General features: G+C 35.3%; 3 protein-coding genes, 1 long non-coding RNA gene and 3 pseudogenes across 8 annotated transcripts in view; 4 read left to right on the plus strand and 3 right to left on the minus strand.

Moving 5' to 3' along the window:
- The first annotated feature begins 9448 nt into the window (after positions 1-9448).
- LOC126720993 (uncharacterized) lies at positions 9449-12131 on the plus strand. Of its 2 annotated transcripts, XR_007653764.1 has the most exons (3): positions 9449-10056; positions 10196-10280; positions 10955-12131. XR_007653764.1 is itself a non-coding variant. In XM_050423934.1 (2 exons), the coding sequence occupies exons 1-2, from the start codon at positions 10173-10175 to the stop codon at positions 11390-11392; spliced, it is 546 nt and encodes a 181-aa protein (XP_050279891.1). In that variant the 5' UTR covers positions 9449-10172; the 3' UTR covers positions 11393-12131. The 2 variants fall into 2 exon arrangements, 1 of the variants encoding a protein (XP_050279891.1); XM_050423934.1 differs by having other exon boundaries at positions 9449-10280.
- A 6364-nt stretch (positions 12132-18495) lies between these two features.
- LOC126720995 (trans-resveratrol di-O-methyltransferase-like) lies at positions 18496-20336 on the plus strand (annotated as a pseudogene).
- Positions 20337-23860: 3524 nt separating this feature from the next.
- LOC126720994 (trans-resveratrol di-O-methyltransferase-like) lies at positions 23861-37965 on the plus strand. Of its 3 annotated transcripts, XM_050423935.1 has the most exons (3): positions 23930-24062; positions 35565-36302; positions 37498-37965. In XM_050423935.1, exons 1-3 carry the CDS (start codon positions 23988-23990, stop codon positions 37798-37800), a joined length of 1116 nt encoding a protein of 371 aa, XP_050279892.1. In that variant the 5' UTR covers positions 23930-23987; the 3' UTR covers positions 37801-37965. The 3 variants fall into 3 exon arrangements, with proteins under 3 accessions (XP_050279893.1, XP_050279892.1, XP_050279894.1); XM_050423936.1 differs by lacking the exons at positions 35565-36302; positions 37498-37965 and adding an exon at positions 25407-25876 and having other exon boundaries at positions 23861-24800; XM_050423937.1 differs by lacking the exon at positions 35565-36302 and having other exon boundaries at positions 23949-24800.
- Positions 37966-53190: 15225 nt separating this feature from the next.
- Positions 53191-85951, minus strand: LOC126721637 (low affinity inorganic phosphate transporter 4-like; annotated as a pseudogene).
- A 27108-nt stretch (positions 85952-113059) lies between these two features.
- LOC126721639 (low affinity inorganic phosphate transporter 4-like) lies at positions 113060-126731 on the minus strand (annotated as a pseudogene).
- LOC126720996 (uncharacterized) lies at positions 117530-124415 on the minus strand. Of its 2 annotated transcripts, XR_007653765.1 has the most exons (5): positions 123928-124415; positions 123808-123839; positions 122323-122388; positions 121668-121745; positions 117530-117844 (listed from the first exon to the last, which is right to left on the minus strand). It is a non-coding gene; the product is annotated as an uncharacterized LOC126720996 (long non-coding RNA). The 2 variants fall into 2 exon arrangements; XR_007653766.1 differs by lacking the exon at positions 121668-121745 and having other exon boundaries at positions 123928-124414.
- Positions 126732-140756: 14025 nt separating the features above from the next.
- LOC126720997 (glucose-1-phosphate adenylyltransferase small subunit, chloroplastic/amyloplastic) overlaps positions 140757-144179 on the plus strand; it is a 5283-nt gene continuing 1860 nt past the window's right edge. Inside the window, exons 1-4 of the mRNA XM_050423939.1 lie at positions 140757-141134; positions 141379-141675; positions 142803-143072; positions 143518-143697. Coding sequence (XP_050279896.1) covers positions 140838-141134; positions 141379-141675; positions 142803-143072; positions 143518-143697 — 1044 coding nt within the window. The 5' untranslated portion in view covers positions 140757-140837. The remainder of the gene's footprint in view (positions 141135-141378; positions 141676-142802; positions 143073-143517; positions 143698-144179) is intronic.

Consider the following 144179-nt stretch of genomic DNA (forward strand, 5'->3'; position numbering starts at 1 on the left):
TGTACCCTGGAGAGGGATCAAGTCATTAAGTAGTTCAACAGATTTTTTTTTTTTTTGATGATTTTTTCTTTGTTTTTGTTTCTTTGTTTTGTTTTTGTTTTGTTTTTGTTGTTTTTGTTGTTTTGTTTTGTTTTGTTTTTTTGTTTTGTTTTGTTTTGTTTTGTTTTGTTTTTTTTTTTTTTTTTTTTGTTTTTTGTTTTTTGTTTTTTTTTTGTTTTTTTTTTTTTGTTTTTTTTTTTTTTTGTTTTTTTTTTTTTTAACAAAAGGGAGGGCTCACATGTGTAATTCTTGCCCCCACGCCTCATAGCATTTCATGGGTACCAATTGCGCAATAGTGGGTATCACCACTAATTGAACTCGAGACCTTGGCAGAAAGGGTGACATGGGCATCCAACCATTACGCCACACTCGCAATTGGTGACATAGAGTGTGATTAATTTTTCCTTATTGGTACGCTTTCAAATGTAATGGAAAAATATCGTGTACTCTTGCAGCGCTACAGTGGGCAGTTTAAACTCTTACCGAGGAGCAATCCTCGACTTTCAAGCATAGAAGCGTTTGAGGAACTTCCCATTGGGGCTGATCCTTACGCCATTTTTCTCAATCAATTTGTAAGCTCCAATGAGTTTGCCCCTTGTCTGAGAGTTGGAAGTACATCACAAGCACCGGTCACATGGTTTGACCCGATAACTTCATCAAGGTCTAGATTAATCTTGTTTTCTTTAGCAAGCTTCATGATTTGTTCTTTGAAGACGAAGCATTTTTGGATTGGGTGGCCAATGATGCAATGATATTTGTAGTAGTTAGGGTCATCAACTTTCCCCATGTCTTCCGGCTGCTTGCATTCTGGCAATTCGATCAGCTTCAACTGCAATAGTTGTTCTAAGATGTTTGACACATCTTCATCGGGGAACAGATATACTCTTTGCTCACGTTCCTTAAAAGTCAGATGACACACCTCATTCTTTTGTTATCCTTCAAGCCGTTTTTCATTTGCATTTGCTCCTCTTCTTGGAACCTTAACTTTGGTAGTGTTAACAACCATTGGGTCTTTGAGGCTGACTTTTGCATTCCTATCATTCTTCCTTACTTCCCCTTTGCTTTCCTCAAGTATGAGAGGGTTTGTACTTCCATGGCTAGCAATGCTCAACTCTATGTCGTGTGCACGAGTTGCTAACTCTTCAAATGTCCGAGGCTTTATCCTTTGAAGGATGTAAAGAAGTCCCCAATGCATGCCTTGGATGGACATCTCTACAGCAGATATTTCAGAAAGTCTATCCTTGTAATCTAGACTCAAAGAACGCCACCGATTGATATAATCAACGACAGGCTTGTCCTTCCACTGTTTGGTATTGGTAAGCTCCATCATGCCTACCGTGAGATGCGTGTTATAGAATCGGTCAAGAAATCCTCTTTCCAATTGTTCCCACTGTCGATTGACTTAGGTTCTAAGTCTGTATACCAATCAAATGCATTTCCATTGAGCAAATGGATAAATTGCTTTACAAGGAGGCCACCTTGAGTCCCTGCATTCTCACAAGTTTCTACAAAGTGAGCAATGTGTTGCTTAGGGTTTCCTTTGCCATCAAATTGCAAGAACTTGGGGGGTTGATACCCATTTTGGCATTCTCATGTTGTCGATGCGCTTTGTGTAGGGTTTTGAATATGTGAGAGAACTTGTAGAAGAATCTCCATATTGTGCTTGGATGGTATTTGTTATCATGTCTTGTAATTGTTGGATTGACAATGAAGCCACCGAAGTAGATTGTTCTCGTCGGGGAGTGTTTTCAATTTCTTTCCCTTCGTCATCCTTCGCAGATGTGAATTTATAACCATGGCTTGATTCACCAAGATCTTGTACTTCGAGTTTGTTCATTAAAGTTGCAATTTGGAGGTCCTTATCTTTAAGTGCTTTTGTGAGAAGGACAACCCTTTGTTCCATTTCAGCCATCTTTTCTTCTATGGTAGTGGTAGTCATCATGATTGACACAACTTCCCAAGATGATGGAGAAGAAAGTGATTTGAGGTAAGCACACAAAATCTCATCTTTTGGGTTCCCTTTGATGGGAGAGAAATTATGCGACCAACTTCTTATGAAGGAAGAAGGGGATTTGCCCCCATACTTGAGGTGTTACAATGTGGAAATGTCCTTGTTGATGACCTTGTTTCTTATGAGAGGGTCTAATGAGATGATTGTCTGGACCTTGGCTTCCTCGGTTGATTGAGCTTGAAGTTGATTGTGAGTTTTAGGCTGGCTACGATTGATTGCATCAATGCAGTTGTTGGTGGTAGTTATACTAAGTCTAATTGAAGTAGCTATTGTTGAAGCTTGAATGTTCTTGCTAGAGGCCATTGAAGTTGGCAGCAAGATGATGAAGATTTCTTTCTTTGAAGGAGAATGAGATGAGAGGCAGAGAAGTCCCACTAGGCGTGCTAGAATTTGTAGAACGACTAAATTTCTTAGTTCGAAATAAGTCAAACAAGTAAAAATAGTTTAACAAATGCGAATTTGTATTGATAAATGTGTGGTACAATTCTCTGTGATTACAAAAGAGTAATCATCTGATTCAATCTCCTTGAAAGATTTGTTGATTGAAATTGTGGTAATGTGATTTTGATTCGAACACCAAATATACTTCAATTTGGCTGAGGAATGGATCAAATATCTTTGAAACAGAATTAAAATGAATCCTTGGCTATAAGCTTGTTAGAAATTCTTTGTTCTTCACGTTCTTTGTGTGTTCTTTGTCTTCGAAGGTTTGTGGTGGAAGTTCTTCGAGGCTTGAATCCGTAGAGCTTCACTGATTTGTGGTTTTGTTGAGGTTTCTAGAGACTTTTGAACTTGATTCCAGTGACCTTTGAGATCTTGGCAGGTAGTTTAGATGATTTTGCTTTGAATGTTCCTTGCATTTGAGGTTGAAGTTTTTGAAGTTCCTAGAGGCTTTAGGGCTTAATTCTAGCAGAGTTTCAGTACTTCTGAATCTTCTTTGATGCTGTTTATGCTCTAGATGGCTCAGTGTTTTTTTTTTTTTTTTTTTTTTTTTTTTTTTTTTTTCTTTAAATGCCTTAGGAAGGCTTCTATTTATAGGAGTTTAGGGGTGGGTAAGCGACACGTGGCGGAGTCTGATTGGTGACACATGTCATAGCTAGATTGGTCCGCTTATATCATCGCTTACACGTGCTGGGTTGCATATGTCATCGCTTATACGTGTTGGACTACTTATGTCATCGCTTACACGCGTTAATGTGTGATTGATTTTTGCATGACACTTGGCAAATTTTTGTTGGTTTATGAGTAGTGATAGCAAAACCTAGCAACAATACATGGAGCTTTGTAATTGGTTGTATTTTGTAGATTTTGTAGTATGATGTGTCAGCTTATGATAGGCCGGGAATTTTCCCTCTCCATAGCATCTTCTTTTATTATTTTTTTATAAGGGAAGAATCAATCTATTTTATTAAAATGAAAGAATGAAAGAATTTAATTTAATTTTTTTACAATCAAATCTATTTAATTTTTTTTATTAAGGCTTGAAATGGTTTTTTATTTCATTCTAAAAAAAATGGTTTTTTATTTTTTATATTTTAATATATAAAATGTCAAATGGTTAATTCAAAGTTGATAGACTACATTAAAAATATATATTTAGTAAATCAAGTTTAACATAATCACTTTAACTATCGTAGTGGTTAGAGGAATTCTCTTAAAAAATTTCTCTATAATGTCTTAATGGGTTATTTGGTGATCCTGGCCAGATAAATTCATTTAGGCCCAACCCTTTTTTTTTAGAAAAATTTAGGCCCAACCTGAGTGACGCCTATACACATATATTTAGGCCCAAGCAAGTTTACTTAACTGGTAAACTTGATCCGAAGCCCAAAATTAATTAAAAAAAAGGCCCAAACCCAAAATAGCATTACCCAAAGGTCCCAAACCTATCTGTAAATGCCCAGGCCTAATACGATTCACGCAGTCACCAAGCCCATGGAAATTATAGAAAATAAATAAAAGTCTCTTTGCCAAACTAAGCCTAAAATGCAACCCAATTTGTCTAGACTCTAGCCTGACCCAATTATAAAATCCAAAACCTCCTTTTCCTTTTTAGATTTAAAAAAAATTACCTCTCCACATTTTAAAATTTTGAAAGTAGCCCCTGAACTTTGCAAAATATCAACATTTCACCCAAATTTTTTAAAAATATCCAGAATATCCACAAACTTTCCAAAATTCCCAAGTAATAGTTTTTTATTTTTTTAGAGAGAAAAATAAGTAAGAGAGGTGATTAGAGTGATTTTTCTACTTGAGAATTACCATAATAGCAACATATTCACTGTGTTTGAACTTTGAATTCATAAACAAAGAGACCGTTGTGCTATAATTGTTATACCAATACCCCATGACAATACTAGTGAGCATTGAACAATAAAAGTGGTCGGTGTGTAATAGTTTTTCTACTTGAGACTTATCCTAGATCACATAATACACGTGGAAAATGCATCCCATAAGATATGTTCTTCATTACCATGGGACGTGTTCTACATGACGTATTATTTCTTAAGACAACAGAATTCTAGGATGAATTGTTTTATTTTTCCACCGTTTGATTGATTTGTTATTTATATTACTTTATTCTAAATCATACCTACTGAAATTTTGATTATCCATAGTGTCTTACTATTCCATTGTATTTTTGTTTGAGAGATGACCACTAAGCAATAATTTAATCGATTAGTTTAAGCACGTTATATTAATTGACACATATAGCATAAACTTCATGGAATAAAACGATAATTTACCTCAAAAATTATTTATTTTTTTTTTATTCTTCTATTTCTTGATAACTAACCATTTGTTTAACTAATATTGAAACTTATTGAGAAACCTTTTTTTTTTTTAGAAGAAAAACTTGAGAAACTATTACACGGACATCCTAGGCCACATGATGTATATTAGTCTCATAGGATATGGCATTTGTGCTGTCATGGTTTTTCATTTCATTTTAGTTTTTAATTAGGATTCATTTTGCATTTCTCATATTTCCTTTGAAGGTAAAATCTTTTATATATGTTTATGTTCCAATCTCTATCCTACAACAGCTTCCACCGTTTGGTTCTCTAAATTGCCGATTGATAGGATCAAAACTAAAAAAACAAATTAAAATCTAAAGCAAACTTAAAAACTAAGATACTTAAAGATTAGGTTTCTATAATTTATGTAGTGAGGTTCACTTTGTATTGAGATAAGAATAAGAAATGAACTAGGAAGCATTGGCAGTAGCAAGCGTTGGTTGGAACTTGGAAGAAGAAAGTAGGGTCATAAGTCTGTTGAAAGGTCTTGACTCTTGAGCCTTTGATGGATTTGTGGATTCAAGAAAAAAGCTAGTCATATCAAAGTTGATAAGTATTTGTGTGGACGTGCTAAATCCTACTCCTATTTTAGTTGTTTACTAAATCGAACTAAATTATATATTCCTCTAAAAAAAAAAAAAACTAAATTATATATGTAATTACGAAAGAACCAAATTATATATGCATACCGCAAATGCTAATAGCGAACTGCGGATATTACAATATAACTATAATAGCAATTTCACGTTTTCACCACTTGTAGGCATTCTTGGCGCTTCTACTGTTAGGTATACTGAACTTCTGTAGGCTGTATTCACTTTTAAAGTGGGTTGCTTTGATCCTTGAATTTCGCTAGATTGAGAAATCTGGTTTATTTATTTATTATTATTTTTTAATGAAGTTACCCATCCCTTTGTCGCCCAAAATGGGAAAATGCCCATTTTTAGAAAACAATTTAGCAATTTGTCTTTCTTTTCAGACTATTTAGCAAAATGAATTTGTTTTTTAAACTTGATTTTAACAAAATCGAGTTCTGTGTAATATTTAAGTGACAAGATATGCATAGAACTCGACATTAGCAATGTCAAGTTCCACCTGTAACTCGATTTTGTTAAAATCAAAATTTAAAAATATAGACATTTTGCTAGAAAGTTTCAAAACAAGAGCATTTTGTTAAATTGTTTTCCAAAAAGGTGGCAATTTTCCATTTTGGCCTCTCTTTCTCTTAGAGAATTTGCATTAGCTTATGCAAAAACTTTTGTCTATTTTAACATAAGAACTTTTTCTATTTTACACAAACCATTTTTAAAATTCACTTACATTAGATTATCTAATCAACATTCTATTTTGTTTAAACAATCATTTTCCATTCTTTGTTTATTATTATCTTCAGAGAGAGAGAGGAATTTGATGACACAATAGGTTAGAGAAAAAAAATTAAAATAATGATATACAAAACTACAATAACTGTGTATATTTATAAGGTTACTATAACCACTTTTGCAAATTTAGACATTTCTAGTTTGACTAATGTGGGTGATTTTGAGATTTGAATGTGTAAATTTGACATATTTTTTCTATTATACACATACTAATCCAAGTGATCTTATAATGCGTATTTCACACGTTATGAGTGTAAACCTCAAGAATCATAAGCAAAATAAAGGAAGGTGTTGCTTTATTTTCTCTTCCGACAATTAGTAGGTAGGATCATTGTAGAAGATATCAATGGTGTAGATCACTTTTTGTAATTCATAAAAATTTGGTGCCTAATTATCCAATATTTTGAAAATACAATGACGTGGTATTTCTTTATTCTCTTGTATAATAGTAGATCTTGTTAATTAAATTTATGATGAGATTTAGTGGCAAATCCAAAATTTCAATTTAGAGGGACAAAATTGAAATGAAAAATAATCTAAATAATAAAATGGACACTAATAGCAAAATAGATAAACATATATATACTAATATAATTTTCAAACAAATCTATTGTTTATGTAAGCTTTAATTTATTTTTAATACCTAGTTACACATTTACTCAATTTCAAGATTTGCAAAATATACATTGAAACAAGGTTTGCAAAATATACATTGAAACAAGGTTGTTATGGCTTTGGAAGCTCAAAACCCTTCCAAAAATCCATATTTTCTTGTGGAAATGCCTTCACCATAGTCTACCCGTGAAAAGTTTTTTTTTTTTTTTTTTTTTTTTTTTTTTTTTTTTTTTTAAAATTTGAATTGAAATCATTATTATGATTGGGTTTTTTCATAATCTCAATTGATTATGTGTGTGTAGGGGCCTTTATAAAGTTCACCAAATTTTAAAAAATAAAATTCAATTACACTTTCTTAGTATTTGGTTTACTAGACATTAAGTGTATGTTTGGATAGCGGCAAGCCAAGCACGTTTTGTGCGTCCAGCATTTTTTAGTGGGTCTTGTGCGTTGTTCATGAGACCCGCAAGTACACCTCTTTTTTTTTTTTTTTTTTTTTTTTTTTTTCAAAAAAACAACTTTAAAACTGGCTTCCATGGTACTATTCACATATTTAAAAATTATATTGCTACAATATTTTCAGTATTCAATAATAAGCGGTATCCAAACAGACCCTAAGTATATTTTTAATAGTGTTGATTTTTGGGACCTCATTCAAGTGAATGATTTTTAGAGAACTTACATGTGTTTAACATGGTCGACAATCACAGTTCAATCGTCTAATCATATACTTTCAAATTTCAAGTCAGTTAATTTTGTGAATCTGCATGTGAAGGTTCTCTTTAATTAATACATGTAAACAAATGGATATTTTAACTTGCCACTAGTTCAACTTTTGATTTGCTCTAAGAGAATTAAAGCATGGTGTAAAAATAAAACATAGAAACACATGTATAAAGGTCTTAATTTGTTTTATCTGAGACAAAGTTAATTAGTGAATTTATCATGAGGAGCAAGATATTTTTGATTTGTTCAACTTTATTATTGTATACAACAAAATTTGTCGGAAGTGGGTAACATGTATGCACGGCAATTGGTGAGGAAAGTCTTGTAACAAAGAAATGAAGAATAAAGAAGGGGGTTTTATATTTTTGGTAAGAAAAACTTTGGAATTGTAACTGTTGATGTTGTGATTGGCTATTAGTAAAAAACAAAAGATATTTAAGTGGTGGGTTTAAATGAGAACGTGTAAATATTTGTTATCTTAATCGTTTGTAAAAATGTTGTTAAAAATTTTGTGACTGTAGTTGTAAACACAAATTTTTCCAATTGTAGAAAATTAAAAAATTGAAAAGAAATATGGTTTGCAAATAATAATTTGTATTGATGAATAATGAGTACAATCTCTATTTCAATTCTTTTACGAAAGAATACCCTCTGATTCTATCTTCATTGAACTTGACTCGAACAAGGAATCTTCTTGACTTTAGTTGAAAGATGGATCGAATGATCTTCACAACAAATCTCTAGCTTTGAGCTTATTAGAGATTTATTGTTCTTCAAGTCTTTGAATATGAAGGCTTTTAGGTTGAAGTTCTTCGGGACTTTAGAGGCTTGATCCGTTGAGCTTCAAGGATTTGAGGTTTGTTGAAGTTTATGGAGGCTTTTTCAACTTAATTCCAATAGAACTTCAAAGAACTTATTTGAATGTTCTTCATGTATTCTTGAGATAGAATTTCTCCAGATCTTTGACGTCTTAGAAAAATTGTTCTTCTGAAAATGAGAGGGGATGTCCTCTATTTATAGTGATTTCAGAGGATAAGCTCCACTATGAATTGATATACTTGAAAGTATGTAGTAGACTTTTGATTGGTCCAAATTTTTCTTAGAGATAATTATCTCTATTTATCTATTTTGATAAAGATCATATTTTGATAAAGATAATAATTAACAAAGATAAATAATTATCTCTATTTAATTTATTTAATAAAGATAATTATCTACCAATTTTAAATAGAAAATTTATCTTTATTTTATTTATTTATTTATTTTAATAAAGATAATTACCCATAAATTTTGAATAGGAAATTTATCTTTATCTTGTGGGCCAAATGACACATGGCAAATTTTGATATGCCAATTTGGATGACACATGTCATCATTTAATTTAATTAATTTAATGACATTAATTCAGAATTTGCCATTAAATTTTGAAGTGGCATTTTATAATTGGCTTAAAATTTTGTCTCCTACAAATGCCCCCTCGAGACTTGGACATGTCCACAATTTTGAGTGTGGAAAGTGGTAAGTCTCGACAACTTCATGCATGCTTTGATGCAATTAATTTCAGCACCTTTCATTTATTTGGAAATTTGCAAGCAGACAAACTTACTGGAGAACCATTCCTCCAAGGGCTTTGATATGTGCAAGAGTCTACCGCCATGAGAAGAGCTTCGCTCCTAATCAAAGTGTCCTGCGAAGATAACTTTAAGAAGGAAATTTGTTTCCTAGTCAAAGTGGTCTTAGTTAGACTCCTAGTAGGAATTAAACAAATATCCCCACTATGAGAAGAGATTTACTCCTTATCAAAGTGTAATAGTTAAAGTAAGCCACGTTCAAACTTCAAAGCCTTCACTACTCTTTCTCTATCTTTTTGACTCTATCTCAATGGGTGCTCCTCAACTTTTTTCTTCTCTTAGCTGTTAATTGAGAATCATCCAAGCAAAAAACGTAGAATTTAAGTCCAAAGGTTCCTTTTTTGTTAGATACTATTGTCGAATGAAGAGAAGTCTTTAAAGTATGCCACGTTCAAATCCATTGGCAGGGGTATATCAAGACTTAAAAGAGTTCTAATGTTACTCATTTATAGAGTTCCAATAGAACTAGATTTCGGATAAGTATATCAAGACTTAAAAGAGTCATAATACATGCAAGACTCCACCATGCAAGAAGCCACGTTTTTTTCTTTCTAGTCCAAGCTGAATAAGGATTTGAACTCTTATATCTCAAAGAGTCCTACTTGAACTTGAACACACAACTCAAGACTTCTTCTCCAATTTAAACTCTTCCTTCATACAAGAATTTTCCTTCATTCTGACTTCTTTTCCTGGCCAATCCGGTTTCGACTAGATGAGTCTTAATTGCAGTTGAACTCTCTCTGACTAGCACTATAAAAGGATAGCCGTAGCTGCACATAATTCACAATTTTTTTCATAGTGCGTAAGTTCGGAAATCGTAAGCCTTTTCCTCTATAGAAGACGGATTGCAAAGAGTATTTTCTTTTCTATATTCTTTTCTTCTTCCTTAGTCAGATAACAAGGCATGATCTCTTCTCTTCCTTTTATAACCTCGTGTATATTATTATTATTTTTTTTGTAAACCATACTCATGACTCTTTTTTCTTCTTGCAGCCTAACAATTTTCATTGTTTCTAAAAACCATCGCAACTGTGTCAAATTTTGCACAAGCTCGATTATGGAACTTTCTCTTCGAGAGGTACAATATTCTTGTACTCAGTTTTTTTTTTATATGCAATATTTTCTTTTGCATGTTGTGACTTTCTCTTGACATACATACTTGAGATGCGGGACTTGGGTTATCCATCTCTCTCAAGTGTGTAATTTTTTTTGAAAGTACTTGAGATGCGGGACTTGGGTTATCCATCTCTCTCAAGTGTGTAATTTTTTGAAAGTACTTGAGATGCGGGACTTGGTTTATCCATCTCTCTCAAGTATTAAGATTTGAAAGTACTCACTTGAGATGCGGGACTTGGGTTATCCATCTCTCTTAAGTGTGTAATTTTTTTTTAAAGTACTTGAGATGCGGGACTTGGTTTATCCATCTCTCTCAAGTATTAAGATTTGAAAGTACTCACTTGAGATGCGAGACTTGGGTTATCCTTCTCTCTCAAGTGTGTAATTTTTTTGAAGGTACTTGAGATGCGGGACTTGGTTTATCCATCTCTCTCAAGTATTAAGATTTGAAAGTACTCACTTGAGATGCGGGACTTGGGTTATCCATCTCTCTCAAGTTTGTAATTTTTTTGAAAGTACTTGAGATGCGGGACTTGGTTTATCCATCTCTCTCAAGTGTGTAATTTTTTTATTTTTTTTATTTTATATAGAAATAATTGTGAAAACTGACTTTTGCTTCTTTTCCTCTCTTTTTAGCGTGTTCAAGCCTTTTCCTTTGAAGATTTGTATATTGGTGACGAACCGGCCCTATTCGTTTATTCGGAGAAAGACAACAAGGAAGCGAAACTTTCAACTCTAATCACCCATCCTCCCATCATTGGAGAGTTTTCACCAAAATGGGATTGGGATATATGTCCACCTAACTTGCCACAATGGTCACAAGCTGCTCCCCAAAATGTTGATGCAAGTGCCACACTTCTACTCGCTTCCCACCATACAAACATTGCGAGTACAAAACCATACTCATCTCTGGGGCGAGAAATAGTTGCGGGTCGAACAAACTGGGAGTATTCCTTCAACGTGAATGGAGGAATTTCCTATATTTCGTTATATTTGGAATGGTTGGAGGACATACTCAGTCGATGCAACAATCTAAGGACGCGCTTTGGCATCTTTGTAATGGATGTGCATTGACTTCTTGCTATGATACTTTTTAAAGGTATAAAATGATGAGTACCAGACTTTAGAGATACGGGATGACACCATTCAAAGTTTAAATATGTGTGAAGATGACACCAAAACTTCAAGGATTTGAGGTGATCCAACTCAATAGAGAGGCAACTCAATCCAAACTTTAGAGATGCAAAGAGGTGCCACCGAGTTTTTGAAGATGCAAGGAGATACCACCAAGTCTTTGAAGATGAGAGGCAGTACTATGCAAACTTTAGAGATGTAAGGCAACACAACTTAGAAGGAAAGCAATGAAATTCAAAAGAGAGGCAATGCAATGCCAACTTTGACAATGCAGGATGACATGACTTTGAAGGGTTGCAATCCAGACTTCAAAAATGCAAGGAGATACCACCAAGTCTTTGAAGATGTTAGGAGATATGTACCACCAAGACTTTATATGTGAAAGGTAGAAATACTTGACTTTAAAGACGAGAGAGAAAGCACATTTTAGAGATGCCAAGAGACATTCTCACAATGATGTTTGCTTTCGAGGTGACTTTGCATTCCTTTTGGTTGCAATGTCTTACAATGATGTTAACCTTCATACGGTAGCATTGTCTTCTTGTAGCGACTATCTCATAGTGATGTTCGCCCAAAACTATGATTGAACTTAGTGTGACATACCAAGTTTTGCCTATGTTGCACTTAAGAGAGATTGAGTCATCACGTGGTTCAAGAAAGTTTTTTATCAAGTAGTTCAAAGGAGTTTTTTTTTTTTTTTTTTTTTTTTTTTTTTTTTTTTTTGAGGATGTGACTGAACTCAATAAATGAGAACAAGTTGCCTATGTACCCGAAAGGGGATCAAGTTAACATGTAGTTCAGAAGGGGATTTTTTTTTTAAGATCTAACTAAACTCAGTAAATGATACCAAGTTGACTAGGTACCTAAAAGGGGATCAAGTCAACATGTAGTTCAGTAGGGGATTTTTTTTTTTGAAGATGTGACTGAACTGAGTAAATGATACCAAGTTGCCTACGTACTCAAAAGGGGATCAAGTCAACACGTAGTTTAGAAGGGGATTTTTTTTTGAAGATGTGACTGAACTCAGTAAATGATACCAAGTTGCCTACGTATCCAAAAGGGGATCAAGTCAACACGTAGTTCAGAAGGAGATATATATATATTTTGAAGATGTGACTAAACTCAGTAAATGATACTAAGCTGCCTACGTACCTGAAAGGGGATCAAGTCAACACGTAGTTCAAAAGGGGAATTTTTTTTTTTTTTTTTTTTTTAAAGGATCACTTTCAAGAGTAATGAGAAAACATCATGTACCCTTTGAATGTTGAGGTAGGCAGTTTAGGCTTTTACCAAGGAGTGTTTCAAATTTGAAGCATAGTAACGTTTCAAGAATTTGCCGTTGATGGGGCCAATTCTCAAACCATCTTCAGCAACCAACTTGTATGCACCATTTGTATAAGCTTCTTGACCAACATATGGTCCATCCCATTTTGACACAAACTTATTCTTGGTGCGATGAGTGATGATGATGGGTTTTCGTACAGCAAGAACCAAATCTCCAACTTGGAAAGATAGAGGATGAACCTTTTTGTTGAAAGTCCTAGAAATGCGAGCTTGATAACACTCAAGGCGTTGTTATGCCTCAAGCCTTTTTTCATCCAAAGCTTCCAATTCTTCAAGTCGTAGATGAACATTGTCCTCATTAGAGAGGCCTTCTTGAATGGCAATTCTTAATGAAGGGATTTGGCGTTCAAGTGGTAACACAACTTCTACCCCATAAACAAGAGAGTAGGGTGTAGCTTGGGTAGGTGTTTGGTATGTTGTGCGATACACCCATAAAGCTTCTTCAACTCTTTCATGCCAATCTCTTTTTGACTTCCCTACAACTTTCTTGAGAAGATTGCATAGAGTTTTGTTGAAAACTGAACCTCGAGTGTCAACTTGAGAAGGAGTTGAGTAACCAAGTCTTGTGAAAATAGAGCCTTAAGTGCCAACCACAGAGTTATCTTCTTGTGTCCCTAACCTGTCCAAGACTGAGATATGGGAAGTGGGTCGCCCAATGCGGTTGAAAACAGATGAACTCTTTGATAGGTTTGAAGACTGTTCTTCTTCCTCATAATTTGCTGAAATTACCGAAACTTTAGCTTTTCGAATGGGAAAATGAACAAGAGACGATGGTATGTATCCAATTCTGGCCTTAGAACTTGTTATATTGAAACCTTTAGCCTTCGACACCTTATGTTCTTCTTTTCCAGAGGCTTCAAGGATGAGCTTACCCAAACTACTCGGCTTCTTATGGTCATAACCAGCTTTAGCCATGAGTTTATATGCATTAGGGTCAAAACATTCTTTGGTTCGTTTGGTGGGCAAAGTCCCATGTTCAACAATTGGTCCTTGGGATGGTCTTGTGAATCCTTTCAATGGTTGGCTTGAGATTTGTGATCTTGTGATTTTAGAAACTGGGAGAGTTAATCCTTGCAGATCTTCCAATACTGACTCTTCATCTCCTGAAAAGGGTGATTGGCCCTCTTTTCTTTTAGTGATTGGGACATAGTGTAACACAGGAGCTGCCTTAGTTGCTTTAGAAGCTTGATGCTTCTTCTCTTTCATGGAAGTCTTCATTTGCTTGGTTTCCTTCTCTTCAATTGGCTTGGCTTCCATCTCCTCAATTGGAGAGTCAATCCTTGAAGTTTAGAGTGGAGGTTTCTTTCTTTGCTAGACGGTGAAACAATGACTTGTGCTTCTTCTTGCGTATCATCTTCCCAGTAAAATTTTGCTTCAGCAAAGTGTGATTTGGCTATAGTGAAGGGCTTGTGATCAGCTACTATCTTCTTAACTTTCCCATCTTGGAAATATTTAAAGCATTGGTGATACATAGACGGCACGACACCATACTCATGCAACCATGGTCTTCCAATAAGGACTTTGTAAGTGGTCTTAGCATCAATGACATGAAAGAGCGCACTTGATTCCATTTCACCAATAAGCATATGAAGTCTAATCTTCCCAATAGCTCTTTGTCCACCCTGATTAAAGCCTTGAATCATCAACCTACTAGGAAGTAGTTCATCCAAGGAGATTTCAAGTTCTTTCAATATTTTGAGTGGGAGGATATTGACTGCAAATCCACCATCAATAAGGATATGATTGACTTCTTGTTCTCGAATGTAGCTAGTCACAAATAAGGGACGATTATGACTCTTGGATCCCAACAAACGATCATCATTAATGAAAATGATCGAAGACCAACATGCTTTATACACAATAGCTCACTCTATTTCTTCCTCACTATCTGAAGAGTCTTCTTCACCACTTACTTGATAACATGTAAGAGATGAAAAGATATAATCCTCGGGAATTGGCACTAGGGAGAAAGGTACTTTTACCGCAATAGGCTTAAATGAACCGAATTGAATGATGAAATAAGTAGAAGTAGTACTTGAGGCTACCATGGCTAGATTGGCAGTTGCAACTTCATCATCAAACATGATCTTTCCTTGACGAGCTAGCTCCATGATTTTATCTTTCAGCACGAAGCATTGCTCAATGGGGTGGCCTATGAGGCGATGATACTTGCAATATTTGGGATCATTTGTTTGGTCAGCCTCTTCAGGACGTTTCATCTCCGGTAGCTCAATCAACTTCAACTCAAGTAGATGATCCAACATGTTGGAGATATCAGAATCAGGGAATGGATATTACTTTTCTTGCATTTCTTGTATTGTTGGTCTTCTTCTTCTTTCTTGAGTGAGAGCAGATGTCTGTTCTTTTATCTTAGGTTTAATTGGAACTTTGAGAGGAGTAGTAGTTACAATCAAAGATTGCTTGTTTTCCGGTTTAGGAGGGAATTTGCCCCCTTTGTGAGTACCTTGCCTTTCTCTCCCCTTGCGAGGTTCTTGAACAGGTAGGCCTTGGTGACCATTGGAAGCAATACTAAGCTCCATGTCACGGGCGCGTGTTGCTAATTCTTCAAATGTTTTAGGCTTTATTCCTTGAAGGATATAGCTTATAGCCCAATTCATTCCTTGAATACACATCTCAATTGCAGACGCCTCAGATAATTGATCTTTGCAATTAAGACTAAGGTTTCACCACCGTTGATTGTAATCAATGACAGGCTTTTCTTTCCACTGCTTTGAATTGGTGAGTTCTATCATACTAACAGTACATCAAGTACTGTAAAAACGGTTTAGGAATTCTCTTTCCATTTAATTCCAACTATCAATAGAGCCAGGCGCTAGATCAGTATACCAATCAAACGCATTTCCTTTCAAAAAGCGAACAAATTGCTTGACCATGAGATCCCCATAAGTACCAGCATTGTTACAAGTTTCCACAAAATGAGCTACATGCTGCCTTGGATTGCCTTTACCTTCAAACTGTTGAAACTTTGGTGGTTGATAGTTTTGAGGCATCCTCAAGAGATCTATCCTTTGAGTGTATGGTTTGGCATAGGCAATGGACAATTGACTTCCACCCCCAACTTGATCTTTGATGGCTTCCTTGATTAACTCCTTGAGCTGGACAGGAGAGATAGACCCATCTGTAGAGAGTTTGAGATCTTTTGTTGAACTCTCGGGTTTGTCATTATGGGTTTGTTTTGATTGAAAGCTTTCATCTTCACGATTTGTTCCAGATGTATTCCCCATCTTATTCATCAAGAAAGTTATTTGTGTGTCTCTCAATGCTTCCCTCTCTCTCACGGACTTCATTAGCTGTTCTAAGGTCTGGGCTATGGTCGAGACTTATTCTTCCAAAGATGTTGAGTTAGTCATCATGACTGGCATGGCAGATGAACTAATAGAGTGAGGGGATTCTCTAAGCTTGGAAGTAGGAATATTTTTTGAAAAAGAGAATTCAGATCCATCAAGTGATTCATCCTTTTTTTCAACAATTGGAGCTTCTTGTGTTGGCTCTGGTGACAAAGCTGGTTGAGACAACATTTCTTTGATGAGGCCAGCTACATCTTTGCTTGCCCCTTGAGTAGATGAGGCTGTTTGTGACTTCTTAGTTTTAGAAGTGTTGAAAATAGACGAGGATTGGGGTATGGGTGTTGTTTGAGCATAGACTTCTGCAAGGGCTTTTATCCTTCCCTTTGTCATGGGTCCAGCATAGGGAATATCAAAGTTTGAATCAAGTGTAGGATCAACTTCACTTGTTCCAAAAAGAGGGTTGTCGATTTGAGTCTTCTTTGAAGCCATATGGCTTCAAAGGATGTGACAAGTTGATAAAAAAGAGATGAGAGGTAGAGATGGTCCCACCGGGCATGCCAAAAATTTGTAAACACAAATTTTTCCCATTGTAGAAAATTAAACAATTGAAAAGAAATATGGTTTGCAAATAATAATTTGTATTGATGAATAATGAGTACAATCTCTATTTTAATTCTTTTACAAAAGAATACCCTCTGATTCTATCTTCATTGAACTTGACTCGAACAAGGAATCTTCTTGACTTTAGTTGAAAGATGGATTGAATGATCTTCACAACAAATCTCTAGCTTTGAGCTTATTAGAGATTTATTGTTCTTCAAGTCTTTGAATATGAAGGCTTTTAGGTTGAAGTTCTTCAAGGCTTTAGAGGCTTTGATCCATTGAGCTTCAAGGATTTGAGGTTTGTTGAAGTTTATGGAGGCTTTTTCAACTTAATTCCAATAGAACTTCAAAGAACTTATTTGAATGTTCTTCATGTGTTCTTGAGATAGAATTTCTCCAGAGCTTTGACGTCTTAGAAAAATTGTTCTTCTGAAAATGAGAGGGGATGTCCTCTATTTATAGTGATTTCAGAGGATAAGCTCCACTATGAATTGATATGCTTGAAAGTATATAGTAGACTTTTGATTGGTCCAAATTTTTCTTAGAGATAATTATCTCTATTTATCTATTTTGATAAAGATCATATTTTTGATAAAGATAATAATCAACAAAGATAAATAATTATCTCTATTTAATTTATTTAATAAAGATAATTATCTACCAATTTTGAATAGAAAATTTATCTTTATTTTATTTATTTTAATAAAGATAATTACCCATAAATTTTGAATAGGAAATTTATCTTTATCTTGTGGGCCAAATGACACATGACAAATTTTGATATGCCAATGTGATGCCAATTTGGATGACACATGTCATCATTTGATTTAATTAATTTAATGACATTAATTCAAAATTTGCCATTAAATTTTGATGTGGCATTTTATAATTGGCTTAAAATTTTGCCTCCTACAGTAGTATTACTCTTTTAATAATCATGAAAATAATTTTTGTTGCAACAACCTTTCTTTTTTTGGAGAGAGTTTCAACCTATGCCCTCCGCTCCTGATAATAACTCTTTATCATCAAACTAAGATACCAATCAATTTTTTGTATAGGCAGGGATTGAAACCCAGATCTCTTATTCAACCATCAGAGACTTTACCAATAACAATAAAAGTTATCCTAAAATTATGAGAGAAGTTTATTGCTCACACTCACACATACATTGCTCTAAAATTATTATGAGTATGTCTAGTACTATCACTAGTTTCACAACTTTACCACAACTTTGCTATGTGGTGACTTGTGAATAGTAGAATCACGGACCCACACGGATTTACTATTTTATTTCCACCATTTACAACTCGCCATGTAGGCAAGTTGCGGTAAAAGTTATGGAAATTGTTGCAGTAGTAGATTTAATTATTATTCCAAAAACTCGGAAAGCCCCTCTCCCACCCAAAACGACGTTTCTATCTAACTCTTCTTTGTCCTTTAATGAATTGGGCACCAACGTACTATACATTGAAATGCATCAGTATTCTACAACCAATCTATAGGTCCGTTTGAATTGAACTTATTTTTATTGAAACTGAAAACTAAAAACACTATAGTAAAATAATTTTTAAATGTGTGAATAGTGTCGTGGGACTTGTGAACTGTGCGTGAATAGTGCATGAACAGTGTTTTTTGTCCCCTGCACAGTAAATTCATGTGATTTTACTGTTCATGCGCAGGAAAAAAAAAATGGATTGAAAACGTAAACGCCAAATTAAGTGCAATCCAAACGGGTACTAAATATAAGAAGGCAGCTGGACCTCATGGAGAAGTAAAAGAAGCTTAGAATTAAAGAGGTCAGCACTAAGATGGATTTCATTCATGGTGAGGGAGTGAGTGAGTTATTTTAGGTTCAATGTCATTTGTATAAACACATTTTTAGCTACATAGATTCTATGTCACTTAAATGTGCAATTCAGCTAGGCATTCCTGACACAATCCACAACCATGGCCAACCCATTACTCTCCAAGAGTTGGTCTCTAAGCTTCATATTCACCCCAAAAAAAACTAGCTGCGTGCACAGGCTTATGCGTCTATTGGTGCACTCTGGCTTCTTCGCAAAAACAATAGTTCAGGAAAATCAAGAAAAAGAAGAAGAAGCCTATACCCTCACACCTTCTTCTAGGCTTATCCTCAAAGATAAAGTCACTAGCTTATCACCATTTGTTCTGGCAATGCTTGATCCTGCACTTGTAAGCCCATGCCAGTTCTTGGGAGATTGGTTTCAGGGGAGTGAGCTCACACCTTTTGAGAAAGCACATGGGAGAGGTATGTGGGACTATTGCAACCAAAACCCAGAATACAATAATATTTTCAATGAAGGAATGGCCAGTGATTCCCGACTGATGAACTTGGTTGTTAAGGACTACAAGCCCATTTTTGAGGGTTTAGGTTCATTGGTTGATGTTGGAGGTGGTACTGGGACAGTGGCAAGGATTATTTCTGAGGCATTTCCTCACATGAAATGCACTGTGTTTGATCTCCCACATGTTGTTGCCAACTTGCCAGATAGTAAAAATCTGAAATTTGTTGGTGGCGATATGTTTCATTATATCCCTCCTGCTGATGCCATTCTGTTCAAGGTATGTGACATACTAATGTGTCTTTAATATATATTTGAAATAGTATCATCTCAATTTCACTTAAATTTGAGAGTTTATTCGATGGTTAGTACTTTATTTTCTAGATTTAATAGTGTTCAAAGTATCACATTTTAAAAAAAATTTATGATATATGCTTTTAGACTTGTAATATTTATTATTCAATTTAAACAATGAATTGGTTGTGCATTTTTTTAAATTGCGTCCAATTGTTTATTTTGGCCATTAATATTGGCTATAATGGGTTTTTTTTTTTGGCTGGATGGTGGTAATAGGAATTTTTCTTCATGTGTGCGTGGATGTTGTACTAGGATGTACCATTTATGATGTAAAAAAGCTCTTTAACCACAATTACTTTCCATAACATGTTTAGAAACAGTTAGATAGAAAGATAATTAAGTAGATATTAAGTAGGTAAATATGAACAATATAAATGATAAATTTCAAGACTTCCATAGGTGAAAGAATTTCGAAGAATTATTTAACATTATTTTGAGGTTGGCTAAATTTATAAGATGCTAGAGATATGCAGCTCTCAAATTTGGTTGTTACATTACTATTTGGCAGTGGATTTTGCATGATTGGAGCGATGAGGAATGTGTCAACATACTAAAAAATTGCAAGGAGGCTATTACGAGCAAAGGTAAGGAAGGAAAGGTAATTGTCATAGACGTAGTGATAAATCAAGAGCAGGATGAACATGATGTTAGCACTACAAAGCTCCTCTTTGATGCACTAATGATGGTTCTGCTCACTGAAAAAGAGAGAAACAAGAAAGAATGGGAGAAGCTGTTCTTGGAGGCTGGCTTTAGCTACTACAAAATTGTGTCATCATTTGGCATGAAGTCCGTCATTGAGATTTATCCTTAAGAGATGAACAAGTACTATCCAGCAAAGACTGTTGACAAAAAAAAAATATAGAATAATGCTTGCCAGCATAGGAATTAAACTACTATCAATCCTGAAATTGCCTATTGTAAGATATCATAATTAGGCATAATAAATTGTGCTTTAGTATCTTCTTATTATTTTAATATGGTTTCGGTGCAAGGTGGCCCACCTTTATATTGCTGAAGGCATATGGATATTAGAGAGAAGCTCAAGTTTTGATGAAGAAACAAACCGTGTTTGGTTTTGGATTTGGAGTTATCAAGATTTTTTTTTTCATTACTCATACCTTAAATCAACACTTTTGGTAGATCTTTCTATTACTTAAGGCGTATGGGTATAAGAGAGAAGAACAACTTTTGATAAAGCAACAAACCATATTAAAATAATGGGGGAGGGGAAAGCCAGGTAGCACCTAGCTCCCACTCCTCTTCCTTTGTCGTTGGATGTGTTTACAGCCTTAGCATATGGCATGATCTTGCCCTTTGTGGGAAAATTAGAGATTCAATAAAATCCAGATGAAAAATAGGTTGCTACAATGTTGACAAAATAAGCCATGTCTTTAATTGCAAAGGCAATGGACAGGTGATACATATATCGCAGAACAAATATCTGTAGGAAATAAACAAGAAGTGTCTGTCTTAAATGGAGTAATACTGATAAATGAAGAGTGAATAAAGTCTCCGTCTTAAGGCGACAAAACCATAGACGAGAAGGAAATAGTTGAGGTGGTGGTACCAAAACCATGGCGACTTTTTAAGCCCATTTAGAGAATTTTTTTCAAGACACAAACATGAATGGGTTTATTAGGATCATGAAATCCTGGTAGCTGAACCATGTACACTAGTCTTCCATCTAATTGGCCTTGAAAAATGACATTTTGAATGTCTTGCAAACATAACCTCTTAAAAATAGAAAAGAGCATCCTCGATCAAAGCTTTGTCATACTCTAAATTGTGTGGGTCGAATTGGATTAGCTTGTGTGATGTCCCAATTTGATTGATTGTGTGATGTGTGTGGGTGTGTGATGAGTCCCACATCGGGTATTTACTGGGTTGAACTGGGTTTTATTAACAACTACAAGAAACCTCAATTGTGACTAGTCCTTTTGAGGTATAGCGCAGATGTGGCTAGCACTTTTCCTTGGATCGTTACATATGGTATCAGAGCCGACTCGGTAATCTCTTGTGAGCTTAAAGACACTACCCCACAAAGTGGGTCCTAATGAGGACGTTAGGGATTTAAGTGAGGGAGATTGTGATACACCAATTTGATTGATTGTGTGATGTGTGTCGGTGTGTGATGAGTCCTACATCGGGTATTTGTTGGGTAGATCTGAGTTTTATTAACAACTACAAGGAGCCTCAATTGTGACTAGTCATTTTGAGGTATAGCGCAGATGTGACTAGCGTTTTTCCTTGGGTCGTTATAGCTTGTGTGAGTGTATGTTACGTGATTTTGAATTGAGTTCTATATAAAGAATATACTAGGTAGATTTAAGCTATATAAGTGATTACAAATAACCTTAATTATACTTTCACTAGTACTTTAAGGTATGATTCAAATATGGTTAACACTTTACTCAAGTCATGAAAAATGATATTAGAACCAATCAAATAACAAATGTGGTTTATGCCTTAAGGAAATTACAGTGAAAACTTGGCCCTTGATGAGAATGCTCCACTTTAAAAACATTTCCTTCGGATGATTGAGCCTTTTTTTTTTTTTTTTTTTTTTAAAGGATTTGTTAGTTCTTGGTCCGTATTTAAATGACACATTGTATATACCCATACCTCCTTGATTCGTCGCCTGGCTTTAATTTATTTTTAATACCTAGTTTCACATTTACTCAATTGCAAGATTTGCAAAATATACATTGAAACAAGGTTGTTTTTTAATTTGAATTGAAATCATTATTATGATTGGGTTTTTCATAATCTTAATTGATTGTGTGTGTGTAGGGGCCATTTTGTGCCTAGGGCTATGGCTTTCTGCAGAGGGTAGGAAAGTTGGGCCTGACTCTCTCCATGGAATTCCCCTGGAACTAGTCTTTGCACAAGACCAAACACTCCAAAAAAGAGAAATATATATATATATATATATATAACAGCAGAATAACTGTTAATTCAAGAATGTTAGCAGCAGTAATAAATAGTAATAACAGCAAACATAATGATAAAAGTAAATGGGTTCTCCATAGGATAATACTAAAAAGAGCTCAAATTCTAACTTACTTAACTTTATTACTCTACAAGGCCATAAACTCTCTATCCTTTTGATTGAGATGACAAAGAGTATGGTTTTGTATGAGGGAGGGAAAAGATCACCTAGTGATGCATGCTAGGTCTGCTGTGTATACTCTATTGTCTCAACTCTCTCTTCTCTTTTATGATTTACTTTCTTTTCCTTTCTCTCTTCTTTCACTTTCAACTTACTATTCTAATTCTCTTGGTTACTGGGTTGTTCCCATTATTCTTCCTACCGTTGTTACTATTCTCTCATGATTAATGTTGTGTTCTTCACTCATTCTTGTTGTCGTCCTCCCCATATTCATGGATATTGTTCATTTTATCCCCAAGAACAATTTGAGGTGATTTCCCCTTTTGTTCTTACTTTCACCAACTATTTTGTCTGCTACAGGCACTCAGCACGTTCTAGTCATATACAGGTGGGTTCACTCCCACTATCTTCTAGCCACTGGTAGTGGGTTCACTGCCACTACTTGCTCAGTGGTGAACTTCATTCCACTTTTGTGCAAAAGCCAATCCAGCCATAATACCTGTTGTGCGAATTGGGTGAATTAATTTGTTAACACAAGGTTAAAGAAGAGAGAGAAGAAAATATGACACAAGGGATTTACGTGGTTCGGTAATATGCCTATGTCCATTGGAGGCAATAGAATATATTTCCACTATAACTGTGAAAATTACAACAATGACTTGAAGACACTCTCACACAAACCCAAAGCCCAAATACACCCTTGGTTCTCTCACAAATAAATAGAGAACACCCTATTCTATTTGGACAAAAGTTGCAAGACACTAATTGCTATCCGTAGCTCACTTGCATGCTTCCTCATTTGATCCAGATTCAGCCGAAATGTCACCAACGTGAAACACCAATGGTTAAGGAAGTCAACAATAGTGGCCAAGCATTTATTGCCAAAGAATTCATACAATTCGGCCACAGCACACTCTTCTTGACCATTCATGAATTCAATGAAGTCACATATTTCGGCTGCATGTCAAGTGTTCTAGACCAATGGGAATGAAAGACTTCTATCAACCAAGAAGTAAACAAATTCGGCTGAGTCCATGCAACAATTTCATGCAACTTCTTTGCATTTCTTCACTTATAGCAATTATGCAACTTTCCTATGGTTTGTTGTCTAATTGTCAAGTCATCAATTTTGACAATTCAAGCCATTCCAACAATACCACTATTTCTCTCTCTCTTAAGGACAAACCCTCATTAATCTCTTCTGTCCTCACTCTCCAAAATGCATTAGATGGTTCCCACCAATTTCTTACCCATTGTGGTAAGTAAGCTTTCCTAGCAAATCACACCCTCTGTTCCTCTACGGTCATGGGCTTGCCACACTTACATTGGCTGAGTTGTAGGTCAACAGGGCTTCAACTGGGAAAGCCCCACTCCCACCCAAAACAACGTTTCTATCTAACTCTCATTTGTCCTGTAATGACTTGGGCACCAACGTACTGTACATTGAAATGCAGCAGTAATCTACAACTAGTTTATATATAAGAACACAGTTGGACCTCATGGAGAAGTAAATGAAGCTTAGAATTAAAGAGGTCAGCACTAAGATGGATCTCATTCATGGTGAGGGAGTGAGTGAGTTATTTCAGGTTCAATGTCATTTGTATAAACACATTTTTAGCTACATAGATTCTATGTCACTTAAATGTGCAATTCAGCTAGGCATTCCTGACACAATCCACAACCATGGCCAACCCATTACTCTCCAAGAGTTGGTCTCTAAGCTTAATATTCACCCCAAAAAAACTAGCTGCGTGCATAGGCTTATGCGTCTATTGGTGCACTCTGGCTTCTTTGCTAAAACTATTGTTCATGAAAATCAAGAAAAAGAAAAAGAAGAAGAAGCCTATACTCTCACACCTTCTTCTAGGCTTATCCTCAAAGACAGTGTCACTAGCTTATCACCATTTGTTCTAGCAATGCTTGATCCTGCACTTGTAAGCCCATGGCAGTTCTTGGGAGATTGGTTTCGGGGGAGTGAGGTCACACCTTTTGAGAAAGCACACGGGAAAGGTGTCTTGGACTACTGCAACCAAAACCCCGAATACAATAACATTTTCAATGAAGGAATGGCCAGTGATTCCCGATTGATGAACTTGGTTGTTAAGGACTACAAGCCCATTTTTGAGGGTTTAGGTTCATTGATTGATGTTGGAGGTGGTATTGGCACAGTAGCAAGGATTATTTCTGAGGCATTTCCTCACATGAAATGCACTGTGCTTGATCTCCCACATGTTGTTGCCAACTTGCCAGATGGTAAAAATCTGAAATTTGTTGGTGGCGATATGTTTCAGTATATCCCTCCTGCAGATGCCATTCTGCTCAAGGTATGTGACATAATAATGTGCCTTTAATATTTGAAATAGTATCATCTCAATTTCACTTAAATTTGAGAGTTTATTTGATGGTTAGTACTTTATTTTCTAGATTTAATAGTGTTCAAAGTATCACATTTTTTAAAATTTTATGATATACACTTCTAGACTTGTAAGATTTAATCTAAACAATGAATTGGTGTGCGTTTTTTTAAGTTGCGTCCAATTGTTTATTTTGGCCATTAATATTGGCTGTAGTTGGGTTTTTTTTTTTTTTTTTTTTTTTTTTTTTTTTTTTTTTTGTGGCTCGAAGGTGGTAATAGGAATTTTTCTTCATGTGTGCGTGGATGTTGTACTTGGATGTACCATTCATAAGATGTAAAAAGCTCCTTAACCATAATTACTATCCATAAAACATGTTTACAAACAGTAAGATAGAAAGATAATTAAGTAGATATTAGGTAGGTAAATCTGAACAATTGAAATGATAAATTTTAAGACTTCTATAGGTGAAAGAATTTCGAAGAATTATTTAACATTATTTTGAGGTTGGCTAAATTTAAAAGATGCTAGAGATATGAGGCACTCAAATTTGATTGTTATATTACTATCTGGCAGTGGATTTTGCATGATTGGAGTGATGAGGAATGTGTCAACATACTGAAAAATTGCAAGGAGGCTATTACGAGCAGAGGTAAGGAAGGAAAGGTAATTATCATAGACGTAGTGGTAAATCAAGAGAAGGATGAACATAATGTTACCACTACAAAGCTCTTCTTTGATGCACTAATGATGGTTGTGCTCACTGGAAAAGAGAGAAACAAGAAAGAATGGGAGAAGCTGTTCTTGGAGGCTGGCTTTAGCCACTACAAAATTGTGTCATCATTTGGCATGAAGTCCATCATTGAGATTTATCTTTAGGAGATAAACAAGTACCTATGTATATTAAGCCAGCAAAGACTGTTGACAAAAAAAAAAAAAAAAAAAAAAAGAATAATTCTTGCCAGCATAGGAATTAAACTACTATCAATCTCGAAATTGCCTATTGTAAGATATCACAATTAAGCATAATAAATTTTGCTTTAGTATCTTCTTCTTATAACTATTTATATATATATATATATATATATAAAATCGAAATCTCTGAAACTCCCACAATTTTCTCCGTCACCACTATTTTATTTTTCTTTTTATTTTAGGTTTTATATCTTATATCTTATTTTGATTGATTCTGTACAATGTCCATTTTGCAAGTCTAATAAGTAGACATGTATTCTTCTTGCTATAGTATATACATGGTTTGACCAGAGTCAATAAGTTAGCAAGAGGTTTTCTTCCTTCTTCACGTTAGTATCAATTTATTTTAGATTTTCATTTGATTTGTGTAATGAACTTCATATGGTAGAATTATTTTCTTGGTTTTAATGTTATGTGAAATTAGGAGTGTGGGCAAGAAAACAAAAGTTGAATTGTTTATTTTGTGGTTAAGGCTTGGAAGTTTGAGATTTGATTATTGATTGAGTAGAGTGATGGGGATATTGGATTTTATATATTTGTGATTGGCATTTGGGAATGGATTGATAAATTGGATTTGTTATCATTATCATTGTGGTTCAGGATATTTTAAGTTCAAATATTGTTATTTATCAAATGTATCTGACACAGATATATGTGGCTGCAAATAATCTCCTCAACAGTTCCAAGAAGTTTGCATAATCAAAATCGGGGGCTAACAAGAGTATATAAGCAGAGATACCTAGACTATTTGTCTATTGTTTCGAAGTTTTGAATTTTGTGTTTGAGTTGCTTCTTATGAGTGAGAGTGGCATAGTTCCTCATGTGTTTAGGTGGCATATTATTCCTTGGCAGCAAATGCATGGTTTTGCTATGCTGTCATGAAATTGTCTACACATTTGTATATTCAATTTATCAAGAAAGTTTTATCTTTTATCCTTTAAAAAAAAAAAAAATAGTGCATCTTAGGAGTAGTACAAATTAGCAAAGCAGGAAGAGCAAATTTATTAGTTTGAATATTTTAAAATGATACCAATGTTCTTTTTCTATTTGTAGGGTCTTCAAAATTGTCGACAGCTTGCAATATGGTTGGACATGCATAATTGTTTTGTTAATGACTGCTTCACAGCTTTAAGTTTTAGAAGTCATTGAAAACTTGTGTACATGGCCATATCATCAAATTCCCCAATTCAAAGATATATAAACATTCCAGAATGCTCAAAAGGTTTAGTATCAGAGCTCAAGCTTCAGTCGCATAGTTTTTATTCTACATTCCATCAACTTGTGAACTAAGTTTGTTTTAATGTCTTATTGATAATTTGACAATTATTTATTTATAATTTGAACTGAGTTTATCTTATATATGGTGGTTTTTGTATCTTCCTTTGTCATGATAACGAATGAGCTTCCTTGAATTAAAAATAAATTTTGCAATATCTTTTCTCAGTTTCTTTTATTGCAATTAAAAATAAGAGAAACTGTGGACTTGGCATCAATTTTTTTAAAAAAAAAAAATAAATTCATTAAGGATTGCATCAATTCTTAATGATTGAATTCAGGATTGCATCAATATCTTTTCTCATTAAGGATTGCATCAATTCATTAAGGATTGAATTAAAAAAAAAAAATAAATAAAAAACTGTGGACTTGGCATCAAATTTTTTTTTTTTAAATTATATAAAATTAATTTTGTAATATCTTTTCTCAGTTTCTCTTATTGCAATAGTTGTCTGTGTGTTGTCTTTCTCAGTCAACTACTATAAAGTAGTTTTTAAGTGATCCAATTAGTTATATAGACAAGTGCGCAAGACAATATGCTTTATATTGGCGTTGGACTATAAATTCAATTATAGTTGAGCATTATATGAATTCAAATTATGCCCAAATCTGTGTATGATATTTTAGAATGTTAGCATTAATGTTTTCATTGTCATATAACAACTAAGGTGCGGCCTTTATGTGTTATGTGGAGCACCCTACATTTGTAATTAAAGAACATAGAGGCTTTATATGATTATTTGTAATTGTTATTTAATCAACTGTTTTGTGCATTGCACGGGTTAGCAACTAGTTTTAATATGTTTCGGTGCAAGGTGGCCCAAAATTTAGGAATTTCATCTAAATTATTTTAGCTTGTTTTTCGCCTAGCAAAAAAAAAAAAAAAAAAAAAAAAGTATTATTGAACAATCGGTCCAAAAGTTAGGGATTTATTTTGGTTGCTAGTCAGGGTGTTCACACGCCGTTCATTTTTGGAAAAGAAAGCCAATCTGACGTAATACTTTTATGTCATCTGCCGTAAGAGATATCTCATATGGCATTCAAATTTTTTTCTTGACACCAAGTTTTCTAGCAAATCTACTGCCAATTAGTTGGCGTGTAGCCAATTGGTAATAGTGTAAGAAATAGTCTTTTTGACATTTTTCACCCTGGATTGTTCCTTTAATTCTTTGGCTAGCTCTATCAGACAAATTAAATAAGCTTTGTGCCGCATAAATTGTTTCGTCATCATAAGAAAACTCCTGTGAATTTACCAATGTGTCTTCAGTAAAGTCTTCTTCCTATGTGCGTTTTAAGAACCACATTTGATAAAGTCAGAAGAATTTTTCTTTCTGCTAAATTAGTAATATATTGTCTGAACTTGCCTTTTTGATTTGGGACATGAGATTTCCATATACCATTAAGTTCTCTGAAAATTTCTTGAAGAAATATTATATCTTCTGTTTTATAAAATAACTTAGAGATTTTGTTATCTCCTTGGCTATTCATGCCATCTAGTGAGGTATTTTCTATTTTATCAACTAAACTATATAATACTCCTTTAGTCTCTAGTTAGAGATCCAAGTCTACTATAGTACTTAATTGTTTTATATTATTATCTATCTTATCTATGGTTATTGACATAGAATCTAATTTAGCTTCTACATATAATCATTTGATTTTTTTTTTTTCTAGTTTTTTAAACCATGAGTGATACCATCACTAATACTATTTTAACTAGCACTAATACTACTTATATTATTTTCAAATTTATAACCTATATGTGTTGGAGAGATAGCATTATGGGAAAATTCCAATTGAGTGGTTTTTATTTTTATTTTATTTTTTATAGAATTAATCTAATCTTTATTCCATTTAGAGTTTCCAACATTTTTAAAACAAAAACAAAAAACCCAGATTGACAATAACGTACAATGAAGACTTGGATGAAGAACAAAAAAGGGAGTTTTATTTATTTATTTATTATTATTATTATTATTATTATTATTATTATTATTATTATTATTATTTTAAGTTTCTTTTCAAGATCCATCTTAGCCACTCAAACCAATCTTAGCCTTATCCTCAAGAAATGGTATTTACAGGGTGGAGTTTGTTTCACTTCAAACTGCCATAAAACTCAACCCACCAAATGACTTTCAAGAAGAAATGGTTGTGGAACCCCCTTCAATTATTGTCCTCCAAATTGTACTAAGTTTCTTTCCAAGATCCATCTTAGCCAATCAAACCAATCTTAGCCTTATCCTCTAGAAATGGTATTTACATGGTGGAGTTTGATTTGCTTCAAACTACCATAAAACTCAACCGACCAATGACTTTCAAGAAGAAATGGTTGTGGAACCCCCTTCAATTATTGTCCTCCAAATTGTACTAAGTTTCTTTTCAAGATCCATCTTAGCCAATCAAACCAATCTTAGCCTTATCCTCTAGAAATGGTATTTACATGGTGGAGTTTGATTTGCTTCAAACTACCATAAAACTCAACCGACCAATGACTTTCAAGAAGAAATGGTTGTGGAACCCCCTTCAATTATTGTCCTCCAAATTGTACTAAGTTTCTTTTCAAGATCCATCTTAGCCAATCAAACCAATCGTAGCCTTATCCTCTAGAAATGGTATTTACATGGTGGAGTTTGATTTGCTTCAAACTACCATAAAACTCAACTGACCAATGACTTTCAAGAAGAAATGGTTGTGGAACCCCCTTCAATTATTGTCCTCCAAATTGTACTATGTTTCTTTTCAAGATCCATCTTAGCCAATCAAACCAATCTTAGCCTTATCCTCTAGAAATGGTATTTACATGGTGGAGTTTGATTTGCTTCAAACTACCATAAAACTCAACCGACCAATGACTTTCAAGAAGAAATGGTTGTGGAACCCCCTTCAATTATTGTCCTCCAAATTGTACTAAGTTTCTTTTCAAGATCCATCTTAGCCAATCAAACCAATCTTAGCCTTCTCCTCTAGAAATGGTATTTACATGGTGGAGTTTGATTTGCTTCAAACTACCATAAAACTCAACCGACCAATGACTTTCAAGAAGAAATGGTTGTGGAACCCCCTTCAATTATTGTCCTCCAAATTGTACTAAGTTTCTTTTCAAGATCCATCTTAGCCAATCAAACCAATCTTAGCCTTATCCTCTAGAAATGGTATTTACATGGTGGAGTTTGATTTGCTTCAAACTACCATAAAACTCAACCGACCAATGACTTTCAAGAAGAAATGGTTGTGGAACCCCCTTCAATTATTGTCCTCCAAATTGTACTAAGTTTCTTTTCAAGATCCATCTTAGCCACTCAAACCAATCTTAGCCTTATCCTCAAGAAATAGTATTTACATGGTGGAGTTTGATTCGCTACAAACTGCCATAAAACTCAACCCACCAATGACTTTCAAGAAGAAATAATGATTTTATGTATTTATCTTGTTGATAGTTTGTTAATACTATATGAATACCTATTTAAGATTTTTTTTTTCTCCTTATACTTCGGCCTCCTAACTTGAAATTCCAGTTCCGTCCTTAATGTGTGAACGTTAATTATGCTAGCTATCCGCAGTCACAAACTAGCGCACACCTTATATCATCTCTCTTTCCATCTTTTTAATTTTAATTTTTTATAATTTAATTATGATACTATATATAAATTTATGCATGAAAAATGAGATTCTTGATCTTCACAAAAATGGGGATTAAAGAAAATGAGAATTTTTTTTTTTCAAATTTTAATTAGAGGAAGCCCATATTTTGTAGTAAAAAGGTTTTAAAGATTAAGCACAAATTACAAAACCCCAATCAAAGAAAATAAAGAAATTTAGATCCAGTGAAGCTCACCTTGACAATGAAAATGAAAAATAAAAATTAAAGGGAAAAGTTTGTTCTTCTTCTGTTAAACTAAAAAATAGTAGGATTTTAGTTAATTTTCAACAATTACTGCTTAGACATATATTAAAAAATATTAATTATTTTTTTCCATATCCTCTCTTTTTGTGAAATGAACAAAAATTTTATTAGTTTTTAAGATTAGCCAGATTAATTTTATTCTAGGATTCAATTTATTAAAAAAAAAACCTAGTTGTCATTTTCACTCTTTTTGCTCTGCAAAGGAGGAAAGAAAGGGATCAAAAACTGTATACGTACTGGTTGAAATGAGACTGAAGATAAAATAGTTATGTATGACCATTTAGAATGCCTTTACTATCTGATAAGATTTATTTTTGTGGTAATTTCATGAATATTATTAATTGAGAAACAACAATACATAGAGTTAGAGGACCCTAAACCAACAGTTATAAGACAAGCTATTACAGATGAACAAACACCTGCAATTATACAACCAATTAGATGATTATAGAGATGGGCATAAACATGATAGTTTTTCAGACATACAATATGATAAAAAATTTCTAAATACATATAAAAAAAGACAAAATATAATTGGAATTTCAATAACAACCAAAACGTTCAATGTGTATGTTCCATTTTAGGACCAAATAAACAAAAACAATAATAATAATAATAAGACTCAAAATCCTGTTTTAATTTTGTTTTCCTCCACTTTCTTGTATTTTTTAAAGTTGATTAAGTATTACCTATAACCGAGTCTTGTAATTCAACTAGCACTCTCGTACTTCTAATGAAAACATTCAGAATTCAAATCTCTCATTCTCATTGTACTATAAAGGGAAAAAAAAGTTTGATTTAGTACCTAATCAGCTAAACAAATGTAAATACTTCAAGCATATAATGGCTAATTAACCTGCATGCATAACCAGTATGGTATCATACTTCAACAGTAACTTTCTCAAAGCAGCAACTGATTTCAATTAGTCCGAAACCTTTGTGACACCAATTCCCTCCTCTTCATGATCATCATAATAATCTAAAATGAATTGAATTGTGCTACCTTCTCGCATAGGTGAAGATCAAAGAGGAGTCATTTACAACAAAAATAGTGAGGCCTTGCTAACTTGGGTTGGGCTTGAGCCAGAGGCCCACATGTTGGATGTTGTCGACAATCTCAACAACACAAAGACGAATAAAGGAATTGTCAACAACAACGCGATAGATGTATACTATGATTACTATCAAGAGAGAGAAAAAAAAAGAAAAAAAAAAAGTATACTACGATTACTATCAAGAGAGGAAAAAAAAAAACAAAACTATATTGAAAATGGTAACCACAGACATGAGAAAACCTAATAACAAACTAAACAATGTAATTCTATAATTGAGGCCAGTATCAAACAAAGAAGCACCATAACGCTTGCTGAAAATAAGGGAATGGAAACGGGGAGGGAGACGAGGAGAGTTTCGATTGGGAGAAGGAAATGCGGAGGAGAGTGAAGGAGATCGAGGAGAGGAAGGAGTTGGAGAAGAAAGCCGAGGAGTTGCAGAGTCGAATGGAGGAGGAGGGCGGTGAAGGCGGCGACGAAGGTAAGGAAGAGACCGAGGAAGAGAAGAGAGCGAGAGTGAGAAAAGAGCTCGAAAAGGTTAGCTTGCTTGTAAATTAAATTCCTCCTTACGCTTTGTTCGATTCCTAAGAAAAAATTGCCAGACAAAAGAAAAGAAAGTAATTTCTCCTCATGTATTTTCTTTGCAGGTGGCTAAGGAGCAGGCAGAGAGGAGAGCAACGGCACAGTTGATGTTCGAATTGGGCCAAAAGGATTATGGGAAAGGGATGTACGGACGGGCAATTGAGTTTCTTGAAGGTGCCCTTACTATTATCCTAGGCCCACAATATAAGTTAGAGAAAAAAAATAAAATAAAATAATGATATACAAAACTACAGTAACTATGTATATTTATAAAGTTACTATAACCACTTTGTAAATTTAGACATTTTTAATTTGATTGATATGGGTGATTTTGAGATTTGAATGTGTAAATTTGACACATTTTTCTATTATACACATACTAATGCAAGTGATCTTATAATGTGTATTTCACATGTTATGAGTGTAAACCTCAAGAATCATAAGCAAAATAAAGAAAGGTGTTGCTTTATTTTCTCTTCCGGCAATTAGTAGGTAGGATCATCGTAGAAGATATCAACGGTGTAGATCACTTTTTGTAATTCATAAAAATTTGGTGTGTAATTATCCAATATTTTGAAAATACAATGACGCGGTATTCCTTTATTCTCTTGTATAATAGTAGATCTTGTTAATTAAATTCATGATGAGATTTAGTGGCAAAGCCAAAATTTCAATTTAGAGGGATAAAATTGAAATGAAAAATAATCTAAATAATAAAATGGATACTAATAGCAAAATAGATAAACATTTACATACTAATATAATTTTCAAACAAATCTAATATTTATGTAAGCTTTAATTTATTTTTAATACCTAGTTTCACATTTACTCAATTGCAAGATTTGCAAAATATACATTGAAACAAGGTTGTTTTTTTAATTTGAATCGAAATCATTATTATGATTGTGTTTTTTCATAATCTCAATTGATTGTGTGTGTGTAGGGGCCTTTATAAAGTTCACCAAATTTTAAAAAATAAAATTCAGTTACACTTTCTTAGTATTTGGTTTACTAGACATTAAGTGTATGTTTGGATAGCGGCAAGCCAAGCACGATTTGCGCATCCAGCATTTTTTAGTGGGTCCCCTGCATTGTTTATGAGACCTGCAAGTTTTGTTTTATTCTGTATTTTTTTTCTCCAGAAAAACAACTTTAAAACTAGATCCCACGGTATTATTCACACATTTAAAAATTATTTTGCTACAATGTTTTCAGTTTTTAGTTTTCAACTTTTAGCAATAAGCGGTATTCAAACAGGCCCTAAGTATATTTTTAATAGTGTTGATTTTTGGGACCTCATTCAAGTAAATGATTTTTAGAGAACTTACATGTGTTTAACATGGTTGACAATCACAGTTCAACCGTCTAATCATATACTTTCAAATTTCAAGTCAGTTAATTTTGTGAATCTGCATGTGAAGGTTCTCTTTAATTAATACATGTAAACAAATGGATATTTTAACTTGCCACTAGTTCAACTTTTGATTTGCTCTAAGAGAATTACAGCATGGTGTAAAAATAAAACATAGAAACACATGTATAAAGGTCTTAATTTGTTTTACCTAGGACAAAGTTAATTAGTGAATTGATCATGAGGAGCAAGATATTTTTGATTTGTTCAACTTTATTATTGTATAAAACAAAATCTGTCGGAAGTGGGTAACATGTATGCACGGCAATTGGTGAGGAAAGTCTTATAACAAAGAAATGAAGAATAAAGAAGGGGGTTTTATATTTTTGGTAAGGAAAACGTTGGAGTTGAAACTGTTGATGTTGTGATTGGCTATTAGTAAAAAATAAAAGATATTTAAGTGGTGGGTTTAAATGAGAACGTGTAAATATTTGTCATCTTAATAGTTTTTAAAAATGTTGTTAAAATTTTTTTGACTATAGCATTACTCTTTTAATAATCATGAAAATAATTTTTGGTATGACGTCCACTCCTGATGATAACTCTTTATCAGTAGACTAAGACACCAATCAATTTTTGGTATAGGCGAGGATTGAATCACAGATCTCTTATTCAACCATCAGAGACTTCACCAATAACAATAAAAGTTATCCTAAAATTATGAGAGAAGTTTATTGCTCACACTCACACATACATTGCTCTAAAATTATTATGAGTATGTCTAGTACTATAACTAGTTTTACAACTCTACCACAACTTTGCTATGTGGTGACATATGAATAGTAAAATCACGGACCCACACGGATCTATCATTTTATTTCCACCACTTACAACTCGTCATGTAGACAAATAACAGTAAAAGTTATAGAAATTGTTGTAGGAGTAGACTTAATTGTTATTCCGGAAACTTAGAAAGCCCCTCTCCCACCCAAAATGACGTTTCTATCTAACTCTTATTTGTCCTTTAATGAATTGGGCACCAATCCAGCCATAATACCACTATTTCTCTCTTTCTCTTAAGGACAAACCCTCATTAATCTCTTTTGTCCTCACTCGCCACTTCATCCCACTTTTGGGCAAAAGCCAATCTAGCCATAATACCACTATTTCTCTCTTTCTCTTAAGGACAAACCCTCATTAATCTATTTTGTCCTCACTCTCCAACATGCTTTAGATGGTTCCCACCAATTTCTTACCCATTTTTGTAAGTACGCTTTCCTAGCAAACCGCACCCACTGTTCCTCTTCAATCGTGGCCCTGCCTCCCTTGCATTGGTTGAGTTGTAGGTCAACAGGGCTCCAACTGGGAAAGCCCCACTCCCACCCAAAACGACGTTTCTATCTAACTCTCATTAGTCCTGTAATGAATTGGGCACCAACATACTATACATTGAAATGCAACAGTAATCTACAACCAATTTATATATAAGAACGCAGTTGGACCTCATGGAGAAGTAAATGAAGCTTAGAATTAAAGAGGTCAGCACTAAGATGGATCTCATTCATGGTGAGCGAGTGAGTGAGTTATTTCAGGTTCAATGTCATTTGTATAAACACATTTTTAGCTACATAGATTCCATGTCACTTAAATGTGCAATTCAGCTAGGCATTCCTGACACAATCCACAACCATGGCCAACCTATTACTCTCCAAGAGTTGGTCTCAAAGCTTAATATTCACCCCAAAAAAACTAGCTGCGTGCACAGGCTTATGCGTCTATTGGTGCACTCTGGCTTCTTCGCTAAAACAATAGTTCATGAAAATCAAGAAAAAGAAAAAGAAGAAGAAGCCTATACCCTCACACCTTCTTCTAGGCTTATCCTCAAAGAAAATGTCACTAGCTTATCACCATATGTTCTGGCAGTGCTTGATCCTACACTTGTAAGCCCATGGCAGTTCTTGGGAGATTGGTTTCAGGGGAGTGAGCTCACACCTTTTGAGAAAGCACATGGGAAAGGTCTCTGGGACTATTGCAACCAGAACCCAGAGTTCAATAACATTTTCAATGAAGCAATGGCCAGTGATTCCCGACTGATGAACTTGGTTGTTAAGGACTACAAGCCCATTTTTGAGGGTTTAGGTTCATTGGTTGATGTTGGAGGTGGTACTGGGACAATGGCAAGGATTATTTCTGAGGCATTTCCTCACATGAAATGCACTGTGCTTGATCTCCCACATGTTGTTGCCAACTTGCCAGATAGTAAAAATCTGAAATTTGTTGGTGGCGATATGTTTCAGTATATTCCTCCTGCAGATGCCATTCTGTTCAAGGTATGTGACATACTAATGTGTCTTTAATATTTGAAATAGTATCATCTCAATTTCACTTAAATTTGAGAGTTTATTTGATGGTTAGTACTTTATTTTCTAGATTTAATAGTGTTCAAAGTCAGGGCCGGTTGAATGGTGGAGTAAGAAATGCGGTCGCCTAAGGCCCCAAGTAAAAAAAAAACCCCCAAATTTTAACCAATAGGGTTATTTATAATTAATAAATAAAATATTTTTTTTTACCAGATGAAAATCAAATAAAAAAATAGAGAAAAATGCAACGTCCACAATATTTTTCACAACATTTTTACAACTAATGCTAAGTGGCACGTTGTTATAGCCTATTGTTGATGGCAAACAAATAATTATAGTGATATTTTCAAATAGAAAACAAAAAGCAGTTTAAAATCTAGGATTTGTTGTAAAAAATATTGTGAATGTTGCACTTCTAAAAAAAAAAAAGAATAATAATAAGAGTTTAGTTAGCAAACTTTTACTAGTTTTCATCTAAGTCTACTACTAACACCACTGTTTTACTTACCACTATCAATTTACCACATCAATAAGTATGAAAAATTTTGTCAAATTTTTTCTGTCTATAAAATTTCTAAAAAAAGAAAAAATTCTACGTAGTTCATGCTAATTAGTAGTAATTTTGCATCTAAAACAAGATGATCAATTTTCGCATTAGGCCCCCAAATGCATCAAGCCGTCACTATTCAAAGTATCACATTTTTTAAAATTTTATGACATACACTTTCAGACTTGTAAGATTTAATCTAAACAATGAATTGGTGTACGTTTTTTTTAAGCTGCGTCCAATTGTTTATTTTGGTCATTAATATTGGCTATAGTTGGGTTTTTTTTTTTTTTTTTTCCTTGGCTCGAAGGTGGTCATAGGAATTTTTCTTCATGTGTGCGTGGATGTTGTACTTGGATGTACCATTCATATGATGTAAAGAAGCTCCTTAATCACAATTACTTTCCATAAAACATGTTTACAAACAGTAAGATAGAAAGATAATTATAAGTAGATATTAGGTAGGTACATCTGAACGATTGAAATGATAAATTTTAAGACTTCCATAGGTGAAAGAATTTCGAAGAATTATTTAACATTATTTCGAGGTTGGCTAAATTTAAAAGATGCTAGAGATATGAGGCACTCAAATTTGATTGTTATATTATTATCTGGCAGTGGATTTTGCATGATTGGAGTGATGAGGAATGTGTCAACATACTGAAAAATTGCAAGGAGGCTATTACGAGCAGAGGTAAGGAAGGAAAGGTAATTATCATAGACGTAGTGATAAATCAAGAGAAGGATGAACATGATGTTACCACTACAAAGCTCCTCTTTGATGCACAAATGATGGTTGTGCTCACTGGAAAAGAGAGAAACAAGAAAGAATGGGAGAAGCTGTTCTTGGAGGCTGGCTTTAGCCACTACAAAATTGTGTCATCATTTGGCATGAAGTCCATCATTGAGATTTATCTTTAGGAGATAAACAAGTAACTATGTATATTTAGCCGGCAAAGACTGTTGACAAAAGAATAAAATAAAAAATAGAATAATGCTTGCTAGCATAGGAATTAAACTACTATCAATCTTGAAACTGGCTATTGTAAGATATCAAAATTAAGTACAATAAATTTTGCTTTAGTATCTTCTTATTTCATATATATATATATATATATATATATATATATAACTAAAGTATCTGAAATTCCCACCATTTTCCATGTCACTACTATTTTATTTTTCTTTTTATTTTAGATTATTTTTATTTTAGTTTTTATATCTTATATCTTATAATTATCTTATAAAGTGTTACAATAGTTTAGTTTAAGTAAAACTCTAATAGATGTATGTTTCAAGAGCTTGAAAATTCTACTTCAACTAAAATTCTCTCTCTCTCTCTCTCTCTCTCTCTCTTGATGTGCCAAGAATGTATTAACCCCTTGTGATAAATTAATTAATTAATTAGCAAAGTTTACTAAATAATCAAATTAACATGCAAAGCACGTGGTAGCACAAACAAATTACCAATTATCTAAAGTATGCAACGGAAAATAAATTGACACGGTGATTTGTTTACGAATGGAGAAAACTTACATGGCAAAAATCTCAACGGATGATTTTAAGGTCACCACTCCCAAGAATCCACTATTTTCAAAACAGGCGGTTACAAGTAAAGAAATCTCAGTATCTTATACCAACCTACTGTTGAATCCTTACTCCAATATCCCATTGGACTTATTCTGTAGTGATAATCTCTCATTTCAATGCATGGCTCCTAGTATGTGACTAACCAATTGCGCGGATCCTAGTATGCAACTTGATCACCAACTTGAGAAGGATATTAACTACAAAGTTCTTCTGTTCATCACACAATGAAGATCATGAAGTTGCTTGATCACAAAACCCTATGGTGCACAAACACAATAACTTCTTCAAGAACTAGATCAAACTAGGTTTCCGGTCATACCTTCCTTCACACTTGTGGAATTTGCTCTTGTGCAACTTTTATAACCTTTTACGGCCCTTAAAATAATCCTTATATATGTTTAGGGTTATGAGAAAAGAAAGTTCAAACATACATTCACAAATTGGATGAAAATCAGCTTGAAAAACCGAATTTCAAAAATCTCGATAGATAGCCATCTATTGAGCTAGTTGTCTAGCCATGAGCTTCAGCAGCTTTTAAACTTCGATAGATGTTAGTTGTCGAGTTTTAAAATCTGGCACTTCATTACTTGATTCTTGGACAAACTTGTATGGGTTTAACACTTGAACTTGAAACTTTGTTTCTTGAAATATTAAACACATCCTAGATCTACCCAATTGCAAATAAAGTGTGTTTTGTCAAAAGATTAGCCAATTACATAAAATATTGACATATGTTCCTAACATTGAATCACATATGTCCTAACATCTATATATATATATATATATATATATAACAAAATATTTGAACTTGAGAAGAAATCATCTGTAAGGCGTAGCCATGTAGAAACAAAGAATGAGAATGAGATATTTGAGGACACCCACATTCAGGCCGGCATCCCACAACCATAACTAGTAAAGAGATTTTAAATAGACTAAAATTTAGATTTCGTTGTTTTGGTTTGATTGATTTGATGGTGAGGTTATATAATCTCTACAAAATTTCCTCTCTCAATAATTTGCTTTAATATTATTTTGTTGTTGATGTAACTAACAAAAAATTTTGTTACTTGCATGCAAATTGTTTGATAAAATACTCAATTTTTTTTTTCTAGAATTTGATTGATTTTGTACAATGTCCATTTTGCAACTCTAATAAGTAGACATGTATTCTTCTTGCTATAGCATATACATGGTCTAACCAGAGTCAATAAGTTAGCAAGAGGTTTTCTTCCTTCTCCACGTTAGTATCAATTTATTTTAGATTTCCTTTTGATTTATGTGTAATGAACTTCATATGGTAGAATTTTTTTCTTGGTTTTAATGTTATGTGAAATTAGAAGTGTGGACAGAAAACAAAAGTTGAATTGTTTATTTTGTGGTTAAGGCTTGGAAGTTTGAGATTTGATTATTGATTGAGTAGAGTGATGGGGATATTGGATTTTATATATTTGTGATTGGCATTTGGGAATGGATTGATAAATTGGATTTGTTATCATTATCATTGTGGTTCAGGATATTTTAAGTTCAAATATTTTTATTTATTAGATGTATCTGACACAAATATATGTGGCTGCAAATAATCTCCTTAACAGTTTCCAAGAAGTTTGCATAATCAAAATTGGGGGCTAACAAGAGTATATAAGCAGAGATACCTAGACTATTTGTCTATTGTTTCGAAGTTTTGAATTTTGTGTTTGAGTTGCTTCTTATGAGTGAGAGTGGCATAGTGCCTCATGTGTTTAGGTGGCATATTATTCCTTGGCAGTAAATGCATGGTTTCGCTATGTTGTCATGAAATTGTCTACATATTTGTATATTCAATTTATCAAGAAAGTTTTATCTTTTATCCTTTAAAATAAAAAAATAGTGCATCTTAGGAGTAGAACAAATTAGCAAAGCAGGAAGACCAAATTTATTAGTTTCAATATTTTAAAATGATACCAGTGTTCTGAAAAGGATTTCCAGCCCAATTTGAGTATGAAAAGGCTGAGAGTGACAGAACCACGTTGAAAGAAAATCCCAAAATTGAGAGTGCCACTAGCATATCTCAGAATCTGTTTGGCTGCAATTAAATGGGCCTCACCTAGAGCTGATATGAACTGACATACCTGATGAATTGCAAAGCTACAGTTAGGCCATGTAAAGGTCAGGTAGTAGAGGGAACCTACCATACTCCTATAAACATCAGGATTGGAAAGAAGAGAGCCTTCGGCAGGAACCAATCTTAGGTTAGGAGCACAAGGAGTCTTGGCAGCCTTAGCAGAGAGCATGTTATGTTTAAGAAGCAAATCCTAAGCATACTTGGATTGATTCAGAAACAATCCTTTAGAAGTGCAAGTGATTTGCAAGCCAAGAAAATAATGGAGATTGCCAAGATCCTTAAGCTCAAACTCAGAACTAAGTTGCTAAATTAGTGTTTGCAAGAAGGAGGGACAATTGCCAGCAAGAACAATGTCATCTACATATACTAGTAGAAACACCAAGTACTTACCATGCCTTAGAATAAACAAGGATGAATCAGCTAATAAAGCCTAAAACCCCAAGTGACGATCTCTCAAACTAGGCCTGAGAGGCTTGTTTGAGACCATAAAGTGATTTCTGTAAGAGGCACATATGATTAGGGAAGGCAGGATCCACATAACCAGGGGGTTGTACCATAAAAACTTCCTCTTTTAAGAATCCATGTAAAAATGCATTCCTTAAATCCAATTGCTTCAAAGGTCAATTAAACTGAATAGTAAGTGAGAGAATAATTTTGACAGTAGGAGGCTTTACCACAGGGCTAAAGGTTTCTTCAAAATTAACACCATATTGTTGATGAAACCCCTTTGCCACCAACCGAGCTTTATACCTGCTTATACTCCCATCACTATTATGTTTCAGCTTTAACACCCATTTCCACCCCACAATATTTTGAGTGGGTGAAGATGGTACCAAGATCCAAGTTCTCTGTCTAGTTAAAGCAGCAAACTCCTCATCCATAGCTAAGCACCAATGTGGAAATTAAGTAGCTATTTTATAAGTGGGAGGCTTAGTGATGGTATAATCAATCCGAGGCTTGGATGCAAGTTTGGATACAGTGACTGCAAGAGCCTTAGGCTTGAAAATACCATCCTTGGATTTGGTGATCATGGGGTGTATGTTTTGAGTAGGCACAGAAGTCACAGTAGGGGATGGCCATGGCTCAACTAAAGTAAATGCAGGAATGGAAGATGATGGAGGAGATTGAGATGTAGAAAAAAGAGGTTCTAGAACATGTGGTTGAGGAGTAGGTGCAGGAGATGGGACATGTGCAGTGGAAACAGTGGGGCTAACACTAGGAGTGAGGATAGGATTGACACTAGGAGTAAGGGTAGGACTGACACTAGGGGGGACAACAGGCTATGAGGAATTGTCAGCAAAAAAAATGGGAAAGGAAGGATAACCAATGTGCAACAAAAGGTGATGATGATGTATCAGAGGAAGAACCAGCAAGTAAAGAGGTGGATTGTAAAGCTAAAAACTCAGATTCATTGAATAAGACATGCCTTGATATGTAAATCCGAAGTGTATTAGGGTCTAAACAAATATACCCTTTGGAGTAGGCTGGATAGCCAAGAAAGATGCAATGTGTTGTGTGTGGTTGAAGTTTATGTTTATTATAGGGTCTAAGAAGAGGGAAGCATGTACAACCAAAAGTTCTAAGGTGTAGGAGATCTGGTTTAGATTTGAATAAGACCTCCCAAGGAGATTTGTTGTGAAGTAAAGGAGTGAGAAGTCTATTAATGATATGAGTAGCAGTAGAAACTGCATAAGACCAATAGGACAAAGGGAGGTTTGAGTGTGACAACATTGTGAGGGAACATTCAATAAGATGTCTATGTTTCCTTTTAGCAGTACCATTTTGCTGAAAGGTATGAGGACATAAGGTCTGATGGATGATGTCATAACTAGAACAGAAATGATTATGGGCATTAGAAGTATATTCACCACCACCATCAGTTCTCAAGATTTTAATCTGTGTATGCAGTTGAGTTTCAATACATGCTTTAAAGTACTTAAAAACATCAAACACATCAGATTTATTCTTTAGTAGATATACCCAAGTGAATTTGGAAAACTCATCAATGAAAACAAGGTAGTATCTAAAGTCATTTGTAGAAGTAATAGGAGCTGGACCGCAAACATCACTGTGACCTAATTCAAAAGGTTTAGAGGCAAGAAAAACAAATTTATTGAAAGGAAGTTTATGCATTTTCCCACTGAGACAATGTTTACAATGATTTATAGAACTTGAAATTGAATCATTACAACTCACTGTACTACTACAAGAGGAGAGAGCTATTCTAAGAACATTATCACTAGGATGACCTAGTCTATGGTGCCACAACAACCACTTATTAGTTTTTTGAACATGAAAGGAAGTAGAGATAGGCATATGTGATTGTAAAGGTGAAGTAGCAGAATGAGGATGATGCTTAATAGAATGATGATGCTTGGTGAAATTCTTTGAGTAGATTGGATATACTCCATTTTCACTCAAGCCCCTGTAGATGATTATCCCCATAGGAACATCCTAGATTTTGAGTTCATTGGCATCAAAATGACAAGAACAATTATTATGCAAACAAAATTTATGAACAGAAACAAGGTTCATGGCTATTCTAGGTACATGAAGAACATTTTTGAGAACAAAGTTATGATATTTTGTAGAAAGAGAAGCATTACCAATATGGTTGATAGGAAGAGTTTGGCCATTGCCTACTGTGATCTGCTCTGGTCTATTGTATTGTGACTAAACAAAAAGATTACCAAGATTGGTAGTGAGATGATCTGAGGTACCAGAATCAGCTAGCCAAGGATCTTGGTTGTTTATCAAAGCACCATTAGAAGCTTGAGCCATTGCAACAAGTTTGGTTGGTGGATTCTTGCCTTGATAGGAAAAATCTATTCTGTGATAACAGTTAAGAGCTAGATGACCTGCCTTTCCACAAATTTGGCTTATAGGTCTATCACTCTTGAAGTTTTGGTCACCAAACTGAGAGGTCTGATTAGAAGAGTAATTCTGCTGAAGTTGAGGTGAGTAAAGCTGCTATTGTTGTTAAGGTGAGTAAAACTACTATTGTTGTCCTCCACCACCATTGTTGGTGTACCTTCCTCCACCTCGACCTCTGTTAGTATTGTTTTTACCTCTTCCTTGGTTAGATCCACCATTATTATGTGACTTAAACTGAGAATTGTTAGAATGCTTATTACTAGAAGCATACATGGCTAGAGAGTGAGAGAGATCATTAGAATTCTCTGCCATATCTTGTTCTTCACTCTGTAACATGATAGAAAGTTGTTCATAGGTAATTGGATCACTCCTAGTGTGAATTGCAGAGAAGAAGTGAGCAAGTTCTCCAGGCAAACCACAAAGAACAATACAGATAAGTTCTTCATTATCAACAATAACTCCAACAGCAAGGAGTTTGTCTCATGCGATCTTGATCTTCTGCAAGAAGCCATTGACAAAATCATATACTTTCTTGAGGCTTTGTAGCTCAAGTTTCAAATTTAGAATGTTTGCCCTTGAGGTTGTTCTATAGTATACCATGCTTCTCTAGAAGTAGTAATTCCAACTACAAGTGAAAAAACTTGTGGAGTAAGAGTAGAATTGATCAAGGATAACAAAGCTTTATCCTTGATTCTCCAAGTCAGAAAGTTTGGATTCACATTCATAGTCAAACTTCCTTGAGCATCAAGAAGATATTGACAAGGTTGAGAAAAAGAGCCATCTATATGCTCAATCAACGAGTAAGCTTCCAAAATCATGGTCAACTGGTGCTTTCATGGGATATAATTGGTGTAGTCAAGCTTTATGGACATCAAATTTGACATATTGGAAAGAAGTAATAGTGGTGAAGGAGACTGAGTAGAAGTAACTATTGTGGTGGTTTGTGGTGGTGGAGTAGAGCTTGAAGGAGTAGAGGAAGCCATGGATTGTGGCTTTGATACCATGTGAGATAAGGAAAAAGCTTGAAGTTTTAACAATGGAGAAAAAACAAAAAAAAACACAGAGAAAGAAGTTAGGAAGAGAACTCTGTATTTTCTATTCAAGCTTAATTATAATTTCATACACATACATCACAATATATAGTTTACAACTATTTCTAGAAAGATCCTATCTAACAAACTCTAACAACCCTATAACAGAAATGACAACTATACACAGAAAATATCTTCAATCTATACAAAATATCTGAAGTTCAATCCGTTGAAACAGAGCAAGTCAAGATCGTGCTTAGTGAAAAAGAATAGCTCCATAAACAACACCATTTGCTGCCTTGAATAAATCATGCCAGGCATAAGTGAGAAACGATGTCATTTATCATTTAGACAAATGTCATCGTTTTGAACCTCAGTAACATTTAAATCTCAAGTGACCATTGGAACAGTGTGAACAATATCCACTTTATCTTCTTCGTTTGTAGATTCACTGGTTCCACTTACATAATCCAAGGTTAATTTTGGACGAATGGAGAAGAAACTAACAGCATTTAATGGATATTCTATTCACATGGATACAATAAAAGATATTCTTTATATAAAAAAAAAAATTAAAAAAAAAAGAAGAAGGATATTCTATTCACATGAATACAATAAAAGATATTCTTTATCAAAAAAAGATTATCAAATAAAGACAAATTTATTACTTTTATCAACAAAAAAAGATTTATCAAAAAAGACAAATTTATTACTTAACCAGTATATATGCGGTTAGAGTTTGATTAATCAACCAGCCATTTACTTCCCCAAAACTTTGTAGAAATCTAACTAGTTGGAAGATCAAAGTTGAAAATTATTAAATGAACCTATTTTAATTTCTCTGAATATGATAGCCTTTGTACGTATCAATTTGTCACTCCTACATCCGACAAATTTTCCTCTTAAAAAAAAAAAACATGTGGCATCGAAATTGATCTTGTACCAGCCTGGCTTGGTCAATGCATTTCATTATAAATAGTTCTTAGTGTCCATTTGGAAACATCTTATTTAGCTAAAACTGAAAACTTTTTGTTGAAAGTGTAGGAAAAAAAAAGTTAAAAAAAAAAAAGTTGAATAGTACAGTGGGACCTATGAATAGTATAAAAAAGTATAGTAGGACTCATGAATAATAGCAAAAATAAGCTAATTAAGCAAATAAGCTGAAAATTTCAACGGTTCCCAAACACTCTCTTAATCTTGGGATCTTGAAGAAGAATCAAACACACTATTACTAAGCCAATGGCCTTGTAGCTGAATTGGTATCTCTACATGCACAAAGCGCTTGGGGGTTTAAGGAGGGAAAATGATTCAAGCTGTGAAATTAGTAGCATATTATAATTATCTCTAAAAAAAACACACACACACACACATGCGCACGCACTATTATTATATCTTTTTTAAAAGTACAAATGCGGTTCCCTAGCATATTAAGAGTTGTGTTCAAATATACTTCTGGTCGAATTATAAAAGTTTATAATTTTTTTCTTTTTGTCTCATCATTTACTAAATATATAATAAAAATGAACATATTTTAAAATTAACGATGTAACACTCACTCTTAATAAGGTGACTATTGGGAAATAAGGGTAATCTTCCCCCAGCTCTTGCTGCTGTTTGTAAGGAAGATTACCTTGCAGTTCATACCTTGTTTAGATATGAATTGAAGTTTATAATCACACAAAAAAAAAAAAAAAAAAGTAACTATTGGCAATACTAAATGCTACTTGATAATACTTTTCGAAATTGTATTTTGAAAATTTTACATTATATTTTTTTTATGCTTTCTATTTTTACAAAATTTGAATATAAGCAAAGATTAGTAGCTCTCTCTTTTATAAAATAATTAAATTTGCTTTTCTTTCCTATTTTAAGATCTATATAAAACACAGAAAATTGTGTTTGTTCGTTTCACTAATATTTTTTTGCTATTGTTGGTGTTCCGTTTTGCCGTTCCACTGGGTAGTTATGAATTTTGCCCCAAATCCAGTCTTACCCGACTCTCTTTCAAAAGAAGTCTCTTTTTTTATTTTATTTTTTTAATCTCAGACTTCCAACCCCAATCTCTCTCCAATCTCCATCGTTTCTCCCAACCCTCTCTTGTTACGGCCTTCGTTCATCAATTTACTACCTTCATTAATTAATCCATCATTGTGTCTCTATTTCTATTTGGCTTCTATTTTGTGCTTCGTTCAAACCCTCACCTTCCTCACCAAGTGCGTTCTAATTTCTTAATTATATTATTCTTTTTGATAATCAATGTTTGCAATCCAATCTTGTTGTCTAAAACTTAGAATAAAACATTCAGAGTTAACCTCTACCCTCTAGCATGCATTAATTGAAACTCAAGGTCTAGGATAAAAGATTCATTGGCTTCAATACGCTCAGTGGTAGCTCTAGGAGTTTTTTTCCAAGGTGGTCATGAAGAAACTTAAATTAAACAAAATCTAATAAAAATATAAATTCATATATTGACAACAACCAAAAAAAAAAACCCAAATACATGAAGCCTTACAATTTTCTCCTACGAATTTATTTATTTATTTATTATTTTATATTTTGAAATTATTGCATGATAATCTCATTATCAATACTGCAAGTTACATCTTTTTCAAAATTTGAGTTAAATAAATTTTTTTTTGGATTTTTCTTTTTGTTTGTAAGGGCTCAATATATTGTTAAGAGGAACAAAGTTTAAAGACAAAATTTGACTACAAACTTAGTTGTAACTTAAAACTATAACTTTCACTAAACAAACTAACATGGTTATATATTTTGAAAATCTAACCATTGAATTGTATGTTCTTTATGTTCTTAAAATGTATGTCAAATTTCATATCAATCGGATGTTATTTATTATCTGATCTATAAACTTATTTTTTACGTGTAATTTTAGACTACTAAAATTCAAAATTTAAACATTTGATTGATGACATAAACTATTGATTTTTGATCTTCTTAAAGTTTTGCAAGCATGGAAGACATAAGAAAAAAATTATAATCTAATTGTGGATTTGTTAAAATTCGTATTCATTAAAAAAATATTGAGTGAAGTTGTAGCCTTAGTCTACAACCAAGTTAATTTGCTGCTAAACTTTGTCCAAAGTTTAATTATATTGAGCTTAAAAAAATTTAGGTAGGTCACACATTTTTTTAAGGGTAAAAAAATCATAAATATTTTAAATTTTATATATATTAATGATTTTTTTTCCAGGTCCTGTGACCACCCTAGCTCTAACGTGGAGCCCCCAGTGAATACGCTAATCGAAATAGTATTTTGTCTAACATATTCACCATTTTTCTCACTTTGTCTCTATAATTTTTCCACCTCTCTCTCATGTTTTCGTTGTGGCAATGTTTGAAAGAACAAATTAAAAAAAAAAAAAAAAAATTGGTATCTTTTGTGAAGATAGTCCAATCTCATCATAGTGGAAAAATACAGCATGTTTCAGGTGTATATTTCCTCACACTCCAGCTAGTGGGACCCACTCAGTTGTGAGTAGGAGGAAGTATACACCTGAAAGAGGGTATACTTCCTCCATCATAGCATCACCTGAAGTGTTTGACAAAAAGTCTAAGTGAAGTCAGAATCAATAAAAATAGCTTGGTAATTTTTTTTTTATTTAATTTTTTTTTTTGCTTGTTTTATGAAAATCTTCTATTTTCCTTTGGATTATTTATTGTTTCTTTTCATGCCAATCAAACATGATATTTGTTTTGTTGAAAAATTTGATGATTTTGCTAATTATGCCCACTTGATTTTCTTTCTCCATGTATATGTGTATGTATGTGTGTAAAGTTTGTCTTTTTCTCTATGTATATGTAAAGTTTGTGTCTTTTTAAGGCTTTTCAATGGATGATGTTTTCATTTGGTTGGGATTGCTTAGGTTTTTCGAGTTAGAGTGAGTTTTGAAAATATGTGCAAAAGCAAGAGGCATGGTGGGAAAGACAACATGAACTTGTAGTAGAGAATTTAGGGGTAAGAAATTCTTTTAATATTTCTTATTTCTTCTTCTTGTTCTTTTAGTTTTAGTTCTTCAAGTTTTAATTTTGTTTATATAGAACTGTTAGCATTTAAATGTATTTGTGTGTGGCTGTCTTTAGAATAAGTAGATTATGACTTTGGGAATTTACTTTCTGACTTAAGTGAATTATAAATATTGGGGGTTTGAAGCTTATTCAATAATAATTTACCACAAATCAACTAATACTGTATTACCTATTATCTATACCTTTAGAAGAAGAGATTTGTGAAAGGATCTTTTTTTGCCCTATTTGAAGCTTCTCAATGGGTATCATTGGCACTTATTAAGAAAACCACAAATGTGATAAACCATATGTAAATTGACTTCAAAATTTGATTTATGGTTCATATTGTTGTCTCCATTACATTCAAATGTGTTATCCTATAGACTCTTGCATTTGTCATTTTCATTATGTTATGACATTTATAACCATTTATTTTTAGGAGTGACCTTCCACTTCAATTTATAGTGGTAGATGATGAATTTTGACAAATATTAGGTTTTAGGTAGTATACTGTATGTGGGGTTTTGAGGTTCATATTTACCATTGTTTTAAGCATGCTTCATGTGGACTTTCTTTTCTTTTATTGTAGAAGATTGTGATAATGAGTTGGCAAATTTCGATCAAAGCATGGCTTGACTATGTTTATCATAAAACCTCTGACCCAAAAGTATGAAATATGTTGACAACAACTTCCAAATTTCATAGGAATGGCATTGGTTTATTTTGTTGTTATTGTTGAGGACTTTTGCTCTTCTTTAAAGCTTGGTACGTTTTTTTTTTTTTTTATTCTCATCTGCGTATTTGTAATTCTTCAATTATTTTCTATCTGCATTTACTGGAAACAATCTGATTCACTTGAAACGGTGTTGTTTGGTTGCTGAGTTTACATTCTTTCAATTCCTTCTCAACTCCTAAGCCCAGATCTACCTTGTTAACTACCTTTTGGGCTTTAATGGGCTGGTGACTTCAATGGCCTCTATTTTTGATTGTGTTGGGTGGCCCACCGGGGAGAAGGCAACATCAATCCCTTTTACCTGATCCACTTGATGATGTTGATACTAGATACTTCTTGAATCAATTTTGTACGACAAATCATCTATGAACTCGGTATAGCCGACCATACATTTAAGTTTTAACTTACCTAAGAAGAAAAGTATCCACTTCTATTTCACAACTTCACACGGACAGTCCGCATTGTTGTAAAATATGAGCAAATTAAAATCGTGTGGTTGTGGAGGTACGCGGTTTAATCACCTAAACTTCCACTCCAAGTAATAGCTTATCAAGGTTGACTTTTAGGTTCTGTCTTCACATTACGGTTTATAAAATTATAAATACACATACACCCCTGACCAACTTCCTCACTATAAACTCACTTCCAATATTCTGAGCTTTATAAAATGTCTCACCACGGAAATCATCATCATACCCCACCCCACGGTGAGGGACTTCATGAAGGACATGGACATGGTCATGGCGTAGGACATCACGGAGGACATGGACATGGCGGAAGAGGAGGGCATTGTCATGGTGGCGGTGGGCATCACGGCGGTCATGGTCATGGTCATGGTCCTCTTGGAGGAGGAGGGCATTGTTATGGTGGCGGAGGACATCAACCACATGCTCATCATGCTCATGGCGGAGGACATCACCCACATGCTCATCGTGGTGGCAGAGGACATCACCCGCATGGTCATGGCGGAGGACATCATCCCCATGGTCAGCATGGTGGCGGACATGGACAACAACACGTTTTCTTGTTAACGATGTGATATTTTCAACACCTATAGCTGGTGTTTTGACAGATATTAGGCTGCTATATGTAATGTAATAAATCAGTGCCAATTTTCTTTTAGATTTTATGTTAAACAATAAGCCCATAATATGTATTTCTGAAATTATGGGAATCATATGTTGTTCAGCTGGTATATTGAACGCATATTTTATTGCTTGTATAATCCGGTTGTTCAGAGCTGGATTTCCTTGGTTCAATGAAACGTTGATTTATCTCTCCCTCAAATTAAATTCCAATATATTTAATTTATAATATTCAAGTTGTTCCAGAACCAAATCTCAATTCATTTCAACAGACATTAAGTACTTTTTCTCCCTCGATAGTATAAAATGTGATCAATTAATTAATAAATTCATTTGAAATTTGCTAAGTGTTTGTCCCAGTAAGATTTTAGAATTCACTTGTTAGATACTAGAAGAGATTTAATCTATAAAAGGTTGGGGTTTAGGCACGTACTTCTTTAGCAAATCGGAATAAATTACCAACAGCAAACATTCACGCATGCACCTGGCACATGGATCAAGCCATCCTCTCTATATGCTCCATCTGGTTTATAGATAGCTTTCGATATGGCAATAATCCGCCCTAATATTTAACAGTATGAGATATAGAATTTTGTCTAATGTTATGAGTGAAAAAGGGGACCAAGACTTAATTTCCATGGTGGACACCCTCCGATCATAAATCAGGTTTAAAACTTAGTATTCCACCTTTCATGAGACCAGTGCACAGGTCCAAAATATAGTACTGCGACCCATTATTAAATATAACCACAACATAGCAATGGACACTCATGCATATTAACTAATTAAGTTACATTCAACTTGCTTTAAGAAAGCAAAAATCCAATTAATAGATGTCCAATTCTTACATGTTCAACAACCGGATCTCATCCATTTCAACACACATTAATCCCTTCTCTTCTTATACAAACTACGCATCGTAGAAACATTAATGTCGATTGAAGGAATTCTGAGTAATGTGACCTCTACTAAGGACAGTATTATTGCTCACTTTCACATTTAGTTTTTTGTTTTTTTTTGGTCACATGTGTATCCTAAAATGTTCAATAATTACATTAAAAACAAGTATTGGTCCTTCTCTTAACCATTTCTTTTGACTCATAAGCTATGATTTGCCTAAACCATAGCTTTGTTGCTATCACTTGATGCAGTGTATTATTTGTAAGACTAGTTGTTAGGAGTACACGTATGAGTGAAGTCTCACATTGAATAAGAATGTCAAGAACGAGTGTTTAATATAACATAATTGGGCTTAAACTCATAGGTTTAAGTCTTTTAGGTTAGGTGGTGTCCGGCTCACCAAGGTGTTTATTTCCCCAACAAATGGTATCAAACCTTAGGGTGGTGCGTGACAAAGGTGACGAGGTGTTCAGGGTCCCTTTCCCTATAGGAAGAGAGAAAACCAAAAAGGCCACACAAACTATCTTGAAAAAAGGCCCAACAAAAATGAGTATTGCTAATAGTGCAAAATCACAAGGCCAGTTCCAATGGATGAGCGTGCGTGACAGAATAATGGGTAATTTTTTTTTTCTTGTTTGGCATTCCCTTTGATTATGGCTATTTACCTATTTCTTTTGAGCATTTTCATTCTCCAATAGTTTGTTAAGACTATTGGAAGAGCTCTAGTCGTACATAAAAAATCAAGAAATTAAAGTCTTCTATTCAAGTAGACAACCATAAAGGTGTTCTATATAGACGGTCTTTCATACAAGAGTGTCATCTTTTGCCACCTGCTGTCCAACAATGAAAGAAAAGCATAACTGACGAAGGTATTTAATAATGTAATGGATGACAATTACCCAACAACTACATGCCCATTAAGTCAGAAGACACTTCAATCAGAGCAAAAATTGATAAGTGCAAAATGTATTGTCCAGAACCAGCATTTAATGCCAGCATTTTTAGAAGAATAACTGTCTATAGTTACTCCAGGCAATAGACAAATAGGCATTGCCTCATTAAATAGGTCGAAAGTTATTCCAATCATATAAATGCACAACATTAATTGACAGACAACCAATAGTTGAAAGATATGACTATAAAAAAACAATACATCTCCACAGATAGAGGTACATGATCCATGAGACATAGACTGCTTTTGATTCTCTAAACTACCATATTAGTTCTTTGGAGTTTTGATTTAAACATCGTAGACCATTAGGCCGGTGCCACACCAATGTCCCCTCCGATAAACCATTTTTTTTCTTGCAAGCATGTCGGACATTCCATTGCCACTTCTTTGAAAAATATCTTCCATTGACATCTTTGGACAAACTAGCCAACTCCATGATAGAATAACTTCCTTCAAGATTCACAAAATCAAATGAGCAAAGGATCTTTAACACTCTCGAATCACTAGCATACATTTGACACCTTAATAAAAGAGTAGATTATTAAAATACACCTGATGAGGAATTAGAATAATAGACATGAAGTCCACAAGTGCCAGCAACATTGACAATGGAGTGTGTGTGTGAGGAGGAAAATTAGGTGCACCTCTTCCTTGCAACCCTCTCCCATATTCGGCTAAACCCACCAACTAGACACTAATCATATATATATATATATATATATATATGATTGGGAGAGCAACATATTGTCTTGGTTTTAATTGGCCAAACCAAAACTTTACCAAGTAGATGGCAGGGACCTTTCCAATGTGTGAGTCTCAAATCCAAGCTCGTCCAATTAAATGCTGCCTAAAACTAAATAAATACACAGTAAAAGAAAAATCATAATATTAATTATAAGGTATACTAAATGACCCATTATTAACATTATGTGGTTATCACTATCTACTATTACGTCTAACAAATACTCATTAAAATACACTCCAACTAATCCATGTTTTATTAAAATAGATAAGTTTTATTATATAGATAAAACAATCACGACTAGTCTAGCCCACAGCATTAAAAGTGCCAACACTCCAAGCATAATCACAATCCTCCAAAGATAATCTACCTCTGGTTGTGTGGAAACTACATGATCATCTTTGAATGAAATAGCGGGGTTGAAGTGAAGAAAGATTCCTGAAAGCATCATAGGAACTAGCCCTGCACATATAATTCGTACACCTTGCATTGCATACACGGCTGCAATGAATGCTCCGCGAGTTTTTTTGTTGGAGTACTCGGACATGATTATGGCCGAGATGGGATAGTCTCCATCGATACCAAGCCCTAGCTAGAACCTGAAGAAACAAAGTGTTTTGACAACAGTTTCTTTGCTTGCATATAAGGACAAGCTGGAGCATATGGTGCAAATGATGGTGAGAGTTAGACTGACGCTGTAAGCTTTTTTACGGCCAAGTTTGTCATCAATCCAATCTATACATTTTTAGACCCCTTAAAACAAGTTGTTTAACCTAATATTAAGCCAAGTTGATTAACAAGTTCATTAATAAGATCTAAGTTAAACACATTCAAATCGTATCATGTGAATAGTGCAAAAAAGTAAATAACACAACAATATGATAACCCAAGAAAACCAAACCTGTAAAAAACCTGGGGAGGATTTAACCTAACTATCCTCAAGGTAAAACAAATCCACTATGAAAGAATTAAAGTTTTACAGTAAGACTTAGACCACTAATATCCTATTACTACCTCGAGTAGAAAACTTACTACCACGACCACGTGACAGCTCCGAGTCCACGGACTACTTCTTTCCTTGATCTACAGCAACCACAAGTACTCCCACTTATGTTTTCTTTAACCTCTTGAAACAGCAACTGAATAGATCACCAAGCTCTTAACATTAATCTTGATTTTGATAACCCTAAGTATGTATGAAGATAAACACCTCTAGATCTCACAAGAGATTCACACACATAGCATATCAACAACCTCTAAAACGTGGTTAGGGTTTTTCTTTTTATACTTGAAGCAAAACATAAAATCTTACACGTCATATGGGCTTAGATTGAATTGGAAATTCTGCAGAAAAAACAATCTGCACGAGTTTCGATCGATCGAGTCTAATTTTCGATCGATCGAGCCTTGCAAAAATTGAATAGTAATTTCCTGCAATTACTTGATTCCAACTTTACACATAAACACACTTTGAGCAGCCTAAATCTAGACTCTAAGTTTTGATCATGGTTTGCCAACATTACACATTGAAGTTCTAATATATTTAGATCCTAAAGTCTTAGAACCTAACACAACCGAAGAATAGGTGGCCTGTGAGAGTACCAATTAGGGGCAACACCAGTTACAGTGTAGTAAAGGCGGCCCAAGAGTTTCGAGATTGTTGATGATGATACCGAAAACAATACCACCAATGAGTCGCACGCTCCTCACTCGATCGCGAATGGCACCTGCACAACGAGAAGGAGTAACCTAACAGAGAGCACCGGTGTGGTACCGGCCAAATACCCTCCGAAGGTCAAGTTAGAACTATTCTCACTGCTCTAGAGTGCTAGAGAGGGTAAAATTATGCGTACCTTGGGTAACGAGAGTGCTAAGGTTTTTATAGTAGCAAGGGTCATCCCTCTTTTCCTTGGAGTAGAAGTCTTTTCCTTATAGGAGTCCTTTTGGGCGTATTTTTCGGGATCCTTTCCTTATAGGAGTCCCTTTGAATATTCTCTTGCGTGGGAAACAAGTCAACTCTTGACTTATCACGTGGGAAGCAGGTCGACTTCATGATTGGTCCGTCGGCCTCAATGCATCTCCTTCAGCTTTTTGGGCGTCACTTGGTCAAACCGTCAGTCTTGGAGGCCACCAAATCCAACCGTCAGCTATTACTCCGTCTATTTATTTATTGAAGACAGCATAACACCGTCAGTCTGAGGCTCTCTCCTTTTTATCCTCATCAGTTGCCCCCTACTCTATATGCTTGACGTTTAGAACCGTCAGCATGTGGAGTTATTTCTAAAGAAGAATTACGAATGATTCCTCGGGCCGCGAGCTATTTAATGCAAGGTCACGTGGCGCGCGGTAGTTGGTCTCGTTTCTGGCACAGGCGTCGCCTCGCGTTTCGTGCGTTTTCCCCTTATATAAATATCACGCCTCACAGCCTTATTTCGCTATTTCAACCTCGAAGATCTTTCAAGAGAGAACCCGTCGCTTTTACTCACGATTCGCTCCGTCAGCTCCTACCAATATCGTCACACTTTGTTTTATTTATTCAAGATCTATTTCACCTGTAAGTTCCTTTTCCTTTCTGCTTCCTTTTTATTTTTATTTTTGCCCAAGAATTTTTTCTTTTATTGAGAACGTCAGTCTAGGAACTTAGGGTGTATCCGTCACTTGTAGGTAGTCAGATGTCAAGTGACGCGTCGAGTGATCAGTCGTCAGTCCGCGATGGAGCGGGCTACGACGAAGTCTTTGGCTCAGGTCAAGAGTCCGACGGCTTTTTGGAGTCGTCAGGAAGAGAAACGTCCGCCCAATCCCTTAGTATTGACGTAGAGGACCGTGTTGAGGGAGTCAGGGAAGAGGTGTTAAGTGAGGTTGAGGTTGAGAGGGTCGACAAGGAAGTTGTTGACGACGGGAACTGGGAGGAAGGTGACGTAGAGATCGATAGTGACGAAGATAGGGGTGACGGTAGCGAGGTTAGTAGTGACGGTAATGAGGATGAGGATGACGAAGAGTCCAGTGAGGGAACTTCAGGGAGTTCTGGAGGTAACCGTCCCTTCATCCTTCCAGAGGAGTGGGCCGTCAATAAATTTCTCCCAAAGATGAGCAACAGAGTTTTTTCTGAGTTGCGTATTCGTTTCCAGATCCCAGATCACATTCCCCTCCGTCTCCCTAAAAAGAATGAGAAGTGTTATACAGGGAGGACGGCTGATGTGGGGATGTATGACGCCATGTTCGCAGCTGGCCTTAGGCTCCCACTGACGGCTTTACACCGTCAGCTGGCGGATTTCTTAGGATTGTCCGTCAGCCAGATCTCTCCGAATGCCTGGAGGATCTTTATTGGAGCTGAGGTTCTTTGGGGTCGCTTGAGTGGGGGGAACCGTCAACTTTCGCTAGACGAGTTCTTTTACTGCTACAGACCCCAGCACAAAGTATCCGCCAAGGGGACATATCACTTCGCACCTCGTGAAAAGAACTTAAGATTGGTGTTTGATATGCCGGATTCAAATAGGAATTGGAAAAATAGATTTTTCTTTGTTAAAGGGACGGACTGGGTGTGTCGCCCGGATGAATGGGATAAGTTGCCCGGGGGTTATTTTGATAACACTTGGGCTTATATTAGGGAGTCAGGTTGCCCCCGTCTCTTTCTTTTTACCGTCGCTTTTCATTTTCACCGTCTCTTTTTAACACCGTCTGTTTCCTTTTGTCTCAGCCATCACTCGTCCGGAGGTGTCTGACGAACAGAGGGATTTCATCCGTCGGATACTCACCATCTCACTTGAGCAACGTAGGTGTAGGGACTTGATAACCCTAGACACTCTACATTTGTATTGTGGTGGTCCTGAGCCGACGGTCGAAGCACGGAAGTTGGAAGAATTTTCAAGAAAACGTAAGTAAATGCGTTATTTAATCCGTCTGCTACTATTCATCCGTCAGATTACTTATCCGTTAGCTTTCTTTTTGCAGAGATGGAGGCTGCGAAGCAAAGGGTGAGGGCCGCTGCCGCCCGCAAGAAGGAAGAAGATAAAGCTAAGGGGAAGGATGGAGCGTCAACTCCTCATTCCTCCTTGAAGGGCTCAATCAAGAGGAAATCTGATGGAAAGGATAATCCTCCTTCTAAGAAGGTGGCCGTCACTCCTACGGACGCGCCCTCCCAGAAGTCACCTCCCAAGCTTAGTCACGGTGCTGGGAAAGGAGTGATGACTTCCTCTGGTCCCGTCATTGAGGGGCCCCGTTGCTTGCTGACTCACAAGGATCATGCTGTCGAGAGTCTGGAGTCTCTTATCAAACAGACGGATCTGGATCCTTGTGCTCAGCTTGGGACGGATGACCTGGGGGCGTCAGCCTTCTTTGATATTGCACGGGTATGTTTCCTACTTTGTTTAATCTTATATTTTTCCTTGCTTAATAGCTGACGGTTGTATTTCCTTCAGGCCTTGGTTCGTGTTAAAGCACTCCAAGATCGTTGCATGGCCAAAGAAGGCGTCGTCTCTCGGGTGAGGAGGCACAATTCGACCCTGATGGATCAGCAGGCGCAATACAAGGAGGCCGTCCGTCTCTTAAACACAGACCTGAAGGACGTGAAGGAGAAGCTAGGAGAAGCAGAGGGTGAGCAGAAGAGACTTGAGGAGGAGGTTTCGTCTCTGCGTGCGCAGGTGGTGACGGCTGGGGCTGACGCAGTTGAAAAGTTCAAGACAACTCAGTCCTTCATCGACTCTTGTGCTGATTACTATGGCGCAGGTTTTGATGATTGTCTGAAGCAAGTGTCGTTAGCTTATCCGGAGCTGGATCTGTCTGGAATCACCATGGACACTTCCGTTCCAATGACTCCTGCCGCTGACAGAGATGACGAACCCCTTAGCTTGGATTCCTTGCTTAATGACGCTGGGGTTGTTTTGGCCCAGCCTGCTGTTGCTACCCCTGCTGGGCCTTCAGATCAGATTGTGAAGGATAAAGCTGACGGGGTCTCCAAGGACGCTCCTGCCGCTTAATCCTTCATTAGTTGTAATTTTTGAACAATGTCTTTAAGTGCCCATATGTTTGTTGGGGCTTTTTGTTTGTAATTCAATCTATCCCTTGTTGTCCGTTACTTTGCACATATACACTTGACTTTTTATTGTTTGACTAATTTTAATGTGATCGCCTATTATTTTGTATTTAGCCTTTTTGGTTAGCTCGTCATCTTTACAGGCTTGTTGGTTGGAGAAACTTATTTGTAAGTAGTCTCATTTTTTGGTAAGACCGTCAGTAAGTTGACCGTCAACCATATAAATTTTCATCCATTGGACCGTCAGTTTTGAGGGCCCGATCCATATGAGAACTCTATTTATTGGACCGTTAGCTTTTAGCTTTAGCTTTTTCGGTCCGTTATTTTGATGGCCATTAGCCTCGATGTCTTTTGACATCTCTGTTGGTCCGTCGGTTTTGAAGGCTCGATCCATATGATAACTATCTATTGGACCGTCAGCTTTTAGCTTTAGCCTTTTCGGACCGTTATCTTTATGGCCATTAGCCTTGATGCCTTTTGACATCTCCGTTGGTCCGTCGGTTTTGAAGGCTTGATCCATATGATAACTATCTATTGGACCGTCAGCTTTTGACTTTAGCCTTTTCGGACCATTGTTTTCTCTGGCTTTTTTAGCCTTGAGGCCTTAACATCTTTCATTAGTACGTCGGGTTTTTCCTTGGTCCGTGAGTTATGGACTTAGTCGTTCTTGGGTCGTAAACTTAGTGGACCGTCGGAGGAAAGATATACTTCAGTGATTTTTGAATAAAACTCCTCTTATTGCCATGCATTTAAATAAAAGTAATTAAAACCAAACCCTGCCCCTTGGGCTAAAAAAAAAAAGGTATTGTTGCGAAAAAACTAAAGTAAACGATAAATCTGAGGAGTTAAACTATAATTTGCAAAATAAAAGAAGTTGGTCTTCATGCTGCTGCTTCTATTGGTAGTACTTCCGTAGGTGCTCGGTGTTCCATGGATGTGGTAGCTTCTGTCCCTCCAATGTTTCAAGGTGGTAAGTACCTTTTCTCTGCCACGACGAGATTCGGTAAGGACCTTCCCAATTAGGGCCGAGTTTCCCTTGGGTAGGGTCCCTAGCGGCGCCCATGACCTTCCTAAGAACAAGGTCTCCGACTTGGAAGTCTCTGTGTCGGACCCGAGAGTTGTAGTATTTGGCCATGCGATCCTGGTACCTAGCGAGCCTTTGTTCTGCTGCTGCCCTGATCTCATCCACTAGGTCGAGCTGTAGTCGCATAGCTTCATCGTTTTTGTCCTCATCATGGTTGTGTACCCTATAGCTTGCGAGTCCGACTTCTGCCGGGATGACTGCTTCGCTTCCGTACGTCAAGCGGAACGGTGTTTCTCCTGTTGGTGTTCTTGCCGTCGTTCTGTATGCCCATAGTACACTTGGCAATTCTTCGGGCCATATACCCTTTGCCCCCTCGAGCCGAGTCTTGATGATCTTGAGCAAGGATCGGTTTGTGACTTCGACTTGTCCATTAGCTTGAGGGTGGGCGGGGGAGGAGTAGTGGTTCTTTATTCCCAACTGTGAGCAAAAATCCCGGAAATGGTCGTTGTCGAACTGTCTCTCGTTATCCGAGACAAAGACTCTAGGAATGCCAAACCTGCATACGATGCATCTCCAGACGAAGCTCCGAACGTTTTTCTCCGTAATCGTGGCTAAAGCTTCAGCTTCCACCCATTTCGTGAAATAGTCGATGCCTACTACCAGGAATTTCAGCTGCCGCATAGCTGTAGGGAATGGTCCCATAATGTCTAATCCCCATTGTGCGAACGGCCATGGGGCTGTCATTGGGGTCAGCTCTTCGGTTGGTTGTCTAATAATATTGCTGAACCGTTGGCATTTGTCGCAGGCCCTGACATAGGCTTCGGCGTCCTTCTGCATAGTGGGCCAATAATACCCTGCTCGTACAAGCTTGTGTACCAATGATCTGGACCCTGAGTGGTTTCCGCAGATTCCTTCATGTACTTCTCTCATGACGTAGTCCGCCTCTTCCGCACCTAAGCATCTCAGATACGGTCGGAAGAAACCTCTCTTGTATAGGACGTCTTTTATCAGGACGAACCTTGCCGCCTGGACTTTAAGTTTTCTCGCAACTTCCTTCTCGTCCGGTAAGACCCCGTTTTTTAGGTACGAAACCAACGGCGCTGCCCAGCCGCTGTCGGAGCATATTTCCTGCATATTGCTGAGATCTATTAGCGGGGAAAGCTGTACAAAGGAGAGTACATTACCAGGGACGACCATTCGTTCTGCTGAGGCGGCCTTCGCGAGACGGTCTGCTCGCTCGTTTTCCTCTCTGGGAATCTGGATGATTTTGGCTTCTAGGTCGCCCACTCTTGTCCTTACTTCGTCAAGGTACTTCTTCATCTTTTCACTCTTGCACTCGTAGTCTCCATTTATCTGGTTGGTGATGACCTGTGAATCGCAGTAGACGACTACCCTTGCGGCTCCTGCTGTCTTGGCGAGGCCGAGTCCTGCTATCAGTGCCTCATATTCTGATTCATTGTTGGTGGCGGGAAAGTTTAGACGGACCATACATTCAATGGTGTCTCCTTCAGGTGATAGTAACACAATGCCGGCCCCTGCGGCTTGCCTGTTGGATGATCCGTCCGTATGTATGCTCCATTGAGGGGACTCTGCTGCCCCCTGGTCCTCGTCATGGGTGAACTCAGCTATAAAGTCGGCGACAGCCTGTCCCTTGATGGCGGTCCGCGGACGATACTGAATGTCAAATTCGCTCAGCTCGATCGCCCATAATGCCCGTCGGCCCGTGGCCTCGGGGCTACTCATTGCTCGCCGTAAAGGCTTGTCAGTCAGGACATTTACCGTGTGAGCTTGGAAGTACGGTTTGAGCTTTCGGGCTGCCGTAACCAATGCGAAGGCAAGTTTTTCCATCGGCGGGTATCTTTCCTCGGCACCGCGAAGCGCTCGGCTTGCGTAGTATACGGGTTTTTGCACTCTTTCTTCTTCTCTCATCAGGGCTGCGCTAACAGCTGCGGGGGAGACGGCCAGATAGAGAAAAAGCTCTTCTCCCGGCTGCGACGGGCTCAACAACGGTGGAGAGGAGAGGTAAATCTTCAATTCTTCGAACGCTTGCTGGCATTCGTTGGTCCATTCAAAGGATTTTTTCAATGTCCGGAAGAATGGCAAACACTTGTCCGTTGCTCTCGACACGAACCTGTTAAGTGCCGCTATTTTTCCATTTAGGCTCTGCACCTCCTTTATGCTTCTTGGCGGTGTCATTTCCATAATGGCTCGGATCTTATCCGGGTTCGCCTCGATTCCCCTTTGAGACACCATGAATCCCAAGAATTTTCCTGCCGTTACTCCAAAGGCGCACTTCCCTGGGTAGAGCTTCATATTGTAGGAGCGGAGTGTATCAAATGTTTCTTTGAGATCTCCTAGATGATCTTCCTCCCTCCGGCTCTTAACTAGCATGTCGTCCACGTAGACCTGGACATTCCTCCCAATCTGTTGTGCGAACATTTTGTTCATGAGCCTTTGGTACGTTGCGCCTGCGTTCTTGAGGCCGAAGGGCATGACCTTGTAACAGAATAGGCCTTGGCTAGTTACGAACGACGTTTTCTCCTAGTCGGCTTCGTGCATTCGGATTTGGTTGTATCCCGAGAAAGCGTCCATGAAGCTCAGCAACTGGTGTTGGGCCGTGGAGTCTACTAGGACATCGACCCTGGGTAGGGGGTAGCTATCCTTGGGCAAGCTCTGTTAAGGTCGGTGAAGTCCACACACATCCGCCGTTTCCCGCTCGCTTTCTTCACCATTACTACATTTGCTAACCAGTCGGGATAGTACACTTCCCTGATGAAGCTTGCTTCCCGTAGCTTTCTGACTTTCTCTGCTATGGCTAGGTCTCGCTCTGGGGCAAACACCCTCTTCTTTTGTCTGACGGGTGAAAAGGCGGGCGACACATTCAGCTTATGCACCATGATTGAAGGATCTATTCCTGGCATATCTTCATGACCCCATGCGAATACGTCTTGATTTTGCCTAAGGAATGTTATGAGCTCTTGACGGGTCGTGGGGTTAGCGAGTGTTCCAATTTTGGTCGTTCGGCCAGGATCGGAACTGTCAAGGGGTATTTCTTCTAGCTTCTCAACCGGCTCCGTTACCGTCCGGTGCTCTTCTATACTTAAAGTCTGAACCTGATCCTCCATTTCCACCATGGCTATGTAACATTCGCGCGCGGCCATCTGACTCCCGCGCAACTCCCCTACTCCGTAGTCAGTTGGGAACTTAATCATTAGGTGGTAGGTGGAGGTTACTACCTTCCATGAGTTGAGCGTGGGTCGCCCGAGGATAGCGTTGTAAGCTGATGAGCAATCAACAACCAAGAATGTCACGTCCCTGGCTATCTGTTGGGTGTAATCACCCACAATTACGGATAAGGTGATCGCGCCCAATGGGAATACTCGGCTCCCGCCGAAGCCGACTAGCGGGGCATTTGTTGGGATCAGTCGCCCCCTGTCGATCCTCATCTGCTGGAACGCGGTGTAGTATAAGATATCTGCTGAACTGCCATTGTCGACGAGCACCCGGTGCATATTGTAATCTCCTACACGCAAGCTGACGACGAGTGCGTCGTCATGTGGATGGTGAAGGCGTCGTGCGTCTTCTTCTGAGAATCCGATTATGGGACCTTCTCTTCTTGCTATCTTCGGCACAGCTCCCGTCAGTTGAACATTCTGTATCATCCGGAGATAGGTCTTACGGGCCTTCTTGGATGACCCGGCAGCGGTCATCCCTCCTACGATCATCCTTATATCCCCAATTGGGGGCCTTGGTCGCTCATTGTCCCGTCGGAGGTGCTGGTCTTGTGCGGGGGGATCCGCCCTCTCCTTGCTAACGAATCTCTGCAGCTTTCCTTGTCTAATAAGGGCTTCAATCTGCTGCTTGAGGTCATAGCAATCTGCTGTGTCGTGGCCGTGGTCGCGGTGGAATCGGCAGTACTTATCTTGGGAACGTTTGTTGGGGTCACTCTTCAGCTTTCCTGGGAACGTCAGCGATTCCTCGTCCTTGATCTGCATAAGGACTTGATCTATCGGGGCTGTCAGCGGAGTGAAGCTTGTGAACCTTCCCCCCGGGGGTTTAGGGCGTCTTTCGTCCCTTCGGTCCGCGGTTCTTGCCTTCTTTCGGTTTTGGTCCTGCCGACCGTCTTCCTGCCGTTCTCTTTTTCTAGGCCTCTCTTCCCGAGCTAAGAGTGCATCTTCAGCGTTCATATACTTTGTGGCACGATAAAGCACTTCTGACATAGTTTTTGGGTCGTTTTTGTATATGGAAAACAAAAACTTGCCCTTCTTCAAACCATTTGTAAATGCCGCGACAAGTATCTTGTCGTCAGCTTCGTCGATCGAGAGCGCCTCTTTATTAAAGCGGGAGATGTAGGCTCTTAGAGTTTCGTCTTCTCGCTGCTTCATACTCATCAAGCAAGCCGTAGACTTCTTGTACCGATGGCCTCCAATAAAGTGTGCGGTAAACTGAGCGCTGAGTTCTTTGAAGGTGCTGATGGAGTTTGGGGCCAGTCGACTGAACCAAATTCTTGCTGCGCCCTTTAGCGTTGTAGGGAAGGCCCTGCACATGATGGCGTCCGCTACTCCTTGAAGGTGCATTAGGGTTTTGAAGGTCTCCAGGTGGTCCAGTGGGTCCTTGACCCCGTCATAACTGTCTATCTGCGGCATGCGGAACTTACTTGGCAACGGGTAGGAGTTGACGGTAGTGGTGAACGGCGAGTCCGTTCGGTTGACAAGGTCGTCAAGGTCGCTCGATACTCGTCCCTTGAGAGCATTCATCATAACCTCCATTTGTTCCTTCATGGCTTGCATCTCCGCGAGAACGAGGGGCGGAGTGGTTTCCGCGAGGGAGGGGATGCTCGTGTTCTGTCGTTCAGGTTTGCTCGGGGCGTTGCTGGCCTGGGGTCCTTCCTGGTTTCTCCTGTCAGCGCTGGTTCCTTCCTGCTCTGCTCCTTGGTTGTTGGGAGCTGCATCCTTCTGTCTCAGTTGCTCTTCTAGGTCGTGATTTTGCTTCGTGAGGCGCTCCACGGCGGCGGCGAGAGTCCTCACCTGTCTTTCAAGCGCGGTTGTAGGAGTTTCTTCTTCTTGAATGTCGTTGTTGGTCGCCATTGAACGAGTGAGTACCATGTAACTCTCTTGTCTTGAAAGCGAGAACGTGCTAAAGCTCTTTCCCACAGACGGCGCCAACTGATGATACCGAAAACAATACCACCAATGAGTCGCACGCTCCTCACTCGATCGCGAATGGCACCTGCACAACGAGAAGGAGTAACCTAACAGAGAGCACCGGTGTGGTACCGGCCAAATACCCTCCGAAGGTCAAGTTAGAACTATTCTCACTGCTCTAGAGTGCTAGAGAGGGTAAAATTATGCGTACCTTGGGTAACGAGAGTGCTAAGGTTTTTATAGTAGCAAGGGTCATCCCTCTTTTCCTTGGAGTAGAAGTCTTTTCCTTATAGGAGTCCTTTTGGGCGTATTTTCCGGGATCCTTTCCTTATAGGAGTCCCTTTGAATATTCTCTTGCGTGGGAAACAAGTCAACTCTTGACTTATCACGTGGGAAGCAAGTCGACTTCATGATTGGTCCGTCGGCCTCAATGCATCTCCTTCAGCTTTTTGGGCGTCACTTGGTCAAACCGTCAGTCTTGGAGGCCACCAAATCCAACCGTCAGCTATTGCTCCGTCTATTTATTTATTGAAGACAGCATAACACCGTCAGTCTGAGGCTCTCTCCTTTTTATCCTCATCAGTTGAGATGCAGAAAATGTTGTATGTGTAAGTGAAAAACCCCATTCTAGCAATGATAATGGTTGTGATGTGGTTCAATTGAGTGCAGACAAAGCCAAGGGCTTCAAGCACTTCTAAGGCCATTTTTGTAGGCTGGTTTATTTGATGAAGTTTGTGTGTACTTTTGCTCCTTTTATATAGTTGATCTATGAAGGGAAAAGATAATAAATAGGCCAACGTATAATCCAAGGTTAATTTTGGTGGAATGAACAATAAATTAACTACATTTACGGATATTCTATTCACATGGATACAATAAAAGATATTCTTTATTAAAAAATGATTAGGACACATTCTTATTTGTTATCTTATTGTCTCTTGCATTTATCATTTTCATTATGTTATGATGTTTGAAACCATTTATTTTTAGGTGTGACCTTCCTGTGTCAAATTATAGTGGTAGATGACGAATTTTGATAAATATCAAGTTTTGGGCAGTATACTATATGTGAGGTTTGAGGTTCATATTTACAATTGTTTTAAGCATGCTTCATGTGGACTTCGTTTTTCTTTTATTGTAGAAGATGCAGATAATGAGTTAGCAAATTTCAAAGCATGGCTTGACTATGTTTATCATAAAACCTCAGACCCAAAAGTATGCTCACCACAATATTGATGAAATATGTTTTTGTATGTTCTGTTTAATGTTGATGACAACTTCCAAATTTCATAGGAATAGCATTGGTTTATTTTGTTGTTATTGTTGAGGACTTTTTCTCTTCTCTAAAGCTTGGTACGTTTATTTTTTTTCATCTGCGTTTTTGTAATTCTTCAATTATTTTCTATCTGCATTTACTGGAAACAATCTGATTCACTTGAAACGGTGTTGTTTGGTTGCTGAGTTTACATTCTTTCTTCTTTTCTGAGCCGCTATTTCATCGTCCTCTGAAAAATCTAATTTTCCCATACGTTTAAGCCCCAAAACATTAGCCTGGACTTTCATCTTTGAGTTTTGGGTTTGGTCCTTTTCCGCAGCAATTTTATTTATTTATTTTTTTTTTCCATAGGCCCTTTCCTGTCAATTGCTTCTCAACTCCTAAGCCCAGATCTACCTTGTTACCTACCTTTTGGGCTTTAATGGGCTGGTGACTTCAATGGCCTCTTTTTTTTATTGGGTTAGGTGGCCCACCGGGGAGAAGGCATCCTAAATTCTTTAATGGGTTAGGTGACTTCAATGTTTTTTTTTCTTTTTTGAATAATGATGTTGATGCGATGTGTTGTTAAGAGTCCGTTTGATTGAAAGAGTGGAAAAGTAGGGAGATAGAAAATATTTAGTTTTTTCTCTTGTGTGTTTGATTGGAGAGGTGAAAAAGTGGGAGAGTAGAAAATTCTTTTGTTTGGTTGAAGAAAAAAAAAGAATGATGAAAAATGTAATTTATATAAATTAACTATTATACCCTTGTTACATAATATGTAAGAAATAGATTTATTTGTACTCATTAAATAATATAAAATTTACCACATCATACATATAAATTTTTATTATTATAATGTAAAAATTACAATAGTGTACATATAAATTTAATTGGACAAAAACGTGGTCATACAAATTTATAGTGTACATACAATAGTGTTTTTATTTGTTTTTTTCCCCCTCAATTATTATAAGGTCCCTTTTGGCTAAGACAATTTTATAAAAAAAAAGTTTACGCTTTTCCAAAGGACATGTACATAATACATGGTAGATAAACGAATGAGGAAAAAAAAAATAAAAAAATCTCAATGTCATACAAAACCTGGATGCAAGAAACAATAGAATGTTGATTAGGTCACATTGAGAGAGAGAGAGAGAGAGAGAGAGAGAGAGAGAGAGAGAGAGAGAGAGAGAGAGAGAGAGAGAGAGAGAGAGAGAGAGAGAGAGAGAGAGAGAGAGAGAGAGAGAGAGAGAGAGAGAGAGAGAGAGAGAGAGAGAGAACCTGGACATTGGTGTGTTGTGAAGGTAAGGATGAGAAGAGGCAAAAGTGATAAGAATTGAGAAGAGGAAAAAATCAAGTCATCAGGTCACGAATGAGAGGTAGGTGAGGGGTATTTGTGTAAAAGTGCTTTCACAGCACTTTTCTCTCCACATTTTCCTCCCAATTTGGGAGGATTAAAAAAGTGGGTCCAGGGGAGAAAACTTTCTTTCCTATTTTCTGTCTCTCCTATTTTTCTTCCCCAACTAAACAATAAAAAACAACATTTTTCACCTTATTTTCCTTTTGCTATTTTCCATCTTCTCTATTTCACTCCAACCAAGCACACCCTAAGTCAAAGATAAGGATGACTTATAAGAGTTGCGCATGTTACATTGTTACTGATACTAGTACTAGATAATTCTTGAATCAATTATTGCTCTCAACAAGAAAAACTGAGAACCCCACTCAAGTACGTTGAATATACGTATATGACTTGCGCGTGTTACTGATAATGAGTGAGGTGAACTTGCAGCCGATCCTTTAAAATATTTTAAATTTTTGTACGACAAATCATCTATGAACTCGGTATAGCCGACCATACAAATATTTAACTTAACTAGGAAGGAAAGTGTATCTACTTCGATTAATTTCACAACTTCACACACACGGACAGTTCGCATTGTGATAAAATAAAACACTAACACGCAACTGATGCAAGGTTGACTTTTAGGTTCTGGAGGTACCCGGTTTAATCAGCTAAACTTCCACTCCAAGTAATAGCAAGGTTGACTTTTAGGTTCTTTCTTCACATTACGATTTGTAAAATTATAAATACACATACACCCTTAGCAACTTCCTCACTAAACTCACTTCCAATATTATTCTGAGCTTTGATTTGAGCCATACATTAGAAAATGTCTCACCACGGAAATCATCATCATACTCCACCCCACGTTGAGGGACATCATGGAGGACATGGACATGGTCATGGCGTAGGACATCACGGTGGACATGGACATGGCGGAAGAGGAGGACATTGTCATGGTGGCGGTGGGCATCACGGCGGTCATGGTCATGATCATGGTCCTCATGGAGGAGGAGGAGGAGGAGGAGGAGGGCATTGTCATGGTGGTGGAGGACATCAACCACATGCTCATGGCGGTGGACATCACCCACATGCTCATCGTGGTGGCGGAGGACATCACGCTCATGGTCATCGTGGTGGCGGAGGACATCATCCACATGGTGGCGGACATGGACAACAACACGTTTTCTTGTTAACGATGTGATATTTTCAACACCTATAGCTGGTGTGGTGACAGATATTAGGCTATATGTAATGTAATAAATCAGTGTCCATTTTCTTCTAGACTTTAAAGTTAAACAATAAGCCCATAATATGTATTTCTGAAATTATGGGAATCATATGTTGTTTAGCTTGTGTATTGAACGCATATTTGAGGTTTATATTTGTGGACTGCTTTAATTTTAATGGGTTTCATGGCTGCCAATGGCATAGCTTACCTAAGGGGGGGCATCGAATTTTCTTCCGAGGGAGCTCTGCAAAATTTACCGTTTCACTCTTTTCGCTATTTAGCATGCTGAGGTACAAATAAAACAAGTTTTCTGATGAAATTGAAACAATTTAGACATACGCTGGATCGAACCTTGAAATGACAAAGTGTGTGTAATCTAATTGGATTTCGTCCGTATGGGTGCGTTCTGTAATATCTGTTTATGTAAGAAATATCAAGTTTAAATAATAAATGAGTAATCCAATGCCAATAACATTAAGAAAGAAAGAACTGAAGAGTTTTTTTTTTTTTTTTTACAAATAAAAGCTGTTTGTAATTACTTGGTTTGTCTTCACGACTTATTCACTCGTTTCACAACTATGCATGATGAGGTACAAATAAAATAAAGTTTTCTGATGAAATTGAATCAATTTAGACGTATGCTGGAAACACTTGAAATGACATTAGTGCATGTAATCTAATTGGATTTCGTGCATGTGACAAAAAATTTGTCTGATGACATATTATCCGGTTGTTCAGAGATGGATCTCGTTGGTTTCAACGAAACATTAATTGATCTCTCTCCCTCTCTCTCTCTCAAATTAGATTCCAATATTATTTAATTTACAATCAAGTTGTTCACGAACCAAATCTCAATTCATTTTAATATAGATTGAGTACTTTTTCTCCCTGGACTGTATAAAATATGATCAATTAATTAGTAAATCCATATGATATTTGCGAAGTGTTTTTCAAGTAAGATTCTAGAATACACGTGTTACATACTAGAATAAATATAAGCTATAAAAGATTAGGGTTTAGACTCGTACTTCTTTAGCAAACTAGAATAAATTTCCAACAAACATTAACGAATGCACCTAGAAGTGACTAGCACAATCACATGGATCAGGTAATTCTCTCTATGTCCTCCAACCACTTTAAAGATGGTTTTCGATGACCTATAATCCACCTTTAGAGCATTTGCATCCGGTTTCTATAAAAAATTTTATTTTACAATTTGAAAAACTATTTTATTATTTATACCATACCATTTTACAATACATTCAACATCTCAACTTTAATTTTGAACTAATTTCAACTCAGAAAATTTACGAGTAAATTGATGTAAACCATTGATTTGACATATGAGTAGTGTAACTTATCAAAAAAAAAAGATATATATATATATATATATATATAATTTGAGTGCAACTTCTCTGAAAGCCCACAACCCCCATGTTCTTCTCTATTTTGGTTTTTTCTCTGTAACAGAACCCACCCAGCTTCTTATTCTATTTGCCCCTTTTGAATATATGTACCATACCATACGTATTCTTTTCATGATTATAGAAGGTAGCAAAGCTGTTCTGAACTTATGATTCTTAATTGGAAGTCATTTTTGACCTCGTTAAATTTTTAGCATCCCAAATTCCCAAAAATAGGGTTTAGCAATTTGAACTTCAATGGATAAGCTTCTACCTGCAAAGATTGCTGTCAGTTAAGGGAAGTTTGAAGTGGGTAATTGCCAACCTATTTGCATATTTCGTTTTTTTTTTTCTTGCATTTTAGTTCATTTTTATCATTTAAAAATGATAAAAGTTGTACCTAATATTTCATTTTGATAGAAGTTAAAAAAGGGAATTTGAAGTTGATCTTTGTCCATAGAGGAGTTATTTAGCATTGGCTTCTAATTCAATAGGCGATTGTCCCTAGGCGATTCTTTTGATTACATTTGTCATTTTTTTATGCCACTAGTGTTTTTTTTCCCCCTACAAAGCACCATTACTATATTTTGCTACATTATTAGAATATTATGGTATTGTGTTATCTAGTTTTGATGCATGTCATGGTACTCTAAGGAATATTTCATTAAGTATTCATCAGCTACATGCTCATTCGTTATCCAACGTGTTGATTGATGGGGAATATTTTGGTGCGGCATGTGGAAGTGTCATGGAGTAGAACACTTCTACTTGTAGAAAACAAGAAACAGAATATGTTTAGTTCTGAAAATAATCTTGAATCCATGAGAATTCCTTGAATTCACAAGCAAAAAGGGGTCTAGAATCCAGCAGAAAATAGAGGGACAAAAAGTATGAATTTTCTTGATTGAATAATTGTTCAAAAAAACGTTTGCATATTTGGAGGTCTATTTGAGGGCTCTATAAAACTTGACGGACAAAAAAATATATTATAAAATAAATTATAATTAATATCTAACCATAATAGGAACCAAATTTGAACTAAAAAACATTAAAAACACCTAAAAATAAGGAAATAATAACCCTAAACCTAAAATAACAAAAATTACAAATTAAATACCAAAATCAATAAATTAAAAAAAAAAATAGTAATTTCTATTCTACATCATATTTTCATTAGTCAACTTTATTAGTCAGTCAGCTTCAGAGAACTGAAACCACAAGCCGGCAAAGTTAACCAGTCTGAATTGGTTAACCCGTTCATCTACTCCACTTCAGCTGAAACCATCTAATTAAGTAGTACAACTTCACCACTCTTCTGTCATCTCTAAAGACGGAAGAGTAAGGGCATCTCAAAAGCTAACGCTTAAGTGTAAAAAAACATTGTTCAAGGCCCTCCTACATTTTTGCAACCGCCAAGTATGGGAATACTGAACGTAATAATCTCAGTGCCATTAGCCCTTGATCTCCACTATGCTAATGCCTACAATTTAGCAAAAGTGATTACTCCAAACCCCTATAATTCAATAAAAAGAGATTATTCCAGATCCCTATATAAACAATAAGATACCACAATCTCAAGGTACATAAAAACAAAATTTTCGAACTCTTAACTTCTTTGAGTTCATAGAGATCACTATAATTTTTTTTACTTAACCTAAGGTACATGAAAATACAATTCTCAAACTCTTAACTTCTTTGAGTTCATAGAGATCACTATAATTTTTTTTACTTAACCTTTGAAGGTCTTTGGCCAGCATCACATCAGTGCACTCTAAAAGTATTTTCAATCTTCAAGTTTTCTGATGATTGCTAGCACTGTTAGAATAATGTGGCCCAACATAATATATATGATGCCTTTATTATTAACAAATAAATATTCATTCTCTTGCAATACTTTTGTGATGTAAGATATTGATATTTTGAAATAGGTCTACTTGATTTAGTAGACTAAGATTATGAATGCATTCATTGTAGTCCTTGACTTGGCCATATCCATCATGATGTAGCCTATTCTGATAGGTACATTGTTGGACTATGATGGAAAGGAGGTGCAAGTTAAAATTGTTTAGACTATGGAAGACAATAAGGGCTAGTCTTTCGATGGTTAATGCATAATAATCTTAGAAATCCTTCCATAATTAGATTCATGCACGTTAAGTGTTAGCTTTAATAAAACAATTGTGTCATTACCAGTAACTTGAAACTCCTATTAAAGGTGTTGTCAATCTAGTAGTTTTGGATATGAATGGTAGATGAATCCATGTATTAGCATGGAGTTACAAAAGTAATAACACATTAATGAACTTCTTCATTAATGAATCTAATTTACAAAGTTGTTTATTAACAAATGTAACATATCTGTTACATGAAGTGTTATTACGATAGGAAGGATTCTATGGTGGTCACGTCCTTTCTGAATATTATAAATATTGTAAAAGCCACACTTGCAAGTGGGTGTGAAAAGAGAAAATAAAGCTCATGTTAATCCTGACTAGTTAGGGAAAGCATCCTGATTGCTTGTGAGGTCCTTGAATAACATAATCTAGTATGTATATTTCTCACATCTTATTGTTGAATTTTATTACATATGCACATGATATAATTGTTAATTGATATATTTATTATATGTGTTTCTCTTGAATTATTACTTTTTAAGTATAATTCCAACAAGCACAGACATTTAACTGGCCATCACCTTGCTTCCAAGACAAAAAGTCATATGGTCTAGAATCAATTGATGACATTAGTCAACCCTAAAGTAGGAAATCCTCTTACTACCATAGAGAGACAACTACAAACATTCTTAGCTGCAATCGAATGACTTTCCCAGCAAAATCAAACCCTTGCATAGCAAAATCAGACCTTTGAGCAACGAGTCAACCAGCTGAAAGAGCAACGGCATGAAGAAGGAAATCATCATGAACGTGACAATAGTTACCCTTCAAGAGGTGACCGTCATTAAGGAGAATATGAGGTCGAGAGCAATGCTCCTAGTAAGTGAACCAGAAGGGAAGATGAGCAGCCTCATAAGCTTGAAGTTAGTAACGCACGATAGGAAGTAGAGATGAGGGCAATGAAGGATAGGTTGGATCTTATGATGAATGCCATGAAGGAACAAACAGCTACACTTAACAACTTGGTCCATCGTCCTAACTCTTCCTCTACTGTGCAAGTCATTTCTTGTCCTCTACCACCAAAGTTTCGAATTTCAACCTTAGAAATCTATGACGGAATGAAAGACCCACTTGATCATCCAGTGGCGACTCTAGGAATTTTTTCCAGAGTATTCCTCAACAAGCATAAATTACACAATCTAATAAAAAGAAAATTTTATATATTGACAACAACAACAATCAAAAAACACGCAAATACATAAAATTTACAATTGTCTTTTACGAGTTTTCATATTTTGAAATTGTTGAATGATAGTCTCATTATCAGTGCTACAAACTATATCTTTTTCAATATACATAACCAAATAATCATTTATCTACTGATCTCCCATTCGATTGCGCAGTTCATTCTTTATATATTCGATTGCTACAAGTTACATTTTTTTCAATATACACATCCAATAAATTATAAGTTCATTTGAAATATTAATAAAATTATTAATTATTGTTGTTTAGTTGTTTCATTAATTTGTTTGTCTTTTATAAACTATAATTTGTTATATTGTTGTTTCATTAATTATAAAATTATTAATTGTTGTTTAGCCTAACATAATTTAATTTGTTTGTCTTTTATAATGTATTGGTTTATTATACTACTTTGATTATTGTTGTTTAGCATAACAATAAACTATATTGCTTTAATTTGTTTATCATTAATTATACTGCTTTAATTTGTTATATTGTTTAGCCCCATGTGCTGATGTGCACATTACACTAAAAGAGTCACTGATGTGCATATTATTTACACATCTCATGTGCAGCACAATAATTAAAGCAGTGTGCAACCTGGCTCCATGTGCCCATCCCACCCCACCCCATTCAACAAACAAGCACGCCTAATGATGCCTGATGCCCCCTGCCAATCAGAAAATTTCACAATCACACATTACACTAGTCTAAAAGATAATTAATATCAACACCAACACACTACACACACCAACCCAACGGATAAGATATTAAGATGAACTGACAAACACACTACACATGAAAAGCAACACATTCAAAAAGATAAAAGTCAAAAACAGACAAAAAATTAATAAAGGTGAAGTTTGGTTCGGCCAATGAGAGACACAGTTCAAATTTCAAAAGACTAAAAGAGAGAGTTAGTCTTATTAAAGAATAAAGAGAGAGAGAGAGAGAGAGTTTAATTCATTTTATAATTTTCATTTCATTCAATAGAGAAAGAGAGAATGAGACACTGAGAGAGATTCAAAGAGAAAAAGAGAGAGAAAAATGAAATACCTTGAAGGAGGGAGCAGCCGAGTAGGGAGGCCTGAAGGCTGAGGCAGACTCGGTGACGAGGCGACATCACGACGATTGATGAGTTATCTCTGACGGCGATGAGGGCGAGCGACGAGCAACGACGATTTGGACTACCGATCTCCGACAACCATCTGGACTGGATCCGATCTGCGGCAGTGTTGCTCTTGCTTTGAGGGACTGAGGCGTAATGGCGTTGCTGTCTTTAAGTTTGCTTTAAGCCTTTAGAAGTTTAGTGATTTCTTTTTCTTTGATAAAGCCTTTAGTGATTTCTGATTTAGAAGTGATTTGCTCTGTTACCTATATTGGGGTTTGGTTTTTCATTTTTTTCTTTTTTCTTTTTTTTTGGAGAATCTGTGGGTAAGGTTTGCTACCTTTGTAATCTATTGGGCTTGCCGTGGGCTTGGCTCTATAACAATTTTTTTTTTTTGGGCTTTTATTATTATTATTATTATTATTATTATTATAAATTTGAGGGTGTTCCTAATTCTATGATTGAAAGTATTCCTAATACAGATCAAATATAAAAAATTAAAAAAAAAAAATTTTAAGTTTTTTTTTTTTTTTAGGTCAAGGTGTTCCTAAAAATACCCTGAGTTGCACGTGGCATTGCCACTGTGATCATCTCAAGTCCTGAAAGATTCTTATGAACTTTCAAGGCATGCCCAATGAGATAATGTGTCAAGCCTTCCTTACTACTTTAAAGGGACCAGCTAGAGTGTGGTTTAGAATCCATATCAACCTTTAAAGAGCAAAGCAATGACTCCGTCACTAATTTCATTGGAGGACAAAGGCACAATCGCTCAACACATGCCTTGATGCAAATTAAGAAACAAGAAGATGAAAGTTTAAGGTCATATGTAGCCTAGTTCTACAAAGAAGCTCTCTTGATATATGAGGTAGATGAATGGTCCTTGTAACATCTTTTCAAATGGGCTCTATGAATGAGAATTCCTTTTCTCCGTCCTAAAAAATGACCCCAAAACTATTACTAACATGCTATTTAAGGCCATTAAGTACATTAATGTTGCAGACACTATGACAGCCCGAGAAGAAGAAGAATGAAGCTAATGACCACGTACAGACAGATAGTGAAAGACCACTTAACGGTTAGATCAAAAAGATGACAGAAAGCTCGGACGCTACATCCTTGGAAGGACGATCACTTGAGGAAGTACTTCCAGTAGTTTAATACTTGTAACTTTGATTTAAGTCTTTATTTATACTCTCTTCAATACTTATCAGTGTCTTGTTTTGGTACTTAACTTTTGATTTGATGTTATTGCTCATTTGGTACTTAGCTTGTTTTCCTATGAACTTTCCATTTGAATGAGAGCACTTTCTTCATTTATAATGTGTTAGATAAAAAGGAATCATACTACCCAAAGTCACTATCAAGCAAGGTTTTCAAACTCGGACCGTTCATTGAACCGTAAAAGGGAGAGGTTCAAGGTTTTTGAGGTCGAACCGAGGTCGAACCGGGGTCAAACCGTGATGACGTCATAATTAATTTAATAATTAATTAAAGCCTAAATATAGATATTAAATTTATAAAACTAGCAAAATTGACAATATATCTATATATGTGAGGGAAATTTAATGATTTCCAAGCATATATTTAATAATTAAATAAGAAAGTTAATAAAATAAAATAATAACAATGAAAATATAAAAATTTATGATTAATTTTTGAAGTAAAGTTGAATATCTTTGAAGGATTTTAATTATAATTTTTTTTTAATTCCTTGTAAGAGATGGATAATTTAATTAAGTAGAATAAAATTGTATTAAGTTTTTTTTTTTTTTTTTTTTTTTTTTTTTTTTTTTTTAAATTGCTAAGGGGTTGGACCGCACAGTTCTCACCGGTTCGTGCAGTCCAACCCCGGTTTTAGCGGTTCACGGAATTAACAAAAAATCCGATTCTTTATACTTGAAAAACTAGTTTTCATCCCGGTTCCTGGTTTTCACGGTCCGACCTCTTGGTCCGGTTCGGTTCTGAAAACTATGCTATCAAGTGGACAGGTCTTATATCTAAGTCATCCACAAAAGGGAATGACAAAAAACTAAGTCTTCTTACCTACGGGATGGACGGACAACCAAATCATTATCAAGTGGGTAGGTCTTATATCAAAATCATCACCAAGAGTGAATGACAAAAAACTAAGTCTTCCTAACCTATGGGATGGACGGATGACCAAAGTTGCCTACAAGATGGAAGGTCTAACACAAGTATCCCCAAATTGTTCCTCATTTACATTTCTTTTTATATCTTCTTTTATTATATTTGGGTTGGTTTGATCTTCCAAGATAATTAAGCAGTATGGTTTTATCTATCAATCTCATTTTTCTTTATGTGACAAATTGCATAGCTTTAATATATATATATATATATATATATAGAGAGAGAGAGAGAGAGAGAGAGAGAGAGAGAGAGAGAGAGAGAGAGAGAGAGATTGGTGAGAGTTACACATTTTTTAAACCATTGGATTTAAGTAAATCTAACGGTTAGAAAAAAAACCTTTATTAATTCTAATATTCTAATTTATCTCATTTATTATCTCTTATTTAATTCATTCCATACTTATTTCTAAACCCGAAAAACTTTACACGGTTGATATCTCATCTATTTTAATTCCGATTTTGACCAGTGAACCAACGTTTCGAAGGGAAAACTATAACCTATAAGATGGTCCAAATTCAACTCGATCAAACAGACAGATCAAGAAGTCAAATTTTTTACCATTCTTAGTTAGAGTTTTTGGTCTTAATTGCTATCAGAGAGGTTTTAAATGTTGCAATTGTTTTGATGCATGAATCGGGGTCAGAAAAAATATGGTATCGACAAATACTCATAAAAATTTAATTTTGCAAAAAATCTATAATGGGTTCTTTGAAGAAAAAAAGACAAGGTATTTTTTTTTTTTTTTTTTTTTTATATTGGATATGTCATATTGCATGTTTTTTATACGGAGTCATAAATGGTATTTGTACAAAGTGATTTAATATATTTATAAATTAATACGGTGTTATTGTATGACTCATTAATTATTTATATAGTTTTGATTTATTTACATATAAATTTTTTAACTAAACCGTACATTGCATGTAAATAATACTAGGGTTTTATTTTTATTTTTAATTAAAAAAATATTTCAAATACCTATATTGTATGAAATATAGGAAAAAAAGTGTCAAGTTTAGAATGGGATGAAGATACTAAACATGGAATCCACAAAAAGATTTCATTTTGTATCTAGAACTTCCTTATGACGTTGAGGTGTTGTTAAATTAAGGATAAGGATTACGTAAAAGACTTGCGCATGTTGCTAGTACTAGTTAGTTGTTGAATGAATTTTTGCTCTCAATCATTCTTATCAAAAAATAAAAATAAAACAACCCAAATCATGCACTTTGATTATACGTATGAATGGGTAAGGTGAACCCCAACCATGCAGCTGATCATTTAAAAAATTTTAAATGTTTGTACGACAAATTATCTATGAACTCGGTATAGCCGACCACACATTTAACTTAACTAGGAAGAAGAGTGTCTACTTCTATTTTACAACTTCACACGGACAGTTCGCATTGTGATAAAATAAAACACTAAAACTTCCCCTCCAAGTATGACCGAATTAAAATCGTGTGGTTGTGGAGGTACGCGGTTTAAACTTCCACTCCAAGTAATAACAAGGTTGACTTTTAGGCTTTGTTTTCAGTTCACATCACGATTTATAAAGTTATAAATACATATACACCCCTTTCCAACTTCCTCACTATAAACTCACTTCCTGAGCTTTGATTTGAGCGATACTTGAGAAAATGTCTCACCACGGAAATCATCATCATACTCCCCCCCACGGTGTGGGACATCATGGAGGACATGGACATGGTCATGGTCATGGCGTAGGACATCACGGAGGACATGGTCCTCATGGAGGGGGCCATCATCATGGAGGTGGAGGAGGAGGGCATTGTCACGGTGGTGGAGGACATCAACCACATGCTCATGGCGGAGGACATCACCCACATGCTCATCATGTTCATGGCGGAGGACATCACCCTCATGGTCATCATGGTGGCGGAGGACATCATCCACATGGTGGCGGACATGGACAACAACACGTTTTCTTGTTAACGATGTGATATTTTTTCAACACCCATAGGCTATAGCTGGAGTGGTGACAGATATTAGGAATTTAGGCGGCTACATGTATTGTAATAAATCAGCGTCTTTGTTTTTTTTTACGTTAAACAATACGCCCATAATCGTATTTCTGAAATTATGGGAATGATATGTTTTCTTGTTGACGATGTGATATTTTCAACACCTATAGCTGGTGTTTTGACAGATATTAGCCTATATGTAATGTAATAAATCAGTGCCAATTTTCTTTTAGATTTTATGTTAAACAATAAGCCCATAATATGTATTTCTGAAATTATGGGAATGATATGTTGTTTAGCTAGTATAATGAACGCATATTTGATGTTTATATAATCCGGTTGTTCAGAGCTGGATTTCATTGGTTTCAATGAAACGTTGATTTCTCTCTCTCTCTCTCTCTCTCTCTCAAATTAGATTCCAATATATTTAATTTATAATCAAGTTGTTCAAGAACCAAATCTCAATTCATTCCAACAGACATTAAGTACTTTTTCTCCCTCGGTATAAAATGTGATAAATTAATTCGTAAATTCATTTGAAATTTGCAAATTGTTTGTCCCTGTAAGATTTTAGAATTCACTTTTTAGATACTAGAAGAGATATATAATCTATAAAAGGTTATGGTTTAGGCACGTACTTCTTTAGCAAATCGGAATAAATTACCAACAGCAAGCATTCACGCATGCACCTGGCGCATGGATCAAGCCATCCTCTCTATATGCTCCAACTGGTTTATAGATGGCTTTCGATATGGCAATAATCTGCCCTAATATTTAAACAGTAAGAGATATAGGATTTTGTCTAGTGTTTTGAGTGAAAAAGGGAACCAAGACTTAATTTCCATGGTGGACACCCTTCCATCATGAATCAGGTTTAAAACTCTGTATTCCACCATACATGAGACTATTGCACAAGTCCAAAATAAAGGAGTACTGCGATCCATTATTAAATATAACCACAACATAGTAATGGACACTCATGCATATTAACTAATTAAGTTACATTCAACTCGCTTTAAGAAAACAAAAATCCAATTAATAGATGTCCAATTCTTACATGTTCAACAATCGGATCTCATCCATTTCAACACACATTAATCCCTTCACTTCTTGTACAAACTCCGCATCGTATAACTTTGCAAAAGTTACTCATTTTTTTATACTTCAGATTTCTAACGGTTAAAAAAAACTGTTACATGTTTATTTCTTTCAAAATCATTTTCCTAGTTAATAGCATTTTGTTTCTCTTTATTTATTACTTTTCACCTCACTATTGGGCACCTAGCCATAATGAAAACCACCGGATGAATATACTACGCAAGGTGGTTTATCAACATGTCACAAATCTCAAAATCCAGCATGCATGTTTGCATGTATATATTTATTCCTATCCAAACAAGCATGTGGAAATTGGTGTAAACACATAATTTCCCAATTGTAGAAAATCAAACAATTGAAAAGAAATATGGTTTGCAAATATAAATTTGTATTAATAAATAATGAATACAATTTCTATTTCAATTCTTTTACAAAAGAATATTCTTTGATTCTATCTTCTTCGAACTTGACTCGAACAAGAGATCTTTTTGACTTTGGTTGGAAGATGGATTGAACAATCTTCACAACAAATTTATAGCTTTGAGCTTATTATAGATTTATTGTTCTTCAAGTCTTCGAATGTGAAGGCTCTTAGGTTGAAGTTCTTTGGAGTTTTAGAGGCATGATCCGTTGAGCTTCAAAGATTTGGCTTTGTTGAGGTTTATGGAGGTTTTTTTAGTTTAATTCCAATAAAACTTCAAAGAACTCAAACAAGAGATCTTCTTGACTTTGGTTGGAAGATGGATTGAACGGTCTTCACAATGAATCACTAGCCTTGAGCTTGTTAGAGATTTGTTGTCCTTCAAGTTCTTCAAAGATTCTTGAGACAGAATTTCTCCAGAACTTGGGCCTCTTCAAAACTTTGTCTTCAAAATAAGAGGGGATGTCCTCTATTTATAATGATTTTAGAGGATAAGCTCCACTTTGAATTGATATACTTGAAAGTATGTAGTAGATTTTTATTGGCCCAAATTCTTCTTAGAGATAATTACCTCTATTTATCTATTTTGATAAAGATGATAATCAATAAAGATAAATAATTATCTCTATTTAATTTATTTTAATAAAGATAATTATCTATCAATTTTGAATAAAATATTTATCTTTATTTTATTTATTTATTTTAATAAAGATAATTATCCATATATTTTGAATAAGAAATTTATCTTTATCTTGTGGGCTAAATGACATGTGGCAAATTTTAATATGCCAATGTGATGTCAATTTGGATGACACGTGTCATCATCTAATTTAATTAATTTAATGACATTAATTTAGAATTTGCCACTAAATTTTGATGTGGCATTTTATAATTGGCTTAAAATTTTGTCTCCTACAATTGGTTTTTTTTTTTTTTTTTTGGTTGCTAAATATGTGGAAATTGGATTTACTACAATGATTTATTTATGTATATATATATATATATATGACCATACCCTTTTTTTAGCCAAGCAATCAAAGAATGGGTAAGGAAGCCAATATTCACGTACTCAACAATTTATCCATATAAATGCCTTTAAATTAAAACACTGTTCATAATATGGAAAATCCAATCCTACTCTAAACATGCTTGGAAATGAATCACAAATTATATTCACACCATAGACTTACAAGCACACAACATTTTATTCAAACAATGGAGCATGAAAACAAAGGGAAAAGAGGTAGAAAAAAAAAGGCTTAGAAATTACCATTGAAGGTGGAGGCTATAGAAAATTCAGGACATTTTCAGAACGTTTGGAGACCTTGGAGAGGATATTTGATGCTTATGGAAGAGTGGAGAAGGCCTGGAATTTAAAGGAAAAGGTCTGGAATTCTGGCACCAGTTCCCTGCCAAAAACGTTATTGGTTTGTCACTCCTCTTTGCTATTATCCTCCTTTTCATTTTCTCAACAAAACCTTCATCCCCCATCCCCAAGCTCCCCACCTAGTGCATCGTAAAAATTGATCCCGTCTTTCAGGCCAAGCCCTCTTCCTACCCAAACCCTTATCTCTCTTACCCACGCGCCCAAAGCGTATTGTGAAAACTGAACCCATTTGGAAAAACTATGCACACAACTGTGTCACTCCCAATGGTTCCATCCACAACCACAAAGTTGTTTCGGTAAATGTTAAAGCTGGTTTGTTGGTATCCACGTGTCGCATTAAAATGGCATAGAAATAGCGTGCCTGATTTGACCAAGGTTATGATAGGATTTCATTCTCCAATAGTATGTTAAGACTGTTGGAAGAGCTCTATTAGTACATAAAAAATCAAGAAATTAAAGTCTTCTATTCAAGTAGATGACCATAAAGGTGTTCTATATAGAAGGTCTTTCATACAAGAGTATCATCTTCTACCACCAGCTATCCAACAATGAATGTAAAGTACAACTAACGAGGGCATTTAATAATGTAACGGATAACCATTATCCAACAACTACATGCCCATTAAATTAGAGGACACTTCAATCGGAGCAATAATTGATAAGTGCAAAAAGTATCGTCCAAAGCCAGCATTTAATGCTAGCATTCAAAGAAGAATAACTGTCTACAATTACTCCAAGCAATAGACAAATAGTCGTTGCCTCACTAATTAGGTTAGACATTATTCCCATCAAATAAATGCACAACATTAATTGACAGACAACCAATAGTTGGAAGATATGACTATAAAAAGACAACACATCTCCACAAATAGAGGTTCGTGCTCCATGAGACAAAGATTGCTTTTGACTCTCTAAACTACCATATTTTTGTTCGTTAAACAAAGAGTCTATTAAAACTAACTCGAGAAGGAGTGGGTTTCAATAGTTACAAAAGTTTCAGATATAGCAGTTACATTAGGAGCATTGCTACTAGCGCTATCAAAAAATAATACATCCAACATAGACAGGGGAGGGGTAACATAGTAAACAAAAGCCTCCTATTATAAACTACCCATCTTAGCAAGAGAGTCAACTACTTGGTTGGCCTCCCTGTAGCAGGGGGGTGAGCTGGACCTAATGGAAAGCTTGGAGAATGTCTCTACATTCAGCCTCTAAAGTCTGGGTTAGTCTATTAGTAGAAGATAAGGAGGTTATGAGCATAACTACGTCAAAGGAGTCCACATTCACTATAAGATTGTGAATATTAAATTGTTTTGCCATGCAGAGCCCTTCTCACAAGGCCCATAATTCAACCATTAGGACTATTGTGGTGCCTACTGGTTGTGAGAATCCTTGGATCCAGTTCCCATTCGAATCTCGAAGTAAGCAACCAACACCAGTGCGACCATTGATGATGGAGGCGTCAGTATTCAGCTTATGCCAACCCGATGGGGGTTTGGACCATTTGGCATTAAGTTGAGGCCTTGCACGGGAGGGTTTGGTCGAGGCTGTAAGGAAATTGAATTCCAAGGCTTTTGCAACACATCCTTTTAGTAGTTGTTGTTTTGGATGTTTTTCTTGGTAAGTGACACAATTCCTGTTAGTCCATAGAGACCAAAGGCCAAAGAGAAACAAAGTGGGCCATGGAATGCCATGGTGCTGAGAGACCAATACAGAGCTGCAGTTGACATGCATCCAATCTGAGAGAGGGAGGCCAAAGGAGGTGTATAGCCGTGAAGGATGACCAAGTTGATTCCAAAAGCTGACTGAGTAGGGCATTCTCTGAGCTTGTGGCTTATGGACTCAATGTGTGAATTACAGATGGAGCAGCGCTGATCCAGGCTTAAACCTCTTGAACCCAAAACTTCTTTAATAGGGATGCTATTATTAGAGCAAATCCATATAAAGAGAATGAATTTTGGAGGGACTTTGAGTTTCCAAATCCAGGAGAGAGAGGAAGTGGTCGGGTTCAAAACATTTAAACCTTTTGCTGCATTATAGGTAGTTCAAAGGGAGAAGTTACCATTACTAGTGAAGGCCCAAGCAACCAGATCATCCACCTAAGAAAATAAGTTTGTGGGTATAGCTTGGATGAGTTTAATAACATTATCAGGAAGATCAAATGAGAGCTGAAGTTTCCAATTACCATAATTAATAGCATGACTTACTAGCTAAGTTTCCTCTCCAATATTGAGTGGACCAATGAATTGGGCTCTTAGTGGACCATTTGAGGTCCAGTTATCATACCATAGGGAGGTAGAAGCACCTGTGGTGATTACTTTCCTTAAGCCGCTATCCAAGAGGGGCTTTGCTACTTTGAATGCTGCCCACGTGCAGGAGCATGAGCCTTTAGATGCCCATGGGTTCCTGCTGGAATTATTGGAGAGGTATTTAGCTTTTAAGACATGAGCCCAAGGGGAGGGGTCCTCTGGCAACAATTTCCAATTAAGTTTAGCAATGAGAGCAAGATTCTTCGTGGATACCCAACCCACTATAGTCTTTTGGCTGATAGTGTCCCAGTTCACAAGGTGCATCTTCCTTTTTTAAGGGGTTGAACCCCACAGAAAATTCATGTTGGCACGGTCAATTTCTTTGCAAACTCTACTTGGGAGCAAGGCCCCCTGCATGACATAGTCAGGAATTGCGCTTGAAGAAGACTTGATAAGAGTCCTCCTACAAGCAAGGGAGAGGAGACTTGCTTGCCATCTTGCTTGTTTTTCTTGCACCTTGTGAATGATGAAATTAAAATCCCTAGAACCACGGTTAGAGAATTTTAGCGGGAACCCCAGATATTTGTCAAATTTTCATGCTTCTAAAATGCCCAAAGAAAAACATATTGCACTCTAGTCTTATCAGGAGTGTTTTTAAGAAAAGAACTCTAGATTTTTCCTTGCTAACTCTTTGTCCAAATAGACAACAAAAAATAGTTTGCACTTCATTAATTGCCTCACTGTTCATAAGATTAGCTTGACGAAGAGCATTAGGTCGTTGGCAAAAAATAGATGAGAGAAAGCTAGGCTGGATCTAGAGGCTTTGATGGGCTTCCATGTTTGTTTGCAGTTTTTTCTTGGATAAGGAATCCAAGATATTCAAGGCACAGTATAAAAATGTATGGCGATAAAAGGTCTCCTTGTTGGATACCACGGGATGGACTGAAAGCAGGGAGCTTACCACTATTGAAGAGCATAGAAACTAAGGTTGAAGAGATACAATCCATAATAATGGCAGTGAGATTTGAGGGAAAATTAAAGTGTACAAGGACTTCCCTGATAAAACTCCATTCAAGGCGATCAAAGGTTTTTTCAAGATCAATCCTTAACGCCATCGTGCCATACCTCCCTTTGTTCTTTTCCATAGCTCTTTGGAGTTTTAATTTAAACATCGTAGACCTTTAGGCTGGTGCCACACCAATGTGCCCTCCGATAAACCATTTCTTTCTTGCAGGCAAGACAGACATTCCATTGCCACTTCTTTAAAAATATCTTCCACTGAAGGTGAGTTTTCACTCTAACAAACTCCATTCAAGATTCACAAAATCAAACGAGGAAAAGATCTTTAACACTCTCGAATCACTAGCATACATTTGACACGTTAATAAAAGAGTAGATTATTAAAATACTCGTGATGAGGAATTAGAATAAAAGACACGGAGTCCACAAATTCCATCAACATTGACAATGGAGTGTGTGTATGTGTGTGTGTGTGTGTGTGTATCTGTGTGTGTGTGTGTGTGAGAGAGAGGAAAATTAGGTACTCCTCTTCCTTGCAACATATTGTCTTGGTTTTAATTGGTAGGGACCTTTCCAGCAATGTGTGAGTCTCAATTCGAAGCTTGTCTAATTAATGCATTATAAATCCGTTTTGAAAATACTAATATTACTATTTTTGTATGTGTTCTAATAAGTATTACTGTTTACTTAATAATTAAAAAAATATATAGGTATGTTTATCACACATTGGTTGTGTGTGTCTAGTATCCACTGTTTATAAACACAGTCTACAACTACAAAGGTTAGGTTATTTTGTAGTTGTACTCTGGTTATGTAATATATTATAAACTCAGTTTAAAACACTAATATTACTATTTTCGTATGTGTTCTAATAAGTATTACTGTCTATTCAAAAAAAAAAAATATATATATATATATAGCGGATGTTTATCCCACATTAGTTGTGTGTATCTAGTGTTCGCTATTTATAATCTCAATCTACAACTACAAAATGTTAGACCCTTTTATAGTTGTAATCTGATTATGTAATGTATTATAAAGTCAGTTTAAAATACTAATATTACTATTTTCGTGTTTCCTAATAAGTATTACTATTTACTAAAAAAAATATATATATAGAGATGTATATCTCACTCTACAACTACATAGATTAGGCCCATTTGTAGTTTTACTCAATCAGGACTATGCTAGCCCACACCATAAAAAATGCCAACACTCCAAGCATAAGCACAATCCTCCAAAGATAATCTACCTCTAGTTGTGTGGAAACTACAAGATCATCTTTAAATGAAGCGGGGGGTAGAAGTGAAGAAAGATTCTTGAAAGCATCATAGGAACTAGCCTAGCGAATATAATTCTTACACCTTGCATTGCATACATGACTGCGATGAATGCTATGCCAGTTTTTTTGTTGGAGTACTCAGACATGATCACGACCGAGATGGGATAGTCTCCACCGATACCAAGCCCTAGCCAGAACCTGAAGAAACAAAGTGTTTTGACAATAGTTTCTTTGCTTGCATCAAAGGACAAGCCAGAGCATATGGCGCAAATGATGGTGAGAGTTAAAGACTGATGCTGCAATCTTTTTTACGACCAAGTTTGTCACCAATCCAACCGAAGAATAGGTAGCCTGCAAGAGTACCAATTAGGGCAACACCAATTACAGCGTAGTAAAGGTAGCCTAAGAGTTTTGAAACTGTTGAGATGTAGAAAATGTTGTATGCATCAGTGAAAAACCCCATTCCAGCAATGATAATGGTTGTGATTTGGTTCCACTGCATGCGGGCAGAGTCAAGGGTTTCAAGCACTTTTAATTTTAAAGCCATTTTTGTAATCTGGTTTATTTGATGAAGTTTGTGTGTAGTTTTGCTCCTTTTAAATAGTTGATCTATGAAGGGAAAAGATAATGAATGTATAATCCAAGGTTAATTTTGGAGGAATGAGAAGAAATTAACAGCATTTAATGCATATTCTATTCACATGGATACAATAAAAGATATTTTTTATCAAAAAAATATATCATAAAAAAAAGGACAAGTTTATTACTTTTATCAACAACAAAAAAAGATTTATCAAAAAAGACAAATTTATTATTTAACTAGTATATATGCTGTTAGAGTTTGATTAATCCACCAGCCATTTACTTCCCCAAAACTTTGTAGAAATCTAACTAGTTAGAAGATCAAAGTTGAAAATTATTAAATGAACCTATTTTAATTTCCCTGAAAATGATAGCCTTTGTACGTATCAATATGAACCTATGTTTGTCACTCCTCTTTAAAAAAAAAACATGTGGCATCGAAATTGATCTTGTACTAGCCTGGCTTGGTCAATGCATTTCATTATAAATGGTTCTTAATCTTGGGATCTTGAAGAAGAATCAAACATACTATTACTAAGCCAAGGGCCTTATAGTTGAATTGGCACATCTTCTTGTACAAAGTGTTTGGGGATTTAGGGGAGAAAAAATTTGAACTGCGGGGTTAGCAGCATGTTGTAATTATCTTTCTAAAAAAAAAAACACACACACACACGCTATTACCATATTCTCGTTAACAGTCCAAATATACTTCCCTAGCATATTGAGAGTTGTATTCAAATATACTTCTGGTCGAATTATAAAAGTTTATAATTTTTTGCTTTTTGTCTCACCATTTACCAAATATATAATAAAAATGAGTATATTTAATTTTAAAATTAACGATGTAACACTCGCTCTTAATAAGGTAACTATTGGAAAATAAAGGTAATCCTCCCCCAATTCTTGCTACTGTTTGTAAGGAAGATTACCTTCGCTGTTCATCCTTGTTTAGATATGAATTGAAGTTTATCAACAAAAAAAAAAAAAAAAAAGTAATTATTGGCAATACTAAATACTACTTGATAATTTTTTTTTTTTTTTCCTAATCTCAGACTTCCAACCCTAATCTCTCTCCAATCTCCATCGTTTCCCCCAACCATCCCTGTCACCACCTTCGTTCATCAATTTACTACCTTCATTAATAAATCCAAGCTTACATCCTGTTAGGGTACTTTTTTTTTTTACACCTAATTTTATTTGAGTACCACCTATTTATACCACTAATAAGTTATTAGGTTTTCCCAAATATTTTTTGTTCTATTATTTTGTTAATCACAAATATTTCATATCTTATTATCTAAATTGGGTCATGATATAAACTATCACAAAAAGCCCAAAAACTAATATTTTATCCAATTCTATTATCATTATTTAGCTAAACCCAAAACCGGCCCTATGAACCCAATACACACATCCTATTTTATTTAAAGCCCAAGAATACTTATACTTGACAACATTTAAAAAGCCCATGATTCAAATCCATGGCAAAACAATTTTATCAATGGAATTCAAATCCATGATCAAAGCCCATGATTTAAACCCATGGCAATTTATAATATCAAAGCCCAATTCTCATTGGTAATATCAAAGCTCAGTTCTCACTGGTAATATTTAAAACCCAATTTTCATTGGCAACATTAAAACACAATTCTCATTGGCAATATCAAAGCTCAATTCACATTGATAATATCAAAAGCCCGACTTACGTTGGCACTATTAAAAGCCCAAGCTAATTACTTGACAGTATTTTATCAAAAGCCCAAAATTATTAATACTTGGCAAAATACTATATATCATAGTTATTTCACTTAAAAGTCCAGTAATGAACAATACTTTAGATTCTTAAACCTATTACTATAATATTACAAGCTCATGGAATTTATGAATTATCTATTTTCAAAACCCATGGCAATTATCTTATAAAAGTCTATGGAAAGTTATGATTATTAGACCCATGACATTTATTTACTTCATATTATAAACTCACGTTCACTATCTATCTTACATCACCACATTCATAATATTTATTACCAAAACTCATGGTAATTATTCATCCTACATGTCCATTTTGATTATCTATAGAGAAACTCATGAGAACATCACATTATTCCATTATAGTGGTTGTTACCATATTTATTTAAAACCCATGGTAAATATTATTCTCAAGAAAAATATTAGAGGTCATTATTTAAAAAGCCCCAAAGAAAATATCATTTACAAAGTAATTCATAGAAAAAAAGTATGAGAAACTATACAAGTTGTATTTTAAAGCCCATGAAAATTAATACCCAAAATTTATCATAAATATTTATTAAAGCTCATGGATTCTTTTTATCTCTACTAACAACTAAAGCCCACGAGGAGTAAAAAATCCATTGCAAAACATGTCTTTAATGCCCATTTTGTAGGCCCAAGAATCTCATGGAGTAGGGAACAAGCCCAAGCAAAGAAAGGGCCATGTGGCCCAACTAAAATTGCTGAAATGGAGCAAAGTTCCAGCCTAAAAAGGTCCCTAGCAAGAGGCTTGAAAGTGAGCAACCAGCCCTTATTCATCCCTAACCAAAGTATAGCTAGAAGCCCCTACAAGAGAACCAAGTTTTTAAGGATGAATTAGGGGTTGTCCCATCAGTTTTTCTATCACCCTCTACCTAACGTGAACAGTACCCAAGGGTTGTGATGTCAGCTGAAGTCTAAAGAGTGATGGAACACTATCATCTTCCTCAAGACTGTACCTCCAACGGAAGGGGAGCTGAAACCAAGTTATCCAAACTTCAACAAATTGATGCTATAAATGTCAAAAACGTTCAAGACATGATTCATGTGCCAAGCCCATGAATCCTAAAGGGGAAAAATTAGGAACATGTGGTTTGGAGGGCATAAAGAGATCTCCAACGGAAACTCGTGAAGTAGACTTAGAGTTTGACACCTGACTTGGGGTGTTGAATCTTACTTCTTTGAGGACCAAATCTCAGTTTCAGCATTAGGATTCGTTTTTGATACATGCCTTAATCCCATTGATTAGGCTCAGCCCCAGAAATCCTAGCATTTAATGCAAAACACTCCAAAAATCCCATCATTACCCAAAGAAGCAAGACCGCCCCTAAAGTAAATCTCCTACTTCTGACCAAAAATCCCAAGAAGATTAACCATGATTCACTACCTCTGATTAGTCCTATGTTTTTTGGATTCTTGTTAATTAATGCTTCTCTAAAACTCTATTATAAAAACATAAACACCCCAGCCCACTGGAGGACAGCTACACTCTCTGAAACTCTTGGTTTGTTTACTACTTTGCTCATAGTTTAGCTTTCCTTAAGCTCACCACTCATCATCTTTAGCCCACACTCATCTAATCTCAAATACTCTTTTCCCCCTTTCACACAATCACAGCTCATAAATGCCTCTCAACTAGTCACAAATAGCCCTCCACTCACAAAAAGCCTTAATCTCAGTATTAATCCTATCCCACTCACTCAAAATAGCCCACATTACCTCATTCATGCCTTATGCACATATACTCACTAAAATCTTAGTTTAATACTTGTTGTACTGAACTGGGATCTCTCTCTCCCTTCATACCATGCCAAAATAACTCCTTTTTCATCATTATGCAGCCACTAATATTTACTTATTGTTTTACTATGGGAGGCTATAATGTATTGGAATTTTTTTCTTCATATTAATGTAATGATGGCTGAGAGTACTGTGGACCCTATTGAACAAAATACATAAGAATTTCCTGAAGATAATGGTTTATTAAATTTATTTAATAATTGAATACAATTTACCCTACCGCAATTACCCTACCACTAGAGGACTGATTTGAAATATGATACTATAAGAGGACTAATAATATAACAAACTAACAACAATAACGTGTTTATTGGGCTTTATTGTTGTCTTCTTATTAGGGTGCAGCCTCTATCTCTTGTTTGGGCGGGCTTACACGACACCGAAAGCCTTTGGACTTTATTTCAAGGGTCTATCGTCAAGTTTCGACTTGGCTATCCCATATTCTATTTGGGAACATCAAAATTCTCCCCTCAACACATCCTTATCATTTTGTCTCTATTTCTATTTGGCTTCTCTTTTGTGCTTTGTTCAAACCCTTACCTTCCTCACCAGGTGCATTCTAATTTCTAAATTATATAATTCTTTTTGATAATCAATGTTTGCAATCCAATCTTGTTATCTGAAACTCAGAATAAAACATTTAGAGTTAACCTCTACCCTCTAGCATGTATTAATTGAAACTCAAGGTTTAGGATAAAAGATTCATTAGCTTCATTATGCTAATCAAAATAGTATTTTGTCTAACATATTAACCATTTTTCTCACTTTGTCTCTATAATTTTTGCCCCTCTCTCATGTTTTTGTTGCGGCAATGTTTGAAAGAACAAAAAATCAATTAATTAATTAATTAAAAAAATTGGTATCTTTTGTGAAGATAGTCCAACCTCAACATAGCGGAAAAATACATCATGTTTCAGTTGTATATTTTCTCACACTCATAGCTAGTGGGACCCAAAAACTATGGGACCCACTCAGTTGTGAGTAGGAGAAAGTATACTTCTAAAAGAGGATATCCAGGATTCTTTATCGTTTCTTTGAATCATTAGGTTTAGAAATTACTTTGATGATTTTTAATCATTTCGAAAAACAACAACAACATACCCTTTTTGTGATTTCTTTTTATCAAAAAATCATACAAATGGTTGATTTTGATTCCTACGTGATACACTTTTAATCGAAAGAGTTTTACCAATTCCAAGAGGTTTTACTTATAAATTTAACAATTGGATCCTTTCGATTTTTATATAGAAAATATACTTACGAAGCTATTTCAACTTATTAGTTAACACTAACCCTAGATCTGTTCCTTTAAAAAATGAATTAATACTTTTTTTTACTCGAGCTCCATTAAGATCATGTACTATTTACATCCCAACCCCCAACCTCAAAAAGGAGGGTTCTAGTGAAACAAAATAAACAATGTCGAGCTCAGAGCATCCTCATTCCTATCTAATTAATATAAAAAGAAAATGATGGATGTAAGAATCCATAGACAACCATATCCCTCAAGTTGCATGTTGTTTTTTGCTACATTGTTTTAAATGAAGTTTTACCATAACATTTTCTAGTAGGTTGCTGTAAATAGTATGTAATTGATTCCATTATGGACTCATGAGTCAATGTTATGAATTCTGTTCCGTTCTAGCCGAAACGGACAAAATTTTTCGTACCGGTATGCAAACCGGAACGAGAATAGCCTTTGTTCCACCTCAGATCAAATTTCGACTAGTTTTGGGCATTCCAATCAATACTTGGTAATTTTGGCCGAAATGTAATTTTTGTCCAGAATGAATTTTGCTTTTCTTTTTTTTTCTTTTTCTTTTTCTTTTTCTTCTTCAACCTAAGGATGTTTTTCACCATTAAATGCAAAAACTTTTTGAGTTCCACAGATTCTATTCTACCTCACAGCATCAAATAAAACCCAAAAAACCACAACAATGAAGTGATAAGAGAGAGAGAGAGAGACAGAGAGAGAGAGAGAGAGAGAGAGGGGTAAGAACCCGTAGGTGAACTTGGATCATTCTTTGAGCCTGAGGTATTACTCACGAAACTTCAACCTTCACATATTTGGAATTTTGCAGCACAAAGAGAGTGGCAGAAAAAGTTTTCCGGCAAAGAGAGTGCAGTGAGTTAAAAGTTAAAAACTCAGACCCAAAGTAAAGAGTTTGAACACTAGGACTTGGTAAAGGAGCTGAGGTTAGGTGAGGCAAGTGGAATCTCTTAAATGGGTAAGCAAGCAAATGGTGCCACGTTTTTTTTTTCTTTTCTAGCAAATAGTGCCACATAACCTAAGGCTAAAAATAGTACAACTTGTTTAGAAGGGAAAAAAAAAATACACATGGTTCTAAAAAAGGCACCCAATTAATAGTATATAAATAGTATTTAAAAAATGAATAATCAACTCATTATTTGCTTATTTGTGGATTACTTTGGTAATTAAATAATTACTTATTATTATCTTTTAAAAAATTTATTGAAAGATATATATATATATATATATAATATTTTAAAAAATGAAAAATCACCTAATTATTTGCTTATTTGTGGTTACTTTGGTAATTAATTAATTACTTATTATTATCTTTTGAAAATTTATTGAAAGATATATATATATATATATATATGTGGAAATCCGAAACAACTTGAAATGGTACGCCGAAATAAACCGATACCGGAATATTCTGTTTCAATGGACAAACCGAAATGGGTTCTAAAACGATATTCATAACAGTGTCATAAATAATCATTGGTTCGTTCAGTACATAGTAATCTATACTCTTATGAATGGGTAATTTCTTGAGAAGTATCGGCACGAATTAAATTTAACCTCATATAATATATAGAAATATAATAAATATTTTTTTAATATATTATTTTATTTTTCTTTAGAATTATAATCTAATTATGAAGATTTTCATCACCTAAAGTGTTTGACAAAAAGTCTAAGTGACGTCAGAATCAATAAAAATAGCTTGGTAAATCTTTTTTTTCCTTATTTTATGAAAATCTTCTATTTTCCTTTGGATTATTTATTGTTTCTTTTTCATGCCAATACAGCATGATATTTGTTTTGTTGAAAAATTTGATGGTTTTGCTTATTATGCCCACTTGATTTTCTTTCTCCATGTATATATGTATGTATGTTTGTAAAGTTTGTCTTTTTCTCTATTCATATGTAAAGTTCATGTTTTTTTAAGGCTTTTTTCATTTGGTTGGGATTGCTTAGGAATTTCCAGTTAGAGTGAGTTTTGAAAATATGTGCAAAAGCAAGAGACATGATGGGAAAAACAACATGAACTTGTAGCTGAGAATCTTGGGGTAAGAAATTCTTTTAATATTTCTTATTTCTTCTTCTTCTTCTTCTTCTTCTTTCAGTTTTAGTTCTTTACATTTTAATTTTGTTTATATAGACCTATTAGCATTTAAATGTATTTGTGTGTGGTTGTCTTTAGAATAAATAGATTATGACTTTGGAATTTACATTCTGACTTAAGTGAATTATAAATATTGGGGTTTTGAAACTTATTCAATAATAATTTACCACAAATCAATCAACTTATATTGTATGTGTAAGGTTGAATTTAATCAACCATGTGTTGGCTTTATTCCATGACAAATTTGCTTGTAATATAGCACTTAGAAACCTTGTATTTAGGTGGGAATCATGTAAGGGTAGTGTGTGAGAGAGTGTGAAGAAATGCTCAAGACAGTGCAGTGAAGCAGAGACTCGCGGCTAGGACTCGCGGGTGGCTCGCGGCTTGCAAGCCGCCAAAAGTTGCTCACGTGCAGAGCATGCAGGGGAGCTGAACAGTCATGCCACCTGGAGCACTACACGACAAAAATCCAAACTGGTCATTAAGTTAGCTCGTGACTTGAACTCGCGACTCAGTCAAGTCGCGAGATCAAGTCGCCAACCAGCCCTGTTTTTGGAAAAACTGACTCTTCGTATTCCATTCTCACACCAGTATAAATACCCCTCATTCCCACAAGATATGAGTGGCTATTCAGAAAGAAAAAACCTAAGAGAGGTTTCTTCAAAACACCCACCCAATTAGAGAGAGCTACTCATTCTTAGAAAGAAATCTTTGTAGTCTCTTCTCATTTCCTCTCTCATTGTCATACCTATTGAGAGGAGATTTCTATCCAAACACTACCCACACCCATTCAAAGTGTTGAGTGTCTTTGGAGCTTTGGGAAGCATTGGAAGATGCCAAGGATGGCGGATGCTGTGGTCTAGTAGCGGAATCCGGTAAGCTAGAAAAGAAAAAGGTTCGGTGCAACCTCGTTGGAGCAAGAAGCTTGGAGGGCTTAGGTACATCGGGTAGATTAGGCTTGGAGGGTCTATTACTGTTCATGTATCCCAACTACATTTTCTAGTGGATTATTGACCGCTTGGAGGGCGGCGGAAAGGTTTTACGCCGAGGGCTTCGGTTTCCTCTTCGATAACACATCGTGTGTTGTCCTTGTGTTTGCATCTCTCTTCCCTTTATCTTTGCCTTTTATTTTCTGCTGTGGATGTGATTTTTAATTGGCTTAGATTGATTTCCAATTCTGTTTATAGCTTATGTTCATTTTCCGCACACTAGTTGTTTGTCATAAAGCTTGAATTGGTTATTTTGTTTTTGGGGGTCAAAACGTTCAAGGGTGTTTATACACGTTTTTGAACTTTCAATTGGTATCAGAGTGGGTACACTTGTTGTGGTTTAAATACCTAAGTGTGATCCTTGACCCCTTGTGTTTATTTGCCATGGATTGTGCTTTGTATGCCTCTTTGCATGATTTGGTTGGTGATGAATGTGACATGCCACATGTTTGTGAAAATGCCTCTATGAGTGTTAATCCTCATAAGTGCGATGACATGTTATTTGAATCCATGGGTGTTGTTGACAAACTCTTGAAGAAAAATGCTAAGAAGTTTCAAAAGAATTTGAGCAAGTTATTTTGTGAAAAGGATGATTTGATTGCTAAGCTCAATGAATCCAACAAATTGGTTGAGAAATATAAAAAACTTGCTGAAATTTCTCTTGAAAAGCTGAAAGAGTTTGAACGTTTGAATATGGACTTGGATGCTAAACTTGTTTTGTCTAACAAACTTGTTGATGATCTTAAATGTGAAAATGAATCTCTTAAGATGCATGCCAAGTGTTTGATTGCTGAACCTACTGTTAAAAATGATGAAAATATGTGTTGCAATCATGTTGTGGTACCCGATTTTGTGCCTAGTGTGTGTTCTACCGTAAAGGACAAATCGGTGTACATTCCTCCACATAAAAGAAATCAAAAGGTGGAGAGAAAGGCTGTTAAGTCAAAGCCTCTGTTTAGGTCTCAACCTAAGGTTTTGGATGGATCTAAGTTTGTTCCAACTTGCCACCATTGTGGTGTGATTGGTCACATAAGACCCCAATGCCCCAAGTTAAAAAGAGAACAAACCTTTGTTGCTAGATCTCTTCCCAAAAAGCCTAGTAGACCTAAACACATTGTGTGTCACCATTGTGGTGCCTTTGGTCATGTAAGACCTCAATGCTCTAAGTTTCATGCTTTTAAAAGAATCAAAAGAAAAGAAAAACTTGAGCTTTTTGGAAATTGTGCTAAAAAGAGTAAACCGGTTTTAAGTGAAAATAGCATGTTGTTAAAGAAAATGTTTAATGCTCTTAACTCCTTGACTATGTGCATCTCCGGTTCTCATTCTTCCAACCCTCGTCTCATTTCTCATGAGACACTCATTCCAAACAATCATTCCGTTTGGATGAGAAAGGGTTCCTATGGTTGAGTTTTTGCTCTTTTGGTCCTTGATCTAATTCTTTCGATCTTTGTAGGACCCTTCTTGCATTAAATGTCATATCTTCATGCATTTTGTGCATCTTGCATTTATTTGTATGCATTGTTTTGTTTTTGATCTTACTTTTATATTTCAGTTTTGTGTGAGTAAAAAATCCAAAACCACATAAAAAGTGAAAAATTCAAAAAGTTTGATCGTATATGTTTGAGCACATATCACATGTGAGTTTGGCCTTGTACCTTTGTACAAATGGCTTTGTGCATTTACGAGCTTAGCTTGTTATTTTTGCACTTATATCTTTGTGGGAAAAATCTTGACATCTTTGTGTGATTGTTGTAAATCGATCTTCAAGCTTGTCATGAATGATTAGTCAATAGTCATGTTGGTTTTGATACATGCGTAGACTTGTGCTTATATCTCTTCCCAAATTTTTTTTTATTTTTATTGCTTAAAGAGCTCAATAAATGTAAATCTCAAAATGAAAAGAGATAATGAGCTGCAAAAACCGTCGCACATACTAGTATTCGACTAGGAAAAAGGGAAAGCGACTTAAATGAAATTGTATGATGCCCAAAAAGCCAAAGGCTTGTTCATCAAATTGAAATATCACAAATTTCAGGCATCGATCTCAAAATGAGATGTTTTGATTCAAAATAATCAAATGTTATGAATTGTAAAGAAGCCAAATGAAAAGCTTCATCATATGTAATCATTTTCTTGTGGGAGGTCATATATGTTCATTTCTATAATTGAGATAGACCACTTGACTTAGCACTAGTTGTGTATGACTTGATTGAATTGATCATTGAAGCTTCACTCTAGACTAAGGACTATTCCACATTTGATACACACACACAACACACATGCCTAATGTTCAATGAATGTCTCATTCATTTGTTAGATTGTACTTGTCTAAATGTGATGTGTGTGTGCTCAATCATATATGGTTCAATCCAAAAATATTTTTGATCATTTTATATGTTTTTGGAAGTGATTTTTATCACTTTTTGTGTTTATGTTTAGTGCTTATTTTGTTTTTCAATGTTTAAACATGTTCTGGTTTGAAAAACAAGTGTCAGATTTTTTGGCCACCCATTTTGGCTACTTGCGTGAGCTGCCAGCAAGCTGCCAGTTTTGGCTACTCGGTTTGGCGGCTTGCAAGCCGCGAGCCTAAGCCGCGAGTTCATACAGAGAGGTTTCGCGGCTCACTCGCGACTTGGCTCGCGACTCGCCAGTCGCGAGTCGCCCAGAATTAGCTTTTTAAAGAGTTTTTTCGTGGGAAACTTGTTTTAGACCTCTCCCATCCTCTCTAAAACCCCTCTTTCAATATTTTTACATCAAAACCCAACCAATTTGAATGGTTTTTCAATCCTTTAACATCTCTAAGGTAATTATAAACTCTTTTCATTGATTTTGATCCTTAGATTATGTTTTGGAGAGTTTTGTGCTCTTGGTTGGGATTTTCATCATTGGGGTTGGGAAAACTTAATTTTTGTCAAATTTCTTTATGGGATTGGTTTCTTTTGTTGATATGCATTGGATGTTGGCCCCTTGTGGCAGAAAGAACATGTATTAAGGGTGGATTTCATGATGTTCATGCATTGTTTCACATTTTTTTTCATAGTGTGCATGCTAGGTGTTTGATAAAATGCCTCTTAGACATTCTCTCGCTTGTTTGGACTCCGATGAGTACCAAACTTTGGGGTTTCTCATGTTTTCTCATTAGGAACATGTTTGGTTCATTGGTTGTGTATTTTAACACACTTTGCCCCACATGTGCATTTTTTATGCATTGGTCATGCATGCACTTAGCCACCTCTTGCATACACCTTTACTACCCTTGTCATGCATTGGACTTTATCTTATACTTTGTAGCATGCTACTTTGTCTTAGGTTTGAGCTTCATTTTCTCATTCATCTTGCACCCCTCATACATCATTATCATTGTTTGTTCATTCATCTCTTGCCCTCGTTTCTTCTTGACCCTTTGTCTATTCCTGACAAAAAGGGAGAGAGTATACTCTAGAGAGTATTCCGGAGTGTTTTGTCATTTCTATATGACTCTTGTTATGACTCTTGCGCACATCCTTAGGGGGAGAAATTCTATTTCTCGTGCACATTTGTAGGGGGAGAGATTTTCCATAGTGGAAATGCATATACCAAGGGGGAGAAGACATTGTGTTAACTAGAAAACTTTGTTATGTTTGTTTTCTTGTTGGCTTTATGGTGCTTTGAGTTATGCTTTGTTGTTCTCATTGCATCATGTTTGTGCTTTGGACATGCATACTTCCTTATGCTTTTGTGCTTCATTGAATGCATGTTCGGATGATCAATTGCTTTGCTATGTGTTCATTGTAGTCATTTCTATATGACTGTTTTGGTGTTTGATCAAGTTGCTCATATGTTTTACATCATGTTTACTTGATCGCAATTTGCTTGTTACATTATACTTGTCCTTTTATTACTTGCTTTACCTTGAGGGTCTAATGTGTTTTGTGCAAGTGTTTCAGGTTACAAGTATATATGTTCCAAGTGTATCACAGCTTCTCATCACTTTGAAGGGGAGAAACTTTATGCACTTTTAGTTTATATTGTTTAAGTTTTTATTCAATATAATGTGTTTGTACCCATGTGCTTTTGTAAGCTTTTAGGGTTAATGTTTTATGCATAGTTTGTAGGCTTTATGGTATGTACCTTGCTTAATGCAGCCTTTATGCTATGTTGAAATCAGTACTTTAATCTAAATGTTTTGCATTTTGATTTATGTACTGTCACTCTTGTGCCCTTGTAGGATTGTTCCTAGATGCATATACCTTGTGTATTATGCATTGGTTGAGTGTTGAGCATACAAGTGTCTTGCCTTGTGCTTGTTAACTTGTATGTCCTTGTGTTCATTCCAAGTGTGAATGAGCACTGTGATCACTACCTTGTGGTGTTCACTTGGTTGATCAAGCCATGGTTTGTTTCTTAACTCCATCTTTGCTTGATCACATATTGCCTGTTTCATATGCATTTTATGATTTTCTGCTTACAATGATCATGGTGTATTGTTGTGTTTCAGGAGATTCATGTTCATATGATTCAAGAGCTACACAGTTTCTAGATTTAGGTGTGAGTGAGTTTTGCCATTGTTCCCAAACTCACGTTTAAGTCTAGAGTCTGTTTTAGGGTGTTTTGTCATGGAATAGCCAAAGGGGGAGATTGTAAGGTTGAATTTAATCAACCATGTGTTGGCTTTATTCCATGACAAATTTGCTTGTAATATAGCACTTAGAAATCTTGTATTTAGGTGGGAATCATGTAAGGGTAGTGTGTGAGAGAGTGTGAAGAAATGCTCAAGACAGTGTAGTGAAGCAGAGACTCGCGGCTAGGACTCGCGGGTGGCTCGCAGCTTGCAAGCCGCCAAAAGTTGCTCACGTGCAGAGTATGCAGGGGAGCTGAACAGTCACGCCACCTGGAGCACTACACGACAAAAATCCAGACTGGCCATTAAGTTAGCTCGCGACTTGAACTCGCGACTCAATCAAGTCGCGAGATCAAGTCGCCAGCCAGCCCTGTTTTTGGAAAAACTGACTCTTCGTATTTCATTCTCACACCAGTATAAATACCCCTCATTCCCACAAGATATGAGTGGCTATTCAGAAAGAAAAACCCTAAGAAAGGTTTCTTCAAAACACCCACCCAATTAGAGAGAGCTACTCATTCTTAGAGAGAAATCTTTGTAGTCTCTTCTCATTCCCTCTCTTATTGTCATACCTATTGAGAGGAGATTTCTATCCAAACACTACCCACACCCATTCAAAGTGTTGAGTGTCTTTGGAGCTTTGGGAAGCATTGGAAGATGCCAAGGATAGCGGATGCTATGGTCTAGTAGTGGAATCCGGTAAGCTAGAAAAGAAAAAGGTTCGGGGCAACCTCGTTGGAGCAAGAAGCTTGGAGGGCTTAGGTACATCGGGTAGATTAGGCTTGGAGGGTCTATTGCTGTTCATGTATCCCAACTACATTTTCTAGTGGATTATTGACCGCTTGGAGGGCGGCGGAGAGGTTTTACGCCGAGGGCTTCGGTTTCCTCTTCGATAACACATCGTGTGTTGTCCTTGTGTTTGCATCTCTCTTCCCTTTATCTTTGCCTTTTATTTTCTGCTATGGATGTGATTTTTAATTGGCTTAGATTGATTTCCAATTCTGTTTATAGCTTATGTTCATTTTCCGCACACTAGTTGTTTGTCATAAAGCTTGAATTGGTTATTTTGTTTTTGAGGGTCAAAACGTTCAAGGGTGTTTATACACGTTTTTGAACTTTCAGTATGACCTATTATCTATACCTTTAGAAGAAGAGGTTTGTGAAAGGATTTTTTTTTGCCCTATTTGAAGCTTCTCAATGGGCATCACTAGGACTTATTAAGAAAACCACAAATGTGATAAACCATATGTAAATTTACTTCAAAATTTGATTCATGGTTCATATTGTTGTCTCCATTACATTCCAATGTGTTATCCTATAGACTCTTGCATTTATCATTTTCATTATGTTATGATGTTTAAAACCATTTATTTTTAGGGGTGACCTTCCTACTTCAATTTATAGTGGTAGATGATGAATTTTGACAATTGTCAAGTTTTAGGTAGTATACTATATGTGGGGTTTTGAGGTTCATATTTACAATTGTTTTAAGCATGCTTCACAGGGGCAGAGCTACATGTATGAGTGGGGGGGCCACGCCCCCCCCCCCCCCCCGGGCCCCCCAAATTTTAAAAATATTTTAATACTATATATAAATATTTAACATTTTAATTATTAGCCTACAAAAATGGGATTCGCCCCCCCCAAATATTTGAGCTAGTCCAATAATGTTCTTAAAAAAATTGTCCAATTGATCTAGTAGTTATAGAGAATGTTTTTTTTTTTTTTTTCACATTTATTTTTTATTGTAAAATGTGTTCTTATGTCTGTTAAAGTTTTGGATCATTCATATCTTTAAATACTTCATTAGTTCAATTGAAATTTTTTACTCACTTTGGTAGAAAAGTTGGTAACTTATATTAAAAATGAAAACTTTAAGGATTTACTATGAAAGATACTAAATTATATGTGTGTATCGATGCATGTATTTGTGCGTATTTATGAAAGTTTGTATAAACTAATAAATTAGTATTATAAGTTGGCCCCCCCCCAAATAAAAATTTCTGGCTACGCCCCTAATGCTTCATGTGGACTTTCTTTTCTTTTATTGTAGAAGATGCAGAAATGAGTTAGCAAATTTCGATCAAAGCATGGCTTGACTATGTTTATCATAAAACCTCAGACCCAAAAGTATATTCCACCACAATACTGATGAAATATTCTGATGACAACTTCCAAATTTCATAGGAATGGCATTGGTTTATTTTGTTGTTATTGTTGAGGACTTTTTATCTTCTCTAAAGCTTGGTACTGTTAATTTTTTTTCATCTGCGTTTTTGTAATTCTTCTATTATTCTTTCTTCTTTTCTGAGCCGCTGTTTCCTCTCTCTGAAAAATCTAATTTTCCAATACGATCAAGCCCCAAAACATTAGCCTGACTTTCATCTTTGAGTTTTGGGTTTGGTCCTAAGCCCAATCTACCTTGTTACTTACCTTTAGGCTTTAATGGGCTGGTGACTTCAGTGGCCTCTCTTTTTGATTGGGTTGGGTGGCCCACCGGGGAGAAGGCAACCTCAATCCCTTTGCCTTTACCTGATCCACTTGATGATGTTGGTTTTTTTTTTTTTTTTGGCTGAATGATGACGTTGATGTGTTGTTAAGTTAAGGATAAGGATGACGTATAATTCTTGCACATGTTACATTGTTACTGATACTAGATCCTTCTTGAATCAATTATTGCTCTCAACAAGAAAAATTGATAACCCCAATCAAGTACTTTGATTATACGTATAAGACTTGCGCATGTTACTGATAATGAGTGAGGTGAACTTGCAGGTGACCCTTTAAAATATTTTAAATTTTTATACGACAAATCATCTATGAACTCGGTATAGCCGACCATGCATTTAACTTAACTAGGAAGAAATGTATCTACTTCTATTTCACAACTTCACACACACGGACAGTTCGCATTGTGATAAAATCATGACCGAATTATAATCGTGCGGTTATGGAGGTACGCGGTTTAATCAGCTAAACTTCCACTCCAAGTAACAGCAAGGTTGACTTTTAGGTTTTGTCTTCACATTACGATTTATGAAATTATAAATACACGTACACCCTTAGCAACATCCTCACTAAACTCACTTCCAATATTATTCTGAGCTTTGATTTGAGCAATACTTTAGAAAATGTCTCACCACGGAAATCATCATCATACTCCACCCCACGGTGAGGGACATCATGGAGGACATGGACATGGACTTGGTTATGGCGTAGGACATCACGGTGGACATGGCGGAAGAGGAGGGCATTGTCATGGTGGCGGTGGGCATCACGGCGGTCATGGTCATGGTCCTCATGTAGGAGGAGGGCATCAGCATGGAGGAGGAGGACATCAACCACATGCTCATCATACTCATCACGGCGGAGTACATCACCCTCATGCTCATCGTGGTGGCAGAGGACATCACCTGCATGGTCATGGCGGAGGACATCATCCACATGGTGGCGGACATGGACAACAACACGTTTTCTTGTTAACGATGTGATATTTTCAACACCTATAGCTGGTGTTTTGACAGATATTAGGCTATATGTAATGTAATAAATCAGTGCCAATTTTCTTCTAGATTTTATGTTAAACAATAAGCCCATAATGTATTTCTGAAATTATGGGAATCATATGTTGTTTAGCTGGTGTATTGAACGCATATTTGAGGTTTATATATGTGGACTACTTCAATTTTAATGGGTTCGTGGCTGCGAATGGCATAGCTTACCTAAGGGGGGCATCGAATTTTCTTCCGAGGGAGCTCTGCAAAACTTACCGTTTCACTCTTTTCGCAATTTAGCATGCTGAGGTACAAATAAAATAAGTTTTCTGATGAAATTGAAACAATTTAGACATATGCTGGATCGAACCTTGAAATGACAAAGTGGATATAATCTAATTGGATTTCGTCCATGGGAGCATTCTGTAACATCTGTTTATGTAAGAAATATCAAGTTTAAACAATAAATGAGTAATCCAATGCCAATAACATTAAGAAAGAAAGAACTGAAGCAAAATTCAACTGCATTTTCTTTTTATGACAAATAAAATCTGTCGTAATTACTTGGTTTATCTTCACGACTCATTCACTCGTTTCGCAACATTGCATGCATGCTGAGGTACAAATAAAATAAGTTTTCTGATGAAATTGAATCAATTTAGACGTATGCTGGAAACACTTGAAATGACTTAGTGCATGTAATCTAATTGGATTTCGTGCATGTGACAACAAAATTGTCTGATAACATATAATCCGGTTGTTCAGAGATGGATCTCGTTGGTTTCAACGAAACATTGATTCATCTCTCTCTCTCAAATTAGATTCCAATACTCCGATTAAAAAAAAAAAAAATTAGATTCCAATAGTGTTTAATTTACAATCAAGTGGTTCACGAACCAAATCTCAATTCATTCCCTTGTTTGTTGTGGGAATTCTCTTATTATATATTCATGTTGAATTGGGAACATACAACACAGAAAAATAATTTCTTATATTATGTGCGAGCTTTTATCTATTAAAAAAAATGCTACCATTGAAAGACTGCCATTAGAAAGTAGTACACATGAATTGGTACAAAGTTGACATTTTTTTCCCCTTATAAACTACTATTTAGAGTTTTTAAAAAATAAGGTTGACATATAAGTCAATTTGTTTCTACAGGTTAAAAGATAAAAATTAAGATCAATTGAGTAATTCGTTGTTGAAATTTTCCTAAAGTATTCGGAACTCTTTGAGTTTGACTAAAACTCTAGAAAGTAACCATGTAAAGTAGTGGTTAAAAATTTGAATTGTGATGTATTGCTTTGTCACAATATGCTCTCTGAGCTAAAAATTTCTAACTAGAGTCTGATTGATAAATAGACACTCAAAAATTAAAAGTACTAGTAATAGTAAAACTAAGAGGAAAAAAAAATATTTAAGGCTATACAATACCAGTTGAGGCTTTGTCACCTCAGACTTCAATTGCCTCTTTAGAAATTTATATCAGACTCCTAAATAAATAGTTAAGAACTCCTATACTCCAATTCTCTAGTAATTGCAATATGCACTCAAATTCAGGGAGGACCTAGCTCCTTTAGCTTACCTTGATTGGTATAGACCAACCCAAACAAATGTACGTATTATTTAGAAGGGCCACGTTTGGTCAAGGAAGTCAATTTTGTACCGTACCGGCCAGAATGGCCGATATATACCGTACCGGCCAGTGCATCGGTACAAGTACACCCCTTGTTTCGTATCGAAAAAAATACCAATCGTACCAACCTCGTACCAGTCGTTCAGGGAGGACCTAGCTCCTTTAGCTTACCTTGATTGGTATAGACCAACCCAAACAAATGTACGTATTATTTGGAAGGGCCACGTTTGGTCAAGGAAATCAATTTCGTATCGTACCAGTCGGTACGGTTGATATATACCGTACAGACCAATGCATTGGTACAAGTACACCCCTTGTTTCGTACCGAAAAAAATACCAGTTGTACCAGCCTCTACTAATCATACTGGTGAAATCCAGCTGTTTCGGCCTATAAAGATGTTTCGGACCGGTACAAACAAGAAGAAAAAAGAAAAATAAAAGGAAGAAGAAGATGAGAAAAATGGGTTTGTGACTCACTAACTTGGTGCCTAATGACTAAGATATGTGCTCCAAATCCTTCATTTTTTTCCCTTCTATACCCTTTTCTAATTTAGATCCCATTCCTCTCCATTGTAGTTGCCACTGCGACTTCTTTATTCTCCTCTTCTTCTTCTTTTTTCCTGCGTCTTTAGTTTCTTCACTACTAATGCACTACAACCATGTGCTTTCTGCTTTGTGTCTTTCAAATTTTCTTATCTAATATTTAGTCAATGATGTCAGATGGTTAGGTGGAACCATGAAACACTCAAAAGTGTTGAATATTTTTCAAACTTGTCTTTAGTATCAATTCATTTCCACCAACCACGTGGCCTATGCTCTTAACTTTTTGTTTGCCCCTGTACTTTCTTTTTCTTTCATTACCAAGGCATCAGGCACATGTACTGATGTATATATACATTATTATTATTATTATTATTAATGTTAAGTAAATTGATGGAACTAGTTTTTAACTTGCCACTCCAATAATAACCCACCCATAGTCACGTAAAGGGATATAAATATATATGTATATATATATATATATATATATATATATATTACACTATATAACTACAATGTTACACACTAAAATATATTTACGTTGTTGGTTTCTCCTTCTTCTTTTTTTTTTTGATGAACTTGTTGGTTTCTCTAAAGTATATATTATTATTGTTGTTATTGATTAGATGAGTGACATAAATTTATCATTTTAAAATTATATATATATATATATATTAGCAGTAATCCCGAAACGGTATACCGGTATTGACCAGTATCCAAAATATATTGTACCGCTGGCCAAATCGGTACAACCTCTAATATGGTATTGACTTCCTTACGTTTGGTATAATCTCACACAAAGCCTTACTTGACAACAATCTTAGCATTTGCACTTCTGATGTGCAGTAAAAATAATTCTTGAATTGGCATAGTATATCCAAAAACAAGAGTAATGCTAGAGAGTTTTGATTGTGCTATTGGAACATGAAGCATATTGAATTACAAGTTCTTAGGGGACAAGAACAGGACAACCTCCATGATCAAACACAAGATACTTCAATATGACAAGAACTTACACGCATAAGAATGTATACCCAAGCTTTAATAGGGAATGACAAATCTCTTTACTTTGCATAACGTCAATCAAATATAAAAGAATTACACTTTTGAAATAATAGGTGGTAAAGGCTTTAGCTTCTCCAACAACTTCTCTGCTTTGAGAAACCCAAGTGATCCCACAGACAAGAATTTCACACATTTCCATCTATTCAACCTCTTAGAGAATTAGATCATATCTTTGCAACTTCCATGAACAATATTAAAAGATGAAGAACAATATATGACATTAAAAGTTTCAAGCATATAAAGTAGTAATAGTTGTGTTATTCAACAAAGTACGGCAGGCTGTAGCTTTTTTTTTTTTTTTTTTTTTTTTTTTTTTTTTTTTTTTTCTCTATCGGCGAACTGGCCATGGAGGTGGAAGAATCGTGGAAAAGATAGAGAGAGAAACGTGCAAAGAGAGAGAGAGACGTGCAGTGGAGAGAGAAAGAGTCAGCCATATAAAGTTTTTTGGGTTTAGAAATAAGTATAAAATGTATTAAATAAGCGATAATAAATGAGATCAATTTTTTTTTTTTTTTTTTTTTACCGTTAAATATACTTAAATCCAATAGTTTAAAAAATGTGTAATTCTTTAGAGTTATACTAAGTGTAACTTGAACCCATCTCATATATATATATAGGGCAAGACTTAGATATAATACTTAGGTGTTATTCTTTAGGTTCCACTTTTAAAATTCTGTCATGAAGATTTTTTCTCGTGAGATGAAAGTGTATTTTTTAGTTAAATAGCCAAATGGCTGAATCTTAAGAGAATAACCTAAGGAACAACACCTAAGATACTGTACCTAAGTTTTGTCCATATTCATACATACATACATACATACATACATACATATATATATATATATATATATTTATGGTAATAGGAATGTGGGGTCAAAAACACAAAACTATGACAATAGTGCTTGAGTTCCTAATCAACACAACTAATAATTTCTAGGAAAAGTGAGGGAAATTAAATAAGCGTACTTCTTATATTAGGTCTAGGTTTAGGTTCAATACCCATCTAGGAATTTAACAGTAATATCACAACCATCCACAAATCATATAAGCATAAAGAAGTAAAGAGATAGATATACACAACAACATAAATAAAATGCTAGGAACTTAAAGCAATAAAGTAAAGAGACAACAAATAAAGAAAAAGAATTTCGTATATAAGATGAATGATGTTTACATAGGAAGAAATAGAAAGGGAAGGGGGGGAGGGGGGGGGGGTGTAGCTATTAGGAAGCTACCCCATCCCTACATCTTATCCATAAAGATTACAATAAAGATGAGAGGGGGCTGAATTTTTGTAAAGGGTTTCCTAGAGAAAGGAGAGAGAAAATTATTCTGAATTATTCTAAGGTTTTTTTCTTTTCTGGTATTTTTTCACTCCAATTTTTCTTTTTTCTTTTTCCTCCAATAAACTTACTTTTACAAAATAAATAAATAAAAGGGGGAGGGTATTTATAGGAACACCATCACATAGCCTCCCACTTATACCCCCAGTTTGGAGGCCTTTCCAAGATCCGATTTCTTCAAACTTTATATCTCTTGAAAGCTCTAGATGTATAGTTTCTATAGGTTCCAATCTTACGAGATTTGGAGTTACAATCGACAAGATACCGCGTCTGGAACAGAGGTGACACAGTGTAGGAAATTTTGTGACCTTTTTTCCTTGGAAAATTCATTCCTTCCAATCCGTGGTAGACATCATCAAGCCCTTTTTGTGAGAGGTAAGCGAAGCTTCATTCGTCAAACTACTTCAAATGGATCACTCCAATTCTTGCCCAATTTGTCCAATTTTTTGTAAAAATTGGTCCAAAAATAGTATGTTTAACCTAAAAAAAGTGAAACTTTTAATTAGGATCTTGAGCTTTTATTGATATCTCATCCATTTTAATTCCGATTTTGACCAGCGAACTATCGTTTCGAAGAGAAAACTATGACCTATGAGACGGTCCAAATTCAACTCGATCAGACGATTAGAAAAAGTCATCTTTTTTACCATTCCTAATTAGAGTTTTTGGTCTTAATTGCTACCAAAGAGCTAGGTTTTAAATGTTGCAATTTTTTTGACGCATGAATCGGGGTTGGAAAAAATATGGTATCGACAAATACTCATAAATATTTAATTTTGCAAAAAATTTGTAATGGGTTCTATGAAGAAAAAAGACGAGGTATTTTTTATTTTTATTTTTTATATTGGATATGTCATATTGCATGTTTTTTAGATGGAGTCATATATGGTGTTTGTACAAAGTGATTTAATATATTTATAAATTAATATGGTGTTATTGTATGACTCATTAATTATTTATATATTATTTATTATATAAATTTTTAAATAAACCGTACATTGCATGGAAATAATACTAGGGTTTTATTTTTATTTTTAATAAAAAAAATCTTTCAAATACCTATATTGTATGAAATATAGGGAAAAAAAATGTCAAGTTTAGAATGGGATGAAGATACTAAACATGGAATCCACAAAAAGATTTCATTTTGTATCCAGAACTTATGACGTTGAGGTGTTGTTAAATTAAGGATAACGATTACGTAAAAGACTTGCGCATGTTGCTAGTACTAGCTAGTTGTTGAATGAATTTTTGCTCTCATTCATTCTTATCAAAAAAATAAAACAACTCCCCAATCATGCACTTGGATTATACGTATGAATGGGCGAGGGGAACCCCAACCATGCAGCTGTTCATTTAAAAAAATTTAAATGTTTGTACGACAAATTATCTATAAACTCGGTATAGCCGACCACACATTTAACTTAACTAGAAGAAAAGTGTCTACCTCTATTTCACAACTTCACACGGACAGTTCGCATTGTGATAATATTAAAATCATGTGGTTGTGGAGGTACTCGGTTAAATCAGCTAAACTTCCACTCCAAGTAATAGCAAGGTTGCATTCTCAAAAAAAAAAAAAAAAAGTAATAGCAAGGTTGACTTTTAGGCTTTGTCTTCAGTCCCAACCATGCAGCTGATCATTTAATAAATTTTAAATGTTTGCACGAAAAATTATCTAAAAACTCGGTATAGCCGACCACACATTTAACTTAACTAGGAAGAAAAGTATCTACTTCTATTTCACAAGTTCACACGGACAGTCCGCATTGTGATAAAATAAAACACTTTAAAACTTCCACTCCAAGTATGACCGAATTAAAATCGTGTGGTTGTGGGGGTACGCGGTTTAAACTTCCACTCCAAGTAATAGCTTAGCAAGGTTGACTTTTAGGCTTTGTCTTCAGTTCACATCACGATTTATGAGGTTATAAATACACATACACCCCTTACAAACTTCCTCACTATAAACTCACTTCCTGAGCTTTGATTTGAGCAATACATTACAAAATGTCTCACCACGGAAATCATCATCATACTCCACCCCACGCTGTGGGACATCAAGGAGGACATGGACATGGACTTGGTCATGGCGGAAGAGGAGGCCATTGTCTTGGTGGCGGTGGGCATCACGGCGGTCATGGTCATGGTCCTCATGGAGGAGGAGGAGGAGGGCATTGTCATGGTGGCGGAGGACATCAACCACGTGCTCATCATGCTCGTGGCGGAGGAAATCACCCACATGCTCATCGTGGTGGCAGAGGACATCACCCGCATGGTCATGGCGGAGGACATCACCCATATGCTCATCCCGGTCACGGCGGAGTACATCACCCGCATGCTCATCGTGGTGGCAGAAGACATAACCCACATGGTCATGGCGGAGGACATCATCCACATGGTCAGCATGGAGGCGGAGATGGACAACAAGACGTTCTTTTGTTAACTATGTGATAGTTTTTTGAACACCGATAGGCTATAGCTGGTGGACGTGGTGACAGATATTTGGCGGCTATATGTAATGTAATAAATCAGCGTCCGTTATCTTTTAGATTTTAAGTTAAACAATAAGCCCATAATATGTATTTCTGAAATTATGGGAATCAGATGTTGTTTAGCTGGTATATTGAACGCAAATTTTAATGTTTATATAAGAATCCGGTTGTTCAGAGCTGGATTTCATTGATTTCAATGAAACGTTGATTTATCTCTCTCTCTCTCTCTCTCTCTCTCTCTCTCTCTCTCAAATTAGATTCCAATATATTTAATTTATAATCAAGTTGTTCAGGAACCAAATATCTCAATTCATTTTCATATACACCAAGTACTTTTTGTCTCTCGACTGTATAAAATGTGATCATTTAATTAGTAAATCCATATGAAATTTGGAAAGTGTTTGTTAATTAGATACTAGAAGAGATATAGATCTGTTTGGATAAAACTTATTTTACTGAAACTGAAAACTGAAAATACTGTAGCAAAATAATTTTTAAATGTATAAATAGTACCGTGAGACCCATTTTTAATAAAAAAAATTGATAAAAAATGAAATTTGTAGGTCCGTGAACAATGCGCAGATGCACTGTTCACGGAAAACTGGTCAAATGTTGCGGCTACTATTTATGTACAGTATATGAACAGTATTCGCTTGTGAGGGGGAAAACGCGTAAAAAAAAAAAAAAAAAAAAAAACAAACAAACAAACAAACGCAGAAACGCAGCAAACGCTCTATCCAAACATTACCATAATCTATAAAATGTTAGGATTCAGGCACGTAATTCTTTAGCAAACTAGAATAAATTACCAACAACAAACATTAACGCATGCACCTGGCACATGGGTCAGGCCATCCTCTCTATATGCTCCAACTACTTTAAACTTTAAAGATGGCTTTTGATAGGGCGTCACGATCCATTATTGAATATAACCACAACATAGTAATGAACACTCATGCATTTTAACTAATTAAGTTACACATTCAACTAGCTTTAAGAAAACAAAAATCCAATTAATAGATGTCCAATTCTTACATATTCAACCATTGAATCTCATCCATTTCAACACACATTAATCCCTTCTCTCCTTATACAAATTACGCATCATATAACTTTGCAAAAGTTACTTATTTTTTATACTTTAGATTTATAATGTTAAAAAAAAAAAAAAAAAAAAAAAAAACTGTCAGATGTTTATTTCTTCCTAATTAATAGCATTTTGTTTCTCTTAATTTATTACTTTTCACCTCACTATTGGGCACCTTGCCATAGTGAAAAGCACCAGATGAATATACTATGCAAGGTGATTTACCAACATGTCACAAATCTCAAAATCCAACATGTTCACGTCTATATATTTATTCCTATCCAAACAAGCATGTGGAAATTGGATTTACTAATCAAAGTAACATTTCAACAATGATTTTATATATATATATATATATATATAGACCATACCCATTTTTTAGTCAAGCAAAGTCTAAGCCAACAAAGAATGGGTAAGCAAGCCAATATTCACATATTCAACAATTGATCCATATAAATGCCTATAAATTAAAACACTGTTCATAATATGGAAAATCCAATCCTACTCTAAACATACTTAGAAATGAACCACAAAGTATATTCACACCGTAGACATACAAGCACACAACATTTTTATTCAAACAATGGAGCATGAAACCAAAGGGAAAAGAGGTGGAAAAAAAAAGGGCTTAGAAATTATCCTTGAAGAACTTTTGATTTTGTACGAAGGTGAAGGCTCTAGAAAATTCAGGACATTTTTAGAGTGTTTGGGGAAATTGAAGAGGATATTTAATGCTTATGGAAGAGTGAGGAAGGCCTGGAAATTAAAGGAGATACACCTAGTGCTAGGCCCACCCTTAGAATGGGCTCAGCTTTCTGGGCTCTACTTTAATACGAGTGCGATAATTATTCCCATTTTCTAGCACTTTCCAATACTTTCCCATTTCATGGTACCAAATTCCTGCACTTGGTTAGAGGCCTTAACGAGCTCTGTTTCTTTGTTCTTGTTGTTTTCAGAAAGGTGTCGTAGTGAAATTTTCAATGGTTCTAGTATTGCATCATTTAGAGCTCTGTGCTGAAAGTTATGGGCTGTTGAACTTGGCTGGTTCACATGGATTCAAACTTCCAAGTTGGTTTTTGTCAAACTTGTGTGTGCGATATCTCACAATGCAGATAAGATCTTGCAATGTCATTTTTCCCAGGATGAAGATAAATATCTACTTTGAAAAAGTACCAATTTTTTGGCTTCACTATTCATGAGCTACAAGGATATCATGCACAAAGAAGGTACCCTAGATAATGTAAATAGTTGTAGTACAATAACACCATGAGACATGCATCCAAGCCCACACACCTAATGCACTTGAGCACTCCAAGCTCCAACTAATAACTAACTACTCCAAGTCTTTTCTCTACCTGCCTTGTCAAAGACGCTTCCATTGTACCGCCAATGGAATAGCACCAATAGAATTGAATTTGAAATGACTTCCTAAGTTTCCATCGCTTACCTCATATTTCACAAAGGTCAACTGTATGTATATGAGATGAAGGAGACAAAAATAAATAAATAAATAAATCTCATAGGGATGAAAAATGTTGAGAGTGATGGAGAAGAGGATAAGAGTATTTAGGCTCAAAGGCAAAGGCTTTCTCTTTCTATACAAGGTGGGATGAGTAGAATAATGTGAAAATAGGAGGTTATAGTCAAACCCTAACCATGTTCAACATGCGCATAGAGTGTGTGTTGGCTTATTTGATGTGGACATAAAACAGATCAAGATACAAAGCAGACTGCCAGTGCAATTCGCAACCTCATCACCTGAGGTCATGAGTTAGCTCAGAATGCAACTTTTACAAAGTTTATATGGATCAAGTACTTTCTACCCTAAAATACAATTAAGCCCAGAAATATTCAATTAAATTGAAAGAAAATAAATATAAAATTTTCACTGAATAAAGTCAATAAATATGGGCTTTACAAATATTAAATAGAATACACTTCTATAATTCTATATCAAAATCGTTAATTATCTTTTTCTTAGAAAACTTAGGTATTTAGTACTAATCCCAACTCTAAACCTTCTTCCTCCTCTTCAAGATGAATACCAAAATATAAATATCTCTAAGAGATAAATATAAATCACTACACTTAATTATCTCCTTGTGATCGATACAAACTAATCCTCTTGTGCGTTTTTTTGTTCTTGTATAACTAACGCTACACCCCAACCAAACCAAGCCTAAAACTTTCATTCAACTTTCCTACGCATATAAACCAACAAAACCTCCCTTCAATTTTCCCACTCACTGCCGCAGACCAAGAAAGCACACATGGAGAAGGAAAACACCCGCTGACTCAAATTTTGGCACCACCTTCTTGCCAAAAACGTTATCAGTTTGCCACTCCTCTTTGCTATCATCCTCCATTTATTATTTCTCCACAAACCTTCATCTCTCACCCCCAATCTCCCCACCCAGCATATCGTAAAAATTGATCTCATCTTTTACGCCAAGCCCTCTCCCTCCCCCAAGCCCTTATCTCCCTTACCCAAGTGCTCCTAGCATGTTGTGTAAATTGAACTCATCTATGGTTTGACCGAAATTTGAGTTGTCAATCTGTAGTTTAAAATTTGACATTTTACCCACCTAAAGCTAGTTTAATTAGATTTCCGTAATCCACCTCTGTTAAAAACATGGTTAAATATGTAATTTTACTCAACTTTTATATCTCTCTTTTCCAAAAACACAATATATATATATATATATATATATAAATACAAGATCAAATAGGATCAAAAAGAATCTAGTGAAATATTTGTATCATAAGATTTTAAACTACAGGTAGGCAACTTAAATTTCAGTCAAACCCCAAATAGGTAAAGTGTCAAATTTTAAACTATATATAAGTAACTTAAATTTCAACCAAATCACAAGTAAGTAAGTTGTAATTTGCCATATTTTTAATGACATGGTTCTTTTCTATTGGCCCAAAGTACAAGATTAGTAAGCTAACCATGTAGTTTCGTACCACTTAAGAATTTCCCACGTATATATATAGAAAAATGCTTCACTGTCACAAGGAAAAAATAGAAAATAAAACACACAAAAATAAAAACAAAAAGTAGCTTCACCCTTTGCCCGAGCTTCTTTCAAGTCACAAGTTACAACATTTAGCAGATCTTATTTGTAGAACATATCTAGACCGTATAATTGAAAAAACAAATTAAGTAGCTATAAGAGCAAATGACAATATTTCTTTTGTTTACTTATTTGATTTCCCACTTGTACTTAATATGCTTTCACACAGACTCCCCGTAATTAGCTCCTGCTGCAGCCCCGTGAAACCGAGTGTGTAGCGGACTCCTGTGTTGTGTCATTGCCACGTACATCCTCACCAGATATTTCCTCCAAAGACATTCCCATGGTCTCAGTCACAAAGAATGTGAAGAAAACCCCTGACATGTTGGTAACTGCCAAAATCGTCATTGCCTTCTTAATCCTTCCTGGATCACCATTCGAAGTATAGCTTTGCACCCAAAAGGCTCCAACTATTGCCCCAGCCTTACCAGCAGCCACGCTCAAAGCATGACACAAGGACCTCATCCGGGTCGAAACAACTCACACTACAAGAAATTTGGTTATTTTCAACAGTTGAAACCGTTGAAAAAAGTACTAAAAACTGTCGAAAATAACATTTTCGTCAGTTGAAATGACCGTCGAAAACCACCATTAATAACTATGTCAAGAACATTTTTCTACCGCCTATGCAACCATTGAAAAAAATATTACACTTTAATCAACGGTTAATAAATGTTGAAGTATTATTATAAAAGTATGCTTGTTACTTTTTTCCACATGCACTCAACCGTTGGTAAAAGGTACCTTGAGATAAATTTCAACGGTTTGTAAACGTTGAAATAAGTATTTTCTTAATATAAAAAATTTTGAATGCACTTTTTCATATTGATCAAAATTTAATAACCTGATTCAAAACATAAATGTAAACGCAATTGTTCAATTCCAAATGGAATTACAACAGCCAATCAATTGCTCTTTTAACACAATGAAACAAATTGTACAAATCAACATAACTCAACTACTCTGTCTATTGCCCTTTACATTTTTAAATTTGAAACATGAATCACTACTTGCTACAGAAAACCTGTTTTGAATAGTACACTTAAAAGTATTTACAATAGCCAATCCTTGTACACTAAAAGGTATTTGGAGAGTTCTTGTTTGTTGCATAATTTGCTACATACCTTCATCAAGATCATCACCAACTTCATACCTTCTCAAGGTTCTACTAGCATCAACAACATCCACTTTGTATTCATGGAATATTGAACTTAGCATTATTTTCTTTTCACTTCTAACGCCAGGGAAAAGGAAATATAAGGATCAGGTGAAGAGCACATACATCTCTCTAAGATTCTGTAAGCCAGTAAAGACATTGTCAATTGGTCCAGATAACTAATTGTGGTTTAGATTTCTACAAGAAAAGAATTAAGGGATTCTAATTGAATAACCAAAAAGCAAAAGCAATTCAGTAAATAGGCACTTGGGGGGAGAAGTAACTCACTGATGTTAGAGACATTTCATGGCTATCCATGACTCCTCACATGGATCCCCACCATCCACTCCCCATCCCTTAATATACAACCTTACCTACTTGACCATTGACTACTGCTATTTCAAGGCAGTTAAGCACTTTTTCACTTTAACCTATAGCTTAGAGATCCTAACAAAATAGGTTAGCTAAGAAGAGCATATGGATGTTGCACATTAAGTTCAAAATTTAGAGTACTTAGTATCACATGCTCAGCCTTAATTAGGACTGAGCACTTTACCCAGCCCACCCGAAAACCGACCCGACCCGATCCGATCCAATAGGTTTTGGGCAGGTCTGAGAATATTCGGGTTGGGTTTCGGGTCTTATTTTTGGGTTATTATCGGGTTCAAGTCGGTATTGGGTCGGTTTTTGGGTCATATAAATACCCTAAGTTTGAACCCGATTTTTGTTTCTTTGAAAAAAACCCTACGTTGGTCTCTCTCTACCTCCCTCAGCTCTCTCTTTATTCCTCAAAGGCTTAAACCTCATCCTTACAAGCCAGTTTCAAGCTATTTGCTCCATTTGTCTCTGTGTAAGTCATCCTTCTTTGTGTAAGTCATAGAATAAATAGCTAAACCTATTTCTTGTTATCTCTGTTTCTTGTTAATATAGTTGGGTTTTTAATACTTTCGGATTTTGGGGTTTTTTTCTATGTGAATATCCTATTTGGGTTTGATTTTCTTGCATTTTGTGATGTGGGTTTGGCTTCAATCGTTTTTTTTAAGGACCCATTTCGATTTTTTTTCAGGTTTTTAACTAAATAGCTGTGCTCCTCTGCCTCTCCCACTGAGTTCTCTCTACGTAAGTCATCCACTCATCCTTCTCTTTGTTGGGTTTTTTCTTCTTCTTCTTAGTTTCCTTGTCTTAGTCTCTGATTTTGGGAGTTCTTACATCTTTTAGGAACAACCCTTTTCATATTGATGAAAAAGAACTACTTTGGATCTGATGGGTTGGTGGGGTTTTGTGTTTTCTATGATGTTATGTTGTTTTATTGTGTTATTTTTCTTAGCATGCAAACAAGGACTAATGGGTTTGTGTTGTTAGTGTATATATTTCTATGCAATATTTTACTCTCTGCCACAAAATCTTTGAAAGCTTTACTTTGTTTCTCTGTTGGGTTCGTGTACTTTTTATGTAGTTTCAAGCTTTATGTCACAATCACTTTGTGTTCAATTTTTAGATTGTACCTCTTTTATATATAGGAATCATTGTCTAATTTTCAGTGTATATATGTTTATAATCAATGGGGGTTTTTGTATGTTGTTTGGTTAGTGAGAAAAAAAAGAAGAAGAGTGGAGATGAAAAAATGAATCTAAAGGTTGGATAGATGACCCACTTGCTAATGTAACAGTAGTGTTTGAATATTTTCCCGTGGTTTCAATATTAAGTTCCATGGACTTCTGGACCTTCATTAATTGTTCTTATATTTGCCTTTGGATTTTCAGTCAGCTTCAAAAGCCTCGCTAAAAAACCCTTTTTTTTTCTATTAAAAATTTGATGGGCAACACAGGATTGCCTTTTTATACTAGTGGTTTTGGTTCTTTTAGTATAGATGATGATACACTTACTAATGTAATAGTAGCATTTGAATATTTTCCTGTGATTTCAATATTATGTTGCATAGACTAATAGATTACTAATGTCTCTGTTGCTCATCTTTCTTAGTTTGTGTTGTAGCTACAATGGATCTCATTACTTGTCTTGTCTGTGTATCTAATAGTAATTGTTTCTCAAGTTATGTGAATTAATAATGCATGCATGTCTTACTAGTGCAGATTCTAGCCACAGCAGTCATATATAGGCAGAAGGGTGATTCACCAATCCGGGCTTCACATCAAGCAAGGATGTATAAAATTTTCTTTCAAGTTTCAACTGAGAATGGCAAGGCTTTTGTCAATCATTTGGTAGAGGTAGTTGGTGATCTAACAAATCTGAGTATCTGAGACACAACATTTAACTTATCCATTCAGATCAGTAGCAAAGAGAGTGACAAAAATTTTATAAGCCCAATATACTCCCCAGCATAAGAGCAAAACTATCTTTAGTTTGGAGAGGATTGTGTTATTTGGTTTAAGGCTCTCTTTTTTTTTTTGTTGAAGTATCTGAATTTTAGCTAGTTGAATTGTTATTTGGATTATAATTTGTTTTGTTGATTGGTATTATTTTGGTTGGTTCTATTTAGAGTTTGTGTTTCTGGGTGATTAGATTGAAATTTGATGCAAGTAAATTGCATTGACATGCATGGCATACACTGATGCGTATGAATAATAGGCTCACTGGCGAATTGGAGTCCTAGCAATGCATGAATTGGATTCTTGCTTAGTTCATCAAAGGTTCTGGTAGCAAACATCTAAATGCTTATGATTTTGTTCATACTTAAAAGGCAACAGGGTGCCATTTGTTAGCGAGGCACAGCTTTGATATGGAGGATATGAACAGCTTAAAAAAAAAAATAAATAAATAAATAAAAAACTATCCAACCCGAGACCCGACTTGAGACCCGAAAAACCGACCCGATTACAGACTCGATTTTTCGGTTCGAGTCAGGTTTAAGGCAGCTAAACCTGATTTCTATCGGGTCGGGTTTCGGGTCACAGTAAACTCGACCCAACCCAGCCCAATATCAGTCCTAGCCTCAATCACCTGCTTATGATATTGCTCAAACTAGTCCTGTTTAACACAATACATGTCAACATAAGAAAAAAATTCAAGTTATTATTAGACAAAATAAATACCTAATTGACAAAACAGTTGACAAAATTAAAATGCCTTAAATTTTTAAAATTAAAAGTCAAATAGGAAATGACTAATTAATTTATATTAAGTAAAATCATTCATCCATAATATGGATTTTACATGTTGACAAATTTTGTAAAAATTCTTATGGGATGTCATAGACATCTCAGTCCCTTTTACATTTAAACTTAACTTGCTGAATTTATATTTTATAACTCTTTTGGGGATGAGGTTGAAGCTATGAAGAAGTTACAATGGGAAGCGGATAGGACAAGAAAGAAATATCCTGCATATGAAAAATTTCACAAGAAGCTCTCACTAAATTGTTCAAAGGGCGTGGGGTCTACTTAGACAAGGAATTCCCAGTGACAAGGCCTACCAAACACAAATGACAAACACAAATAACTTATCAGCAAATTATTTTCAAGAGAAGACATAGATGAACTATTATTTTCAAGAGAAGACATATGGAAAAAAGATGCATATGATCTTTTAAGGCCAAAAGAAATTATGATTAGTTGATAACTGGAAATGCTTCAAGACAGACAAACCACAAAACAAGGAGGGGAATGACACTTACGAAAATGAACTTCCAAGTTTTTGGATTTTAAGCTCTGCGTTTTTCTCCTTCTCTCTTACTTTTCAGTTTGTCCTTATCCTACTAATAAAGAGAATCTCTTTCTCCATCTATATCTGATGTGGGAGATGCAAGAAAATTATTATTTAGTATTATTTATGTTTGCTAGTCAATTGTATTTTATGTTTTAGGTCTTATTAGTTTATTGGGTTATTAGTATTTTAATTTAGAAGTAAGGTTATTTTTGTAATAAGGCAATTAGGGTTTCCTAGCCAATTAGAACTAGGGTTTGGTAATCCTTTATAAGCATCCTATTGTACACTTTGAGGAGACAGTTGATATTTTGATGAATGAAAACAATGGCTGTTTGGTCTTTCTTTGGTCTGATGCTGACTCCAGGTCTACCCTAGGTGCTGACTCCTAGTGGTTTCCCCGCTTGGTGCTGACTCCAAGCAAGGCCTAGGTGCTGACTCCTAGGTCATATCCTTTATTTTTCCGTTCTTTCAATTTTGTTCTGGTTGTCCTGCATCAGTTTTGGTATCAGAGCAAACACCGATCCGTTTGAAGCATCATCGCAAGGCAATCCAGAACCAGAACCAAAAAAAAAAAAATTTCACCGTATATTTTCCACCACCAGAAATCCAGCCACCACACCACCTTCAAAATCCCTTCACGACATCTCTGCCAAACCATGTTAGAAACCCATCTCTCAATACCCACACGTATCAAGCCACCAGAAGGTTACCCGTCAACCAATGCCCTTTGACCCAACAACCAACAAACCCCATCTGTCAATCTTGGCCACCGTTGAAGCACCACACCAGCTACCAGAAAAGCCAACCACCACAACCCACAGACAACCAAAAAAAAAAAAAAAAAAACCACCTCAAAACCCATCAACCACCAGCCGCTGAAACCCACAAGATCAACACCCACCGGCCCAAAACCCAACAGCCACCAGCCGCCAAGCCTGTTATCACGTAGACCACCGTTATGTCTCGTGCAGCCGTCGCCTTCCCTGTCGTCGCACCGCCACAGTTGTCAACCCCTAGCCCCGCAAGCCCATCGCCAAGCAACCTTCTTTCAATCTAGAGATTCCGCTCTCTTTCATTAGTTTCTGTGGTTTCTTTTTCATAATTCTATACTTTGAGTCCGTGTCTTTCAATTTAGAGTCTTTCGTTTGACTTTCTTTTAAAGTCCGTGTCTATAGCTTCTTCAATTTTAAGTCTGTGTACTGTATTTTATTATTTTGCAACAAAAAAAAAAAAAAAAAAAAAAAAAAAAAAAAAAAAAGAAGAAGAAGAAGAAGAAGAAGTAAAGTCTTGTTGCTGCCAGTCCATTGCACGTATAGACCCCAAAGTTGTTATCCACAGTTGTAGCCAAGCCCGTGACTGTAGTGCAGTAAGTTGACTGCTGACAAGGAGAATCACAGCAGCTATTTGTTGAAGCACTATTTTAGAGAATCATGGTAGTATTAGAAGCACCGTACTTTGATGGTTATGAAACTTATCCACGAGAATTTGTCAACTGGATGAATGGGATGGAGCAATTCTTTAAGCAAGCAAATTTTGCAGATAACAAAAAGGTTAGGTATGCCAAGTCAAAGTTAATAGGTAAAGCACAAAGGTTTTGGGAGAATCTTGAACGTTTCCGCTATATGGATTATGAACCTGCCATTACTATGTGGGAAGATATGAAAGAAAAGCTTTGTGATGAGTATTTGTCACCATACTATCGAGCTAAGTATCTACCCCAATCTCAGTGTGGTGTGGTACTTTTCAAGTTGAAGCAAATGCGATAAATCCTCATCCTCATCCCATATCATGTTCTCAGTGCACTTTTGAACAATCTACCAAGGAATTATCTACCAGGAAAGCAACAGAATTAACTGTAAAGCCCATGAAAGAGATTCAAGACAGGATTGCTCAAATGAAGCAAATGAAGACTCAACCTGATTCAATTGGGAAACCAAGGATAATTGATCATAATGAACTTATTGCTGCCTCCATAGAAGATAACATTGATGGTGATATCTTGGTCATGGAGAATCCTCTAGCAACACCAAAGCCTAATGTTGACATAGACGTACATACCTCGACAAGTGTTACTTTAACAAGCGTGCAAATAAATGAATCTATTGAAGAACAGCAAGGTGAAAAGATGGTGCCTAAAGAGAGTATTATGTTAGAGGGTGCACATGATGTGAAAGTTGAAGTTGTTGAATGTGCTTCTAATCAACCCTCCACAGTCCTTGAAGATCTACATCCTGGTGAAGTCAAAGAGGTTAAAACCACAGAGCTTCCTATGGTTCATAAGGTTCACGAAGAGATTATACTGATTCCACACATTGATTTTGTTATTCCAAATGAGTTTGATGTGGTGGAATTCCAGGTTTTTGTTTTCCCTGTGCTCCCAAAGGTGATTTCAGACTTGAAGTAAGTGTTATTTATCAGCATCCTAATCCTTCAATGCTTTAAAACTCGAGGTCAAGTTTTCTCCAACCAGAGGAGAATGATGCGGGAGATGCAAGAAAATTATTATTTAGTATTATTTATGTTTGCTAGTCAATTGTATTTTTATGTTTTAGGTCTTATTAGTTTATTGGGTTATTAGTATTTTAATTTAGAAGTAAGGTTATTTTTGTAATAAGGCAATTAGGGTTTCCTAGCCAGCAAGGGTATTTTTGTAATAAGGCAATTAGGGTTTTCTAGCCAATTAGAACTAGGGTTTGGTAATCCTTTATAAGCATTTTGTAGTGTATTTCACAATGTAAAGAAAAGAAAATATGATATTGACGTAGGACAACCAGAACAAAATTAAAAGAACGGAAAAATAAAGGATATGACCTAGGAGTCAGCACCTAGGCCTTGCTTGGAGTCAGCACCAAGCGGGGAAACCACTAGGAGTCAGCACTTAGGGTAGATCTGGAGTTAGCACCAGACCAAAGAAAAAAAATACTCATTAGTCTTCATATAAGTAGGCTAGACATTTTCACATGATTATTAAAACACAGAAGCCCTTATGGATCCCAAGAAATGGGTACATTCCTATATGCAACAGTTTTAGTGAATAATGTAGTAAGTCAAAAGTTTTTCAAAATTAAAAAAAAAAAAAAAAAAGGTAAGTAACATATCTTAAATTTTTAAGTGCCAAATGGTTTAATGATGTTACAGGTATAAAATCTTTATGCCACAGAAGGCTCCACCCAGCCTAACTTCATTAATTTTCACAACAGCCACCAACAGGGGAGGAACTAGAATTTCAATAATTTGGGGGGGGGGGGGGGGGGGGTGTGTGGGAACCATATATATTTTTGAAAAGTTTAGCTAAATATAAGGTGAAAGTTGAATTTTTGCAAAGTTTCTCTACTCCTGGCCACCAACATTATTTAGTGGTTGTGGCAAGTTTGCAAAGAAGTTCCCTTATATTTAAATGGGAAAGGAGAAAGTGTTTCCTGCGCCAAATTTGCTCCATCCCCAATCCTATTCATATTCCTTCCACTAAAGCCCCTACAACCATACAGAAACTGCAGCAAGATATCATAAAAGAAAAAAATAAAATATAAAACAAAATAAAACAAAAACAAACAAAACTAAAATAGAGGTTGTAAATCTCTACAACCTTATCCAACATTGCCACCTCCTCTGCTTGCATGAGTTCCCTAGCTGCTGCATCCTTCAATTCCTTTTCATAGTTCTCCTAAAGTGCAGTAAGATTAATATATATATATATATATATATATATTAAAACGTTGTACAAAGCTTATTACACCAACTGGTAATGCATATATGAAAGCCCAAAACTGTAAAATAAGTGCCACTTATTAGATCCTATTGTCCCAAAGAACCAATTAGCTATAGCTTAATTGGCACTTTCTCCTCTCATAATAAAGGGATGGAGGATGAGGTCCTGAATACTGGGTTTGAGATCCTCTAGGTGTGTGTGCGTGTGTAACTTACCAATCAAAATAGATAGTCAGTCATCAATAACTTGCTATTCATGATGGGTTTTCAGATTCTTGCATAAGCAATGAAGCTTCCAAGGATTAATAAAGTGCCTAAAAAGGATTTAGCTTTCAAGGGAGAGAGAATGGGATGAACTTCCTTATGTCATCAATCATATGAAAATATCTAATATGTGCTTATAGGCATTTTACTTTATCATATGACTAGGATGAAAGTCCCATATCCCTTTTTATTTTTATTTTTTTATAAATAAAAATTCCCATATCCTTGAAACTATCAGTACATTCTTTAAAAAAATTGTATCAAGCTACCTGTCATTTGCCTCCTCATCACCCTCACCAATAATAGGAATCGTTGGTCCACTTAGAATAGCAAACCTACAAGTATCAAAGAAATTGAAAATTGGTCAATTATGTTCACAGCAAACCAAAAGATAGATGCAATAGAAATGGGAATAATGATGACATGCCAAAGATTTTAAAAGAGAGTATAAACAAACAATGGGAAGAGGTAATTCAAGCCTTCTAGCCAACCAAAGAAGGGCTGATGTAGCACCTATTCCAGGAAATTCATTAAGAGAACCACGAACTTGTCCAGTAGCATCTTTGCTTTTAAATTCACTAGGGTAAGACCAAACTAGACATGGAAGAGGTCCATCTTTTGACGGATCATAGCCTGGTGGCAAGTATAGTGTTGCAGTCATTTGAACCCCATCTTTTCTCTGATACCTGATCATCTCTTTCTGCAATGTTTCCAGCTGTGGGTACGGATGAGGGAAATTCGTAATTTGACATGCTTGCTTATCTGGCCAGCTCAGGATATAGTATTGGGGGCAAAATTTGCCAAACAGTGAAAATTCTGAAAAAATTTAGTCGGACAGCACGCGTTCAAACTTATTTAGTTAGTTAGACTGTTTTTGAAAGTCGAGTTTGGCAAACTCGACTTTGGGCTGGAATACAGACACAATAGTGGCGTTTTTTTTAGTGGCGTTTGTCAAAAACGCCACTATAGGTTCCCTATAGTGGCGTTTTATATAAACGCTGCTATAGCCACTAAAAAAACGCCACTATAGTGTCTATTTTCTAGCCCAAAGTCGAGTTTGCCAAACTCGACTTTCAAAAACAGTCTAACTTACTAAATAACTTTGAACATGTGCCACGCGCCTAATTTTTTCCCAGGAATAGTCTGTTTGGCAATTTTTTCCTAGTATTGGGTTTTCTCAATTTTTGACTCTTTGGAGGTCAATATTTTCATCCCATTCCGAACACTGTATCACACCCGTGTTTTCTAAACAAAAACATATCATAAATCTCTAACAGTTTGAACCATCATCCAACTTAAGATACAAGTTTACATTCTACAACCATCATTGCCATTGGAAACATGAATTCATGATTCAGCCAACAAAAAACAGAGTATCTAATAAAAAAATTGCAAGTCAGTATAAAAAAAAAAAAATACAAGTCAGTTTCATTCTCAATGCTCAGTACCATATATTGTACATATGCTGATAATTAAACAGTAAGAATATCCTTCTACATATTCAATCTCAAGAATTATTTCATAAAAATTAACAAAATTCATTATTAAAGCACATTTGATGGGAACAAAAACAAGCAGTAAAGCACACCCCAATATCAACCAATCACTATAAATTAACAACAACAAAAAACTACTATGATCACTAATTCAGTAGAAAATAAGTGAACACTATAGAATTCCAATTAATAATAATAAGAATAATTGAAACTTAGGTTTAGTTATGGAACAAAGAACAAAATCTAGAAGAAACTTACTTTATTAGCTTAACCATCCTTTGTAGTAGACTCTGAAACAAAACACAAAGCCATCTAAGAAAGATACAAAAACCTATATATAGGCATATACACAGGAAGAGGGAGAGAGAGAGAGGGAACCTTGGGGGTTTGGGGAGAGAGAGGAAGTGAGGGAGAATTTAAAATATTCACCCTAAAATTTTCCCAGGAACCAAACACTAAAATTTATAAACAAAACATGAAAATGCACTGAATTTTCCTCCATTGAAGAATCGAGATGAACCAGGCAAAATGATCTTCGTGTCGATTGAGCTTGAAACCCTAGAAAATTGGGGGAGATTAGATGAGGTAGGCGAAGAGTAGAGGAGTTGACGGAAGACTTCGACTTCGATTTTGTGAGTGACGATGAGACAAAGCCACCGCGTTGAGAGACCAATAGCTATGCATTTGCCATGACCTAGAGCTTCGAAATTTCCATGATTGAGAGCTATGAAATTGGCTTTGAAATTTCTAGGTTGTGTGAGAGAGATTTGAGCTACTAGAGAGAGAAAATGAGAAACTGTGAGAGCTATCTGTAAAACTTTGATTTATTCTGTAGCTTTATATAAGTTCCGTGTTTCTAATTTTCAACATTGATAACTATAGATAAAAGATGTAGTTTATCTTCTACATTCATCAAGCCCGTGGATAAAACTTTTATTTAATTTTTTTTTTACACCTGTTTCAAGTAGGTTAATTTAATGTAGTTTATACAATGTGGAAATAAGTAGGTTAATTTTCTTATTTTGATCAACAGTTGAGTACAACCGTTGAAACTTAGGGGTTTAATTAACATTTTTTAGTAACCGTAGATAAAAAAATGTTGAAAAAACTCAAGTTTGTTATAGTGTCGGTTGATAGCATGAAGGTTGTGCTATTAGGTCCAAAGTTTGCAAAGAAAAACATTAGCTCGTATAACAACACGAACAGCTCTTCATGTTCCTTGAGGTAGTCAAGATGGAACGTCATCACAAACATGTATACTAATATAAAGAGGAACCCAAGAAGTTGAATCATAAACCAGCCTTGCTTTTCGATGAAGAACACGATGAGCCAGTAACCAGGGAAGGTACCAAGCATTGCCATACAAAACATAGCACTCGAGGTCTAAAAGACTTCCTTGATTGCATTCACAAATTCGGGCTTTTCAATTAAATTCATTGCGGGGAAAATATCCTTCTGGTTCAGCTTTTGGCTATAAAATGACATGTCCAATAAGAACCATGTGGTCATTGTGACTATCAAATGACACCCATGTCGACGAACAAACTCGTGAGAGAATAATGGGTAGTTGTTTGCAGCTTTGAGTGTCGATAATTTGTCATGTAATTCAACTTTTGAGTTCAAGGTCAAGAGCCCAACTCATGTCCTTAGTGGCTTGTTTGGCATTCCTTTCGATTATGGCTGTGTACGTATTTTTTGCAGGAATTTTCATTCTAAAATAGTATGTTAAGAGTGATGGAAGAGCTCCAAGCATAAGCACAATCCTCCAAAGATAATCTGCCTTTGGTTGTGTGGAAAATACAAGATCATCTTTGAATGAAGCAGTGGGGAAGAAGTGAAGAAAGATTCCTGAAAGTATCATAGGAACTAGCCCTGCAAATACAATTCCTACACCTTGCATTGCATACACCGCGGCGATGAATGCTCCGCGAGTTCTTTTGTTGCAGTAGTTAGACATGATTGTGGCGGAGACAGGATAGTCTCCACCAATACCAAGCCCTAGCCCGAACCCGAAGAAACAAAGTGTTCCGATGACAGTTTCTTTTCTTGCACCAAAGGACGAGCCGGAGCATATGGCGCAAATGACCGTGACAATTAGAGTGACGTTGTAAGCTCTTTTACAGCCAAGTTTGTCAGCAATCCAACCAAAGATTAGGTGGCTTGTGAGAGTACCAATTAGGGCAACACCAATTACAGTGTTGTTTAAGTTTTGGGGGAGCTTTCCAGGCTTTCCTGTGCTAGTGTCATAGTAGTAAAGGCGGCCCAAGAGTTTTGAGACTGTTGAAATGCAGAAAAGGTTGTATGCATCAGTGAAAAACCCCATTCCAGCAATGATAATGGTTGTGATGTAGTTCCACTGCGTGCGGGCAGAGTCACGGGCATCAATTTTAAAGCCATTTTTGTAGTCTATTTTATTTTCTTGGTTGCTGGTGATGAAGTTTGCGTGTACCTTTGCTCCTTTTGTAGCTAATCTATTAAGGGAAATGATAATGAATAGACCAACATATGAGTCTTGGCTAATTTTCGAGGAATGAATAAGAAAGTAACAACATCTGAGGGATATTCTATTCACATCGATACAACAAAAGATATTCTTTATCAAGAAATAAAGACAAATTTATGTCAGTTTGATTAATCAACCAACCATTTACTAGCACTACAAGAAATCTGGGTTTAGGCGGCGTTTTTTTTAGTGACGTTTTTAAATTCACCACTATAAGTGGTATACTGTAACGTTTTATAAAAACGCCGCTAAAGAGTGAAAGTGTAGCGATCTTTTTCTAAAAACGTTGTTGTAACTCAAAACAATAGCGGCGTTTCTTAAAACATCGCAAAAAATATAGTTTTAGTAGCGCATTTATGGTTTATATCGACGTTTTCTGAAAACGTCACAATAGTTATTAAGGAAATTGTGCTCAGTACATTATTAAAAAAGAAATACTATATAGTGACGTCGCTATATGTTATAAACTTTTGGCATTCCGCCACTTTTTTCAAGTTCCCACACTTCTTTCCCCCCTTTTTTTTTTAGTTAGCCACTCCATGTCCCACTTTTTCCTTTCTTCAGTCAACTATTTATTAACCCCTTCTTTTCTTTTTTGTTCCTATTGTTTCTTTGTGAGCCATTTTCTCCAACACCACCACACATTTTGCCTTCCACCCACTGCCACCGCCATAGCCATTGCAGCCGTCGTCGACCTCCACTAAGACCCACTGCCACCACCATACTTTTTTCCCTCTTTTTTGTTGTTCTAGTTTCTTCAAAGTGTAAGTCTTTGTTCTTGACTTATGGGTTTGCATTGATTGGGTATTTCTTTAATGGGTCATGGAGTTTTTGTTCTAATTTTTGCTATTTTTCAGTTTTGGTTGGAATCTTTTTGTTGTTCAAGTTTCTTTAGAGTGTAAGTATTTGTTTTTAGCTAATGGGTTTGCTTTGATTTGGTTTTTCTTTAATGGGTCATGGAGTTTTGTGCTAATTTTTGCTGTTTTTCTATTTTGGTTGGAAATTAGTAGAGAAAACTCTTATTTAGATTTGGCTTCTTGTGCAAAAGGACTTGAGGATCATGGGCTGAATCATTGTAAGTATTTCTTTAGAGTGTACATATTTGTTTTTCAATATTATACCTTCTTTTTTTAATTAATCTTGACTTCTTTTTAAATATGGCTCTGTGTGATGTTTATTGTGAATGCAATTCTTGGAAACATTGATAATTTTTTATCCATGAAAGTTTATATATTTATTATTATTATTATTATTATTATTTTGGGAATGTTGACATTGTGATAACATATGTCAAAAATGCTAGAAATGAAAGCCTGGGAGTGAAAATTATTTTGGTACAATGAATTGAGTCTGACTGGCCCATCTCTACACTAGCTAGCTAGGCAACATATGAACAAAAGGGATCAAACAAACCCATCTTCTATTCTTCTTGTAAGTGGGTTAGAAGCCCACCAAAAGCATGGAATTCAAAATGGCCCTTAAACAATCCTATAGTTTTTTTTTGGGTTAAAAACTTCAAAGGGCTAATATATTAGACTAAATCTACTAACTATATAAAAAGTATCTATAGCCATTTCTACAGTTACATTGGTTTAGTCAATTTTTGTCTTTTTGTGAGCAAAACAGTACGTGTTGTTGCAAAAGCCAAAGTTATTTCACCATAAGACCAAAACAAAACTTCAATGGCTCCCAATTACATTTTTTCAATATTATACCCATATTTTGAAATCAATGGCAAGGGATGGATCCTTATCAATAGCTAGGATGCTTTTTTTTTTCTTTTTTTTTTCAATATCTACAGCAAAGTGTGTCCTATTAATTATTTATACACTAGGTGTTTTCCATGCATGTGGAAAAAGTGCCTCCTAATAATTATTTATACACTAGGTGTTTTCCATGCATGTGGAAAAAGTGAAAGCTTGATGAAAACATAACCAAATGGGGTCCTAGACTTCTAGTTGATGGCAAGTTTAGTCATGATGAACACTATCTGATTCAACAAAAAATATTTTCTAAAAAATCATTTTTTTCATTTTCTAATATTTAGTAGAGTAGAAAAATCTAGTCAATAAAAAACTTGTAGTCTAATCATTGAAAAACAAGGGATTTGAAGTGGGGAACATTTTCCTTTTCTTTTCTTTCTTTTTGTTATCAAAAAATACTTTTAACTTTTAAAATTAAAGCTACTAGAGTTAAAATAGTTTCTATTTTGGAACTATTAAATTAGAAAAAAAAAATTAATAGATTTCGAATGTACTGGAACAACATTATGCAAATCTTGGTGTACTTAATAGTCAGCCATATATACACTATGTGGGATGGTTTTATTAATAAATTAATAGCCACTAGGTGTACTTCTTAACTTAGTATTGTCCCACTATAGTCAGCCACATAGTGTTGTCCCACATATACAAGATTTCGAATGTACCCACTATAAGTTTGTTTTGGGACGGTTTTATATGTGGCTGACTATATGTTAAGAAGTACTATGCAAATCTTGTATTTTTTTTTATTATTTCTACTTAATTTTTCTATAGTTTGTAGATTTCGAATATTTTTTTGGTTATTAGTTTTGTGGTTTAGCTAACTTGAGATTAATTTTTAAAAAGAGCCCACTGCCCACTAATGTCTACAAGGAGATTCTTCCATTAGATGAAGATATTTGCTTAAAAATTATATCTTCAATGTGTTATCATCATTCAACATGTGTGTGCGCGCGCGCGCGTGCGCTTGCTTTAGTTTTGATTTTTTAATTGAATGTAGTAAAAGGTTGTTTGTGACTATATATGGAGTTGATTTGGAGCACCTATTTCAGTTGAGACATTTAGGCATAATGGGTAAGTTTTCTTATGTGTACCAAATGACAAAGCTTGGATACAATTAAACTCCAAATATTATTTGCAAAGTAGTCTTTAATTTTTCTGCCTAATTGTACCAAGTCCTGACTCATTAAAATCTTTTGCAATGATACCCTTATTTTCCTTCCACATCATTTAAGTGTCCTCTTTTATTTTGCAGGTTAACCACTCACTTATTGTGATAAGTTTGGAATTTATATTTTTGGAAAGGTGCGTGCTTGGCTTGAGCATAGTAAATAATTTTTGCTTAAAAATTTGTACTTGAGATGTTAATGATTGTGTTGGGGTGAATTGTTGAGTTGGAGCAAGCAGGTGGCTTGCATGGTGCTATAAGGCGGTTTACATTTATATTGGAAGTGTTTATTATTTTTTGAAAATTTGGATGGATATTTTTGAGTTATATTTGTTGATTAATTTTTGGACTTCAATACTTGTAAGCATTTTATATTTATGATTATGATAATTATATTGGGTGGATTGTTGTGTTGGAGCAAGCGGGTGGCTTGCATGGTGTTATAAGGTCATTGTAATTGATATTGGAAGTGTTTATTAATTTGGAAATTTGGATGGATATGGTTGACACTTGATTGAGTCTTTCTAGCATCTTTTAATGAGAAACAAAACAAGGAATAGAACTACTACCAATTCCAAATAATTATTATTATTAACAAATTTCAATTCAATCAAACAAGAAGATATTGAGTATTTCTAACGTATTAAGAGGAGCATAGTGTCTAAGTGCAAAACTTATACTAATTACCATGACTACAATTATGAACTAATACTCATTTGTCACAAATTTGCAAAAGTTATAATAATTATAATGACTACCAATTATGAACAAAGATTTGTTTGTCACAAACATCTTTTCTACTATTTAATACTTTGGTTATTTGCAAAACCCACCTCATCCCTAAAATTGGAAAATTATGCCAATAGTAAACTTGGTCAATGCTTCACATTTCAATGTGATGCTACTCATGGATTGGTTAGAAACATTCTTCAGAGAGAGGAAGATAATAAAATATAAATTTAGTGACTAGCTATATTTTTGTATTGGCATCATTGGATAATGGTAGTTTTATCATATAATTATTGAAACATTCTCTCCATTGCTTTGAAAAACAAGAACAGTCATTCCAAGCAAACAAATGTACATACTAGTGGTTCAAAAAACTTTGCTTCATATGCAGAAGAAATGGTAATGACTTAATAATTATCTTGTAAATGACTTATTAGATTGTTCTTAAGTTTGTATGAAACCATTATTCCTAATTAAATAAATGAAATGACCATAATTTAGGTAACAATGCTTGGGCATTCTGTAGGCAACATTGTAAGTAATATCATGATTTGCTAAGTGTAATATTGAATCTATTAACATTGTTAATTTCTAACGTGTTATTGTGTTCAAATTTTGAATATTAGAAAAAATCAACGAACTGTTGAGTGAGTCCTCAAATCGTGTGCAGTCATCCAACCTTACTGGTAGTGTTGCATGGGCACTAGATGATGTATATGCTCAAGTGTTTGGTAATGAATGCAATGGTCGTGTTCAAGGTGTGGGATATGGCCCAACTCCAAGTATGCATCCTGCCAAGAGCACTCCTGCAATTGCTCAAGTAAGAAGCCAAGAAAGGGATGCTGAAGTGACTCAATTGAAGAATCAAGTGGCTTCTTTGACGGAGAAAGTGAATTGTTATGAAAACTTGGAGGAGCAAATGACCCAATTGATGCAACTAGTGCAAAATCAGCAAAATCATTCTTCAGAAGCTAGTCGGGTATTAAATTTTAATGTTTTAAGAATGTATTTGGTTTTTAAATTTTTTAAGTATAGCAACTATTATTTTGTTACTCGAAATGATTACTTTATGAACTTATTAGATACTTTAATTTGTATTCAGGGTGGTTTCGGTTTAGATCATCAATCTCCAACTCCTTACAGGTCACAGGTTTCATCCTATCAAGAAACTAGCATATAGCGGTACATGCAGTGTTTTAAGGACTCCATGGGCTATTGCATAGTTATTTTGAACAACTACAATTATTTTGGAACTATTGTACTTTGTTTATAATATTGTCATAGTTTGGGTGGTGGTTTTTTTTTTTTTTTTTTTTTTTTTTTTTTTTTTTTTTTTTTTTTTTTTTTTTTTTTGTATAGGTAGACAAGTGTTTTGTTACAACCACATTTATTTTTGAAATATTGTACTTTGTTTAATATTGTCATAGTTTAGGTGGTTGTTTTTTTTTTTTTTTTTGGTAGGTAGACAAGTATTTTGTTCAATTCAAGATGATATATGTATTGGTATTAAACATATATATATATATATATATATTGAATCTATGGTAAATGTGTTATTGTGGAATATTGATGATCAATAGGTATATTTGATTTATTACAAGCTTGTGTTAGTTATTGTTCAATTTTAAGCAGGTTTATATAGCATTTTTAATACTTATAAAAAAAAAAAGAGCAAGTTTTTGTGATGCTTTAAAAACGTCACTAAAAAGTAAGAGGAAATCCTTTTTAGCGACACCATTAAAACACTGCAAATAATCAATCCTATAGCAACATTTTAAAAATGTCACTAAAAAACAAGGGGACAAATGCTTTTGCGACGTTTTTGAAACGTCGCTATAGGTGTGATTATTTGCGGCATTTTCAAAACATCGCTAAATGTATTTTCCAACTTTATATACGAAAATGTAATATTATTTAGTGACATTTTATAAAACGTCACTAAAAGTTTTTAAATGCCACTAAAGAATAACATATGGCAACGTTTTTCGAAACATCACTATAGACCATTTGTGTCTATAGTGACGTTTTTTGGGTTATTAAAATGTCTCCTAAACCCAGATTTCTTGTAATGTAGCCCAAAACGTTGTAGAAATCTTGCTAGTTGGAAGAGAAAAGTTGAAAAATTATTAAATGAACTTGTTTTAATTTGCCTGAATATGATAGCTTTTGTTTAGCAAGAAGAAAAATAAATAAAAAGGGAATATGATAGCTTTTGTACGTATCAATTTGTCACTCCTACATCGGACAAATTTTCCCTTTGTATGCCTGGCTTGGTGAATGCATTTCATTATAAATGGTTCTTAATCTTGGGATCTTGAAGAAGAATCAAACACACAATTACCATATTCTCTATAACAGTCCAAATTAATATACTTCCATTTGGTCAAATTATAAAAGCTTTTATTTTTTTGCTTTTTGTCTCACCATTTACGAAATATATAATGAAATGACAAAACTTATGTACAGTATCTTAGATACTATTCCTTAGGTTTCCCTCTTAAGATTCAGTCATGTGACTACTTAACTAAAAACAAACTTTCATCCCATGAGAAAAAATCCACATAACTGAATTTTAAAAGATGAACCTAAGGAACAGCATCTAAGTATTGTACCTAAATTTTACCCATAATAAAATTAGTTTATTTAAAATAAACTAATTTTTATCTTTTTGTCACACCAATAAGCTACCAAAAATTAATGATGCAACACTCACTCTTAAGGTAACTTTTGGCAATACTAAATGCCACTTGAGATATATATATATATATGTGTGTGTGTGTGTGTTTTTGAAAATTTCACTATTAAATTATATTTTCTTTTCTATACTTTTATTTTACAAAATTTGAATATAAATAAAGAACAATAGCTCTCTCATTTATAAAAATAGTTAAATTGACTTTTCTTTTATATTTTAAAATCATACATAAAACATGAGTTTATAAATTAACTAGTAAATAACAATTGATCATGAAATTTATTGTATACATTAAGAAGAACGAGAACTTAGAATCCAAAGGGATATAATTTTTTAAATATTAATCTAATAAAAAATTATTAAGTGATATAACATAAATAAGAAGTTATAACAAGTGTAACTTGATATGATACCATTATTAAAATGATATGATGTAGGATACAATATGCAATTTAATTTTTTTTCTATTTATTAATTTTGGTATTTTTAAATATGTAATTTTTGAAATTTTAGGTTAGGATTTAATATTTCTTTGATTTAGGTGCATTAAATGCTTTTTAAGTCAAATTAGGGGTTTCCTAGACCCAAAAAAGAGAGTCAAATTAGGGTTATATTATGGTAGAGCAACAATTAGGATATGTTTTTAAAAAATATATTCATGCCAGTCAAGTTTTACTAAGCCTTAAGTCAATTGATGAAGATGACAGTGAAGTAAAAGATCATGAGACATAAATTGTAGAGAGCATTGTCAAAGATCTCAATGAAACCAAATTAGATGATTGTGAATCTCAATATCCTATTATTTTAGTGGAAGGAAACACATCAAATTTTACAGATTTTATTGGGGTTGAAAGATTGATTGGATTGCTGACTCTTATTTGCTAAATCTAGTTAATTGCATAAGGACCAAAGAGAAAAAATATCAAGTTGATTTATTTATTCCCTTGATGAGTTGCAAAGAAGAAGGGACTAGAGTATTCAAAATATTTGTTTGCTTGAAACAGAGGATTTTAGATCTCAAATATTAACTCGATGGCGAGTTTTTTCCAAGTGGAGAGATTTGATGTAGAAGGGAATTTGTAATTTTTTTTTGGTAGTAATTTTCAGAATTTTAGGTTTATGGTTATTATTTCCTTGATTTTTTTATGCATTTAATGTTTTTAAAAGTCAAATTAAGGCTCCATTATGATAGGATATTAATTAGGATCAATTTTAGTATATATTTACTTATCAGTTAACTTTTACGGAGCTTTTAAATTTACCTCTAAGCCTATAAATGAAAATTGAAGTTCATTATTCAGTTTAATAAGTTTTCAAAGTCTTTATTATTTTTTGGTAAATTCTAGGCTCTCTTCTTATGAATTCAAGGGTTATCTTTAAGAGGCAAATGTGTTTTGTTACTTACTACTTTTCTTTTCTTTTTTTTGTCTTATTTTTTTTAATTTTTAATTATGAACTGTTTTAAAGAAAATCACACAATATCAATACACCACGTCATGATAAATACACATCAAAACATAAGTTGTGATATTCTCCATTTTCAATATTTGAACTTTTTAATTACTTTCTTTTATTATTATTATTATTATTATTATTATTATTATTATTATTATTATTATTATTGTAATTTTTTTTTTATAATGGTTGAGGGTCATTTTTTCATGTTTTACACTTACACTCCGTTTGTTTTGATGTAAAATATTTTCAGGAAAATATTTTCTAATTTTACCGTGTTTGTTTTGCAGTAAAATATTTGGTCAAAAATAAAATATTTTCAGTTAACTAAATCAACTTAAGCAAATTTTCGTAAAATATTTTACACTTAAAATTTTGGTAAAATATTATACATTTGCTCATACCCTCTTGCCCCGATACTTATCACCATCTTCACTCCTACTCACTTTACGCTTAAACTCTTCCAAATCAAATTTCTCTCCAAAATCCTAGCCACTTCCGGTCCCCTTTCCCACCAATCTTTGACTCCAAGTCTGAGGCACCACCGGTCAACTCTAGCTTCCATCAGCGCCCCCATCGTCAAATCTATCTCCCTTCTCTCATACCCATCTAACATAGAAAAAGAAAGCCACGAGGAGGCTTCTTGGTGGGGAGCTGTGATGCTGGTGGTGGTCAAGGAAGCTTTCTGGCATGATCTGGATAGCCACGATCAAAGGAAGGTGCTAAGGTGCTACGGTTGTGATCTACCATCAACGTTTGGAAGGTGCTACAGTGGTAAACAAAGATAAAATGAAACTGTGATCTGAAATTGGTTTTTATTTCGTGGTTTTTTTTCTTTTTCTTTTTTTCTTTTTCTTTTTCTTTTTTTGGGGTGGTTATGGAGTTGTTTGATCAGATTTGTGGTTTAATGCTCGTTGTGGATTGGTGGTGGTTTATGCTCAGATTTGTGGTTTAATGGTCAGATTTTTAGGTGGTGGCTGTCTTTTTCCTCTCTTCCAGATCTGGTTTTTGGGGTGTTTGGGGGTGGTTTAATGGTTTATGCTCAATTTGGGATGGCTGTTGGTGGTTTGCATTTTCCTGTGTTTTTTCGTTCCAAACACTTGAAAATATTTTACGGTCAAATATTTTATAGTAAAATATTTTACATTTGAAAATATTTTACATCGAAACAAATAGAGCATTAGACACGTGTCTTGATAATATTAGACATCTTTTAGTTTGGTCTTTTTCTAAGAAGGATGTCAAGCCTGACGCTTTCACGGAATGGGCTTTAGGGTCTTATTCTGCCGCTTCTAGTCTGTGCACAAATATTAAGTTCTGTCCAAGGAGTGTGGCTGCAAAATGAGCTTATTCTCCTTTTATACTATCACTGAAGGGTTCTCCACTTTCTACAGAAGAAACATTTTTTTTGCTGTGCAACGAGATTTACTCAATATAATGGGTTGTTCTCCACTTTTTGTAGATTAATCATTGTTAGGGGCATTTTTCGTCGCCCACATGATGTTAGGGGAGTCAAGACTGAGACTCGACTTTAAGATTGGAACATGGCCCAAAGGCTATCGGTGAAGTGTGAAAGAACCATTTTGCTCAAGGTCTTGGTTGCATCTAACAAAGATTAAAATAAGGCCCCAAAAATATCTCCTGCAAAGATAAGGTAGCACAAAGGATGGCCTACTACAACAAGTGCTTAAATAATAGTTTAGCAGTAAGCAAGAGAAACATCCAACGGTAGATGTTTGGAAAACCAATAAATGTATTTGCATAGTAAAAATTATGCATTTCCTCCATAGTTGGTTAATAAAAAAGTGGGCCCATTATAACAAGTACACAAGAGAAAAAACGGTCCAACAGTGAATATGATAGACCTCCAGCGATAGACGTCTGATAGGTTAATAAGCGCGTTTACATGGTAAAAATCATATGTTTTCCTTATTATTATTATTAAGTCAACATAAGGGAAAAATTCCATAGTATCCAAAACATTATGATGTTCATCATAATAACAATAAATAAAGATTAAAGGCTTCGTAAAAGGGAAAATATGATGAAATGAAGGGGGAGAGCGAGTGTCCATCTAGTGCAGCAAGTGTTTAAACAAGATCTCCATGTGCCATATCATGCCCATAATGATGAATATATATGTATGGTAAGTGATGGAAATGACTTTACGGAAAGTATGAGTGAATATATGGAAATATGGAAGAGAGATGAAGTGATGTTTAGCCATTTTCGGGTATGGTGTAAAGAGGGGGGCTGTTTATGACTATTTTAAGGTGCTGGGATTTTCTGAGAAGATGGAATGTGATGTTTATGGGTAAGTGTATATGAGCATTTATGGACTAAAGGCTAATTTCTAAACTAAGGAACTAACTTATGGGCTGAAAATAGTATGATGGGTGAGGAATTTTATGATAAGATTGTTGTCCTCCATGAGTTGATGGTAGTTTCCTTTTATAGTAAAGCTTAAGAGATTGATTATCAAAATATAGAAAGGACCAGGTCTGATAGTAGAAAAATCTTAGAATATCTTTTCTGAGATTTGGCCCAAAATGGTGAGACTTGCTTTTTGGGTGTTTTGCTTATTTGGGTAATGGAGCTAGAGGCTGAGATGCTCCTAATCTAGGCATTAAATGTTGGGATTTGGAGATAATTTCGTCCAATAGGATTAGCACAAGTTTGAGGACTAGAGATCTTGCATGCTACCACTAGGATCAGAGCTCAAAAGGGTTGGTTGACACTCCAAGCCAAGTGTCAACCATTGATGCCTCTGCTAGAAGCTTCTGTTGGATACCCCATTATGCCCTCGAAACCACTTTTCCATAAATTTCCCCTGTATGATTCATAGGCTTGGTTCATGAACCAATTACCTACATTTTTAGTAATAAAATAAACTAGTTGGTTGAGGATTTCATAAGCTTGGCGGTCTTGGTTATAGCTTCCTTGAGTTGTGACCAAAACTTGGGGAAAAAGGGTATTTATTACCCATTAGCCTTTAGGTGTCAGTCTCTGGTACTATTCACGTCAGAGTTAGCAGTGGGACAGGTGGCCAGCTCCTAATTTGGTTTAAGAACCTAGTTGCTTCTTGAGATGACCTCCAGCGGAAGGCAGAACTAAATGGAGTTCCATAGGCTTTTATATTAGTAACACAAATTCATAATTCTCCATGGGCTTGATATATGTTTACCATGGGTTTTGGAAAAATGAATAGTGTTACGTAACATAAATAGTTACCATGGGTTTTATAAGAAGGATTTCATAGGTTTGTAATATTGTAGTAATAGGTTTAAGAACTTAAAACGTTGTTAATCATTGGACTTTAAGTGAAATACTTATGATATAGTATTTTGCCAAATATTAATAACTTTGAACTTTTTTACAAAATAATGTCAAGTAGCTAGCTTAGGCTTTTAATATTACCAATGAGAATTGGGCTTTTGATATATTACCAATAAGGATTGGGTTTTTGAAATATTGCCAAGCATTAGTAGCCTTGGGTTTTTAAAAAAATAATGGGATGTGTGCATTGGGCTCATAGGGTCGGTTTTGCGCTTAACTAAATAATAATAGTAAAATTTGATAAGATATGAGTTTTTTGGACTTTTTTTCATAATTTATATCATGACTCAATTTAGATAATAAGATATGAAATATTTGTGGTTAACATAATAATAGGGCAAAAAAAATTTTGTGAAAGCTCAATAACTTCTTAGTGGTGTTTGAAAATAAATAGGTGATACTTAAATAAAATTAGGTGTAAAAAAAATGTACCCTAACAATCATTACTCTTCTTCCTCTACTATTATAATTCTGCACACAAAAAAATATTAAAACCCAAAGAAAGTATTCACTAAGCAAATGTTAGTTTACAACATGTTAGCATACATGCATATTCTCAAATATAATATATTTACACACACATACACACACAGATATAACAATACATTCTGCAAAATGAATCGGGCTAAAAAGATTTCAACTCCAACTCACATAGTCTTATTGCCTAGAGTTGGCACAAAACTGTGACATTTGGAATGTGAGTTAGATTGGCTATATTAAGATGAATATTGAAAAACTTAAGAGAGATCCGTCTCATGGGAGAGAGAGTTTTCCTAGTGATGTATTTCAATACTACTATTCTATGGTAATTTCTCAATCTAGGTGTATTTTGCGGAAGGGTGCAAGTACACTAATGTGTACAAATTCTCAACCTTTTTTCTACTAATTTTCTCTTATTTATTATATTCACTCCTTACATTTTCTCATTCATTTCCTCCTTTTTTGTTTTCTCTTTTTCCCTCTTCCCTTTGTGTTACCTCTCCCTTTGGGCAAGTGATATGTACTCCTTTTATAATTGAAATTGAGCAGGTCTTTTACCCCTTTTTGCTTTCCTTTGATTTCTCGAGCCCATGTTTGTCTAACTATTTTTCCTCTCTTTTTAGGTTACAACCACAAAAGAGTTCTTTGGTTTTTGGTGGGTTTATGGTTACAATTTGGTTTTTATTTAATGTAAATGGTGGAAGACCATTAATGCTATTTGGCTTGGTGTGAACTGAACCTAAAACATGCACCTAGTGATAATCCACAACTTCTCCTCTTTTGGTATGAGTGCTTTTCCCAGCAAAAGCAATCTCTAAAGAGTTGCGACAGATTACCATAACTAGGATCTTCATCCCCCCTACCAGACCACACCTCCCTAAATTTCGGCAATGACAAGTTAAACCTCCTCTGTATGTCTAAGATGCAGATTGGGTGAATGCATTCGCCTACCTTGCTCTGCCTATTGGATCTTATTTTGCAACTTGAAACTTGGGAATTTTCCTGTTCTGTAGTGTTTTACCTGTTGGATATTTTGCAGTATTTAATATCTGAGAATTTTCTCATTTCGCAACATCTTTTTCCTCAGATATTAAATTCTGCAAAATATCCAACAGGTAAAACACTACAGAACAGGAAAAGCAAAGCCAATTTTCCTTTATGCTTTTCTCTACTTTACCATGTAGTTTTTCTCATTCTCTTTGTTCTACTGTGCTTTCTCTTCTCATTGAAATGCCCAACAAGGGTTCTAGGTTTCTCTAGCTTCTTCTAACTTCTTTATACAAATGGGTTAGGCCATTTTGGGCTTACTTTATAACATTCCCTTGATGTAAGAGTTTTGGGTTACTTATGGGCCCACTTATTCTCATATTTAGGTATTCTACAATACCTTTGTTTTCTTAGGTAACTCTTAGCCAATTTAGTTTGTACATGGATTTGAGTTATAATTCTTGTTTCTTTCAATTCTCCAAGATTTGGCTTGTTGGATTTTAGGCCTTATTTATTGATCCAAAGTGTGAAAATTTGGGTATCAACAATAGCTATATCAATGGGAAAGGGAAGACTGGATCCTAGGTTAGAATAGACAATTCAAACTACAATATTTTTGAACTTCTTTTTGCTAACAAAAAATGAACGAAAGAAAATTGAAGTCATGTATATTACTATAAACTAGTCTTTTTTTGATAAAAAGTTAGAAATACTATACGCTAGCATGAGTTTCTAAGGTTCAGGTGTTTAGTACATGTTTTCAAATAATAATTTTCAGTTTTTAAGCAACATTATATGTATTTTTATACACTTTTTTATTCACACGTATTTCTATATATATTTTCAAACAACGATTTTCAGTTTTTAAATGCATGTACCAAACACCCCTTAAGCTTTCATTACTGGACTCTTTTTATTTTTTTGAGAATCATCATTATTGGAGTCACATGTTCAATTTCGATCCCTTTCAATGATAGGGTCATTCATGTATGCTCACTCGTCTCTGTCCCAGATATTCCTATTTTAATACTGTATAAAATAAGCAACTAGTATTATAATAATATATTTTGTAATTATTTAAAAAAAGAATAGACGGTGGTGAAGTGAAGTGATGTGTCATGTGAGGATTGCAATTTGGAATAAATATATATATGGTCTCCACCTCCACCAATTAATTAACAATGCCAAAATCTTCTTTGGCCCTTTGTGACTTTGTTCTCTCACAAAATCATACTCATACCATTAAAAAATTAAACCCGAAATACCGAAAGTACCCACGACACCGATATAACCAACGGCGCGCGTATCTGAAGCAAAAGTTGTCAATCAGGTCCGTTGCGTAATATGAAGGGAAATCTCCAATGTGTAACTCAAACGATTCCCAAGGACGCATCTCTCTCACTTTTTTATTTTTCAATTTTTTATTTTTAAATTTGAAAATTTATTTTATAATAAAACTATAGAATTTCTTTCCCTCTGATAATTTTTTATAAATAGTTTTTAGACACAAAATATTTGATAAGAAACTTGACATTTATTGATATAGTAAATTTTTAGTGATAGTTTAAAAAGTAATATTAATAATAAGTTTATATGAAAATAGCATTACTATTTTTTGTAACACTATTTCACTTTATTTATGAGAATCTCAAAACCTTCATAAATAAATAATATTATAAATTGAACCTAAAATTTTTATGTCAAGTCTAGGCCAGCATAACATAAAGCCAGCTATCTTAAGAGTGACTTTAATTTTTCGTATATTTTTTTAGTATTTTATTTGTATAATGTTTAAAAATATATATAAAATTAGGTTCATGAAAAAAATCTGAGCCAAAAACAAAAAGTCCAATTAAGATGTTTTTTTTTTTCAAGTATGTTATGAGTATCCAGCAGGATACATTAAATTTAAGGTAGAGAACAAGATAGTCTAATAAAAGATGTGACATCAACATTATATTTATATATAAAAAAATAAAAATAAAAATAATATCTTACTGTATAATTATTACTAAAAAAAAAGAAAATATCTAAAAAATAGGAAAGCACACTCCACCACCGCTTATAGACATATAGTCCCACACACGTACGGTGATAGTATCTAGTAGCTTCACAGCCACACTCCCCTCTCACTACTCTCTCTCTCTCTCTCTCTCACAAAATCAAACAAAAATGGCGTCAATGGCATCGATTGGAGCGGTGAAACTCCCATCATCATCAAACAGATACAACTCTTCAAAAGACACCCGGAAATGGAAATCGGGTCACACCGACAGCCCAAGAAACCTCTCATTCTCAGCTTCCAATCTCTGTAACGGCGACACCAACCGCGCCGCATTTGGAATCCATAACCGCCGCAGCAGCAGCCAAACATCAACCAACTACAGAAGATGCTCCAGAATCGTGTCTCCAAAAGCCGTTTCCGATTCCAAAAACTCCCAGACTTGTCTAGACCCCGATGCCAGCCGAGTAAGCCATTCTTAAACCTTTTTTTCTTTCAACATATGATGTCTACTTCATCGTGATTACATTTTGTCGACAAGACATCAATTGATTTTTTGGTGTAAACGGGTTAAAACCCATATCTCGTATTCGATCACAAGTGACTCTATCAATTGTGAGATCCCGTCAGCACAACTGGTAAAGTCTTTCAAATATGAGATTTGGGGTTTTGTGAAACTATTAACACATTATTATAAAAATGTTGTGTCAGAGTGTGCTGGGGATAATCTTAGGAGGTGGAGCAGGGACGAGGTTGTACCCATTGACGAAGAAGAGAGCGAAGCCAGCTGTGCCATTGGGAGCGAATTACAGGCTGATAGATATTCCAGTGAGCAATTGTCTCAACAGTAATGTGTCGAAGATCTATGTGCTTACTCAGTTCAATTCAGCCTCTCTCAACCGACATCTCTCACGTGCGTATGCCAGCAACATGGGTGGTTACAAAACCGAAGGATTTGTCGAAGTCCTCGCTGCCCAACAGAGTCCCGAGAATCCCAATTGGTTCCAGGTACCCTTTTTTTTTCAACAATCATTTCTCTTTTACTATATTTGATTTTCAATTATGAATGAATCAATTTTGTTGTTAAGGACTGTGATAAAGTCAATTTAATACATATTTATAAAAAATTTAAGCAAAAAAAGTGTATTTAATAATTAATTGTACTTCATCAATCATCATAATGGTGTTTGATTTACGTTTTTGAAAAGAAAAAAAAGAAGTCAAAAGGGGGTATTATAGTGGCTCATAATTGAATACTTAATGTACTTTTACGTGTTAACAAGACCCCTAATTATTATAGATACGCAAAAATATTATTTTGAAATGTATAGTATCTGTACCTAAATGTTAATTGGACCTATTTTCATCCATGAAAATTTGAAATGTTACTAATTTCGTCATTCGGTCCACACATTTTTAATTTTATTTATTAAGGGGTGAACGTAGAACCTATACTTGTCTCTGCGTTTCATATTGTTGGTCCTCTATACCATTATGGGATGTCCCAAAGTATAGTCCTCTTTGAAAAGTTAATGAACACAATATTGTTAACTTCCTACCGTTACCCTTTACTTTATTCAAAAAGTTAAATCTTCCTCATTTACTAGAGTTTAAATTGAATGTTGTACCATTTCATACATTAAATCACATTCTCTTAAAAAGTTGGGTTTTCTAACTAGAACTAACAATTTGGGATAGAGGGAGTATATTTTAGGATAAAAAATTATATTGTTTAGGTTGTATTTTATTTTATTATTTTATTTTTATTTTTTTTTTCCCTTGAGCTTAAAGAAAGGGATGAAAGGAAAAAATGAAGAGCATTTTAAATTTTCTGGGACAATTAGAACTTTTTGAACTTTGAGGATATAAATAGAACTCATACAGTACTTGTATTTTAGAGACAGAATATTTTGGTCTTATAGTTATTTTTGATAATTCGATTGTTGCAAGTGGGGGAGGGGGATTTAAACCTTGATTCTCCTCGTAAAGAAGATCATGCAATGCCGCTGAGTGGCAAGGCTTGTGGATTTAGCCTTATAGATATTCATAAATGCGCAAATTTTTCATTTAGATTTGGACCAATATTAGTTTACATGTTATCAAAATGACACTATTGGTTTTGGTGATATTTACAGGGTACCGCTGATGCGGTAAGGCAGTACTTGTGGCTCTTTGAGGAGCACAATGTGCTGGAATTCCTGGTTCTTGCTGGGGACCATTTGTACCGAATGGATTATGAGAAATTTATTCAAGCACACAGGGAAACTGATGCTGATATCACTGTGGCTGCTCTGCCCATGGATGAAAAGCGTGCCACTGCATTTGGTCTGATGAAGATTGATGAAGAAGGCCGCATTGTTGAATTTGCCGAGAAACCCAAAGGAGAGCAACTCAAAGCTATGAAGGTACCAGCTTCTTTCTCTGTTACTAAATGCTCTTCCTGGCCTTCCAAGAACTTAGATTGTGAATTACTACAAGCTTTTTTGAACTTATTGTTAAAATGTTGATTCAAACTATGTCTATATGTTATATTAAAATGTTGAGTTCTATCTTATATGCCACCTTTTCCCCTTGTAATAGTAAGGTGGAGGGTGAGATCCTAAGTTCAAGATCAATTGATTGCGTGTGTAATTTACCAATGAAAATGAAAAGGAAGAATCTCATGCTCTGTTTTGCTGTCTACTTGATTGGGTAGCATGTATTGTTTAGCTGCTGTGTTGTTTGCAGCTTTTGCTGCTCGTGATTTATGTGTTGTAATGTAGGAATTTCTATTGATTAAAAAAATTATAATTGTGATGTTGGTAGGTGAAGGCAGCTGTGTATTTCACTCATTTCCTTGTTTTGTTCTAGGTTGATACTACCATTTTAGGTCTCGATGATGAGAGAGCGAAGGAGATGCCTTACATTGCTAGTATGGGTATATATGTTGTCAGCAAAGATGTGATGTTAGATCTGCTTCGAGAGAAGTTTCCTGGAGCAAATGATTTTGGAAGTGAAGTTATTCCTGGTGCAACTTCCATTGGGATGAGAGTACGTATCATTTCAATCACATTTTTCTTCCAAATTACCCTCTGAATGCATTCCGATCAATCAATGAGGTTCTTTCTTTTGTAACAATAAAACAATTAGGAAGGATCTCATCAGGAGGGAAGAATGAAAAAAAAATTATGAATGGATTTCTCTGTTCGCTAATATATCTATGTTGAAGCTATCTTGCTTAAACATGTGCAGTATGTACCATCCCAATGATGAGCATTATTGCATTGCACGCGCACACGCACACGCACATGAGCAATATATATGGAAAAAATGCATGGTTAGAAGCATAAGTCATAGGTGTGCTGATCCAATGCTCCTCTGCATATGCCAAACCCTTTAGATTTTTCCACATTATAGCACATTCTAATGTGTGCAATCAGCAATTTGAGCTACACTGTAGTCTTAATATTAATGTTGCATTTTCACTTCTCTGGAGTTGTGCCTCCTAGAGGATTAATTTCTTCTTGCTTCAT

This window comes from Quercus robur, chromosome 4 (genome assembly GCF_932294415.1).
Source record: "Quercus robur chromosome 4, dhQueRobu3.1, whole genome shotgun sequence".
NCBI classification, from domain to species: Eukaryota; Viridiplantae; Streptophyta; class Magnoliopsida; order Fagales; family Fagaceae; genus Quercus; species Quercus robur.

Coding starts and splice junctions, on each gene's coding strand:
- LOC126720993 (XM_050423934.1), top strand. CDS start 10,173: ATGACTCTTTTTTCTTCTTGCAGCCTAACAATTTTCATTGTTTCTAAA. Junction 10,281..10,954: donor TGGAACTTTCTCTTCGAGAG/GTACAATATTCT, acceptor CTCTCTTTTTAG/CGTGTTCAAGCCTTTTCCTT.
- LOC126720994 (XM_050423936.1), top strand. CDS start 23,988: ATGAAGCTTAGAATTAAAGAGGTCAGCACTAAGATGGATCTCATTCAT. Junction 24,801..25,406: donor CAGATGCCATTCTGCTCAAG/GTATGTGACATA, acceptor ACTATCTGGCAG/TGGATTTTGCATGATTGGAG.